Consider the following 144,179-nt stretch of genomic DNA (forward strand, 5'->3'; position numbering starts at 1 on the left):
GGTAGGGGTGGCTGCAGTACAGGCAATAGATTTGCCTAGATGTTTTGCAGGCCAATAGGGCTCAGGGAAGGGATGCAGAGGCTACCTAGCAGCATAGGCCGCAGGCTTTCAAGCCGGTGACTCCCAAGCAGCGCTCCCTGGGGAGGGGGTGGCTGCAATGCAAGCAGTTTTAATGGTCTAGATTGGGCATGCTGGTGGTTGCGATACTCAGTGCGGAGGGAAGTGATGTTATCGACAACTCTGGGGTACAGGGCTGGCGGTTACCACAGTAAAATCAGTGCAAGTCGGCGCCGGAGGCCGGTTGACTCAACAAGCATAAGAGTACATTTCTGGGGAGCCTGAGGGCGAAGGGTCATTTGTGGAAGGTAATATAACATCAATCAGTGGCTGGAAGAGTATAGGGACAGCGGAGGGCCATATCTACTAGGGGTGAGGCTCTCCCTTTATCCAGCACAGAGGGGCACTGTTTTAGTGGCAATTAGAGGATCAAATACCAAGCCACTGCAAAACGGTGTGTCTCACCCAGGTGGTGGTAGAGGCCGACCACTCGCCACAGACAAGGGACAGAAAGGCATGTCGGATGCCAGCAACAGTGAGGATGCTTCGGTGTCTTAAGGGCGGGGGGGAATTGGCGTTCAACGTCTAGATGGACCCAGGAGGAGCCAGTGGCCACATGTACTATATAACCCTAACCCGGCATAGATCGACTGGAGTAGACGATTGCTGGGGGGCGTTTCTTCAGTTTCTTAGGGGCAAGGGGAATACCCAACAAGGGTGTTTTTAACTATGGAATGTACCCCATGAGGGGGTATTTTCCACGGGTATGGAGGGTAGACGGAGAGAGAGCTGGCCTACCAGTGATTCTGGCACTCTACTGACCTAACCCAACACGGATAGACTGGAGTAGATGGTTGGGGGGGCTGTTGCATTTTTCTAGGGGGCAAGGGGGTTGCCAAATAACGGTGGTTTTCAGCTATCTGTAGACTCCATGAAGGGGTGGCTCTAAACCAACACTGGTGGGCTGGAGGAGAATATTTGGGGGGGAGGCTGCAGGTGTGCAGGTACCCTTGGGGGTGGGGGCAGATGGGGGATGCAGTGCCCGGGGGCTTTAAAGTGGTGCCACTCTCGGCTGTAGACCGTTGGGGCCTGCTAGCGCAATGCATGCAGCAGAGTGGTTACTTGGTAGGCCCTGGCAGCTATGTTCTGGAGTACGACTATGTTCTGGAGTACGACTATGTTCTGGAGTACGACTATGTTCTGGGGTACAGCTAAGTTCTGGAGTACGGCTAAGTGCTGGGGTGCGGCTAAGTACGGAGGTACGGCTAAGTTCTGGAGTATGGCTAAAGTTCTGGAGTACGGCTAAGTTCGGGAGGATGGTTAAGTTCAAGAGTACAACCAAGGTCAAGGGCAAGGCCAAAATTCAAATATGCGGCCAAGTGCAAGAGTACGGGTAGGTTGCAGAAGAGGTGAAATGTCTTGGCTAAAACTTGCTTGCTACCTTTCATAGGTGGACATTGAAAAAGGGGAGCTGTGATAAGTTGATATACCCAAGAAGGGTTTGCCTACTACGGGGTATTAAAAATGGAAGACAAGATGGGGTGCAAAACGAAAATGTTTCCCGGGAAGGCGTTTGTAGTCCTGCGGCACCCAGATCAATTGATTTGTCGCCCTTAGTTAGTGACTCCAGGGGACAAAGGAGAATGTTTGTTAGATTGGGTTTTATTCAGGTGTTGAAGCAGGGTCACTGCCCATTGAAGCAGTGTCACTGCCCATTCGAGCAACAAAATGATCAAAAGGTGGACAGGTGGAGGTCATCTAGTTGTGAACGATATTGCAGAATGCAGGTAGGATGATCAGTGGCCGATTGGGAGCAGCAATTTTACAGTGCCTTGTTTCTTTTTTTTCGGTGACATTCATATTGTGGTTGCAAGGCATCGGACGCAAGTATGCTGGGGTGGAGATTTGCATGCGGCAATATTATGATTCCGGTGGGCAGCGGGGCGTGAAGGACCCCCTTTTCGCTACAGTCACGCCGTTATGCTCCATTAGGCATACCATGATACAGGCAGTGTAATCGGAATTGTACTTGACAAATAGGGTGCAGCTGCCCAGAGCAGGTTTGGAATTATTCATCACGCTACATTGAAGGGCCTTAGCATTAGATCTGGAAGGCGAGGCTGTTTTTGGGGGGAGGGCGAGAGCGCCAGTAGGCTCCTCTTTGTCCTCTTGCCTCGGGCACCCAGTGGGTCGCAGCCAGAAGCAAAGTTGCCCACCCACCCATCCCTCATTTTAAAGGTAGAGCTGGCGGGGTCCCGGGCAAGGAAAATGGCGGGCACTCCTGTTTGACGTAGGGCTGGCCGATCCTAGAACAGGGAGGCAGTCAATGGGGCTCCAGGCTGGTGGGAAAGGGGGCCGTCCTGCTGGTGGCGCTGGACTCTCCGGCCCTACCCGAGATGCCGGGGGTTGGAGGAAGCAACCTGGTGAAAGCTGGTGCGCAAGGAAAGGTGCAAAGCAGTGCCCTGGAGGCCGCGTCTAGGAGGTAGACGACAGGTAGTTGCCTGAAATTAAAGCAATGGAGATGGGTTGTGGCCTGCTGGTACAACCCGCATACAGTGAGACGACAGGCAGTTGCCTGAAATGGAAGCAATTGAGATGGGTTGTGGCCTGCTGGTACAACCCGCATACAGTGTGTCTCTAGAGATCCTGAACTGTAAATACAATTGTAACTGTAACCTGTGGTTCAAACGGATACTGTGCAACCCAATGTTTATCAATGTGTGTTGGATTGGTTAATAAAAGTTGGTCTAATGTTGACAGTGCATCTACAAATAAAGATGGCGTTATCTAAGAATTAATAAAGACTACGCAGTGAAGACCAGCCACTGGTTTGGTGCCTTTTTGTGGTGGGAAAAGAGGGGGTAAACTATGGTGGGACGAATCGCACGTTATATGCCTACTATGAGAGGCCCCCCCGCACCTAGGGGAGGGGGGCCTTTAGTGGCATTTCGGGCGAGAGAGGCTGGGACAGTGCACATCTGGTTGGGGGAGTTGGAGGGGCCGCCATGACATTTGAGGCAGTAAGGCAGGCACTCAGTGCGTCACTTAGGTGCGCAGGCGACCCCTCCACGGATAAGGATAAGATCACGGAGCACGAGGGAGAAGCCCTCTTTGTCCTCTTGCCTCGGGCGCCCAGTGGGTCGCAGCCAGAAGCAAAGTTGCCCACCCACCCATCCCTCATTTTATTTATTTATTTATTTTTTAAATTTTTTTATTGAGCATTCTTTAGATATACAACAATGATAAGGAGAGGCAAGGCTGAACGTAATACGTTAAATACAAAAACAATTGTTAATGAACATTACAATTTTGGATGTAGTAGATATGTGACAGATACAATCATAAAAGGTAAACCTAAAAACAAAATAGCAATACACATCTGATATAACCTCATTTTCCAACTCTACGCCTCTGAATAGAGGTGAAAGATATTTCTAGCTAGTTTAAATAGCTTTGTAGTCAGACCCTTTGTTGTTCATACCAGTTAGCTACGGAGGCCCAGATCAAGTCCCCTTTAGCTCTAGATTTTTTCCCTCTGGTTTTGTATATCGCCATTTCTTGTTTGTATATAGCCAGGAGTCTATTTATCCATCCCTGAAATGTGGGGGCCTCTGTATCCTTCCAGCGGGCTGCTAAGATAATTCTATATATAGCGGTAGATAGAAAGATCGTATAGATTTCTGAGTTGTTGAATTCCAGGGAGCTATCAAAGCCTAATATAAACAAGGTTGATGAAGTTTGAATCTCCCGACCAAAAATCTCGGTCCAGTATTTACCTATACTTTCTTTTAGTTGTTTAAGTTTCGGACAGTCGTAAAACATGTGTATTAAATTTGCGGGGCCATGTGCACATCTAGGGCATTTATCGTGACTAGCCTTACCCCATGAAAATAATTTAAATGGTGTGTAATATAAATTGCATACCGTTTTATAGATTTGGGCTTTTAGATTACTCGCAAGTATGACCTTAGAGGATAGTTGTAGCACCATATCTATGTCAACGTTAGGATTGTTTAATTTGTTAGCCCAGCTATCTTCTATTCTATCGAGATCGTCCGGATGGTTATTTATAAGGATCCCATATATATCGCTAATTCTAACTGAAAATTTTTGCATCAGGTTTAGTAGCGATGGCGACTGTAGCTCGGTATTTGTAATGTATTGTCTTAATGATGTGTAAATTTGAATACATTTAAGGTAGTCTGCGGGACGAATCTGATATTTAAGACGCAATTCGTCAAATGTTGTTCTACCGTCTGAGTTTAGGAAATCGCCAATAGTGACAATACCTAAATTTTCCCATCGCTTAGTAATGTTATCATTGAGATATTGAGGAACTATAAAGCTATGCCATGAGGGTGTATAATTGGTATGTTTGGGTATTGAAAGTATTTTTGTAGCTCTGGTCCAGATTTTATATGCGTCTGTGACTATCTTAAATTTAATCTTTTTATAATATGATGGCTCAATTTGCCTTAACAATAATCCTCGTGCTGTATTTCCTAATGTGAGTTCGTAGATAGAAGGGATATTATGCAAAGATCTGTTATGGTCTGATTTTTTAGATGTGATTAAAAAGGCCATCTGTTGTAAGATGGCAGCCCACATGTAATAGGTTAGATTTGGCACTGCTAATCCGCCACGGGCTGTTGGCAACACCAATTTGGTTATTGCCCTTCTTGTCTTCCCATAGTTCCAAATAAATGATGTTAATGCTTGATCTATCTTCTTCATATAGGTATTGTCGATTAAAAAAGGGATTGCTCGAAATAGATATAGTAGTTTTGGAAAAATTGTCATTTTGATATAGTTGGTTCTACCGATTATGGATAGATGAAGGTTGTTTACTCTAAGGAGATCTTTTTTAATTTTAGTAACTAAGGGGTCATAGTTTAATGTAATGATGTCATTAGTATTAGGTGAGATGGTAACCCCTAAGTACTTCGCGTTTGCTACTTTATGTTGGCCTGTGTATGGGGTGTTATCGGTACAGACTACCATCGTTTTGTCTTGATTTAATGAGTAGCCTGAATACAGACCGAATATTCGAGTGACTACTTCTATTTCATCTATCGCCTCGATAGGGTTGGTGGTTAGAATCGCTATGTCATCAGCGTAGGCGAGTATTTTGGTATTATATATACTTGTTTTTACTGGAATTATTGCTGGTGATGTTAGAAGTTTAATAATTAATGGGTTGATGTATAGTGAAAATAAGAGTGGAGAACACGGACACCCTTGTCTTGTCCCTCTCTGGATATTTATACTTTCGGACTCACAGCCTCCGGTCAGGATTTTAGCTTTAGGTTCTGCATATAGGGCTTTTACTGATTTTATAAACCCTGGGCCTATGTTGTTAAGGGCTAAGAGCTCCCATAAATACTGCCAGGAGACCCGGTCAAATGCCTTTTCGGCGTCTAATAGGACCAGGGACATTTGACCTTTCTCTATCTTCATTATATCAAACAGTGTTAATACTCGGCGTATGTGATCGGTGGTGCTTTTGCCGGGTATGAACCCGTGTTGCCAAGGAGACACTAGTTGTTCTATGTGCTTACCAAGTCGGTTGGCTAAAATCTTCGCGTAGGTTTTAGAATCTGAATTGATCAAAGAGATTGGTCTATATGACGTTGTTAACTCAGGGGGTTTGTCCTTTTTCCTGAAAACTGATATGTTTGTTTGTTTCCATGACTCTGGGGATTTTCCATGCCATTGGATACCTAAGAATAAGTCTTGAAGGAATGGAATTATTATATTACCTAGTATCTTATATAGGTCTAGGGGTATCCTATCGGGCCCAGCAGCCTTCCCTGCGGCTAGTTCTGCTATTGCCAACTCCACCTCTGTTCTAGTGATCTCTTTCTCTAATTCATTCCTTACATTATCGTCAGCGGGTTGTAACATATTAGTTTCGCTATGCCAGTTAGCTAAAAACTCCTTAATCTCATTGGCCGTGTGTTCATCTTCATTCTGGTATAACTTTTGATAATATTCCTTGAAGCAATTAGCGATTTCTTTCTGGGTGGTATATTTATGTCCACAATGTTCAATACTTTGTATTGTGTTATGGGATTGAGTCTGTCGTGTTTTTAAAGCTAGGTGTTTCCCGACATTTTCGCCTACCTCGTATGATTTGTTTCGATAAGCTTGGACAGTTTCGGCGGCTTTAACAGCTAACTCATTATTTAATTCTGCCTTAAGGACTAGGATCTTTCTTAGGGTATCCTCAGCCTGTTCGCCATGTTGTGTTTGGATTGCATGTTTATATTCTAGTTGTGTCAAATCGTTTATCAGTTGATTATGAATTTTCATCCGTTCTTTCTTGCGAATGGCAACAAATGTGGCAGTTTCCCCCCTTAATGCGGCCTTATAGCTGTCCCAAACGATGAATCGTGAGGCACTATATCGGTTTGCGTCAAAAAATTCTTTCGTCCATTGGGTTATATGACTTATGTACTCTTGGTTGGCTAGTAGTTTCCTATCGAATGACCACTGTGTGTGGGCTCGATTGTACCCAGATATTTCCACTGTAATGAAAATCGAATTATGGTCAGAAATTGTCTTTGGATCTTTAAAGATCAGGGCATTCAGAGCAATATCAGGTGTTGCAAAGAAATAGTCTATGCGAACATACTTCCGATGTGGATAAGAGAAGAAGGTGTAACCTGGGTCTTTACCCTTTTTTAACAACCATAAATCCTGAAGATTATGGGTCTGAATTAGATTTAAAACTGCTCTGAACACCCTGGGCTTCCGTCCGGAGTATGTATAATGGTTCTGAAGGGCCTGGGTCTGGTTAAACGTTAAATTAAAATCGCCACACACGATCAAGGTACTTGGCCATGATGCCAGTTCTGATTCCAGTTCAACAAATAATGTGGGGTCGTCAAGATTAGGGCCATAAACAGAGCATATTGTAATACCCACATCTAGTTGGACAATGGCCCATCGTCCATGGTCGTCAGCTTTTTTACGTAGCGGGCTACCAAATCTTGTTCTTGCAAGCAGAGTAACTCCCCTAGTTCTTGAAGTTTGAGTTGTTGTAATTAATATATGGTAACCAGGTATTTTTAGTTGGTTAATCTCCCCTATTGGTATATGGGTTTCTTGTATGCAAATGATATCACAAGAGCTATAAGCCATTATTTGAGAAAATTGGGCCCTCTTTCCTCTGTCGTTTAAACCTGCCACATTCCAACATCCTATGTTTAATCTACCCATTTAATTGTATTATTTTTACATCGAGGTTCATCAGCCAACGTTCCGTCATAAGTATCAGTTTGCTCATTTTATATTTTTTTGTTGTTCCCCCCCCCTACCCCAAGTGCACCCGGTGCACCCAAATTCCCACCCTCCGCCCTCCCTTCTCCACTCCACCCTCCCCACCCCTTGCCTTCCCGAACATGGCAATGAGACTCCATCAGAGTCTGCGGTGATGGTTTAGCCTGCTCTGTTCAGGACTAGCGTGGCATGCATTTAAAGTGTACAGGAAATGACAATTACCTAAAACGAGAAGAAAGTTATGAATAGAAGAAACACACTTTGCACAACATAATAAAATAGAAAAGATAAGGGTCAAGGAATAGAAGAAAAGATAAGTGTAGGAGAGTGAAAAGGTCAATAATTGAAAATAATGGATGACATCTGTTCGATTTCTTAATTCTTAATTCTTGTTTTCTTACTTTCAGCTACACAGTTTGTATTCTGATGTATCAGGCTACTTGTGAAACCGGTAGCCAGTAGCCTAATTCTGTTTCTATCTCGTGCCTACATCAAATACCTCCCCACCCTACTCTCAGGTGCGAGCAGTTGTTCTCTCATAGACTGTCTAAGTATTCCTTAGCCTTGACCTCAGATGTAAAAAATGTAGTATGTCCCATGTATATTACTTTTAGTTTTGCAGGATTGTTCAAGTATACTACAGCTTTCTTCTCTTGGAAGGGTTTGATGAGTTGCCTGAGTCGCCACCTCCTTTCGACAGTCCAATGGCAGAAATCAGGACGCACGAAGTACGATATTAAATCCTTTTTACGATGTTTATCAGGAGTGACTTTCTCCGCAATGGCCTGACGAAGCAGGAAGTTTCCAAAATAGACTAGGACTGCGCGTGGGTATTTACCTGTAGGTGCCGTGGATTTTAAAGTTAAAGGTACCCTATGAGCTCTCTGTACCTCATACCCCCAATCCCAGGTGTTTAGTTCAGGAAGGGTATCACGAAATAGTTGTATTATAAAGGTACGGCAGTCCTCACCTTCCATTTTTTCTGGGATTCCCAGCACTCGAAGATTGTTCCTGCGCAATCTATTTTCGTAATCTTCAAGCTTCCATCTGATGTCATGAACCTGTGCTTCGGTGGTTTCAAGTCGTTCGTTTGTAGCTGTGGCTTCTGTCTCATTAACCACAATGCGATCCTCAATGTCGTTTAGCCTCTCTGTAAATGCGCCCATGGTTTTAGAAAGTTTGCGAACCACTCCTTGGACCTTTTGTAGGCCTGCTCGGGCTTTGCGACTGTCTTTAGAAGTTTCCTCTCGGTGTGATGCTATGGCCTGCAGGACTGTCTCCATTACTTGTGTTAATGTGGTTCCTGAAGCCTCGAGAGTTTCCTTGTTTAGATTTTGTTCTGAGGACGATCTTTGAGATCTTGGATCAAGAGTATGGCTCTGATTTAATGCTAGGGCTGTTGGAGTGTAGTCCCATGATAAATCATTTGCGCCGTGATGCCCAGTTTTTTTCTTTTTTAATATAGTTCTTTTTTTGTCGCGTTGTTCCTTTGGTAAATTGAGTTCAGCATCCGAGCTTGAGTTAGAACCTGAATCATTCTCTGGATCTTGCACATCCTCTAGTTCATCCGTATCGCCTGACCAGCTGATATCCTCGGATAAAGAGTAAAAATCAGTTATGTCCTTATCGGTCTCAAGAGCCTCGATAGCATCACCGGGGTGTACATCTATTCTGGAGCTAGATTGTGGTGCTACCATATCAGGGTGGAGTGCCTCTGAAGTTTGTAAGTTCTCACTCCCTGCCCCTCTCTCGGGGGGGTTGCTGATCCCAGCTTGTGACTTGTGATTTAAGTCGGTGAGTGAGTTTAGATGAGCATCGACTATTAAACTCTATTAAACTCTCAGGCAAGAGATCTGCTTGCATCCATCCTGTTCTTAAAGGGTTGGAACTTGAAAGACTTCAGAGCAAACTCAGAAAGTTGCAGGTCTTTCAAGAATACAATATATATATATATTGAGGGTCACTGGAAAGAAACACTTAAGAGCAGTTTATGCATGAGGATGGCCGAATTATGTAGCAAGGAACACACACATTATGCGGTGCATTATACACAGGACCTGATCACACCTGGCCAGTATAACTGTGACCCAGGGCAAACTCCTATCACACAGGGATCACAAGGGCTGCATTATTCATCACACTTAGTGAGACCGGGTGTAATACATTCTGCATCTTTCGATAAATGTGGACAGGTAAAACCTGCCGGAAAAGGATCCGTAAAGAAACTGGACATGCTGTTTAGGTGTAGCAGGCATTCACATCTGTATGTTGTTCCCCATTTACAGAGCAAACCTCTGGACAGACGATCGTTACCGCATCCCACAAATTCCTAATGCCTCCTTAATTACCCACCCTACCCTGGGGCGCTCCTGATCAGGCCCTGACAAGCAAAGTGAAAGCAGCGCTCTGCGCACTGTCCAGTGGTTGTGGCATTTTTACACACACAACATGTAGTCGGGCCAACCGCTGGTCTTGGTGCGACCTCCGCCTCTCCAAACACCAGTAGTCACAACTATGAGGCTTGAGGTAAGTAAGAGCTCCCATACGTCCAGGGCAGACTCTGCTGTAGTTGCCACCTTGTGCCGTGTTTGTTGGGAACTGGTTTTCAGATGTCTTAATGCATTATGGGAGTTGTAGTCACGGGTTGCTTCTACTGCACCACTCAGGTCCCGGCCTGCCAGGTGCGCCTCAAATTACAGCGCCGACTGAGTTTTTTGCTTCTCCTGAGGCACTCGCAGTACCACTAACCCCTGCTGAAAACGGGAACAGCCTATGGAGGCACGCGGGGCAAGAAGGGCACAGGGGTCGAGTTATGGTAGGGTGCCTGGGCATCCCCGACTTCCATGGACAGTCCTCGTGTCCTGGTACTTCTAACGGAACGAGATGCACTCACATCTCGGTTTTGAGTGAAATTAAGGTGAGCACGTACACCAGTAATAAGAGGCTCGGCATGCTTTCATCTCCATCGGACCCTCTTCCATGTACCGTGAGATGCAGGAAGTCGTCCCGCCGTCAGCATCGCTGCTGCTTTCTCTACCCTTCAGTCGCCAGCTTGTTTTTGTTAGGCACGGCGAGATTAAGTGAGTTACCCAGAATCACAGCATGTGCAGCGTTGTTGCCGAGACTCGAACCCAGTTCGCCAGATTCGAGGTAGACCGCCCTAGGCCAAATCCTCTCCCTTACTTTTCTAATTGTACTCCCCGTTCAAAGGAACTTCTAGTGAAGAGAACAGGACAGTACAGTACATTTTATCCAGTGCTACATCACTAGCAATCACGAATCACCATCACCAATCAGCAACAATAGGCAATCTGGAATGTACCTTTGTTTGAAGATGTTTTCTGGGGTTTTGAGACATCAGTCACTGGATAGGTGCTTTAAATCTAAATTTGTGGTAGTATCATGATTCCTGGCGTCGACAATGCAGTTGTCATTATGTAGGCCCAACATAGTCTAAATGAATGCTCATGATGTAACACTATCAATTAACTTTAGAAACGTTCACAAACAATAATTCACGCGATTGATTTTTAATATTGAACTTAACAAATCTGATATTAAGTTAATTATCCCAAAATTGTTGTTTTACAAAAACTCCCTGGACATTACAAAAACTAATGGAACTGTAAAAAAGTAATGTACATAATTCAGAATGTTTTTGTTTACCAGAGCAGTGCCTTTGTAATGAAACCGAAGATGTTCTTGCAATGTAGGTGATAAGGAGCAGACAATTAGCACTAGTTATTGTTAAAATATGGGCACAGCAATGTAGCTAAAGGGCAAAATATGGAAGGAACAATGTGTAGGAAGCAGAGTAATGCTGTTACAGAATTGAAATGCTGAAACATCACCGATAGATATAGTAGGCATATCACGTGCTATTCGCCCCTAACACTTTGCCCCCCTTCTTCCCACCACAACAGCACCATACAAGAGGTTGGTCTTCACTGTGTAGTCTTTATTAATTCTCATATAATGCCATCATTATTTCCTGATGAACTGTCATCATTAGACCAACTTTTCTTAAAACAAAACCAACAACACTCATTGATAAGCATAGGGTTGCACAGTATTCATTTCACTCACAGGTTACAGTTACAATTGTATTTACAAATCTGGATATTCAGAGCCACACGTGAAGCGGGTTGTACCATCAGGCCACAACACCACTCTTGTTGTGGGTTGTACCAGCAGGCCACAACCCATCTCCATTGCTTCCAATTTGAGGTAACTACCCGTCGTCTACCTCTAGACGTGGCCACCAGGGCATTGCTTTGCGCCTTTCTTGCGCACCATTTCTCACAAAGTTGCTTCTTACCAAGCACCGGCATTTGGGGTAGGGCCGGAAAGTCCAGGACCACCAGCAGGACAGCCCTATCTCCCGCCAGTCTGGAGCCCCATCGACTGCCTCCCTGTTCCAGGATCAGACAGTCCCCGCCAAAAACGAGTCGCCGCCTTTTCCTTGCCCGGTACCCCGCCACAGGGCGAGGAGTCTCTGGGGCCACACTAAACAACCAAAGGTTAGGAAGTAGGAGGCCCAAGGGAGACGCGTGCATTGTCTAAACACAGTCGCGAGTTGTCATTGACTTAGAATGGAGAACGTAAAAGTTACAAAGTTACTGTTTAAGGGCACTTCCAGATGGACTACGACAAAACCCATTTAGACTAGGACACTTCAAGAGTCAAGACCCACGGGAGCACCAGAATACTCGTGTTACCTCACCCAGGGAAGCCGGGTGCAGAAGGTGCCTTTTGGTGTTGGGTTTCGTCGATCCTTTCAATGGAGATCTGCAAAGAAGTGCTGCAGGCGACCAGAGGAAGAGTGTCCGGGTGGATCCAAGGATGGATCGAAGATGGTAAGAACCTGAAAGCAGATGGGACAGAGTCTGGGTCACTAGCCAGTGACCAGGAAGGAACCAAGAAGGAACCAAGCGATGTCACGATGATCTCAGGTGAAGAGGTGAAGCTTGTCTCTGCAGCCACGAGGACCAGGAGGGTCGACGACAACCAGGAGCTAGATTCAAGCTGTCCCGCAATGGATCTAGTTGACTACGGTATCGGTATTCGGATTGGACCCAACAAGCTTTGGCAAATGCAATCCAAGCAGGAAGTGATGATGGGCTTAGGGTCAGACCAGCAAGGTCTGAGGAGCTTTTCCTTTGCAGGGATGCTGAAGCAAGCCTGGAGCAACCAAGAAAGCAGTTTGGTTTTAAAGGTTTGTCTTCAGGAGGCGTACTAGCCAACGGGCTAGCAATCAGGAAGACGCGTCAAGCTGAAATGCAAGAACGATCCCCACACGGCACCCGTGGAGTGTAGAGGGCTGAGCTTCAGAGCAAATGGTGTACGGGCCTGGGTCTTCTCGTACCCCAATGCACAACTTCGAGTTACCTCAGGAGTCAATGCAATTAGCAAAATGCAGGATGTCCAGGGTATCCGGTTCCACGTCTCTCATGTCCGCCATGGGTCTTAGCTTTGCTGTGGATATGGGTGGGAGTCAGAGAAGTTTGGAAGTCTAGTTTCTGTGTCGCTGAGGCTTCGGGTTCCGGTGGGAGCGTCGACAAAGCAGACCGGCAAGTTACTGATGGTGCCTGTTTGCACAGGATGGTCACTCCTTGACCACAAGGGAGATGTCTTCAGTCTTCTAGTCGAAATAGAACGTTGAAGGTCCAAGAGTTCTGTATCAAAGTTTCGTTCCAGGGTAATCTAAAGTCCTGGGGACACAGCTCCTATACTTATACTGAGTTAAGGGGCTGGATTACCTGCTAGGTCCCTCCTATGGGTGGACCTGGGAACAGGGTGGTTACACCCTTTTCCTTTGTCCAGTTTTGTGCCAGAGCGGGGCTTGAGTGCCCCAGCAACTGGTTTGAACCGGGCTATGCATGGAGCACCTTGTGTGCCCCAGGCAGTGTCTCAAAAAGCATCTGCTGATGCAGCCCTAATAATAATAAAGAGGTTTATAGAGCGCCTGGTGACGCCATCTCGGCGTGTCCCCGCGCTGTGGAGATAGAAAGCTTACGCCAACAATGGTAGGCTCCTCTGCCCAGCTATGTATTAAGGATTGTACAGGTGGGTTTTTAAAAGTTTTCTGAATTTGACTTCAGATCCTTCCAGTCTGAGGCTAATCGGGAGTCTGTTCCAGTTGGTAGCAGCTACCAGTCGGAAGGAGCGACCTCCTACTTTTGCTCTTTTTACGTGTGGAATCTTCAGTAGGCCCGCTCCTGCTGAGCGTAGCGCTCTGTTAGGCTCATAAATGTGTACCAGGTTTTGCAGATAGGATGGTGCTTTGTGCCATAGAATCCTGTGGCATATTAGGAGCGCCATATACAATACTCTATTTCTGACCGGTAACCAGTGTAGCGCCGCAAGAGCAGGTTTAGAGGCTGCTCTTTTGTCCCTCCCTGTCCCAATACACATCTGCCTGTCTGGGGAGGTGCTGGCACCTCCCTGGACAGGAAACCTATTGTCCAGGCCTCCCCTGCCGGAGTTTCCTCTAACAGCCGGAGGTGAGGCTTGTGTCTGTGGCAGCAGCATCCATTTTGTGATGCTGGGGCTCTATTTAACTTTAACAGTGTAAAGCAGTAACTACATGTCTTCTCCCTCTAGAAGGGTGCTAACCCCGCTGCCAGAATTGGCGGGGGGTGGTTGTATTCCAAAGTGTTTGACACCTTACACAACATGTTGTTATAAAGCCAAACCAAAGTTAGCATTAGCCGTGAGGATTATAATGCACTTAAGAGTATATGGTATGGCTATATCATAGAACAGCTATAAGAAGATGGTTCCGAAAGCTGCAGAGGGGCTCAGCTCATGCTAGGGCACCCTCTCACATAAAACCAAGCACTCTGCCTCCAGGATTGTTGAGGCCTACTATAGGAGTGACTTATAGGTGCATATGTGTCTATATATATGGGTAGATATAGGTATACTATATCTAAGTAAGGGATGATTACACCACCTTACCCAAGCTGAGTGATCAGCCTGTGGTGTCAGTTTGGATGGCCAGCCAGGGGTGGCATAATACATGCTGCAGCCCCTGGTAGGCCTTGGATGCACTTATGCCCTGGGTACCTATGGTATACTATACCGGGGCACACAAAGGTGACCCAATACCCAATCAGGTATGTACCTAAAGTACATGGCATGAATTTAGAGAGAGAACAGGTGGGCTGGGGGTCTGATTAGCAGGCCCACAGCCACACTAAAGTAGAAAAAACAGAAAATCACAGCAAAAAGTGGGGGTGACCATAGGAAGCAGACCCTACTCTCCTACACCCCCCCCCCCCAAACTCAGGGACATTAAACTAACCGTGACCAGTTGAGTCTTCATGTTCTAAGTGGAAATATTTGGAGAGTCCATCTGCATTGGCATGGTCAGTCCCAGGTCTATGTTCCACTGTAAAGTCCATCCCCTGTAGGGAAATAGACCACCTAAGCAGTTTGGGATTTTCACCCTTCATCTGGTTTAGCCACAAGAGGGGCTTATGGTCTGTCTTAATCTTGAAGTGAGTACCAAACACGTATTGCCTCAGTTTCTTCAGGGCCCAAACCACAGCAAAGGCCTCCCTCTCAATAGCTGACCAACGTTTCTCTCTAGGGGTCAGCCTTCTGCTAATAAAAGCTATTGGCTGGTCTTGACCATCTTTATTCAGTTGTGAAAGAGCAGCACCCACACCCAATTCAGAAGCATCTGTTTGAACAATGAATTCTTTGGAGTAGTCTGGACTTTGCAGAATAGGTGCAGTGCACATTGCCTGCTTCAGGTCATCAAATGCCTTTTGACAGCTTACTGTCCACTGAACTTGCTTTGGCATTTTCTTTGAAGTTAAGTCATTGAGAGGTGTCACAATGGACCCATAACTTTTGACAAACTTCCTGTGGAGGGAGAGGTGTGGCGCCGCGGCCAGGGCGACTGACGCTGGAATCTGGGGTTCAGGGTTCGATCCCCGGCTCCGGCGGCAGGTTAGCCCAGCACCATGTGACTCTGGGCAATAGCTCGCTTAATCTTCCCGACGGCCCCCAGCGCCTAGAGACCCTTACGGGTGATTGTGCGCTTTACAAATGTGGATTATTATTATTATTATGTGGTACCAAGTCAGGCCCAAGCAAGCTCTGACCTGTGTCTCAATCAATCAATCAATCACTGCATTTCTAAAGCGCGCTACATACCCATGAGGGTCTTAAGGTGCTGGAGGGGGGGTGCTACTGATCGAAGAGCCAGGTCTTGAGAAGTCTGAAGGCCAGCAGGTCCTGAGTTTGTCGTAGGCTGGTAGGGAGAGAGCTCCAGGTATTGGCGGTGAGGTAGGAGAACGATCTGCTGCCGGCGGTGGTTTTCTGGATATGAGGAACTGTGGCGAGAGCAAGGTTGGCTGAGCAGAGGCTTCGGGTCGGAGTGTGGAAGCTGAGTCGGTTGTTGAGGTATGTAGGTCCGGTGTTGTGTAGTGCTTTGTGTGCGTGGATGAGGAGTTTGAAGGTGATCCTCTTGTTGACGGGGAGCCAGTGTAGGCCTTTCAGGTGGGGTGTGATGTGGCTGCGTCAGGGGACGTCGAGGATCAGTCGTGCCGAGGCGTTCTGGATTCGTTGTAGTTGTCTCAGGAGCTTGGTTGTTGTTCCTGAGTAGAGGGCGTTCCCGTAGTCGAGTCCGCTGGTGATGAGGGCCTGGGTGAAGGTTTTTCTCGTGTCGGGAGGGATCCATTTGAAGATCCTGTGGAGCATTCAGGGGGTGTTGAAGCAGGACGCGGAGACGGCATTGACTTGCCTGGTCATGGAGAGGGTGGAGTCGAGGATGACCCCCAGGTTGCGTGCGTGGTCTGTGTGTTCCGGGGCTGTGCCTAGCGATGTGGGCCACCAAGAGTCGTCCCAGGCTGATGGGGTGGGTCCGAGAATGAGGACCACCGTCTTGTCTGAATTCAGCTTCAGTCAGCAGTCCTTCATCCCGTCGGCTAAGGCCTTCATTCCTCTGTGGAGGTTGGCTTTGGCGGTGTGGGGGTCTGGGAGGTGGGAGCAGTCCAGTCCTTTATGGTCTGAATCTTGCTCTCCAATGGTTGAACCTGACCTCCACCTACCAGGTTGCCCAGGTATACAACCTTGCTCTGCCCTATCTGGCACTTGGTAGCCTTGATAGTTAGGCCTGCCTTTTGCAGGGCCTCCAAAACATTCTTTAGGTGGATCAGGTGATCTTCCGAAGTGGAGCTAAAGACAGCAATATCATCAAGATAAGCTGCACAGTTGTCATCCAGACCTGAGAGGACTTGGTTCATCAACCTTTGGAATGTGGCAGGTGCATTTTTCAGACCAAAGGGCATTACCACAAATTGATAATGACCTCCTGGGGTTGAAAATGCTGTTTTGGCTTTTGCGTCATCAGCTAGTCTGAGCTGCCAGTAGCCAGCTGTCAAGTCAAATGTACTCAAAAACTTGGCAGAAGCCAATCTGTCAATGAGCTCATCTGCTCTTGGTATTGGTATTGGTTGGGCATCTGTCCTAGTGACAGCATTGAGGCCTCTGTAATCCACGCAAAACCTCATCTCTCTCTTACCATCTTGGGTGTGAAGTTTAGGCACTAGGACTACAGGACTGGCCCAGGGGCTCTCTGAGGGCTCATTGACTCCCAACTCCAACATCTTTTGGACCTCTGTCCTGATACAGTCCCTGACATGATCAGGTTCCCTGTAAATATTACATTTAATAGGCAGACTGTCCCAAGTGTCCACTTCATGAGTGCAACAGGTAGTCTGACTTGGAGTCAGAGAAAAAATATGTCTGTAGGACTGTAGAACTTGTCTGCATTCCTGTTGCTGTTGGTCAGTGAGGCTGCCTGCCAAGGCTACACCATCAACGGAACCATCATCAGGGTTCTGCGAAAGCAGGTCTGGGAGAGGGTAACTCTCCTCCTCCCGTCTCTCATCTGTAGCCATGAGCAATCCCATGTCTGCCCTGTCAACATATGGTTTCAATATGTTGACATGAAGCACCCTGTGGGGGCTCCTGGGAGTTCCAAGATCAACCAAATAGGTTACCTCTCCCTTTTGCTCAACAATAGTGTGGGGTCCAGACCATTTGTCTTGGAGAGCTGCTGGGGCCACTGGGTCCAACACCCACACTTTCTGCCCTGGCTGGTAAACAGTCAGCACAGCCTTTTGGTCATGCCAGGCTTTTTGGAGTTCCTGGCTAGCCTCAAGGTTTTTGGATGCCTTTTTCATATACTCAGCCATCCTGGAGGGGAGACCAAGTACATAATCCACAATGTCTTGTTTTGGAGCTTTGAGAGGTAACTTCCATCCTTCCTTCACCAGACAAAGGCGTCTTCTTACAGGGTGCCCAAACAGAAGTTCAAAAGGGCTGTATCCAACCCCCTTCTGTGGGACTTCTCTGTAAGCAAACAAAAGGCAGGGCAGTAGGATGTCCCATCTCCGCCTAAGCTTTTCAGGTAGACCCTTAATCATACCCTTTAAGGTCTTGTTGGATCTCTTAACTAGACCATTGCACTGTGGATGGTAGGGTGTGGTGAACTTGTAGTTCATTCCACACTCTTTCCACATAGCAGTCAAATATCCAGACATTAAGTTTGCACCAGTGTCTGAGACAACCTCCTTTGGAAAACCCACTCTTGAGAAAACTCCCAGGAGGGCTCTTGCCACAACAGGTGCTGTTGTGGTCCTTAAGGGAATAGCTTCTGGGTATCTGGTGGCATGATCCACTACTACCAGAATAAACCTGTGCCCAGAGGCTGTTTGGGGATCTATTGGTCCAACAATGTCAATCCCTACTCTTTCAAAGGGATCCCCCACCACAGGTAGTGGTATTAGGGGGGCCTTTGTGGTGCCACCTGATTTGCCACTGGCTTGGCAGGTGACACAGGAGCGACAAAACTCCTTGGTGTCTTCTGACATGTGGGGCCAGTGAAAGTGAGGGACAAGCCTGTCCCAAGTCTTGCTCTGGCCAAGATGTCCTGCAAGGGGAATATCATGGGCTAATGTAAGAAGGAAGCCCCTGAATGCCAAAGGTATGACCAACCTCCTGGAAGCACCAGGCTTGGGGTCTCTAGCCTCTGAATACATGAGCCCTTCATCCCAATACACTATATTGGTTCCATTAGCATTCCCAGCAGCCTCAGAAATAGCTTACTGTCTGAGGGGTTCAAAAGAAGGGCAGTCCAACCGAGCCTGCCTCAGATCTGCCCTTGAAGGCCCTCCTGTCCCAAGAAACTCAACTTGATCAGGCTCAAGCTCTTCTAGGACAGTTCCTTCTTCGGTCTCACAGTCAGCTTTCTTGGAAGGCTGATCCTCACTCTGAGGCAAGGGGCATGGGCGTCCACAAGGGGGGCAGGGAGGGGCGCTTGCCCCCCCCTGGAGAGCCCCTCATTGCCCCCCCTGCCAGGGCCAGCTCTAGGGCGGTGCTGGCTTCCTGGGGGCACTGTGTTTACAAATTAATTATGATTTTAAAAGCACCTGCTGCATGTTCCTTTCCTCCTGCAATTACGGGGCCTCACAAAAAAGTCAAGATAACTCCTGTGATTAATGTTCGTCCTGGCCAGAGATCAGAGTTTTGTGTAGTTGAGGTTTTTGACTTATGTAAAGGTAGTACAGAGGGTTAATATGCCTACTGCAAAGAACATGTACCAAGTAGATTACAGAGTGCATTTAATGTAAATAGATCAGCAGTTTACTGCTTTTAAAAGAGCTATCCTTTTGTTACTTGCAATTTAGAACTTAAAGTCCTAATATAGAATAGTGAGGTATTAACTTTCATCATATAGAACATTGATTAATGTTGCAAAAAGGGTTAATTTGGGTAGAAATGGAGTTTTATTATTAAAGAAAACTCCCAACTACGCTGTTTCTTTTTCGACTCTGAGTTTGTGCTTCTCCACACCAAGCACTCCTAAACTATTACTGCCTACAAGTATAGATGACATATGACTCCTACACTTTTAGTCCTTTGGCTTATTTAACATTTCCTATACACTGATTTACACAAGTATGATTGATTGTCTGTGTAATGTGTGTGTGATGCAAAGTGCTCTGACATACTTTAATGGTTTGAGTAACACTATATAATGAATTCAATGCATCTGAGAGAGAGTGGGTATGGAGACTTGGTCACTGTTAAAGGGTGCTAGTGAGAGAATCCGTGGTGGAGGTGGTCATTGGGGGCGCCAGCTAACATTGTCGCACTGGGTGCCACCAGCACTAAAGACGGCCCGGCCCCCTTCAGACGCCCATGCCACTATGCATTACATATGGTGCTCCAACCACTGTTCCTATCGAACTCGCACTCTCTGTTCTAGTCTGAAGCTCGTCTGCGGCCCAGGGCTCAGTAGGACAAGACCTGGGCTTCATTTTCCTGCACCGTCCCTTTAGCACTCTCTTCTAGGTTACATTCTGTGCATCTCATTGCACGTCACATCTAGACAACACCTGGAGACTCTGCTCTTTTCTAGATCCTTCTGAGTACCCTCTGCAACGCCCTCCATCTTATAATTTAGTCAGAAGCGCCAGGAGACCTCGGACTTTATAGCGGGCTCTGACACAATAACAAGATTGAGGCAAAGTATTTTCAAATAATTATTGGATTATAGTGATGGACTGCCTAGAACAGTTGATGTTAAGTAAATTACTAAGCAGAAAGAATAGTCACATTTGAATAAAATAGTATATTTGAACGTAGGCACCGCTCTGACATAAAATGGTGGACATCAATGGATGATTTTTGATTTAATAAGTTGCATTTATCAAGAAAGATAGCACAAATAGAAAACGAATGGAAATGAAGTGTTAGACATAAGTCAGTCCAGAGGGGGATATCCAGATGGGCTAGGAAGCGTGAATGCTAAGAGGAGAGGGGCTGAGTCCATGTGTAGTCACCACTGTAGTCTCTCTTTGCTGCCCGACACGCCGTCTTGCTGGTCGTGCTGTTTGTACCGGACACGCTGTCCGGAGGTCGAGTCGTGGTCGCGTTGTGAGGCTAGATGAACACAATATAAAAGTCTACCAGAGTTATCGCGTATGAAGAAGAGGACATATTAAATTTAGGATCCTTGTAGACCTACATAAAATACAGCATACAGAAAGAAAGAAGGATGTTGGGAGCTATTTTTATAAAGGTGACTCTGGATTAACAAGCAAGAGCATACTGTCAAAATCTTCCCATGACGACTTATGAAAGAAGCTGCTCACCTCTCTAATTGATTTCTTCATTGTGAGTGTGAAGGACGGTGGATAATTTTTTATCCCAGGCTACCAAAATTAAAATCCTTGGCAGCCAGTCGAAGTGTGAAGGAGGCCTGTACTGGCAGGTTGATACAGAATATTTTAACAAAGAGACACTAATTCCAGGTTACGAGACACACTGTTGAAATTGCCCCTGGCTGGTCCTGATGAAGGTGGTCTTCATTGCAGTTCTTCCACCGAAACACGTCGGCCATTTCTATACTTAGATCCAACCTTTGTGGTTGTTTAGTGGACAACTAGGGCAAAACAACAGGATGTCTTTTGGTTGCAGTGGAGTTATGTATGATTAGGGTGTGTGAGTGAGTGTATGTGTTTGTGGTTCTCGACCTGGTGTATAATAACTGTCTCGTTTTTAAAAAAAAGATGTGTATAATTGTTTCTTATGTAATGGAACTGTAAAATGTATTTTTGTATATGTATTTAAAGAAAATAATATGAAATACAGTGAATAAGTACCTGTCTTCATAAAAAGAGAAAAAGACTTTAAAAATAAAAAAACGTAGAAAACAAACAAAAAAGTATGGATATGTGATTTATGTATGCCTTTCACAATTGAGGTTGTTCCCAATAGCAAAGTGATTTAGGTCAATAGGGAGTTCTTTTTTCTGCCTTCAGTAGTCACCACTGTAGTCCAGAGCAGGGAGGAGGCGCAATGAGCAGGCATATATAAGATGTATCCATGAGTAGAAATGATCATACAGCCCTTCGGAGTCTTACACATTGAGGGTTAGAGCAACTCGTTCTGGGCACTTGCCCGCATTGCCGCAACATTACAGATTTCTCACACAAATCAGGGATGTACTCTTTAAGAATAATTTTTTGGCCCCTTAACGTTTTCTTCTGCCCAATGGTATAGATAGGCAAATAGCGGAAAGTTTACATCCATTTCACTGATAGGCAGGGCAACTGGAATTATGCAATTGTGTGGCGATTTTGGCATAATTGTATTTTTGCTTCATTTATTGCATAATCCAACATATGCCGCCTAATCTGCAGAGTTTAAGAAAAAAATTGTTTCTAGCTCAAACGGTTCAAAAGTTAGTAAAAACGAAGCGACACATGTTGCCGGGCAGTTGAAAGTCATTTGCAAAGGTTGACTGATCAACGTTCTGTAGCTTGATGCTATATTTGGGTGATTAACTAGTACTAATGAGGTGCAACTAATGCCCAAATAGTGTTAACAAGTTTAAAAATGACAAAATGAAGTTATACTGTCACAAAATGTGCCACATAATTTGCTGTTTCTTGATGCATAATTTACTCAATCCTGTCGCTTTATGTGACCCTCCTTGCCTCATAATTACAGTGGCCCTGCTGTTAGGGTATCCCTGCTGAGTGCCTCATATTCTACTCACGGGTGTGATTGGTGGAGTAAGGCTGGGCCTGCCTTACCTGTTTGCTCTAGACTAAGATGCTGTGTCTGCGCTTGTGTGGTGAATGTGGCCTCAGGGAGTTCAGACCTCTCTGAGGACCGTAGACAGACAAAGTGAGGAAAGCACCTGGCTGCCGACGGCAGAGCCACTTTTCACAGCTACCTCTCACCACTGGCGGGCCCCAAAACTAGGGCCGTGCCTCACACACACTTAAGGGTCTCCCAACCTGTGCACTAGAGTCTGAGTCCGCGCTGTCGTCAAAATGAGATGGTCAGAGAGAGAAAACAGTAAAACTCGGGGAGTCATGCAATGACACAGAAATGAGTATGAAAACGTAACATAAACTCAGCGTAGCAGGTGCTCCTGAGTAGACTGGGGAAAATATTTCCATAGCATCCTGCCAAAAATATGTCTGCATTCCTCACCTGCACTAAGTTACTATCTGGTGATGTCAAAAACAAGGGGTCAGTGGGGCAGCGATGACCAAGCAGTTCGAGCTTCCACTCGGACCTAATTTTAGAATTGCCATACGTGCTCCAAGACTGCTTGAGCCTGATAAAGTTAACCAAATTAAGTAACACCAGTACAAGGGGTAAATGTAATTTGTGAGGTATAGAGTAAAAATGGTTGTAAAAACATCTGTTTCATTTTCATGTATCATCCCTTTCCCTAATTACCAAAAATACAGTACAAAAGGTCAAGAATCCATAATTAGGTACTTTGTAACACAACAAAAAAGGCCATCCTTCCATTCTTTTTCAACTTTGGGCTGAATCTCTTTTCCTGTCTACCTGTTCACAGTTGTTCTTAATCACAGTAAAGCCTTGTAAATGGTCATAACACGTGCTTTTATTTTTGTACACATTTGACACAGGCAGCCAACTAGTAGGTGCTTAGAAGAATGTAGGGTCTAAATGTAGTGGTTGTGAGATTTGCATAATTGAGGACCCCCTATTCTGAGATCCTTCGCATACCTAGACATTCTAGGCAGGGGGCGACACAAGTTGTAACTAACACCCCAAACCTCAGGACAGGAAAATTTCCAGGATAGCACAGGTACTGGTCCAGTACCAGAAGTAAAGAGCAGCACAATGGACTACTTATTAAAACTACGTTGGTGCCCTGAGGATAGGAAATGTCATGCCGTGATCCCTGTTAGAAGCCTCTGGCAAGCTAGTCGGTTTCTAGCGCTTAATATTCAGTCTGTTCCTTCACCACTTGAAATGCCCTGGTTGGGAAATATGCGCTCCTCAGGGGCTTCCTTGCTTCCACTGGCCCCTCTGCTGCCTTCTGCTTGTCGAATCCAACATTAAGTTAACCTAGAAATGCAGAAGGTGCTTCAAGTACCTCAGGAAAAGGGTGTGGGTGCACACTCTCCATATCATCCTTGTCGAAGGAAACCACCCTTTTTCTCTGGGAGAAACGTACGAGGACAATAGCTGCATAACGTAAATCACAGATTTTTTAAAAATATTTTTCATTTTAGCCGACAAAACATATTAGTCTACACAAGACAGTGAGGTACATGGGGGCGGTCAGAGTAGCGATCAATAAGGAATTCTTCCGTGCTGGAGTGACTGGTGACTAAGTAAGTATCAATAGGGCACAGTAAGAGAGGACCAGCATAGTGTCTGTCAGTCACTGCCTCAGTTTGCTGCTCATCTTTTTATTCACTCTAAGGTGTGCATTGATGGGAGATTTCTATATTTATAGTGTTCTGGCGTGTGGTGCTTGCATCAGGAATTGCCTTTTGTTAAAGGTATAAGTTGTACTTCCAGGTTTCAGTGGCAGTCGTCTGTCACTCTGTCCTTTGTTGTTTTCATGACAATGCTGGTTTCTCCGGTGGCTGCTGTTTGTTCGTGATGGGTCACGTTATTGGCTCTAGTGAAAGGCGCCCTTCAGCTGCTTTGTAGTGCTAAGAAGTGTACGTTTCTTCAGTTTGCACCAGGCTCCCTGCCGGAGCATCTGCGTCTTGCTCTGGTGTTGTTTTTGTCCTCAGGCTGCTCCCCGCCCCTTCTCATCTCTCTGAGAGCCAGTGCCCCCTTTGACCCTCTACCTGCCGCCTACCCCTTCCACGCCTCTTCTCCCGGTTCACACCTTGGTGCTTTCACACTTAACGTCACCTCCAGCTCGCATTTTCAGAGAGGGCCCTGGGCTCCTATCACCGACATGAGGAGGAGTAAGAGAGAGGGGGGACAGAGGAAGACTTGGTGGGGTCGGGGAGACAGATACTGTGGGGTGAGAGTGAATGAAGAGGGGGGAGAGAAAGAGAGAGAGAAGCAGTGGGGAAAGAGAGACCAAGAAATAGGGAGGAAGGAAGATGAGAGAGCAAGTGGAGGGGGAATGGGGGGTCTGGGTGAGGGAGAGCAGCTTCAGAGAAGTGAGACCTGTGTCCTAACTCCACCAGTGAAGACAGCGGGTCCAAAGTAGAAAGAACCAAGCCAGACAGAGTAGGTCCAGACAGTGTGCATAGAGGCAGGCTCGGTGGGTCCGGAAGAGGGACAGGGCAGGCAGAACAGCTCCAGAGAAGGGCGAGTAGAACCGGACCAGGGAGAGCAGATCCGGACCAGCATATTCTCCTGAGCAGGGAGATGGCGCGATACACAATCAGAATGTAGTGTTCAGCTTTTGGGGTACCAGGGATAACTTGAGGGTTTAGGGTGGGTGTGTGTTTAAGGGTGCCAGGGAGTAAATTTAAGGTTCACGGTGGGTTAGGGATTGGGGTGCCAGGGGGATAATTTTAGGGTTCAGGGAGGGTATGGGTTTTGGGGTACCAGGGGGGTAATTTTAGGGTTCAGGGCGGGTACGGGGTTTGGGGTGCAAGGGGCAAAACTTTAGGGTTCAGGGCGGGTATGGGTTATGGGGTGCCAGGGGGGTAATTTTAGGGTTCAGGGTGGGTATGGGTTTTGGGGTGCTAGGGGGTAATTTTTAGGGTTCAGGGTGGGTATGGGTTTTCGGATGCCAGAGGCGTAATTTTAGGGTTCAGGGAGGGTATGAGTATTGGGGGGTGGGGTAATTTTAGGGTTCAGGGTGGGGATGGGTTTTGGGGTGCTAGGGAGTAATTTTAGGGACCAGGGCAGGTATGGATTTTGGGGTGCCAAAAAAGAAAGAGATGGCTGTGGCACAAAAAACCCTCTGGTGCGGCCTGCTTCCTGCCCCCCATGGCTCCTCCTGCGCCCCAGTGTTTCTTGTGCCCCACCTGGCACACATGTCGGAGGATGGTGATGACGTTAACATTTGCCCCCCCCCTGGAAAAATGTCTGCGGACGCCCATGGCAAGGGGGAAGGCACTGCCTTAACCCTACTGCTTCTCCTCCTGGTAGGCAACTGGTCCAATTTTTCAGGTTCCAGGACCTGTTCAGTGTTGCAACTTCTGACCTGTGACCTGGTCACAACAAGGACATGTGCTGATATACCTAACATCTCTGCATGAGTCCTATACTCCACTTCAGACCAGACTGAAGAGTCTAGGTCCTTGCCAAGCAAACATTCTACAGGGAGGTCTGAACTAACAACAACTCTTTTGAGGCCAGTTACCCCTCCCCAGGAGAAATTAACAATTGCCATACCATGGGTGGTGGTGACATTGCTTGCATTGGTCACTACGTACTTGTCACCTAGTATTATCTGTCCAGGGTCCACAAAGCTGGGTATCACCATTGTGACACTAGCACTTGTGTCCCTGTAGGCCTGAACCACTTTGTTATTAATTAAAGGAGTCTGCCTGTACTTGCCCAAGTTACTGGGGCTCACAGTAGAGGACATGGCCATGTCCACATCACCGACAAGAACAGCTTGAGTTAGTATTCTGACTAGGCCAGACTCCACCTCAGTTCCCAAGGTTAACCCTACTAAAACCTTTGGTTGAGGACCACCACTATTAGCTGCACTAGGGGGAACAGTTGCCTTAGGGGCAATGGTGGCTGGAGCTGCCTCCTTTTTGGTGCAATCACGGGTCCAGTGAGTATTAACCTTACAAAAGTTGCACCATGGTTTCTTTGAACCTTCTTTCTTTTTGGATTTCTTAGAACACCCCCTCATTAGAAGCTTTTTGGGGACATGGCGAAGACTTCTGGTCCTTTACTTTCTCCCCATCCATTTGGTTTTGCTTCTTCTGATCACCACCTTGGTTCTGTACCTTCTGCTTCAGCCTGGTTCTGTACCATTTGTCTGCCTTCTTTCCCAATTATTGGGGAGAGGTCAGATCAGAGTCAATCAGGTGTTGATGCAATGACTGGTTCTGACAATTATTAAGAATCTGTTCTCTCATAATCAAATTATACAATCCTGTATAGTCACTGACCTTACTGCCCAGTAACCAGCCTACCAGAGCCTCAGTAGCACAATCTACAAAGTCAGCCCAGTCTGGAGTCTGTGTCTTTTGGGTGTCTCTGAAAAGCAACCTATACTGCTCAGTGGTTAAGCCAAACCCATCTATTCAACCCCTTCCAGGACATAGTAGTTGTCAGCATCCTGTTCATTAATTCTCAGGAGCTTGTCTCTTCCTTTATCTGAAAAGGAGAGCCATAAGATTGCTGCCCACTGACTCTGGGGTACCTGCTGTACTCTGCAGGCCCTCTCCAAAGCAGTAATCCATTTGTGGATGTCATCCCCACTCTTGTAGGGAGGGACAATCTTACTTAGGTTTTTATGGTCATAAGACCTTTCCTTATCTCTAGGTACTGTGCTGCCACCAGTGGGCTCTAGCCCACACCATTTTCTCTCTCAAGAGCCAGGGTCTCTTTTGCAAGGGCAACTTCTTGCCTCTTGATTCTAAGCTTGGATTGCCCATCCTAGCCTTATTCTCTCTTCTCTGGGAAGAAGACATTCTTGCCCACATCGCTAGGCACTGCCCCGGAACCCACAGACCACGCACGAAACCTGGGGGTCATCCTCGACTCCACCCTCTCCATGACCAGGCAAGTCAACACCGTCTCCGCGTCCTGCTTCAACACCCTCCGAATGCTCAGCAGGATCTTTAAATGGATCCCCCCGACACGAGAAAAAACGTCACCCAGGCCCTCATCACCAGCAGACTCGACTTCGGGAACGCCCTCTACTCAGGAACAACAACCAAGCTCCTGAGACGACTACAACGAATCTAGAACGCCTCGTTACGACTGATCCTTGACGTCCCCCGACGCAGCCATATCACACCCCACCTGAGGGGCCTGCACTGGCTCCCCGTCAACAAGAGGATCACCTTCAAACTCCTCATCCACGCACACAAAGCACTACACAACACCAGACCTACATGCCTCAACAACCGACTCAGCCTCCTCACCCCCACCGAATCCTCCGCTCAGCCAACCTCGCCCTCGCCACAGTTCCTCGTATCCGGAAAGCCACTGTCGGCGGCAGATCCTTCTCCCACTTTGCCGCCAAGACCTGGAACGCTCTCCCTACCAGCCTACGACAGACTTAGGACCTGCTGGCCTTCAGAAGACTTCTCAAGACCTGGCTCTTCGATCAGTAGCAGCCCCACCCCCCCAGCGCCTTGAAACCCTCACGGGTGTGTAGCGCGCTTTAGAAATACAGTGATTGATTGATTGATTGAGTGATTGCCAGAGCTGAGGCATGGGACCCTACTGAATCATCAGAATGGTTGGACTCACTGGAGAGTGACCTTCCTGTGCTCAGGGTTAGGCCTACCTGGGGGTCTGAATTGGATTCTTCCTCCTCCAGTCCCAAATAGTCCTAGGTTAACCTAGTTCAGTTCCCTGACTTCTACCTGGTTAGCATCCACATCATCATCAGACTCCCCTTGGTTCTCACTAGTGGGATCTTCTGTTGACGGATGGCCCCCCTCTGTACTAGCTGGCTGACTGGGGTTAGATGCCTTTTCTACATTATACTCCACTAATATGTCTACTAGGTGGTTAAAGGTTGGACTCTGTCCTTGTCTCAGCTTTCTAGCTGTACACAGGCTTCTCAGTTCATGAAAAGTAAATGTGTCATATTTAGAAGGTGCTCTGGGAGGGTCAGCTTCTGGCAGAGGCCCACTAAACCCTGGATCCAATGACATTTTCTAGTGAGGTGTGGTGTGTGCACCTACCTACACTAAATGTTATCTATTAGAATCTGTCTAGGAGCTGTAGTCAGGGTGTGCTAAGCCCTTATCACCTACAACTGCTAAGTTCAGTAGAACTTAAAGTATTATAAGAACTTGACTTATATGTACCTACAGGTACCTTAATGTGATCTTTCAAATGATATGTCAAGATTATATGGTAAAACAACAGCAAGCTCTTATCCCATCCGCTGCACACCAATGTGAGAAGTTAGCCTGGCATATGATGTCCACTATTTTAGTGGGCACCTTCCACCAGTCTAATCAACCCTTATTGATGGTGGTTGTAAAGTCAACCTTATAGACAAGCTATCCTAGTGGTAGCATGGACCAGCAGTCATAGGCTAAGACTTCAGAGAGCATGTGAAGCAAGCTGTTTTACCAATTATAATCCCTTGAATACCAAATGAAAGGACATCACACAAGGTATATATCAAATATATATGTATTTATTTCTAACACAACCCCTCTGCACTCTTTATGAGGTCAGAGGTAAAAGTACATCACAAGTTGCTCAATTAGCACACGATAAGTTGCACAAATACAGTTATGCCCTAGGGGCCTTACAAACCATATACTAAAGAAGTGGTATAAGAACCACAATAGAAACAGTCAGTAGGCCTAGGGCCTAGGGAATCGCTGGGGTTACACTAAACAACCAAAGGTTAGGAAGTAGGGGGCCCACGAGAGACGCGTGCAGTGTCTAAACACAGTCGCGAGTTGTCATTGACTTAGAATGGAGAACGTAAAAGTTACAAAGTTACTGTTTAAGGGCACTTCCGGATGGACTACGACAATACCCCTTTAGACTAGGACACTTCGAGAGTCAAGACCCACGCGAGCACCAGAGTACTCGTGTTACCTCACCCAGGGAAGCCGGGGGCATAGGTGCCTTTTGGTGTCGGGTTTCGTCGATGCTTTCAATGGAGATCTGCAAAGAAGTGCTGCAGGCGACCAGAGGAAGAGGGTCCGGGTGGATCCAAGGGTGGATTAAATATGGGAAAAACCTGAAAGCAGAGGGGACAGAGTCTGGGTCACTAGCCAGTGACCAGGAAGGAACCAGGAAGAACCAGGCGATGTCGCGATATCGCGATGTCGCGATGATCTCAGGGGAAGAGGTGAAGCTTGTCTCTGCAGCCACGAGGACCAGGAGGTGTCAACAATGACCAGGAGCTGGATTCGAGCTGTCCCACAAACGATCTAGTTGACTGCGATGTCAGTATCCTGATTGGACCCAACAAACCTTGGCAAACGCAATCCACGCAGGACGTGAAGATGGGCTTTGGGTCAGACCAGCACAATCTAAGGAGCTTCTCCTTTGCAGGGAAGCTGGAGCAAGCCTGGAGCAACCAGGAAAGCAGTTTGGTTTTAAAGGTTTATTTTCAGGAGGCGTACTAGCCAATGAGCTAACAACCGGGAAGACGCATCAAGCTGAAATGCAAGAGTGGGCCCCACGCGGCACTCGTGGAGTGTGGAGGGCTTAGCTTCGGTGCATATGTTGCTCGCTTCTGACGCTTCTTGTACCCCAATGCAAAACTTCGAGTTACCTAAGGAGTGGATGCAGTTAGCAAAATGCAGGATGTCCAGGGTTTCCGGTCCCACGTCTCTCGTGTCCGCCACAGGTCTCAGCTTTGCTGTGGATATGGGTCGGAGTCAGAGAAGTCTGGAAGTCCAGTTCCTGTGTCGCTGAGTCTTCGGGTACAGGCGGGAGCATTGACAAAGCAGACCGGCAAGTTACTGATGGTGCCTGTTTGCACAGGGTGGTCACTACTTGACCACACGGGAGATGTCTTCAGTCTTCTAGTCGAAATAGAACATTGAAGGTCCAAGAGTTCTGTATCAAAGTTTTGTTCCAGGATAATCTAAAGTCCTGGGGACACAGCTCCTATACTTATACTGAGTTAAGGGGCTGGATTACCTGCTAGGTCCCTCATATGGGTGGACATGGGACGGGGTGGTTACACCCCTTTCCCTTTGTCCAGTTTCGTACCAGAGCGGGGCTGGAGTGCCCCAGCAACTGGTTTGAACCGGGCTATGCATGGAGCACCTTGTGTGCCCCAGGCAGTGTCTCAAAAAGCATCTACTGATGCAGCCCTCCCTGTCCCAATACACATCTGCCTGTCTGGGGAGGTGCTGGTACCTCCCTGGACAGGAAACCTATTGTCCAGGCCTCCCCTGCCGGAGTTTCGTCCAGCAGCAGGAGGTCAGACTTGTGTCTGTGGCAGCAGCAGCCATTTTGTGATGCTGGGGCTCTGTTTAACTTTAACCGGGTAAAGCAGTAACTACATGTCTTCTCCCTCTAGAAGGGTGGAATGCTACCTCCGCCACCAGAATTGATGGGGGGGGGGGGGGTAGTTTTCCAAAGTGTTTGACACCTTACACAACATGTTTTGATGAAGCCAAACCAAAGTTAGCTTTAACCGCGAGGATTATAATGCACTTAAGAGTATAAGGTATGGCTATATCATAGAACAGCTTTAAGGAGATGGTTTCGAAAGCTGCAGAGGGGCTCAGCTCATGCTAGGGCACCCTCTCACATAAAACCAAGCACTCTGCCTCCAGGATTGTCGAGGCCTACCATAGGGGTGACTTATAGGTGCATATGTGTCTATATATATGGGTAGATATAGGTATAATAATAATAATCCTCATTTGTATAGCGCACAATCACCCGTTAGGGTCTCTAGGCGCTGGGGGCCGTCGGGAAGATTAAGCAAGCTATTGCCCAGAGTCGCATGGTGCTGGGCTAACCTGCCGCCGGAGCCGGGGATCGAACCGTGATCCCCAGATTCCAGCCTCAGTCGCCCTGGCCGCGGCGCCACACCTCACACCTCTCCCTATATCTCTATATCTAAGTAAGGGGTGATTACACCACCTTACCCAAGCTGAGTGATCAGCCTGTGGTGCCAATTTGGATGGCCAGCAAGGGGTGGCATAATACATGCTGCAGCCCCTGGTAGGTCTTGGATGCACCTATGCTCTGGGTACCTATGGTACACTATACAGGGGCTTACAAAGGTGACCCAATACCCATTCAGGTATGTACCTAAAGTACATGGCATCAATTTATAGAGAGAACAGCTGGGCTGTGGGTCTGATTAGCAGGCCCACAACAACACTAAAGTCGAAAAACCAGAAAATCACAGCAAAAAGTGGGGGTGACCATAGGAAGCAGACCCTACTCTTCTACAGTTTGGACGAATAGCTCCAACCCTGCATTGGACAGAAGCACCCCATTCACAAGATACAAATCCAATTTCGATGTCTGTATCAAGGTATGCCTAATGGACCTTATTGAAGAAACCATTTACAGCTTTGCCATCTCCCGATTTAAACTCCTCACAGACTTGTTCACCGCGCTTGGTGGCGCCTTGTCCCCCTCAAACTTATTGCCGGATCACCTGTAACCAAAATATGGTGGTACCAGACAGGGAGCTCCTTACCCTTGATGGTGTAGAAAAGAGTTCCTCCTTTACCTCCCTCCTGCCCACCGGAATCATGTTATTGCCGCCTGCATGAATCACCAGCACGTCCGGAATGGGCATGCACCGGGATACTTGATTGTAGGAGACTCCTGGTAATAAAGTATGCAGGTCTACTCCCCCCTTTGTTATTTTTGGTCACTTTATGAAGAGAATTATCTAGCTACAAAGCGAAGTATCTCAATAACTGTGTTTGCTAAGTAACTGTCACCTAGCAGGACAGCACTTTCTCCTGCCAGCTTAAATCCTTAATCCGAAATGCAATTAGTGCTGAAACCACCCACCGGGATAGCTGCACGTGCTCCAGTCACCCGCATTGTGGTTACACTCCTACTCCATTCAATGGCATGCTACCCCCACTCCATGTAGTCCGGTCTGGCTTTTACTCCAACACCATGGTATAACCCATGGCACGATACGAACAACCCGATAAACTGTTACCACAAGGACCTGGACTCCCCCCATGTGTGCTGGCACTGATTAGTGGGCCATCCTTGAGTTACTGCCAGTTGCCGTCCGGATACCAAGTTACTGCCAAGTCAGTGCAGTGCACGACTCACCAGCATATATAAAGGAAAAGAAAACAAGCAGTCAGTGTTTGGTGGTCTCCACTTTAATGGCGCACTCCTGTATGGAGTGTAAGGTTCATCTTATTAAAACCATAAGCTGTTTCCTGATACAACCACTGTAGTTCCCGTGTTCTCTGAAGCTGCTTGCTGGACTTGGCCCATTTTCCCAAAATTTTTCGCTTTTCACCCCCCGGTTTTAGGATGTCTCCCCCATGGTAGAAAACGGTATGGGCCATGTGTGGTGTGAGATGCCATGTTTAATGTGACGCAATGGTGTGTGCAGTTGTTAACCCCCATTGTAAAAATGTACCCTGGTAACATGCTGCATTTAAAATGGATGCCATGGTTGTGTGTGGTGCCACATGACTGCAGTAGGTTAGCAGTCTAGATGTTTGGTACCCAGCCATCCCAGCTTTTGGAGCAAAAGCCTGGCACCCAGGGTGCTCTACTCCTCCCCCTGAGCCAGTTAGAACCAGTTACCCAGAGGCTTCTAGAAGCTTCTGGCACTGTCTGGGAGGTGGGGTGAGGGGTGCATAAATAAGGGGGCTGTGCCCCCATGTGCTCAGACAAAGCAGGGACATGAACGTGAGGGGACCTGCTGCCAGGGGGTACCGCCACCTGGGCCTGTGTGCTGGACCCTGCACCCAACTAACACCCCTCTGCTGTCCACAGGGATAGTGGAAGCCCCACTGCAGGAGTACAGGCTGCTGTACAGGAGGAGTGCCACGCTACAGTGAAGGATGGTGAAAGCCTTCTGCCCTGTCCTGATGAGTACCCACTGACTGCTGACGTTGCCTTGTAGTGCCTGTTGCTCTGCTGACTAGCACCTGAGGGAGAGAGCGCTATATTGGATTGGCCTGTGCCCTTCTGCCTGCTCCCTAGCACCTCGGGAGGACTATCTGTCATTGCCCATGTAGAGGAGCGCTGCATCTGTGCTGGCCAGAAGAAGAGGACCGTGGGCACCTTTCCCTACATGGCGAGGAGGTGAGGAGCTGAGGCCTAAGCACTGTATTCAGAGGACTGTGCCCCCAAAGCGCTGTGCTACAGTAGCGCTGCTTGGCTCAAAGGAACTGTCTGATGGTGAAGCACTGCAGGAGCCTACCCCGTGTCATTGCTGCCTCTGAACACTTTGAAAGCGCCGCGGGAGCCTACCCCGCGATTTGGCGCGCTTTTGGCCAATTGATGCTGGCAGGTGCCTACACCGCCTTACCGCTGCCTGTGGCCAACTTTAAACAGTGGGAGCCTGCCCCTTGTTTCTGCCGCAGGAGTACTTGATTTGGGACCACGGGTGCCCACCCCACACGGGCACCGAGGGAAGAATCACTGCGCCGGCCCGGGAGGCTCTGTAGTCCTGCGCGGGCTACCCCTTGACATCAGGGGAGACGCACTGGGATTGGCGCCGGCGAGAGCGCCCACAGGAAGTCCCGCCCGTCTGGGCGGAAGTGGGAAGAGGCCGACTGAAGCCCCGGGTCCCCTGAGGGAACCCGGGTGAAGCCGGGAGAAGTGGGGGGGCGGTCGGGGCTCCAAGGAGGGAAGGAGAGCCCCTGAGACACGACCCACTGTGAAGTGAGGACCGTGCTAGGCTCTGGTAGCACGAGAGAGGCATTGCCCTGCAACAGGGGCGCCAGCCGCGTCATCGGCCAGGCCCCCATGAAAGTCGCGCACTGATTGGCTGCCAGGAAGGGAGGCAGCCGGAAGACCCTGGAGCAGAGAAAACTGCGAGGGAGTAAACCTCCCGGGTCCCAGCCCCGAGCGCAAGAAGAGGTGAGCTGACCAGGGAAGAGGTGGCCCCTGCCGGCGCTGAAGCGAGAACTTTGCCTGCCCCCGACATTGACCCAGTGAGTTGTGTGGGTCTGGGGGCCTAGGCAGCGAGAACCTCCCCCCAGAGAGCAGCAGGGGTCCCTAGGTCCCCGATACTTTTGCCGACTCGGCCCCACATGCGGAGAACGGTCTGGTACATACTCCCCTGTGGAGAGGCCCTCCAGACCGGTGGGGAATATTTACCCCTGAAAAAGCCCTAGGACCTGTTGCCTGTACTGAAGAGTTGCTGTATAGCTGGTTGTATGATACCTAGGGAGGACCCGCCAGATTTATACAAAGGTGTTGGTGCTTACCCTGATGTGCACACTGAGGAGTGTAGGCCTAATGTCCTGTTGCCCCAGGTTAATGCCCCATGTTGAGCGTGTTTCCTGCTGTTAGGCTTCATCCGAGATGCTCCAGGGGTTTTTGCTAATGAGGAGACCAATGCTCATGTGATGCCTAATTTTCCGATGCTAAAAAGGTTATAGGCCAGTGTCACCCAGGCAGTGTTGTTTCTGTCCCATGCTACACAGGATCTTATGCCCTACTAAGTTGATTTAGACTGTCGTAGTATGCCCCCATGTGAAATGTGGTCATGCTGATATAGGTTTTACGCATAATGTTTTCCCCATTTCAATATGGTTTTGCCTACAGTGATGATTATGCATGATGTGACTTATGCCTAGGGGGGGGGGGCGGAGCCCTATACTTATGTGCCTGATGTTTTCCATGCTAAAGTTATGCCTCTATGTTCTCATGCTTGTGCTGATGAGGTATAGTGAGTTTATATGCCTACGGGATAGCTTATTCTTTGATTGATGCTCTCAGCTTTAAGACTTGGCGCGCCTCTCGCTGCTACCATTGCGCATACACAATGAGTATTGGTGTGGGTGAAACTAGGAAAAGACGCAACCCCTGACCTTCATAAGCCTCCTAATAAATGATGGGATTGCGCTCAAATCCCTTCCGCTCTTGCCCATACTTCCTATTGAATGCAGTGATTGAAGCCCACATTCCTTTCCCCATTCGTGACAGTGCGCTGTGAACTTCTAGCGCTGCAAACCCCTCCCTTTCCTTTACCAAAGAGTGGGCGTGCAGCTCTTTCCCTGCTCGCAATGTCATTATCTGCATCCTTGATCATAAATAAAAGATGGGCGCTTTGTGCCTTCGGTATTTCAAAACTCTTTGCTTTTGCGACGGGGCTCGCCGCGCTATAGTGCAGCGCCCCACTCTCTTCTTGCTAATGAGCGGCCGCGTCTCTCGACTCCCTGCAGCTAAGAAGCCCAGCTCCCTTTTCCAAACGCTGATTCGAAATCAGACGCCTTATCCCTGAGGCTACGAGATCTTCTGTCCAAACTCATCTAGATTACATCGATAACAGAACGTGCACTTTAATGAGCTCTCAGCCTTAAAGACTTGGGGCGCCTCGCGCCAATAACGCTGCACACACGCAATGAGTATTGGAGTGGGTGAAACTATGAAAATACACAACCCCTGACTTTCACAGGCCTCCTAATAAATGATGGGATTGCCCTTGAATCCCTTCCGCTCTTGCCCACACTTCCTATTGAATAAAGTGATTGAAGCCCACATCCCTTTCCCCATTTGTGAGGATGCGCTGTGGACTTCTGGCTCTGCGAGCCCCTCCCTTTCCTTCAGCAAAGAGCGGGCATGCTGTGCCTTCCCCCCTCGCAATGTCTAACGACTACGCCGTGAGGCACCTCACCTGGGTAAACCAGCTGCTCAACTCGTTTACGGCTGCACCCGCTGGGCACCCGAGGCGAGAGGACAAAGAGGGCTTCTCCCTCATGTCCTGTGTTTTTATCGCTTTCTGGAGGAGGGGTCGCCTGCGCACTTTAATGACGTGCTAGGTGCCTCTCTAAACCCTCACATTTCCTTGCGACCCCTCCCTCTCCCCTTGACCAGCTGTATGCTGACCCGAATTGCCTCTAACACAAAAATGCCACTAAAGGTACCCCGCCCCTAGACGTGGAGGGTGGCTCTCAATTGTAGTGTCCATTCTTTGCTTGAAACAAAGGCCCAGAATTACTAAACTTTCACGCAGCACAGCATGTAGTGTAGTTCCTATTTCCCTGATAGGCTCTGCGCATTTGAATAATATACACTATAGTTTTTACATAGGACTGAGGTCAGTATGTCTCTCTCGAGTACATTAAACTTAATTACTTGTGTGTGCCAGCTAACTCAGAGTTCACTAGAAACTTTCTCGAATGAACAAGAAGGGATTCGTTTCTGACAACAGCATTAACATGACATCTTTGTTTCCCTTAGAGTCGGAACAATACCTTCAGAGTTGTAGAAACAATAGATAACCATTTTACTCAGTCAATCAGGCATGCTTCGTTTCTACACAGTTGCACAGTAATAGATTGACGGGCGTTTCAATAAAAAGGGTTTATTGAACAGTCTTATTTCTCATGCAAGTGATATGAACTGCTACAATCGTAAGACAGAATGCAAAGTATAAAATGTATAGCGTTAGCAGCAAGATGAAATAAAACTGTAATAGCATAACTTGTAGCTATGACATATATTCATTAAAATACAAACATAAACAACACAGGCTAAAATGCTCAACTGGTGCTTCTAAAATAAACCTACCTCAGTGTACCTAACCTAAGTCTAGTACGAGTGAAGAAGTAGGTGCTGTCTTAGTCTGGTTTAGTTATACCAAGAGTTACCAAAAGTTTCTTTAGGTTCTAATCAGCTCCATACCTTAGAATGAGAGAGGTTGGTATCTCTTTTCCAGGACTTGATCTCTAACACCCCGCAAGGGGAGTCAGAAAATCTGGAGCTGGATTCTCTGCAAGGAGGATGACAGCGTCTGGTCAGTTGCTGTGGCAAACCGCTTCGTGCAAGTAGGTAGCCGAAGCGCACCTTGCCTTGCCATAGCAAGTGAAGGTATATTTATACCTTGAAGGTGTTTAGGAATGCCAGTATTGACATAATAGTTGGGCATAAGAATGTCATGAATTAACCCCTACGAAATAGATGTTCATGAATAAGAAATGAGTTCTTGGAGAAATCAGTATCCAGGCAAGGGGAAGTCTTAAAGGCTGAAGAGTCTGGTTTTCCAAGAACTCGTTGTGACGTAGATGAACGGATGTAAGTAGCCATGCCTGTATTTGGTTAGCATGGACAATGCCTAAATAAGGGTTGGATTTCTATGCCTAAATAAGGGCAATGTGAATTGTATCTATATAAGGACATGAATCTGATATTTCATACAGAATCTAAATCGATACACAACACCAACTCCACTTTAGTATGTATGAGGTTACTAAATCCGAAACATGTTAAACATATCTAAAATATATCTACACATGAAGTGCTAAAAAATGCGCAAAAATACATAGTAAAATGCAGTAGAAAGTGTTGTAAGCATAAAAAATGTGTTGGTGCTGTACAAATTAAAGCAATGTTTCATTCTAAGCATATGTTGACATTTGAAATGCAAATCGAATGAATCATGAAAATATATGAAATGGCTCGTAAATACAGACGAAAAAAGGCCAAAACAATTTCATTTCAGATCACATAATCATGTGGAATCAAAACGCTATAAATATCAGAAACAGGTTGCCGATTGGCCGTAAGGGATCATTTTGCCAGTTTAAAAAGAAATTTCCTTTTGAACTTTCTTTAATACACTCACTGCTGTTTGTGCGAGGGTCATATGCCTTATTGACATTATCTTAAAAGTTTCATGCGTACATAAATGTGTTATTTTAAACTTTTACATAGGTTTATCCTATTAATGTATTGTGACTGATTTTATTGTTAAAATGTATGTATGCAACGGTTTTAATTAACTACACTGTTTCATACGTCTTTATTTTGATTTTTACATCATAAAAGACAGTCTACATAAAAGGAATACAACCAGATCATATATACATAAAATTTAGAAACACCATATTTCTTCCAAAACAGTTCATCATTTTAAGACAAGAATTAAACAATAATTTTAAAGACGCAATATGAAAATAGTACCCATTTTTTAAATGTATAATCAAAGTACATGAAGGTGTCTAGCTCTGATAACCCAGGCCCACCCTAGGTACTTTGCTACTCCTATAACCACAATCTCTGAGGTGTTTGTTCTTAGAGCCCACAATGCCTCTACACTCCCTCCAATATTCATCTGACGGCAAATGGGCCTAATCCATTTATTCCTTGGGGCAGAGTAGGCCGGACAAGCAAAGAAGAAATGACCCACACTCTCCTTTTGGTCATTGCACCAGGGACAGTACTCAGTTGTATGACCATCCCATTTCTTGGAAAAGGATCTTACTGGCAAAGACCCAACACTAAACTGATGGTATAATTTTTTGTCCAGGCTCCTGGTAATAACATCCCAGTAGTTCTCAAGTAGGGGATCCAATTTGTGCACCAAGAATCGACCCGTTAGGGTGGCAGCATCTGACAGCGCAACAAATTGGTGTCTAACAGATGCCCAGAAGAGCATTTTAAATTCTTTTTTGGAGGGAAACGCAGTAGACCCCGTGTTAGCCCACAATTGGCTAAGTCCCATACTTTCCAAAGATTAATTCCACCTCCCGGAGCCATGGAATATTACCAGAATCCATGATTGATCTCACTTCCGCTAGTTCGTTAGCAAAGAGACTTAGCTCCGGCGACGTCCAAATCCGTCTCCACAATGCTACCAGCCGATACTGTGCCATCTCATTTATCGGCTTACAGCCCATATCCAACAAAAGGGGTTTAATTGGTGTGGATTGGGGTAATCCTACCAGTTTACGAAAAAAATTATTTTGGGCTCTTACCAAGGGGGTTAGGTCCATAAAACCCCACAGGTCGGCCCCATACAAAATTGCAGAGCTAATTTTTGCTTCAAAAATCTTTAGTGCAGGTAAAACCCTTTTAGTCAAAGACATTCTTTGCTCCTGGATTAAGCATCCCGTAAGGCGTACAGATCTTAAGTGGAGAGCGTCAACCTGTGGCTTCCAGCGTAGGCGGTAGTCTAGGGTCACTCCAAGATAGGTCATAACATCCACTTGTTCAAGGGCAACTCCATTCATGCTAACGTTGCTTTTAATGGGGCGATTTTTTGTTAAAACCATAAATTTGGTCTTGCTCACATTTATTTGCAGATCATTAAGTTTGCAAAAATCCTCAAATCTGTTAATCGCCTTTTGGAAACCACTACGTGTCTTAGAGAGGATTAATGTATCATCTGCAAAGATGAGCAATGGGAACTTAGTCCCGCCCAATGTGGGTGCATCAGTGGGAGTGTCTGCGAAAAACTTCACCACCTGGTTTATAAATAATAAGAAAAGGGTAGGTGCAAAAACGCACCCCTGGTGGACACCCCTCGTGACGGGAAAACTATCCGTCACCTGCCCCTGTCTCCCCCACCTCACCTTTGCAAAATTGCCCTCATGCAATCTTACCATAATTTCAAGGAGTTCGGACGGCAGTCCTAGCTTGCCTAGGACAGCCCACAATTTTGCCCTGGACACAAGATGGAAGGCGGACTTAAGGTCCACAAAGGCGACATAGATGGTCCCTCCGCCCAACAGCACCACCTTCCAGTATATCAGAACGAATCGGAAGACCTGGTCGATGGTGCTGGTGCCTGATCTGAAGCCAGCCTGTAACGGTGAGAGAATGCTCTCCATCTCCATCCACCCTTGAACTTTGGCAAGGACCATCCTGGCGACAATTTTCTGCAGGGAATCCATGAGACTTATAGGGCGATAGTTACCAGGAACCGATCGATCCCCCTTTTTAAAAATGGGGAGAATTTCCGCTCCTTTCCAAGACTCTGGGATCCTTGCCCCCTTGGCAATGGCATTAGCAACCTGAGTAATATAGGGAACCCAGAGTTGGGGGTCAGATTTAAATAAGTCTGCCGGGATGCAGTCCATCTCAGGAGCTTTCCCTGCTTGAAACAACCGGAGTGCAGACTCAGTGTCATCATTCGTAAACACCAAAGTATGACGGAGAGACGGAGGCGATGGGACCCAGATCACCGGGGCGTCGAGGAGTTCATATTCAGGGTCTTTAAACTGGGATGAGAAAAAGTCCACCCATGCTTCCGCAGAGACATGATTAACTGGGGTCTGCGAGTCAGGGTTTCTGCCCCATTTCACAACTTCCCAGAACTTAGTCTGGTTAGAGGAAAGGCTGGCCTCATAGAGGTCAGACCAATAACACTCATCCCACTCTCTCCTCGCCTCCCACTGAACCCTCTTGTACTTTTGCTGCGCCAGTTTGATATCAAGGGTTACCCTAGATTTGATAGCTTTTCTGAGCCCACTATATGCCTCCCTGCATTTTTTGTTATACCATTTCTTACTGGTGCCAATTATTTTCTCTTTCCCGTGCTTCGGATGTAGGGTAAGGAGAGCCTTCAGTTTATTGAAGCACTGCTCGTGTAGATCATTAATCTGGTGGACTGCTTCCATATTGGAAGGTAGATCATATATGGCACTCAAGGTTGATGAAACTTCCAGAGATATGCCATCTAACCTGGCGGGATCCACCACGACCCTGCACCATCTGACCCTCCTTCTATCGTTGGTTGAAACAGCCTCTGCAGTAACGCACGTAGGTGCAGGAGACCTGCCTAAGCCACCAGAAAGCTTCAAACTTAGAGACAACGGGTTATGGTCGCTCTCAGGACGAACCACAACTACCATGTCTTCCAGGAGGGACCAATACTCCATTTTTACCAGAATGTAATCAATTCTACTTTTACTAACCCCGTTATCAAAAGTAGGGTGACCAGTTTTGTCGGAAATCGTGCGACCATTGGCCGCTCTCAAACCCCGCTCTAGGCACAGCCCTAGCCAGTGCAGGGCAGCCTCAGAACCCTTGTTAATATGGTTCATTGTCAAATTCGGGATGTTCCACATAGCATCTTCCTCAGAACAAAAGTCCTCGCCCTCACTCTTCAGGGGTTCAAAGGTGCAATTTAGATCCCCGCTATAAGTATTAAATTATCTCTCCCAATCAATTCGAGGTAGGAGTCCAACTCATCTATAATAGCCGGGCTTTTCCCGCCGGGAAGGCCTCCAGCATATATATTAATAACAATAATATCCTGGTGATTTTCCTACATAACTTGATCCCCAGAATATCGGGATTATTCACTAGAATTTCCACCGGTCTGTAACTGATGGACTGCCTAACCCAAATTACTAAACCCCCTGACGCTCTACCCTTAGTACCCTTGATGGCTGGTTTATAAAAATTAAGAAAACCTGCTCGAAAGATTGGTTCAGGAGCCCAGCTCTCTTGGAATAATAAAATATCAAAAGAATCTACAAAATCTACCCAGTCATGTGAGCCTATTCGCCCTTTAAGCCCTGCAATGTTCCATGATGCTATTTTGAGTACCATATCCTAAAAGGAAGAGGCATCGCAATTCAAAGCCCTCGACTCTCGGCCTGAATCCCCACCGTCAATATACGGAAGACCAACCAGGGAGTTACCCTCTAAAACGCTCCCAGCAACCTCATCCATCTTTGAATGCCCTCCCTCCTTTCTGGCTAAACATGTTATACTAAGTAAATCCACTTCCCCATTTTCGAAGTTGCCAGAGTGACTCTCTCCGCCGGATACAGGACGGAGTCAATCAATGCCCTCCAAACCAGAGAGTGCTTCAAAGCGATTGAACAATTTTGGAATGAATGGGGTGTATGTGTTCCTGTCTATTGGAAATCTCCCATAAGTTCTTCTAGGCGTTAGGAGGTTGGCAAAGGGCACATTATTTCTTTTGAGGTAAAAATAACTGAGGCCCAATGACTGCACGTCCCCCATCCTCCCAAATCTAGCTTCCCTACGTATAAAGTCCACCGTCCAAGGATCCCTGAAATTTATAATGATGCAATCCCCATCCAGGTCCTTCGGGCAGTGTACCACCCAATTCACTCTTCTAACACTCAATATCTCCGGGGCAGAGGATGGTGGGAGGAGTCTGTTTTTGTTTAACCAGAAAACAACTTTGTTTCTGAAGTCCCCATAGGATTCAGGTATGTCTTCCCTAAGGGTTGAGACACCTGTTAGAACAATCGTATAAGGAGTAGCCTCAGGAGGTAAGTCGATATGAGGGGGGCCCTGTTTGTGAGCTTTCTGAACTAAGGCAATGGGGTTTTTGTCTTGTCTCCCCAAAGCTCTAGTACTTGGTTTGGTCAGAGAGGTCGATTTGGAACTACCCTTCGCAGGGTTCAAAACTTGGGCAATAGTAGAAGACTTGGTATTGTGCATTGTGTCAACTTTCAAGCTCCCACCCCTAGAGGTTACCCCAACAGGATTGATTATAACAGGCCGAATATTAGATTGTTTAACCGAAGCCTGGAGTGGCCGCTTAGTTATAACAGCGGCACCCGGGGGATTTGATATGCTAGTTGGAATAGAGGGTGTAACTTGAGCATTTACTAGCTTTTTTAATATGCGAGTATTATCATTAAGAAGATTCTCCAGTAAATCCAGTTTCGAGTTCATAAGTCTGGTTCGTTCTAGTAGGGGTAGCATAAGTGTTTTTACTAATAGTTCCATTTTACTTAAGAGGCAGTCATCTTTACTAGAACACTCAGGACTGGTAGCTAAATTCCTAAGTGATACTTGAGGTGGGGACAGAAAACTAGTTGTAACCAGTGAAGGCTGGGAGCTGGTAATTGTTTCTGGGGCAAGGATGGGCTGGGGTATACTATTTATTTTAGGAATTTTGGAAGTACCCCCCTTTTGTGGGCCCTTATTTCTCTTCCTCTTGCAGGGCATATTCCGTAGGGACTCTCGGGTAATAGAATCAAATTGGACAGGACTAGCAATTAACACACTTTCCCCACCCCTACTTCCAATAGAGACACTGGATTGTGAGCCACCATCAGTTGAGTTCAAAAACGATCCCTCCACCTCGGGATGAACATCTACCAACACAGGGTCCAAAATCTGGTTAGGAATCATAGTGGATGTTGCAAAGCGACCTATAGAGGAGCGCTTTCCCGTAACAATATCTAGCGATAGGCGTTTCTCGGCAAAGGCTATCTCCTTTTCCAAGATACCGGTCGCCCTCGTTATAAAGGCATCTAGGGGACCAGATACCACCCCACTACATGTCTGCAATTGCACTGATCTTTCTTTTCCCGAACGTAAGGGCATGATTCAGGATAACAAGGGAGGCCAATAGGTAATAAAGGGGGCCAAATGTGGCAACAATACCTCCCTGAGTAGACAGGATCAGCAAAACAAGGGGGGGGTGGCCCAACCCAACCTCGGCCGACCTCGGACGGCCACAGACGGCCCGCCCTTAGCCCGGGCTTAGCCCCGCACTTCGGCCCCGCGTGTCCCGCGGTAGCGTGATGTGCCAACCTCAAATAGAGAAAGGGGGAGGAGTCACGGGAAGAGGCGGCAGGTGCACGTGATGTTAGAGAGCACGCTGACCTGTGGACCTCGCAGTCCAGGACCCCCGAGACCAACAGCACTTCAATGGGCAGCAAGGGCAACGATAGTCCCAAAGTCAAGATGAGGCAAAGCTAGTTCAACTCCCTCAGTGGCGGCAAACTACGACTGCGAGCGGCTCCCGCGGAGTGGGGGCCGCGAGTCGTGTTTTAAAGGCAGCAGGCAGCAGGCTCAGCAGGGAGGAGTCACGGGAAGAGGCGGCAGGTGCGCGTGATGTTAGAGGCGCGCTGACCTGTGGGCCTCGCAGTCCCGGACCCCCGAGACCAACAGCACTTCAATGGGCAGCAAGGGCAACGATAGTCCCAAAGTCAAGATGAGGCAAAGCTAGTTCAACTCCCTCAGTGGCGGAAAACTACGACTGCGAGCGGCTCCCGCGGAGCGGGGGCCGCAAGTCGTGGTTTTAAAGGCAGCAGGCTCAGCAGGGAGGAGTCATGGGAAGAGGCGGCAGGTGCACGTGATGTTAGAGGCGCGCTGACCTGTGGGCCTCGCAGTCCCGGACCCCCCAGACCAACAGCACTTCAATGGGCAGCAAGGGCAACGATAGTCCCAAAGTCAAGATGAGGCAAAGCTAGTTCAACTCCCTCAGTGGCGGCAAACTACGACTGTGAGCGGCACTACACATAATAATAAAAACTTGAAACTTGAAACTCTCGTAGCTCAGCAGTAGCAATTTGAATCTGTGCGATCTTAATGAATGCCGTCATCAGGATTGGTAACCGCTGGGGACAACACAGAGCATGGGACACTTTATCTCTGTTAGAGTACGCTCTATGGTGCTTGGAGTGGCGTTGGTGATTTGGCTTGCCATATCGTAGAAGTAGGAGCAAAAATAGGATCCCTGCAACAAGTCCAAAAAGTAGTGGCAGTCTGCCAAACACAGAGTGCACGAAGTTTGGAAGTATTCCTAGGACAACTTGAAAAGGTGCTAACAGTCCTGAAAACACATTCTTAAATAGATGTACAATACCGCTCATATCTGACATCTTTAAGATATGTTCCAACATTTCTGAGAAATGTTTAGGGCAGTTTGTATTCGAAAGGGCATGTATCTTTGCAGAAGTCCTTGCGAATTGTAGATCATAGGTTACTTTGGCCAAGGTCAGTGGCACAGTTTTTTGTAAAAGAATGGCTTTCATTCTGCTTAGCGTATCAAATCGCATAGAACAGATGTTCAGTGAAGGACATAGAGGCGACTCCCTGGCTGTCTTGGTTTGTGGAAACAATACTTGCATACAGCAAGTGACCCTTGATGACACAGTTACTAGATATGGGATGCCTGGCAACATGCCACAGCAGCTGTGATCATTCAGCATAAGGTAACTTCCGTTAGAAATCAGTCCAAAATTTGGATTAATCACTGCAGCTGGTGAACCTTGCAGGTGATAGCATACCTTTGTAGTGGAACCATTGCAGGCCCCATGAAAATTAATACACTGACATAGGAGAGACCCGCTTAGTGCATTTTCACAGTTAGAACCGTGAAGAAACACTTCATGTCCCCCACTCCAACATCTGCTTGTGTATGGTAAATTCCAGGATGTCTTGATGTATTCTTTACTCAACCTTTCATATTTGCCTGCTGGTATGTGTTTTAGGCAATACTGAAAATGGAAAATTGTAACAGGCAGAGTAATCTTACCATGTATGATCCACTCAGTAGCTAGTTTTTCTGCCACTGTGATTGGTAATTTTTCCAGTTTTTCAATGCTCAGCACCGTATAGTCTGCTCACCTTTGTGCCAATTTGATTTGTTTATCAGTGAGATTGAATTCTGAAAACAGTGATGTAGTATTGATTAAACGCCAAGGCACATAGCCTGGAAGCAAGTTTTGTAGTGTCCAGCCTAATAGCATGATAGAACGTAACTGAGACTGACCATGTTGCAACATGACCAAGTCTCATTCCATGATGTCTATGGCAGAAGACACAATGCTGTCTAATGTATATATCCTGGACCACAGATTCGTTAAACTATTGTCTACTACAGAGAGAGATTTCTCTAAATTAAGACGATCAATTTCTCATATTCGTTCTGCAGTCTCTGCTTGGCTAATCTTCCATAATTCGTGATATGCAGCATATATACCGGCATATGTGAAACGTTTTTTAAGCGGTTTTCTTGGTCCTAGCAAGACTTCCCTAAAGTCTGCGCCATCTTTGGGTAAAAATAAGTGTTGTTTTACATCCTCAAGTGTAGATTTCTGTAACCAATCAAGGCATAGTTTCCCAACACTCTATGTTGGTACTATCCCAGGATGCTGTCTTTGAACGTATCTTGGGTCTAGCCTATTGCTAGTGAAACCCTGTGTTTTGTTCATCAATCAAGCTTGACAGTTTTTGTGTCTGTGCAGCCATTTTTTCCATTCTGGATCTGATCTGATGCAAAATATTATGTACGTCAACCTCCCCTCGTGTAGTGCTATAACTAGTAGGTACATGTATGGTTGGTGTGTTCATGTCCTTGATCTTGGCTAACCCAAGGCAAGACGTTTGTTGGACAGTGTCATTCCAAAACATAATTTGCACAGGAATGATACAGGTTCTAAACAAAGCTTCTACCCCCTGCACTTGCCAAACTTTTGTACCTTAGACAGTTTTTGTCTCAATGTTGTCTCCAAAAGTCAAAACCCTGTCTAGACCTTTGGGCAATAAAGGCTGCAGAATAAATCTGTTTTGTATTTGTTAACATATTTTTCGTTCCTGTCTTGTTCACATTTTTAAAATAAAATGTTTCAGCATTTGATAAATTGAACCTTGAAAAATATGGAACTTTCATTGCAAATTTTTTGAGCTACCCTTTGGAGGTGTAGGACAATGTTCCCATTAGTTATATATATATATAAATTCACTGAAAAAACCATAGGTTAGAGACCATATATAGTTAGCTGGACATTTTATTGACATAAAACCAATGAAATTCCATATATAGTTAGTTGCACTAACTATATATCGCGCACCCGCAATCCACTGCTGATGATGTCACATATTACATCATTCATGACATGGTCAGTGACATCACTGATGACATCACTGATGACATCTCAAATGACATCACTGATGACATCACTGATGACATCTCAAATGACATCACTGATGACATCATCTAGTGTCTGTGTGTTTTTGTAAAGTTTAAATATGTTTTACATATTGAAGAATGAGTGGATGTATGGAAGACTGAGTGTGTGTGTGGCTGGCTGGGAGGTGTGTGACTCTGTGCATATCAATGTGTACTTGTATCAGTGATTGTATAAGAGAGTAAGTATGTGTTAGTATATGTGTGAAAAGTATGGTGTTCTGTGTTTAACTGTATAGATGAGGAAATCGAAGTGTGATTGATTCTTCACAGGACTGACTAGGTGTATGAGTGCATATGATAGTGTTGTAATAATGAGTGACTGTATGTATGAGTGATTGTATGGGTGAATGAGTGAATGTGTGTGTAGACGTAGGAATCAGTGAGTGCGTATGTAGTAACTGGTATTGGTGTGTCATGATGTCATCAGTGATGTCATTTGAGATGTCATCAGTGATGTCATTTGAGATGTCATCAGTGATGTCATCAGTGATGTCACTGAAGTATGGTGTTCTGTGTTTAACTGTATAGATGAGGAAATGGAAGTGTGATTGATTCTTTACAGGACTGACTAGGTGTGTGAGTAACTCCATGGATGAGTGGCAGTGTGTGAGTGTCTGCATAGGTGTATGAGTGCATATGATAGTGTTGTAATAATGAGTGACTGTATGTATGAGTGATTGTATGGGTGAATGAGTGAATGTGTGTGTAGACGTAGGAATCAGTGAGTGCGTATGTAGTAACTGGTATTGGTGTGTCATGATGTCATCAGTGATGTCATTTGAGATGTCATCAGTGATGTCATCAGTGATGTCATTTGAGATGTCATCAGTGATGTCATCAGTGATGTCACTGACCATGTCATGAATGATGTAATATGTGACATCATCAGCAGTGGATTGCGGGTGCGCGATATATAGTTAGTGCAACTAACTATATATGGAATTTCATTGGTTTTATGTCAATAAAATGTCAGCTAACTATATATGGTCTCTAACCTATGGTTTTTTCAGTGAATTTTCAAGGTTTTGTAAATGCAAATTCCTAACTATATATGGTCTATAACCTATGGTTTTTTCAGTGAATTTCATTGGTTTTTTAAAAGCTAATATCTATAGCTGTAAAATATATTCTTTATTACGTGACGTATCACGTAGCCACGTGAGACGCCTCATGACGCGTCGCATAACGGTGACGTATCGGCTCTACAGCGCAAACAAAACCCGTAACGTAAGCGTGCCGGAGCACGCTTACAGATATATATATATTTTTTTAACCTTAATTAGACAAAATCCACACGTGCACATATCTTGAGGCCTTGCAAAGGCACATCAAACAAACAGTCCCTACAATTTTGCCAAGTTTGCTGGAAATCTATTCCCTTAATTTTTTTTTTACTGTTTCTCTTGGTTTTCCCCTTGTTACGCTTACCGGGACGCTACCCGGTACGCGAACCGGACGCTCCAAAAACACAAGATGGCGGACTCCCGTTACGCTGCCGGTTAGCTGCCCGGTTCGCGTACCGGGAAGCGCCTCTACCGTGAAAAATCGCGGGGGACTTTAATATCCCCCTCATCAATCCTAGGGGGTCAGGAGGGGTTTACCTTGCCCCCTTTCCTTCATTTCCCCCTTCTTTTTTCACCACATCTTGTCTCTCGAACCTACCGAGAGACAAGATGGCGGCCGCTCCGGACTGTTTACAATGTTGACAGCTACGCTGCCGGTTAGCTGCCCGGTTAGCTGCCCGGTGAGCTGCCCGGTGAGCTGCCCGGTTCGCGTACCGGGACGCGCCTCTACGGCACTTTAATATCCCCCTCATCAATCCTAGGGGGTCAGGAGTGGTCTACCTTGCCCCCTTTCCTTCATTTCCCCCTTCGTTTTTCACCACATCTTGTCTCTCGATCGTACCGAGAGACAAGATGGCGGCCGCTCCGGACTGTTTAGAATGTTGACAGACACCGGAGAGCCAATCAGCTTCGCTTTGCGAAGTTCCGTTACGCGTCAGGCACGCGAACCGGGGCGCTAACCGGAGCGCTGTCACAGATATATATATTTTTTTAAACGTTAATTTCTCAAAATCCACTGGAGCACATATATTGAGACATAGCAAAGGCACGTCGGGCAAACTATATCTACAATTTTGCCAAGTTTCATGTAAATCTATTCAGCCGTTCGAGCTAAAAGTGAGTCCAACCGCCCTATGGAAAAATGAAAGGGAAAAACGCGTTTTGGGACCCCCTTTTTTCTCTGCCCCCCCTTGACGAAACCCCCCCAAATTTTTAGGGGCTGCTCAGAAACAAAATGTGCCATTTTCCTGAAATTTTCAGCCAATTCCGTCCACAAACGCCAAAGTTATTAGACATAGAATTTTCAGAAATCCCATAGAGAAAAAATCCTAACTATATATACCCACTGGCTATCGCCAGTAGGTAATATACATATATAAACATATATAATCTGCATATCTATATAAATATAAATGCATGCATACATATACATATATGCATACATATGCATGTTATTTACATGAAAGTTTTAAAAACACTAATAAAAGCAAAGCTAAAAAGCCACCTCATTACAAACAGAATGGCTTTAACGTAAACGAGGGCGAGATCTATTGCATTTTCAATGCTTGTTTACTTTGGTTCTATCAAGAAGGCATTCAGATGTGTCACATATTTGCCATAAATTCTGAATGTTAGCACTGTAGTTGCTCATTAGATCACTGTAGTAAAGCTAGTGCTCACCAGGGAAGTCTGCTGCTAATCATGGTTTGCAGCCATTTTCCCGCATTTTTTATCCCGCAGACTTTCAGTCCGCATACCATTATCCCGCAAGGTCATTGACCTCGCATACCGTTATCCCGCATTTTTTCAAAACGCATGTGCATTTATCGCGCATGCCTTTACAAAGAATTACGTTTTAAAGGCATGTATGGTAAATGCATTTGCGTTGTGAAAACCACGATGACGAGAGAGGTAAGTGGGTTTGTGTTAATTTTTTCGTGGGTTAGTGATTGTGTAGTGTAGTGTAGTGTTGTGTAGTGTAGTGTTGTGTTAGTGTAGTGTAGAGTTGTGGTGGTTGTTTAGTGTAGGGTCATGCTGGGGGTAGTGTTTTAGGGTTTAGGGTTGTGTTGTAGTGTTTGCGTAGTGTAGGGTCATGCTGGGGGTAGTGTTTTAGGGTTTAGGGTAGTGTTGTAGTGTTTGCGTAGTGTAGGGTCATGCTGGGGGTAGTGTTTTAGGGTTTAGGGTTGTGTTGTAGTGTTTGCGTAGTGTAGGGTCATGCTGGGGCTAGTGTTTTAGGGTTTAGGGTAGTGTTGTAGTGTTTGCGTAGTGTAGGGTCATGCTGGGCGTAGGGTTTTAGGGTTTTGGGTAGTGTTGTAGTGGTTGCGTAGTGTAGGGTCATGCTGGGGGTAGTGTTTTAGGGTTTTGGGTAGTGTTGTAGTGTTTGCGTAGTGTAGGGTCATGCTGGGGTGTAGTGTTTTAGGGTTTTGGGTAGTGTTGTAGTGTTTGCGTAGTGTAGGGTCATGCTGGGGTGTAGTGTTTTAGGGTTTTGGGTAGTGTTGTAGTGTTTGCGTAGTGTAGGGTCATGCTGGGGGTAGTGTTTTAGGGTTTTGGGTAGTGTTGTAGTGTTTGCGTAGTGTAGGGTCATGCTGGGGGGTAGTGTTTTAGGGTTTTGGGTAGTGTTGTAGTGTTTGCGTAGTGTAGGGTCATGCTGGGGGTAGTGTTTTAGGGTTTTGGGTAGTGTTGTAGTGTTTGCGTAGTGTAGGGTCATGCTGGGGGTAGTGTTTTAGGGTTTTGGGTAGTGTTGTAGTGTTTGCGTAGTGTAGGGTCATGCTGGGGGTAGTGTTTTAGGGTTTAGGGTAGTGTTGTAGTGTTTGCGTAGTGTAGGGTCATGCTGGGGGTAGTGTTTTAGGGTTTAGGGTAGTGTTGTAGTGTTTGCGTAGTGTAGGGTCATGCTGGGGGTAGTGTTTTAGGGTTTAGGGTAGTGTTGTAGTGTTTGCGTAGTGTAGGGTCAGGCTGGGGGTAGTGTTTTAGTGTTTAGGGTAGTGTTGTAGTGTTTGTGTATTGTAGGGACATGCTGGGGGTAGTGTTTTAGGGTTTAGGGTAGTGTTGTAGTGTTTGCGTAGTGTAGGGTCATGCTGGGGTGTAGTGTTTTAGGGTTTTGGGTAGTGTTGTAGTGTTTGCGTAGTGTAGGGTCATGCTGGGGGTAGTGTTTTAGGGTTTAGGGTAGTGTTGTAGTGTTTGCGTAGTGTAGGGTCATGCTGGGGTGTAGTGTCTTAGGGTTTTGGGTAGTGTTGTAGTGTTTGCGTAGTGTAGGGTCATGCTGGGGGTAGTGTTTTAGGGTTTAGGGTAGTGTTGTAGTGTTTGCGTAGTGTAGGGTCATGCTGGGGGTAGTGTTTTAGGGTTTAGGGTTGTGTTGTAGTGTTTGCGTAGTGTAGGGTCATGCTGGGGGTAGTGTTTTAGGGTTTAGGGTTGTGTTGTAGTGTTTGTGTAGTGTAGGGTCATGCTGGGGGTAGTGTTTTAGGGTTTAGGGTAGTGTTGTAGTGTTTGCGTAGTGTAGGGTCATGCTGGGGTGTAGTGTTTTAGGGTTTTGGGTAGTGTTGTAGTGTTTGCGTAGTGTAGGGTCATGCTGGGGGTAGTGTTTTAGGGTTTAGGGTAGTGTTGTAGTGTTTGTGTAGTGTAGGGTCATGCTGGGGGTAGTGTTTTAGGGTTTTGGGTAGTGTTGTAGTGTTTGCGTAGTGTAGGGTCATGCTGGGGGTAGTGTTTTAGGGTTTAGGGTAGTGTTGTAGTGTTTGCGTAGTGTAGGGTCATGCTGGGGGTAGTGTTTTAGGGTTTAGGGTAGTGTTGTAGTGTTTGCGTAGTGTAGGGTCATGCTGGGGGTAGTGTTTTAGGGTTTAGGGTAGTGTTGTACTGTTTGTGTAGTGTAGGGTCATGCTGGGGGTAGTGTTTTAGGGTTTAGGGTAGTTTAGTTGTTTAGTGTATGCTAAAGGCATATTTGTTCTAAAAGTTTTCGTTATTTTAATTTGCGGCCTAATAGTACATGCGGGATTTTTTTTGCGGACTGATGGTATGCGGGATTTCGTCATATATTCGCTAATCATACTTTCTATGGCAAAATGAACCCCCTCATTTTATTCCTTTTTAAATTAAATGTTTTAAGAGTTACCACTTTATTCCAATCAAGATGGCTTCAGGTGTGCCATACCTTTGTAATAAGTAGGACTGTTAGCACTCTAGTTGTTCTTTAGAACACTCTGGGACATTCTCTCATTGGGCTATAGTTGGGCTACATCTGGCTGATATTTGGGCTACATTTGTTTTTTTTTGTCTATGGTGGCCATCTTTGGGCTACATTGGGCTACATTGGGCTACATTGGGCTACATTTGGGCTCCAACATATATATAGCCCAATGTAGCCCAATATATATTTTTCAAAGTTAATTTTCGTAAAAACCACTGGAGCCTATATCTTGAGACATAGCAAAGGCACATCGGGCTACCAGTCCCTACAATTTTGCCAAGTTTGGTGTAAATCTATTAAGCCGTTCAGGCTAAAAGTGAGGCCAACCGCCCTATGGAAAATTGCATGGGAAAAACAAGTTTTGGGACCCCCCTTTTTTCTCGGCCCCCCCTTGACGAAACCCCCCCAAATTTTCAGGGGCTGCTCAGAAACAAAATGTTCAATTTTCCTGAAAATTTCAGCCAATTCTGTCCTCAAACGCCAAAGTTATTCGACAAAGAATTTTCAAAAATCCCATAGGAAAAAAATCCTAACTATATATACCTACTGGCTATCGCCAGTAGGTAATATATATATATATATATAAGGGTTTAGAAAATGCACGAAGTGCAAAGCCTGTAAACAGGGTATAAACATGAAAGAGGTCATAGTGCCATTCAGGAAGAAACCCTATATCATCAGGGGTGGATACTCGTGCAAGACCGAGTATGCCGTATATGTTCTGATCTGTAGTTGTGGTAAGCGCTACGTTGGAAGCACAATCCATCAAGCTCACATCAGGATTCTCCAACATCTGCGCGCCATCACTAATAATGACCCAACTTATCCAGTGGCCAGGCACATCAATACACAACATGAAGGGAATATCAAACATATCTCCTATTATGTGATAGACAGTGTCCCCAAGAACCCTAGAGGAGGGAATCGTAGACTGGCTTTAAGACGTCTTGAATCAAGATACATTATCTTGTTAAACTCATAAATTCCTAATGGTCTTAACTCGGACGAAGCCTTAACAGTACATTTATAATCCAGTGATAGGCGTCTCCTACTTAATATTTCATTCCATGTATAACTCTGCACACATATATTTGTAATGAATTTTGTTTGATTAATGTTATTATTTGAATTTTTATGATGCTTAGTCAATAACAGTATGCCATGAATACTTGTAAGAGACAATGCTTACTGCCATGTAAACTTCATAGAGTGTAACAACGCCAATTCAGCGTTCTTACATATACGCCTATGGTTCACTTACTCCACTGGGAGACGACGTGTGTCTGTGTATAAGTGAAGTAATATTATAATATAGATGATTCTATAAAGGGAGAGCCTGTATTATTTATGAGACCGTAACAAACAAAAGTTAAAGGTAAAGCCTTATCTCCATAGAAAATGTTGAATAGGCTAGCCACCTTGAGCAATCTATGAAAATGTCTAGATGACAGGTTTAAAAGACTCGCCAATACAGGAGCGGTATAGCATTACTATTTATTTATTTTTTATTTTTTATTTTTTTTTATTTTGTCCTCATTTGCCCCTCCTCACCCTTCTCTCTTACGGTTGCGCCACAGGGTGTTTTCATCTCATATAATAGGAAATTCTTTTACCCTTTTGGGAGGGAGTACACTCCCTTACCTAACCTTCGTAGAGCAAAATTTCCACCGAGATTTCAGAGAGGCTTAATCATGGGACTTACTGACACCCTTGCCTTAAATTTTCACCTATACCCTTCACCCATAGTGATTTAAAAAGAGAGTCCAAAATTTGTATCTTTTCTCCTGCCGACCACTCATATCCAACTTTGCACCGCCCTCATAGCCCTAATCCAAGCTAAGCATGTCGGGGAATCAGCAGAGACCCATAGCTTACATATTTCCCTTCGGGCCAACAGAATAGCATAGAATACCAACTTAACTTTATCGTCCACATCCCTGATTTGAATATCTAGCCTACCAGTAATGACAAGTTCAGGGCTTACCTCAAAATCCTGGGCCAGTACCTTGGACAAGCATATACTCACATCTCCCCAGAAGCCTTTTATCGCCGGGCATGTGACAAACATGTGCATATCATCCTCATTTGGGCTGGTGCATTTAGGACATCTCACCGACTCACCGTTTTTGAATTTAGCCAGCTTCTTTGGCGACCAATACGCCCTGTGGAGAGTGAACAAGTGGTTCCTTCTTAAATTCGCAGGTTTTACCACCTTATAAAGAATCAACATAGTTACTTGCCAGTAGTCTTCTGTAGCGATCCTTGGCAAGCACTCTCCCCACAGGTGGTCCGGCAGTGTGAATGGTCCGTCCTCCATCTCAATAATTGCCCAGTACCAGCTCGCCACTTCTTTCTTTATCGGGGCCTCTTCAGCCAGCTTCTCCTCGAATTCATTGTATACCCCTATTAGATTGTCTTTCCCCACCGCCCAGCTTTGTATCTGGAGGTATTTAAATTTCGAAAAGTGGTGCCCCCATTTTTGTTCGCAATATGACCACGGCAATAAACTCCGATCCAAAAAGAGATCCCCCCAGCGCTGAGGACCCTCTACTCTTAACCCTCTTGCCAACGCATCTTTTGTCCAACTTGGAGCACCTGGTGACTCCCAGATCGGTGCTCTTGCACTGAAGTATGGTATTTTTGTGGCCCTTCTGATTCTATACCAGAGCATTGCCAAATCCTTCAAAATTTTCAATCTCACTTTTTTGAAGTATTTTGGGTCCGAAAATTTGTACATAAACCCATCTTGTTTAATGCTCTCTGCTCTTAACATCACAGATAATAGTTCCCCGATCACCGAGCTTTCAGGAGTTCCCAAAAGCATTCTGCAGTTTTTAAGCCCAAAGGCCCAAGCATATATCTGAAAATCCGGTGCAGCTAAACCTCCTTTCAAAAGTCTTCTCCTGATTTTCTTCCAGGACAAGCGTGATCCCTTGGCCGCCCAAATAAAAGACCCAATCTCACTCTGCAATCGTACAAAACCCTCTTTCTCAATCATAAGAGGTAACGTATCAAATAAGAAGGTTATCTTAGGCAGCACCATCATTTTTACAAGGTTAACCCGTCCATAAAGCGTTAGAGGCAGATGGACCCACCCCCTCAAGCCAGAGATATTTCCTTCCTGACTTTAGCAAAGTTAACCTTAGTGATATCCTTTATATCTTGAGTAATTTGGACACCTAAGTACCTTATTTCTTTTTTACAAACTAAACCCTCCGCTACCATATTCCAGGACATAATTTCTGTCTTATCAGCATTTAGCTGATATCCCGAAACTTCGCCAAATTTCTTCGTTAAAGAGCCTATGGTGTCCAATGTTTGATGTAAATTTGATGTTAGGATAACTATATCATCTGCATATAGCCCGATCTTTCTAACCCAACCCTGACATTCAAAAGGGGGTATCCCACCTGCCTCTCTGATTTTACAGGCTAAAGGCTCTATATACAGATCGAATAACAGGGGGGACAAGGGGCATCCCTGCCTTGTGCCTCTCATTACTTTTATTGACTTTGTTAGTACCCCGTTAACTAAGACTCTCGATGTAGGTGACTGATATATTCGGGCCAAAACCCCACCAAAGTTGACCCCCAATCTTAAATGTACTATCAAAGCCTTCAAAAACTCCCAGTTCACACGATCGAACGCCTTAGCGGCGTCGAGGGCGACCACAGCCAGAGGGAGGCTGTATGTACCTGCAAGGTCTATGCTTCCAATCAAAGAGAATATTAACTCCCTTAAATACCTGCCCTTAATGAATCCTCTCTGATCTTCGTGGATAAGGTGGGGGGCTATCCTAGCAAGCCTATCTGCCATGATCTTAGTAAACAACTTATAATCACTGTTTAAAAGTGAAATAGGCCTGTATGAATCCAGGTTCTTTGGTGATTTTCCAGGTTTCGGAATAACAATAATATTTGCCTCATTCCATGATGTGGGAAGAGTCGCCTTGCCTAAAAAAACCTCGTTAAAAACTTTACTTATTAAAGGCAGCAAGCTCCCCCCCAAAACCTTATATACCTCCACCGGTAGTCCATCCGGGCCTGGTGCTTTCCCTTTTTTTGACTCTTTAACAGCTTTCTCTACTTCCCCCTGGCAGATTTCTAGGTTTAACAGCTCTTGCATTTCTTCTGTCACTGGAACCAAAGCTTTTATCCATTTTTCTATTTCATCCTTTTCGGGAGCAAGATCTTCCCTATATACCTCCTCAAAGTGTCTGTAAAAAGCTTCAACTATCTCTTTAGTTTCTGTCACTACACGGCCTGAATCCCCCTCTTTTATTTCTTTAATCATACTTCTTATCCGATCCCTCCTGGCTTTCCACGCAAGTAGTTTACTAGTGCCTTCTCCATATTCAAAGTGCATCAGATTCGAGGCCTCCCATCTTTCTTTCACCCTCTTGTTAACCACTGTGACTACCTCTTCTTTCAATTGCTCCAGATCTTGCACAATTTTTTCCTTCACCAGCGGGTCCCCTGAATTCACCATTACTGTCTCCTTCTGACGAATCTCCTTCTCTAGAACCTCTATTTTATTAAAATAAACTCTTCTTTTCTTTGCCCCCAAAGCTCCCAGTCTGCCCCGGAGAAAAGCCTTAGCCGCCTCCCAAACAATGTCTATCCTTGCTGAACCCACATTTTTCTCCACAAATGCATCAACTTCCTGTTTAAGGATTTCCATAGCCTCATAATCATACAGAACAGTACGGTCCAATCTCCAAACTGGAGCTGATTCAATAGATTCCATTTTAAGCTCCAAGTTGACCGCTGAATGATCTGATAGATGTACCCCCACATGCATTATCTGATTCACTTTATCTGTAAGTCTTCGATCTATTAGAAAGTAGTCAATCCGAGACCTGTGGTTATATTTTTTATTATAGTACGTATAACCTAATGCCTGGCCTGCCCTTAGTCTCCACGCGTCGCTTAAACCAAACTGCACTATCAGGTCCTTTACTCTAAGTGACATTGCTATTGGTCAGGGCCCTGCTGTTAGCTGATCTGTCTAGTTTATTATCCAGCACCGTATTAAAGTCGCCTGCTAAAACAATAAAACCTGTCAGACCCATCATTTCTTTGATTAGTTCATCTAGGGGGCCCACATCATCTTGGTTTGGACCGTAATACCCTATAATATTATATATAAGACCATTTATCCTTAAATTCACGATCAACCATCTTCCTTTGATATCGGGCACACTTCTCTCTGCAAGACAATCTAACCCTTGCCTGATCAGGATAGCAATACCTTTAGTCACCGCCGTTTGTGGAGTGTAAAACACTTGCTTTAACCATCGCTGTGAACCTAAATATTTCTTACATTCTGCTTCCGTTAAATGAGTTTCTTGCAGAATCATAATTTGAACTGAAAGATCTCTCAAGTATTTCATAATCCTATCCCTTCTAGCTTTGACCCGAAGGCCATTTACATTCCAGGACATCCAGGTTAATACCTTAACTTTACCCCCCACCATCCCACATCTTCCCACTACTTTTCGACACCCAGGTGAAAAGATGACTTATGAGAACAAATTTTATCTTTTTTCCTAACCCAACCCCGTGACCTTTCCCTCCTGTCCCTCCTATCCCCATCTTTTTCCCCTCCCTCCCATTCTTCCTCCCCCACCCTCCCTCCCCGGAAAACCCAACCTTCATCCTTAGACCCATCCTGGGTCCTTTGAGTGCCTGTTCTGCTGGTCGTGTTTCTATCCACTACTTTTACCCAATCTAAAAAAGTCCTCGGCATGGTCCTTACTGTTTCTCAACTGATTTATATCGGTTTACTCTTATACCTCTCCATTCTGACATTGTTCCAGAAAAGCGTCTACATCCTCAACAAATCTGAACGTGTACATTTTATTTTTCCACATCACTTTTAAAAAGGCAGGGAACTTCAGTTGTACACTCGCTCCTAAACTTCTTAATGGTTCAATTCTCTTACCTAGCTCCCACTGCCTATTGGCAGTTACCACAGATAGGTCTGACCGAACCTCAACCCTAGCCTCTCCCACCCTCAATGCTCCCTTCTTGAGAGCAGCTGCAAGGATTTTTTCCTTTAAGCTATATGTTTGAAAATTTATCAAAATCCTCCTGGGTTTTGAGCGATTTGGATTGAGTCTGAAAGGGTCCCGATGTATTCTCTGAATGTCCAAAAGAATCTCTTCTTCTGTTTCTTCTAACTGGAGTTCTGCCTTTAATAGGCGCACAGTAAAATCCCTTATATTGTCTCCTTCCTTCCCCTCCGGAAGTTTCAAAATGTTTAAATTATTCCTGCGCTGCATATTTTCCAGTCTCTCTAAGCGTTCCTCATAGATTCTTTCCTTATGTCTTAACTCGTCCAGGTCTTTACTGTGTACCCCCACCTTGCCTTGAATTTCCTTAATTTCTTTCTCCAGTGCTTCTGTGCGGACATTCAACTCCTCTTACTTGGCCTCCAGCAAGGCACAAGCCTCTCTGATCCCTTCTTGATTAGCCTTTGACTCCTCGAACCCTCTGTGCACATCTAAGTCAAGCTTTTTTAATAATGCAATAACTACAGAGTCTGAACCCCCTACCTCCATGAAGTCCTTGTCCCTTTCTCCACTCCCTCCTGACTTTTCAACACTCTGTGTCTCTAACGTACAGGGTATTTCCTCTGAAATCCCGGGACCTCCACAGGCGCCCATCTCCTCTTGCTCAGTCTTGGCCACATCCTGACTTTCTTCCTCCATTTCTAGGATTTTATACCTGTTTGGACTCACAAGCTCAGTCCAATCCACCCAAACCTTGTCTGAACCAGACTTCTCTATAATGCTTTCAACACCTCCTTCCTGTGGAGTCTTCTCACTTTCTTGCTCTTGCTCTTTAATTACTCCTTCAAATTTTCCTGGAGGAGTGCTATCTAGAATAGACCCCCTTGTAAGAACCAACGTCTTGGGCTGCGGCTTAAAATAATCGTTCAGCGAGGGGTTAACTGTTATTTTTTTCCCTGTTTGCTTATTCTGTTGTTGTACTGTATATGTTTTTTTGCATTAGTCTTCTGACACCTTTCTTTATTTCCTCTAACAGCTCCTTGCTATTTATTTCTTTGACTCATAATATGAAAATGTCTCGAAGATGAGCTGACCATGTTTGTGCTTGAGAATGTTATTGGCCATTTGAGGAGAGCTATTGTGTAATTGGTTGCGAGGCCGGGTTATGTACATTTACGTAAACAATGTTGAAACATAGTTAACCAAATGTAAGGTTGGTTCGCAACCCTTCGGCACTCTAAGTACACATATATTATTTATCAACATTCTCTTTCTATTTTTATTTTCGTGTTGGTTATAGTTTAAACATGGTGTTTGTAGCATGACGTAGAGGTAACAAGTCTTCTAAGTTTATCACTGCTATTTTCATGACTCATGGTAACTATGGCAATTGACAACCAATCAAGCCATAGGTTCTGGTTTTGATGTGTCAGCATTTCATGTGTTATATAAACTGACGTTACTAACAGCAGAGTAAGTGAACAAGGCGGAGGCTTCCGCCGAAACGCGTCTTTGCAGCATGTTGGATTAAAAACTTTTTCTTGAGTATAATTCATGGAGTCAGTGCCTTCCTTACATCATTTGGGAATTTGGATTGGTAATCAATATATATATATATATATATATATATATATATATATATATATATATATATATATATATATATTCACTGAAAAAAACATAGGTTATAGACCATATATAGTTAGGAATTAGCATTTAAAAAACCTTATTTTACTCACACAAAACCATTGAAATTCCATATATAGTTAGTTGCACTAACTATATATCTCGCACCCGCAATCCACTGCTGATCATGTCACATATTACATCATTCATGACATGGTCAGTGACATCACTGATGACATCACTGATGACATCTCAAATGACATCACTGATGACATCACTGATGACAACATCCAGTGACTGTATGTTTCTGTAAAGTTAAAATATGTCTTACATATTGAAGAATGAGTGGATGTATAAGTGTCTGGATGAAGGATTTAGTAGGTGCGTGACTGACTGTATGAGTGAGTGATTAAATGTGTCTCACTGAATGCATGGGTTAGTGACTAAACTGTCTTAATTTGTGCATCATTATGTCTGTTGTGATGTAAACTGCTGCATGTGTTGATCATTAGCTATACGAGAGGCTATATGTGTTATTAATTGGTTGCCCAAGTATTTCTATGGGAGATTGAGTTTGTGTAGGGGTGACTGGAAGGTGTGTGACTCTATGCATAGATGTGTGAGCAGTTTATTCACTAGGTGTATGAGTTCAAGACTGCATGTGGAAACAGCTACATGGGCAGTTGACTGTGTGCATGAGTGTATTGATGAGTGAATGGATATCTCAATGCTACATGTCATAGTAAGTACATATGTTAAACACAGTACATGTGAGAGTTGGCATATATAAATAACTGTGCATGAGAGCCACTGAATGAGTGAGTGGTTGTATCGATCATTGTGAACTTGTATCAGGGATTGTATAAGAGAGTAAATATGTGTTAGTATATGTTTCAATAAGTAAGGTGTGTTTAACTGTATAGTTGAAGAAATGGAGGTGAGATTGTTTCTTTGCATGACTGACTGGGTGTGTGAGTAACTCCATGGATGAGTGGCAGTGTGTGAGTGTCTGTATACACTGAGTGTATCTAAGGTTATATTAGAGTCTGAAGAGGTTTATCGTATTAGCACAAGAATGATGTCAAATGAGATGTCATCAGTGATGTCATCAGTGATGTCATTTGAGATGTCATCAGTGATGTCATCAGTGATGTCACTGACCATGTCATGAATGATGTAATATGTGACATGATCAGCAGTGGATTGCGGGTGCGCGATATATAGTTAGTGCAACTAACTATATATGGAATTTCAATGGTTTTGTGTGAGTAAAATAAGGTTTTTTAAATGCTAATTCCTAACTATATATGGTCTATAACCTATGGTTTTTTCAGTGAATTTCAATGGTTTTTTAATAGCAAATATCATAAGCTGTCGAATGTCAAGTACGTGGTAAGTAAAAACATTTTCGTGTTTATGCACACTGATCTGCTTTGAATGCTGCCCCCCACCCCTCATTTCTATTAGGAGTACTCTCTCTTTGCAGATAGTGAAGGGTAGTTAACGCAGGCCTTTGCCCCCGTTGCCCCCGTTGTAATCCGTCGTGCCTGCTTCTCTCTCCATTTGATTGATTGTTCTCTTTGGTTCATTCTCTATTTACAAACAAGCACAGAGTCGCAATACTCTGTTTAGTCTTTGCAGATAGCGAAAAATCGTGTAAAAAAACAAAAGGAATCGAGCAAAATCAGTAGGCCACTAATGGGATCTCTTTTTGACCTCCCTAAAATAGAAACATTAGGAACAACCTGTTGATAATACCAATGTGTATGTACATAAGCGGCGTTCATTTGTGTTCACAGTACCCTTTGTTGATTGTTTGAATCGAGCATTGAATTGTTCGAAGTTGATTCTCTTAAGAATCTTCTCTGCCTGCAAACGAGGAAGAATAGGAATATTCTCTCTCCCTTTGCAGATAGTGAAGGGTAGGTAACGCAAACCTTTAACACGTCGTGCCTATTTCGTTCCTCATTGATTGATTGTTTCCCCAAACATTGACTGTTTGGGAATTGGTTCTTTTTGCAGGTATTCTCTGTTTGCAAATATACGTAGGAAAATCTTTGCAAATAGTGAAAGGGTACGTAATGCGGACCTTTCTCCCCCGTTGTAATCTGTCATGCCTATCTACTCCCCACTGATTGATGCACCTGTTTCACCCGGACCATTTACTAGAGATACGTCATCTGGCCCGACCAGAGAGCACCCCTAGTGAAAAGGACATATGCAATAATAACGAAGTGATCACTGTATCCTGTTAACAGAAACTTTAGCATGAAACAACCTGGAAAGAAAAGAATAGGAAAACGAAAATCAGTAGGCCACTGATGAACATGAACTTTTATTAAACAACGAACAAAGAAACGATAACATAACGTAATGATAAAACCTATTAATGTCCTAGAAACAAGAAAACGTTAAAATATGCCAGTGGTGAGAGACCAGAAAAACAGTAAGAGAATCCAAATCACCCCTCGCTGTCCCACCGCCTGCCACGCCAAAAAAATCGATAGACTAGGGAAAATGCAAGTCAGTAGAACATCCGCCCCCACTCTGGAAACTTCCAAGGTGGGGCAGGGTTGTGGCTACGCCCAACCGGGAGCAGCCCATATAAGGCGGGTCCTGCTGCCATGCCTCGGCCAGGAGATCCTAACGTAGGGTGTAGCCGGAGGAGAGGCCGAGGCCAGCGGGACCCGGCCAGGGGATTGCCTTTACAACGCTGAAGAGTTGCAGGGGGGGGAATATCTCCTCGACCCTCCCCTCTCTCTCCCAGTCCGGCCGCGGTGGCCCTTGACAGTTTCAGGTAGTCCCGCCACATGCTCTTCCGGTCCGGCCACCAACGGTCGGGGGGGCGAGGCCGACCGGATCCGGCTGCAGCCGATAAACCAAGAAACCCGTTCATGGGGCCAGAGCCAGGGGCGTCCGGCCGACATCTAACGGAAGCCCGGCCCGAAGACGGACGGGACACTTCTTCTTTCTTGAATAATGGCTGCGACAACACTGGGGGGGGATGTCTTGCACATGCCTCCGACCCCCCCCCCTCGTCCTCATCGCCTGGTCCGGCCATAACAAATCTCAAGCGAGACGCCGTGGGGTGCACTGGGAGGGAGAGACGGTGCGAACAGGCCTCTCCCGCCTCCCCAGGTGGAGGCTTCCCAGCTGCACCCTCAGCGCTCCATGCGCCCGGAAAAGGGTTCTTCCACTGTGGCCATGCTGCAACGTCTCGCCCGGCAGGGTGGAGCCCGTCCGCTCATTTGACCCCGCGATCGCCAGTAGCTACCGAACTCTCAAAATGGCGGTCGACCTGGCAAGAGCGGGCCCAGCATAAAGAAATGGCCCGGTCACTGGTTGACTCCACCACCGTAGTCCTCCACGACCTTGAAGATTCTAGAGGAGCCGCGGGAGTCTCCGACCCCCGATGGGGAATGACTGCCATGATCGCCCGTGGAGTGACGAAACTGTATCCGCGGGACGTCGGCGCTCCCATGCTGGCGCCAGCCTCACTTTGAATTACTAGAATCCTGCAGACCTCAGTTCCGGTGAAAGCACAGTGTGACCCGGTAGGAAAAATTGTTGCACCCCCTCCCCTTTTTGACTGATAGTTCAAACCACCGATCTTTCCTTTGCCCTTTTAACGGAACTTTGGACTGCCTCCCCCTCTTTTACATTTTCTAGAGAAAACAAAACATTAACCACTACATTAGCATAGCAGTTGACACCAGAACTGTTTTCAAATTGAAAACCAACAACATCTTCAACAGAATCCTTTTTGTTTCTGCTGTGACCCTGCTACAGCACAGGCATTGTCCCCAGCAGTAATTCTGCAATGCCGGTAAGAATAGCTGTGGTGCCTACTGGACTCACTCACCCCCGCGGCGCCCCACGCCGTTATTTGCTGGGCGGCAACTTACTAGACATCACTTTCGTGCCATCTAGATTTCAGCGCGTTCTGCTGCCTTGGAACTATTCGCACAACAGACTGCTACTGACGACCCACCCCCAGGCAACATCTTCTGAATTTTCATAATTTGAAAGAACTAGTAACATGTCCTCATCAGGAATTCAAAAGAAATTGCCACGGTCTCTTCGTTGTTTAAATGTTTTTACTGTTTTTGTTTTGTTGTATATATTTATATGTTATTAAAGTTTTATATTCCTACTACTTTGTTGGAGTGCTATATATTTTTAATGTGACACATAATTGTAAAAACTTTGATGTACAAAGAGTCATTCCTGGAATCTTCCGCTTCAGGCTCGGTCCCCTCCCCAATCACAATACAGGATGGTTTTCAGATAGTAGGAACACGTGTGGTGTGACGGATCTCATCGGGTGTGGGCCTTGATCTACTATAACTCCTTTGAAGAGGGGTGATTCTTTACAGCTGGGGCCATAAACTACATCTGCAGGGCTAGGTGATAGCCTGGACAATCGGACACAGAGGAAGAGGAGTGTCAGAGGGTGCGGTAGTGAATAGGGCGAAAGGGAGGTGTCGGGCGGGCACAGAGTGTGATTTTCAGGGAAGAGCAGCGCAGATGGGGGGAGGTTTATTGCCGATGCATAAGACCGAGAGCGGGGGTGACCAGTGCCTGGGGAAGATGCTTGCGAGGGTGGGGAGCCATGCTACGAATCGACAGCGTGCAGAGAGTGGGTCTGGTCAAGGCATCTAAAATGGCTGCCGTGCACGACAAAAGTGTGGCATTTCAAAAAAGGCAAGATGGCGCAGACAATGTTTTTCAACACTTCCTCATTTCCTTCGAATCGAACGTTAACAGACGTTGGTGCATATTACCAAAGTTAAGCGATATTTATCGCTAACGATGCTTACCAACGAGTTTTTTACCGCTAAGCATCGTCAGAAATTATCGAAGATAAACCTTGCTATTATCAAGGTTTATCGCAAATGCGATAATAAACGGCCGCAATGCATGAATATCGCTAAAAAGTCAGCGATATTCATGCATTACCGAGCTAATGCTCTTAGCCATGTTATCCACCTCCCATTGGATAACATGGCTAAGAACTGCTCAGGGCAGGTGTTAGCTTTTGGAGATAATCGCGCTTAGCGCGAATATCTCCAAAAGTTGGTAATAGGAGATAGATATCTTGCATGTTGTAATGCAAATTATTGTGGTATATGGAACTCATACCATAATCTCTCAGGAAAGCAGAAACTGATCCTTTTGGGACCGCCTAAAAAGGCCTAGGGGGTGAGGGGCACTCTACTTTGCCCCCTTTTCACGTTCCGAACTATTTTATTTTACTCTCTTCTGTAATTACACAAAATAGCAGCGATAAGATGCATCGGAGACACACAGTGAGAGAAAGGAGGCCGGAGATGAAGAAGAGATGTCAAATACACATTGGAGATAATATAGTGGCAGAAGGGAAGTAAATATGAGTAAACTTACCATGTAACATAAAAATGTTGCACTCTATACTATAAGTCTCATTTTATACTACAATCACTTCGCTACAACCTCATAAATTAAAAATAAAAATGAATAATGTCTCAAACAATTTTTCATTTCTAAATATAAATGTATTCTTCAGAATTTTCTAAATTTGAAAGAACTAGTAACATGTCCTCATCAGCAATTTCCTCATGAAAAGTCTGCAATGATGATTCTTGTAACTCTATGGTCTCCAAACATTCGATAAATTCGCCATCAACAGATTGATCAAAAAAATCATTCAAGTCATCTCCTCCTTGTGACAATATTTCATTATTGGTGCTGTCAATTTCAATCAATGTAGTGGAATCATTCAAGTCATCTCCTCGTGACAATATTTCATTATTGGTGCTCTCAATTTCAATCAATGTAGTGGAATCATTCAAGTCATCTCCTCCTTGTGACAATATTTCATTATTGGTGCTGTCCATTTCAATCAATCTAATGGAATCATACAAGTCATCTCCTCCTTGTGACAATATTTCATTATTGGTGCTCTCAATTTCAATCAATGTAGTGGAATCATTCAAGTCATCTCCTTGTGACAATATTTCATTATTGGTGCTGTCCATTTCAATCAATCTAATGGAATCATACAAGTCATCTCCTCCTTGTGACAATATTTCATTATTGGTGCTCTCAATTTCAATCAATGTAGTGGACAATTCAAAAGAAATTGCCACGGTCTCTTCATTGTGAGCCATTTTATTTTGAAATTGCTTGCTGTAAATTGCAGAAAAAAATAATCACTTTCATTTATCGTTTTTAGTAATACATAATATAAAACTAACTTTATCAAGTATTTAGTATAACAGAAGGACTGCAAATAAATAACAGAAAACATTTTTCAAATTATCTTCAAGTGTACAACATAGTTCCCCTTACAAATTAACAACTCACCTTTTTAAAAGTAGGAGAAGTGTTAGTACTGTGTAAATCAAACACCAGAAATTCACCACCAAAAATTCCTCACAAATGTACCTCAGACAGTAGTATCACAAAATGGCTGTGGTTTCCTCTCATTTGACATATATACATAACCAATTAACTTTCATCACACACAAATACAAAACCAAAGTAACATTTTAATTGGTTCTAAATTTCAACACTTTCAAATGTGTTTTCCCCATGCAATTTTCCATAGGACATTTACATACGTCTACAGCCTGAATGGCTGAACGGAATTACACCAAACTTGGCAAAATGGTACATCAAACCTAAGAGGTCAGGAAGGATCTACTATGCCCCCTTATGGTCATTTCCCCCTTCGCTTTGGCTTCCTCTTGTCTCTCAATCCTACCGAGAGACAAGATGGCGGCCGCTACGGACTGTTTGGAATGTTGACAGACGCCGGAGAACCAATCAGCTTCGCAAAGCTCCGTAACGCGAAAAGTACGCGAAGCGGAGCGCTGTTACAGATATATATCTTTTTTTGAACGTTAATTTCTCAAAATCCACTGGAGCACATATATTGAGACCTAGCAAAGGCACATCGGGCTACCAGTCCCTAATATTTTGCCAAGTTTCGTGCAAATCCATTCAGCCGTTCGATTATTATTATTATTTTTTTTTTTTGCCCCGCGGGCCCTTTTAAAACCTCCACATCAAACCTAGGGGGTCAGCGAGGATCTACTATGCCCCCTTATGGTCATTTGCCCCTTCGCTTTGGCCTCCTCTTGTCTCTCGATCCTACCGAGAGACAAGATGGCGGCCGCTACGGACTGTTTGGAATGTTTACAGACGCCGGAGAACCAATCAGCTTCGCTTCACAAAGCTCCGTTGCGCGAAAAGTACGCGAACTGGAGCGCTGCCCGGTCCGCTGTTACAGATATATATCTTTTTTTGAACGTTAATTTCTCAAAATCCACTGAAGCACATATATTGAGACCTACAAAAGGCACATCGGGCTACCAGTCCCTACAATTTTAAAAACACGTTTTGGGACCCCCCTTTTTTCTCGGCCCCCCCTTGACGAACCCCCCCCAAAGGGCTGCTCAGAAACAAAATGTGCCATTTTCCTGAAAATTTCAGCCAATTCCGTCCACAAACGCCAAAGTTATTAGACATAGAAGTTTCAAAAATCCCATAGGGAAAAAATCCTAACTATATATACCTACTGGCGACCGCCAGTAGGTAATATATATATATATATATACATACATACATATATATATATATATATACATACACATATACATATATATATATATATATATATATTCACTGAAAAAACCATAGGTTATAGACCATATATAGTTAGGAATTAGCATTTAAAAAACCTTATTTTACTCACACAAAACCATTGAAATTCCATATATAGTTAGTTGCACTAACTATATATCGCGCACCCGCAATCCACTGCTGATGATGTCACATATTACATCATTCATGACATGGTCAGTGACATCACTGATGACATCACTGATGACATCTCAAATGACATCACTGATGACATCACTGATGACAACATCCAGTGACTGTATGTTTCTGTAAAGTTAAAATATGTCTTACATATTGAAGAATGAGTGGATGTATAAGTGTCTGGATGAAGGATTTAGTAGGTGCATGACTGACTGTATAAGTGAGTGATTAAATGTGTCTCACTGAGTGCATGGGTTAGTGACTAAACTGTTTTAAATTGTGCATCATTGTGTCTGTTGTTTTGTAATCTGATGCATGTGTTGATCATTAGCTATATGACTAACTATATGGGTTATTGATTAGTTGGCCAAGTATTTGTATGGGAGACTGAGTGTGTGTGTGGGTGTCTGGGAGGTGTATGACTCTGTGCATAGATGTGTGAGCAGTTGATTCACTAGATGTATGGGTTCAAAAGTGCATGTGGAAACAGCTGTATGGGCGGTTGACTGTGTGCATGAGTGTATTGGTGAGTGAATGGATATCTCAGTGCTACATGTCAAAGTAAGTACATATGTAAAACACAGTACATGTGATAGTTGACATATATAAATAACTGTGCATAAGAGCCAGTGAATGTGTGAGTGGCTGTATGGATTATTGTGAACTTGTATCAGGGATTGTATAACAGAGTAAATATGTGTTATTATATGTTTCAATAAGTAAGGTGTGTATAACTATATAGTTGAAGAAATGGAGGTGTGATTGATTCTTTGCAAGACTGACTAGGTGTGTGAGTAACTCCATGGATGAGTGACAGTCTGTGAGTGTCTGTTTACACTGAGTGTATCTAAGGTTATATTAGAGTCTGAAGAGGTTCATCGTATCATCACATGAATGATGTCATCAGTGATGTCATCAGTGATGTCATTTGAGATGTCATCAGTGATGTCATCAGTGATGTCACTGACCATGTCATGAATGATGTAATATGTGACATCATCAGCAGTGGATTGCGGGTGCGCGATATATAGTTAGTGCAACTAACTATATATGGAATTTCAATGGTTTTGTGTGAGTAAAATAAGGTTTTTTAAATGCTAATTCCTAACTATATATGGTCTATAACCCATGGTTTTTTCAGTGAATTTTCATGGTTTTGTAAATGCTAATTCCTAACTATATATGGTCTATAACCTATGGTTTTTTCAGTGAATTTCATAGGTTTTTTAATAGCAAATCTTTATAAAAATAATACATTTTAAATCGAATTTTATATTTTATAGTTCTGTCATTTTTTTTTTAAATTCTTTTTGGTGCGCTCCCGGGGCGCGGACAGGTGAACGCACGGGTAAGCGCAATCTTGCAGCGCGCCCCGGGGCGCGTACTGATGAGCGTACCGAGAGCGCTATTGCCGCGAACGAAAACAACATCGTGACGTATCGCGTAGCCGCCACGCCTTGCGTCATAAGACACGTATCGCGTAGCCGCGAGATGCGTCTTATGACGCACCGCGTAAGCGCACCTGGAAGCGCATACGATCGCGCAACGTAAGCGCCCCGATGCGCTTACGATACACGTCCCGGGACGCGCCCCGGGGCGCGTAGCGTAAGCGCGTCAAACCATGTGACTTTAAAATAACACTTTTCATTGGTTCAGAACTTTTTTTTTTTCCAAATTGTGTGAAACCCACCCATTTCTCTCACTATTGCTTTGTACTTGGAGAGAGCAAGAGCTGTTCTGTGTACTGTGTTTATCTCCTACTTTTCTGATCTACAGCAATGGCTGCAAGAGAGTCATCCAGCAGTGATTCAGAGGGATTTTTAGATGAGGACCCTCCTCAGCAGAAGAAAAAAAACCATTTCATCTGGAAATTTTATGACATCCCTGAAGGACAAAAAAAAGTCAACGCTCCCAAAGTAACCTGCAAAATATGTGGGAGTAGTTTATCCAGAGGCAATCCTCTGAAAAAATATAGTTTTGGAAATGCTAATTTAATCAGGCATGTGAAAAGAAGACACCCTAACAACTTTGCCAGGGAGAGTGTCAGAGAGCTGGCACGGAATGTACCCACAGATGGCGGCAGCACCTCCACTGGTGGAGCAACACCGTCGGGACCACCCCGTGGAAGAATGGTCCCTAACATTCAGCCGGTGTTTGCAGGCATCAAATTTCTCTGCACGGAGTGTGACGAACTGCTCTGCTATGGGGAGCAGAGTGTTGAACTCATTGCCCTAAAGAAACAGCAACACCGCTGCTCTGCCAGTCCCTAAATTTTCACATTTTTTTGCTCCTGTTGAGCAGTTTTGGAATCCCTGTTTTTGTTTTTCCCTTGACAAAAACCAAATAAAATATAAAATTGTTTAAAAAAGTCTAAAAAAATATAAAACAACAAAAACAAAAAAATATATATATAAAACAACAAAATCTAAAAAAAGTTCTTTTCAGAACTACCTCCAATTTATAAAAAAATGCTTTTTTAAAAAAAAAAAAAAGTCTGTCATTTTTTATCTCTTGGTACGCTCCCCAGTAAGCTCCCCGGTGCGCGTACCGGGCGCTCCCCCCCGCGAAAATCGAATTTTTTTTATTTATTTTTTTACCCGCGGGAGCCTTTTATGGCCCCCACATCAAAACTAGGGGGTCAGGGGGGTGTACCCTGCCCCCTTTTGCTCATTTCCCCCCTTTGATTTTTGCCAACTCTTGTGTCTCAAGACACAAGATGGCGGCCGCTGCGGACTGTTTCGAATGTTTACAGACACCCGAGAACCAATCAGCTTGCCGTGCGCAAGTCGCGTGGCGCGCCCGAAGCGCTCCCCGGTACGCGTACCGGGCGCGGCTCTAGATATATATCTTTTTTTAAACCTAATTTACTCAAAATTCACAGGACCACATATCTTGAGACCTAGCAAAGGCACATCGGGCAAACAATATCTACAATTTTGCCAAGTTTCGTGGAAATCCATTCAGCCGTTCGAGCTAAAAGTGAGGCCAACCGCACTATGGAAAATTGCATGGCAAAAACACGTTTTGGGACCCCCCTTTTTTCTCGGCCCCCCCTTGACGACCCCCCCCCAAATTTTCAGGGGCTGCTCACAAACAAAATGTTCCATTTTCCTGAAAATTTCAGCCAATTCCGTCCACAAACGCCAAAGTTATTAGACATAGAATTTTCAAAAATCCCATAGAGAAAAAATCCTAACTATATATACCTACTGGCGACCGCCAGTAGGTAATATATATATATATATATATATATATATATATATATATATATATATATATATTTATATATAAAGAGGTATTGCAGATTTGTGCACGAAATGATGACCATAATGGTTATATCAATACATTTGTTCATAGTCTGATGAACCCTCTAAATATTCATGAGTTGTGAATACTGCAGACATTTCTAGATCTGACATCATATTATTAACAGTCTCGAAGTCCCAATTATCAGAAAAGGTACTGGAGGTAATAAAGTCACTTAATGAAATCTTGAATAAGTGTAGAATTTTCAACAGCTCTGACGGGCCAAAAATGTCATATTCAGTTCTGTCCCAAACTATACCATCCGGTATAGGAACGGCTGTGATGTTCACTGCTGACAAGACTCTTTGTTCACGATGGGATGATTTGTGTGGCTGGAGAAGTAAGTTAATTTTTTACTTGCTGTGTCCATTTGAATATATCTTCCATTTATCAGCATGCCCAGAGTTATTACCAGAGCTAACCAAAGTAGAAAGAAGAATATTCCCAAAACAATCCATAGTTCAATCCATGGTGAAACCAGATAAGTCTTTTTCAGGTGATGAAAAAAGTGAGTTGCTTGTTCTTTGAAAGTTCTTTGTGCTGGCGTCGTTTCAGGTTCGCTGGGATCCTCAGAAAATGTATAAAAGTTAATGAAATAGGCAGAGGCAGTTCTGTCAATGGTTGGAATTGCATTCGGATTCATTGAAATCACTGGAACCACTTAATCACTTGTTACTTCGTTGTAGACATTCGAATCAGGAAAAACTGTTATTTAAGTCTCAAGAGGAACAAGTTCCATAGCTTTATTGCTTAGTCCTTCTTTTCTCACTGTAGAATCTTCAAAGGTGATGAGTCTCTCAATTCGAACCTCTTGGATTGTAGCTAGAGGAGTGCGTCTGCTACATTGGCGGAGTCCACTTGGCCTAATAGACACAAATCTTCTCTCCTTTTTACTAGCAAGGGGCGGCAGTAAAACTGTTCTTGAACAATGGATTGCTAGGACAGGTACTGGTTGTCTGTAAAAGACCCAAATTCCTTCTTTTCTGCAATCTTTTCTCTGACTAGATCACCAACCTTTGGGATCCAGACAGGCCTTGCTGGGATGGTTTGTTTTTCCCCAGTGGTGTTTGGCTTCAGAAACATGTTGCTTTGTTTAGATCTTACTTCATTTCAGTCATGTAAAACAGCCAAACGATCTTTGATATCAAATTTCTTATTTTTCCACCACTGTTCCATGACAATCAAGGTCTGGATCCAACATTCTTGTCCCAAATAGGACCTCATATGGAGTGATACCCCCTAGAGAACTTCTTGGCAAGTTGTTAAGACTACATTGGACCCTATAAAGATGTTTGACCCACCCATCACCCAAACCTAATACCCTAGCTGTTATAGACTGCTTTATGTCCTGTTTTTTTTCCCACAAAATAATTTCCCTCAGGATGGAACGGAGAAGAATACCGCAATTCAATGCCCAAACTGGCCATGGCTTCTTTGTAAGTACGAGAGCTAAACACAGGGCCCTGGTCTGAGTGTAGTGTGCCTATTGGGTATGTGCTGATAAAGACTCGCAAATCTTTTATAACAGTTCAAGCGCCAGCCGAGCGCTGAGGCCACATCCAAAGGAATCTTGAACACGAGTCCACTGTGGCCATGATATATTTATAGTTACCATCCCTTTGTAAGGGACCGCAGTGGTCCAGGTAAACACAAGCTAATGGTTTATCTGAAATTAACAGGGGCCTCTGCGCAGGACGTTTCACAGTAGAGACTTTCATCTTTCGGCATATTTCACAGTCCAAGACATGGTTTCTGGTTTGTTTCCTAATGCCAGGCCACCAGTATCGTTGTTTCAATAATGACACTGTGGCGGAAACACCTGCATGACCAGAGGCGAGCGCTTCATGTTCTGCTAGGATTAGTCCTAATCTATATTCCATGTTTGGTATTACCCTATCCCCCACTCCAGGGATTAGTGCAAACTGAAGATTGTTCACATCAGTTATATATGAGTATTTGAGTGGAAACCCTTTAGGTAACGCTGTACCACTGTTTTTGCTTGAAGCACTGACAGCCAGTATTATTTCACTATCTATTTTTGTTTTTGAACGAGTGATTGCAGCTATGGAAGCAGTCTGCACAGCCCCTTTCGCGGCTTCATCAGCCAATGGATTCCCTTTAACGTGAACGCCATCACGTTGATGACTCAGCGTGTGTATCACGTGACTGTTTTGTACTCCGTTTCGCAACTGAACGACTTGTTCCCAAAGTGTTTTGTGCTCGATTGTGCTACCTTTTGCATCTTTGAAACCATTTTGAAGCCAATTCTGTACATATTTATTGTAATATTGAACACAGTAAAAGGAATTGCACACTATGAGTGTGGGGAATTCGCGATCCGTATTTTAAAGTGCCATTATGAATGCTTGTAGTTAAGCTCATCGAGCTGTACAATCTCCTAGAGATTGCGTTTTTGTGACAATAGGTCTGAATTTGCCATTGTGCATACGACCTTTAAGGATCGCCCATGCAGCACTATAAGCTTGTTTACCCCCCGTAGTGGGTTGTGCTGATCCGTCAGTATGAATTATACATTCATACTGGTCTAAGGTAGAATTTCATCAGGTAGAGGACATTCGTGTTCGTATTGCAGCGATGCTTGTGTTTTCAAATAGGTATAAAAAACATATTCAACATCAGTTGCAGGAAGAGAATTAACCCATTGTTTCCATCTTGGATGTTAAGCTTTTGCATTCAGATTGCTAGCTTTTGTAAATGCCTCTAAGGCTGGTGCAGGAGATATGACCATAACGCGTTTCCCCTGTGCTAGGACTCTTTCTTTTGCTACAGCGGTCTGAACTGCTGTCAGATTTTTTTTTGTAGAAGGGAATTTAATTTCTGCTTGTGTGTACAAATGTGATTTGTATGCAATTGGTACTTTTTCACCTTCATTAAAAGTTAAGTAGGTGACTCCGCATTGACCCGGAATGATTTTGGATTACTAAGTTGCGTACGTTTATGCATGTTTGTAAATGTTTTGTTGCTAACATGTGTGTTTGTAGGGAACGCAAAATTTCTGTGTGTTTTCGTGTCCAATTTATTGTTTTAAAATCAGGTTTGATTAATTCCTAGAGAGGTTTAACCCTTTCTACGTAGTTTAGAATGTATGTTCTTCCAAAATTTAGGAAACCTAGAATCGATTGTAAGTTTTTCAGCATTTTTGGAAGATGGAGCAACGCACATTATTCTAAAAAGTTGGCTGCCAGGCTTTTGCCTTCACTTGATAGTTCATATCCTAGAAGAAGGACTTGAAATGAGCAATTCTTGATTTTTTAAAATCGAATTTATACACCTCTGAGGCGAAGCCCAGTATAATGTTGTTCACCCTGTTCAAGTGCCTGTTCAGGTCATCGTCTGTCAGGCAGATATCATCGACATATGACAATGCCTCGTCATCTTAAGTTTGTAGTAACTCTGTTACCCTTGCTGAGAAGAACCCCACACTATTCTTCAATTCTTGAGGGAGACGACAGAATTGACGCTGTGTCCCCATCATTGAGAAAGCAGTCAAATACCTGCTTTCAGGTACAATGTTTTGACAGAAGAAACCATTTGATATGTCTAATGTGGTTTTATATTTTTTACACATAATGTTATTCATTAATGCTGTACTGTGTGCATTTTGCACTGCAAATGTTTTACAACAAGAGTTTAGGTGTGTGTAATCCAAAACTAGACGATATGTATTGTCTGGTTTGGAAACCGGAAACAAAGGATTGTTCATCGATGAGATGCCTGTTTGAATCACCAATTGGTATTCCAGTTGATCTAACATCTCTGTGACCTGTTTTTTAGCTTCTTGCTTAATCGGATACTGCTTTGTGCAGTTGGTTGATTTTTTTAACTGGATTTTATGGTGAGGTGAGTCCTCATCCTATCGTACATGATTTTTATATAATTCTGGGGCTTGGGCAACTGCCCATTTCCTGGCACAAGTATATTTTAAATGTACTGGAATAAAGTTGGAGAAGCCTGGCATAATGATGTCTTTGCCATGTGGGCACTCCCTGACAAATTCTGGTGGCCAGTCTTGTTCCGCTAGAAGTATATCATAACCCTTAGAAAGTCGCTCCCAAAAGAGTGCTTTCACTTTTCTTGGTATATATCCCTTCATCCGTGGTGTTATTTCATATACCCTATGTGGAGAGCTAATCCTGGTATCTGCAGTTTCAACTTCAATGTCTTCATTCAAGTCCACTGTCTTCAGAAGTTCCTTCAGGTTCTGACGAGCTATTGATACTTCTGCTGCGCTGTCCAACATTGTCTAAGCCCATTCTCCGTTCTTGAGTTGTGTCCTCAAGATCCTCTGAATGTCTAATCTTTAGACTTGCTACCTTCTTTTTGCTGAATTGAGGTTTTGTTTTGTTTTTCTGAACGTGTTGATCATCTTTGGACGTCACGTGTTCTTCCTTGTTCTATGACCGTCCTTTTCTTTCGGATGTCTGTGACGATATCTGAAAGGTACGAGAGGAAGGTGTATCAATATCTTGATACCTGTCAGGTTTTCACAAATTATCCCTATTCCTGAGGTTATACCTCCTTTCAGAGGGCTCCTTTTGAGGAGATCTACATCGGGATTAAGAATCTTCTTTATTATTTTCCCACTTCTTTTTAGAAGTGGTAGGAGCGTTTTTAGTAAAGACCTTTTCAGGACTTTCAGACAGTTGTGGTTTAATTGTATAATTCTACTAATCTTTGTATATTACTAAGTAATTCATCGTCCGACATTGCTTCAATGTCAGAGTCAGGTGTATAGCTGGCTAAAACCGGCCAAGTTGCTCCTGGTCTACCTAGGGGACCGAGCCTGGTAATGTGATTTACATGTATTAGGGCGCTTTTAAACCAGATCTCATGCTCCTGGTATGTAAGTGGAATTTCAATATCCTCAAAAGGAATATATTCCTCAGGTGGTTGATCTTCTTTGTAGAAGGGAAACATGTGTGTTACTGGATTTGATTCTGAGAATACTATCCATGAACAGAATTTCTCTGTCTGGTGATATTCATGTGCCTCTATCACAAAAACTGCTCTACCGCCTCTTGGTGTTAGGCCATGTTTTATAAGTTTTAGAGTGATGGCTCTCCATATATTTGGAGGAATGATTATAGCATTCTCATCGGTTTTTCATTAAAATCTGTTAAGTTAAAAGCTGGTACGGCGTTGTCGCCTGTAACTCCACCGGTTTCGGTGTTATTGGCTTAGTCGGCCATTGTTTAATGAAAATTGCAGAGCAAGATTCAAGGGAACAAAGATAAGGTGCACAATATTTTCGAACACTGTATCCTTCAAAGTTGAACAAACCAAAAAGCTAATACATAGGATTTTCGTCCTACTCAGATATGGCGGATATTATCCCTACCCACTCCAGACGTCTTTTGGAGTTTTGTGAGTAGGGGTCTCTGCGAGAAGCACAACTGAGTTACTTCAGTCTCTAGCATTAAATTAGTGCCTTACCAAACCATTGGACGCCATGTAGTGCACTTCCTATATCCCTGATAGGCTCTGTGCATTGGAATAATATACACTATAGTTTTGACATAGGACTGAGGTCAGTATGTCTCTATCGAGTACATTAAACTTAATTACTTGTGTGAGCCAGCTAACTCAGAGGTCGCTAGAAACTTTCTCGAATTAACAAGAAGGGATTAGTTTCTGACAACTGCATAAACATGACAACTTTGTTTCCCTTAGAGTCGGAACAATATCTTCAGAGTTGTAGAAACAATAGATAGCCGTTTTACTCAGCCAATCGTGCATGCTTCGTTTCTACACAGTTGCACAGAAATAGATAGACGGGCGTTTCAATAAAAAGGGTTTATTGAACAGTCCTATTTCTCATGCAAGAGATATGAACTGCTACAATCGTAAGACTAAATGCGAAGTATAAAATGTACAGCGTTAGCAGCAAGATGAAATAAAACTGTAATAGCATGTCTTGTAGCTATGGCATATATTCATTAAAATACATACATAAACAACACAGGCTAAAATACTCAACTGGTGCTTCTAAAATAAACCTACCTCAGTGTACCTAACCTAAGTCTAGTACGAGGGAAGAAGTAGGTGCTGTCTTAGTCTGGTTTAGTTATACCAAGAATTACCAAAAGTTTCTCTAGGTGTCTGGTCAGTGCGTCCGTTGGGGACTTGACTTCCTTCAGGACTTGCTGTGGCAAACCGCGTCGAGCAAGTAGGTAGCCGAACCGCACCGTGCCTTGCCATAGCAAGTGAAGGTATATTTATACCTTGAAGGTGTTTAGGAATGCAGGTATTGACATAAAAGTTGGGCATTAGAACGTCATGAATTATCGCCTAAGGAATAGATGTTCATGAATAAGAAATGAGTTCTTGGAGAAATCAATATCCAGGCAAGGGGAAGTCTTAAAGGCTTAAGAGTCTGGTTTTCCAAGAACCCGTTGTGACATAGATGAATGGATGTAAGTAGCCATACCTGTATTTGGTTAGCATGGACAATGCCTAAATAAGGGCTGCATTTCTATGCCTAATTAAGAGCAATGTGAATTGTACCTACATAAGGGCATGAATCGGGAATTTTATACGGAATCTAAATCGAAGCACAGCAGCCAAAAATGTTGAGCGCATGAGAAGGAGAGACCACGAGAGTGCCATATTAACAGAGCTATGGCACTCTCTTCCCTTCCAGTCCAAAATGCTATGCTTAGACTAACTTTAAAACTTTCCCCATTTTGTGTGTGTGCCCACAGTGTAGCACACATGCAAAGTCGGAAAAGAAAGGAGAAATAAAAGCATTTCTCCATGATGATGCCTATTTGAAATGGGTGTTGTTTTTTGATGCATAATCCTGTCTACTTTTTTTTTACGAAATAGGATATTTAGTCATAAAACATGTTTCATGCCTGAAGTGCCTGTGAATCGGGTGGCACTTCAGCAGGACCAAAAGTAAAGAGCTATTCCACTGCCTGGGGCTACTGTTCTCCCTCTAATATTGGATGACCCAACGAGGTTGATCGGCTTACCCCTGAGTGTATGCAGGTCTATTGTTCTAAATAGAAGAGAGGGAGACATAAGGTGGAAAGGTGCATATGACAGGAGATTAAAAACTAAATTTGCAGTCATCCTAGTCTGGCACATCCATCCAAGTAGCAAGAACAGTGACGTGTTTTAGCATCCATACAGTGAGGTCACCAATGCTCACTGATCGAGGTTCAGTAATCGAAACTCAGCAAGCATGCAATCCTGATCAATATATCTGAGTAAAAGTAAAAATACAAGTAAAGACACATAGAAGAACCATTTGGGTGATGGTATAAGGAAATATAATGTTTTATATTGTATCCGTGTGCATGGTCAGGTAGAAAACGAGTGGGGGGATGGGCTAGGACACATGTAATAGTAATATACACATTTGGATATGTAAGTAACTTTCAGCGTAAGAGGCAGAAACATGCTCCTTAGGATAACGGAGGGTCCCGGTCAATTGGAGGGACACCTTCATTGTGAAAAGGAAAGAGGTATTCAAGGTCAGATAATATATGTTCAGGTAAACACATACTCTATTAGTTTTTGGAACTGTATGAAGCGCTTAAGTCTTTAGTATTATAGGCAATGTTCATATATAGAAGAGATCTCTTATTTGGTCTGTTCCAGTTTGAGTTCTGTAATTCCTGCTGTGAGGGCAACATATGTAGCGGGGTGGAAAGTGATTGACCGGAACCGAAAGGTTAATGGAGTGCAGTGTAGGCGGGTCATCGCCCATGTCACATATTCACCTATTCAACAGGTCAAAGTGATGCATCCCATTTGTGCAACAACGGTGAAGGTTCTAGTTGGTTGTTATCGCTAGTAACATATGTGCATATGGTATTGTAGAATACAGTGCCATCCTGTGATGCTAGCATCTCAAGGTTTAACCAGAGACGTGGGGGGCATCTGATAAAGTCCATGCCGTAATGCTTGCATTTCAATGCCTATCTGCAGACGTGTGGGGTAAATGGTATAGATAATCCTTAAGCCTAGTAGTATCGGATGTCAAGACTGCAGGAAACTCTGGATTGTTGCAGGGCCCGGGTATGGCAAGTCGTAATGGATAGTGGGGAACCAGGGACAGTGACCCAGCAGACCTCTTCATAATGACACTGAGCTAATTACTGCGTACACAAGTATGTCGCTGGTGGTATAGAACACTTCTACGTGGCGGATCGCCAGGTCTCTAGCGGGATTTTTCCCTTAACTGTGTCTAGGGATAGAAAGACCTCCCTCTACTCTGGCACTTACTTTTGGGTTGTCAGGGTGCAGTAGTCTCACCTACCATCCCCCTTTTTCCTGGAACAGTGTGGCAGCGAGGTGGAAGCCCTAAAGTTAATGTTCTGGTCACATGGCCGCGTGTTCCTCGCTGCCGGCTACGCCACTCACCAAAAATAGTGCGCCCATTTTGGCAGCCATATTGCAACTAAAAGTGTGTGTAAATCATTAGCGTTCCCTGAAGTGTGGTAGTATGGGACCTCTTGAATGTTATGAGTAGAAGTTAATGTATTATTAGTCCTTTGTATGCAATATTTTGATAAGCCTAGGTTATATGCGAGTCTGTGTTGGTAGCATTGCAAGGAGGGTCAAGCAGTGGCTGAATACAGTAGCCATCTTGGAATTAACATCATGTTTGATGGTATAAGTGGGGCGAGACTTTAGAGGGTCATATTCCGGTCAGTGGTCACTGTTCCTGGATACCCTGGAGGGAGCCTGCTATCATAGAGGTATATGTATAGGGTTCATTTATGGACGAAAATATATCTGTTGTGTGTGGACTCTAAGATCAAGTGGCCATATTGTTGTTGGTCATGAGGAAATGCCAACTTAGGAGGTCTAAAGGTGGTCTGTGTGCTCTACATTAGTTCAAGGTGTATGCCTCGTATTCCAGCCCAGTGAAGGTGCAACACTGCGAAGATGAACCAGGTAATTTAAGCCTGGGAATGCAGTAGCAGTGTCAGGAATGTCATTGCAAAATAATCATGTATTGAGCTCTTGCCACGGTTCATCATCGTTCAACCTGTAGTATGACTAGACAAGCGGAAAAGCCAATGCTGCTCTATTTCGAAGAGTTTCTTCTTCTCCCATGACATTTTAGTTTTAAGTACTGTCCAGTACAAGTTCTCCACTGTTTGATGGTGATCATTGAAATGTGTGCTCATTTTGGTTGTGTTCCTTTTACAACGGATATTACTCCTGTGTTCGATAATTCTGGTTTTACTGTTCTCGTAGTCATACCTATGTATTTCAATGTGTAAGGACATTAAATCATGTAAATGCAATTTTTTATATTGCAGTTGGTATGAGTGCATCGGGTCCAGATCTGGTTATGGTTGAGTACCACCTCTTTTGAGTGTTTGGTTAAGTGGCATATGCCACATTGTCCGCAGGGGTAGTGTCCCTTGACCAAAGGTAGATCCCAAACTATTCTTTGTCCTGGTTGTTCCTTTCTTTTTGGACTAGTGTGAACCAGCATGTCACGCAGATCACTAGTTCGCCTGAATGCAAAGTGTGGCAACAGGATGTCAAGGTTACCAGATTGGGGGATCCGCCAGTTTTTTTTTTACCTTCTGTATTCTGTTGGAGTTAGGTGTAGAGGTGGTCAATCAATCAATCAATTCAATTTTTAATATGATTTGGAATTCCATGGAATTCCACATAAAATACAGAATAAAAACAGCTTTTTCATACAAAGCAAAAAGATAAAAAACAATTTCACAATTACACCTATCGATACAATATAATTAGCCTCGTAAATCTGGTTTACTAAAAAACATCAGTTGTTAAGATACAAAAATTAAAACCTCATTTTCACTAAATTTCAACTGCGAGGGTAAGTAATCTAATACGTCACATTGAAGGGCAAAAGTATCATATCAATCGGCTTTTAGTTTAAAAATCATCGGTTATCAGCAAAGACAAACATTTCGAAAGACAATGGGTGTTAAAAAAGTTTTTTTGTTAGGAGATGAACTTGTCAAGAAGAGAATCAAAAAAAAAAAGCAGCAAATATTTTCAACAGTACTAACTAAAGTGCTAATACATTAATTAAAGTGCAAATGTTTTACTAATACTTTGTAATGCAACACGCATAGTTAATTAACATTCCCACACATATGATCTGAAGCAGTAGGGGTTGAATGGTGTTATTACACGGTCTAACAAAGTGCCAATAGTGCTTCAATAAAATACTGATACAAAAAATGATTACACACAATATTTTTTAAAATATCTACAATTCACCCATACCCATTCATTTTTCTTTTAATAAACATTTAAAAATTCTTTAAAAAAGCAGAACATTTTAAAACACATCAGCTCGGAATCAATCAATCAATCAGAGTACTTGTAAAGCCCGCTACTTACCCGTGAGGGTCTCAAGGCGCTGAGGGGAGGGGGTGCCGCTACTGCTCGAAAAACCAGGTCTTGAGGACTCTTCTGAAGGCGAGTAGGTCTTGGGTCTGCCGTAGGTGGGTAGGGAGGGTGTTCCAGATCTTGGCAGCGAGGTAGGAGAAGGATCTGCCGCCGGAGGTTGTTTGTTGGATGCGGGGGACAGCGTCAAGGGCGAGGCTGGCGGAACGGAGCTGGCGAGTGGGGTCTAGAAGCTGAGTCTGCCATCAGGTAGGCTGGTCCGACGTTGTGGAATGCTTTGTGTGCTTGGGTGAGGAGCTTGAAGGTGATCCTATTGTCGGCGGGGAGCCAGTGTAAGTCTCTCAGGTCAGGGGTGATGTGGCTGTGGCGGGGGATGTTGATGATCAGTCGGGCGGAAGCGTTTAGGATGCGTTGTAGTCGTCGTAGGTATTTGGCTGGGATTCCTGCGTAGAGTGCGTTGCCATAGTCCAGTCTGCTGCTGACAAGGGCCTGTGTTACCGTTCTTCTTGTTTCGGTCGGGATCCACTTTTAGATCCTGCGGAGCATGCGGAGGGTTTTGTAGCAGGAGGAGGAGACGGCGTTGACCTGTTTAGACATGGAGAGGGAGGAGTTGAGAATGAATCCTAGGTTGTGTGCATGGTCGGTGGTTGTCGGTGCTGTTCCCAGTGTGGTTGGCTACCAGGAGTCATCCCAGGCTGAGGGGGTAGGTCTGAGGATGAGTACCTCCATTTTGTCCGAGTTCAGCTTCAGACGGCTGTTCCTCATCCAGTCGGCGACGGCCTTCATTCCCTCGTGGAGGTTGGTTTTGGCGGTGTGCGGGTCCTTGAGCTGGGTGTCGTCAGCGTAAGAGATGATGTTGAGGTTGTGTTGGTGGGCCACTTGTGCGAGGGGGCCATGTAGACATTGAACAGCGTCGGGCTGAGGGATGAGCCCTGTGGGACGCCGCAGATGATGTCTGTGGCCTCTGATCGGAAGGGCGGGAGGCGGACGCTTTGGGTTCTGCAGGAGTGGAAGGACATGGTCCAGTCAAGTGCCTTCTCTTGGATTCCGGCTTCTAGGAGGTGTGTCTTTAGAGTGCGATGGCAGACCGTGCCGAAGGCGGCTGACAGGTCCAGGAGGATGAGGGTTGATGTTTCGCCGTTGTCTAGTTGGTGCCTGATGTCGTCTGTGGCGGCGATGAGGGCTGTCTCTGTACTGTGGTTTCGTCTGAACCCGGACTGGGATGGGTCCAAGATGATGTTGTCTTCCAGGTGGAGGGCAAGTTGTCAATTTTCTCGATGACCTTCGCCGGGAACGGGGGCAGGGAAATGGGCCGGAAGTTCTTGAGGTCCTTGGGGTCTGCCTTGGGCTTCTTGAGGAGGGCGTTGATTTCAGCGCGTTTCCAGCCTTCCGGGCATGTCGCTGTTTCGAAGGAGATGTCGATGACCTTCCGTAGTTGGGGTGCGATGGTAGCGTCTGCTTTGTTAAATACGCAGTGTGGGCACGGGTCTGACGGAGATCCTGAGTGGATGGAGTTCATGACCTTGCGTGTCTCGTCGTCATTGACGTTGGACCAGGAGGTCAGGCGGTTGGCGCTGGTGGTGTTCACAGGGGAGGTGGGGTCTGGCATAGTGTTGAAGCTGTCATGGATGTAAGCGATCTTGCTAGGGAAGAACACCATTGAGGAGAAGATTACTGACCTCAAGCATGATATCTTTGTTGTCAAAGAGATGGTACAAAGCATACTTCAGTTCTCCTTGAAGATGGAAAAGCTTTGGGTTACACCCCCCCGCTCAGGGGAATGATAATTACAACTCACAGAATTTGTTCTACTCAGCTAGCAACCAACCCTCTTTCCGCTCCCCTCTTACTTCCAGCTGGAGCTCTAGGCCTTTACCTAATCATCACTATAGGCCCCACAGACCCCTACCTCAGCTATCTGTAGAGGACATTCTCGCCCTACTTTTCTCTAACACTGACTCGAGGATGGTCTCCTCCTCCTACTCTACTCTTAACATCCCCTCCATCACAGCGGAACCTGACAGGGAACCGAGTCTTAAGCACAGAACGATGAACAAAGAAAACCTACTTCACATAACCACCTCTCATCAAGAAGTGGTCACTTCCAATCTGCACGTCACATCGATGCTACTCAACTGTAGATCAGCTGTGAAACATGCAGCTGATATTTCAGAACTTATTATTGCACAAAACCTGAACCTACTGATCATCACTGAAACCTGGCTCAATGATACCTCCTCCCCAGTTCTTGTCATTTTAATCCCCCTTGACTACGCCATTCTCAGAAGTGATCGACTTGTTAAAACCGGGAGGGGGGGAGGGGGCTTGCTTGCATTCATCGCTCCAACCTCATAGTAAAACAATCTCCATGTTCTGTATTATCATCCTGTGAACAGCTAGTCAGTGAAATCTGGAATAACGGCAAGAAGATCTGTGTGTTGCACTCAATTTATCATCTTCCTGGTGACAATCTGGACTACATAGAGCAAATCATGGAGGTCATTAGCTCGAGCTCGGATCAACTCTGCCACATCTTCCACTGAGACTTAAACCTTCAGTGGAATGACGCAAATGATCCTATTGTCTGTTCCTTTAAGACTTTCCTTTCTGACCGAACCTCTCACAGTTCTGTAAAGGTCCTACACACAATAAAGACGCCACTCTCAACCTTATCATTGCCAAAGACAACAACATACAAATAGGCGACATCTTACCCTGTCACTGGTCTGATCATTTTCAAATACCCTTCCTCATCTTGGATAAGGGCTTGGTTAGACAGGGTCTACCCCTTAAAGCGAAACAACTGACACGCTATATGAGAGACCTCAACATCAATATGCTATCTTCAATCACCAAAAATAGACTACAGCCCCATCAACATGACCAACCGTGATGATTCTCTGATCACTACATTAACATGGTATCTAACATTCTTAATTCTTTTGCACCAAAGCAATTCAAAAGGATTCCTATCAAACAGTCCAAACCGTGGTTTAATGGTTCCCTAAATGATGAACTGAGCAATCTTAGACTCTGGAGAAACACGCCCTCCACCACAAATCTCACTCAACTTAGAAAAGCGAGAAGTACGTACAACCTACACATCCACCTGGATAAAACAGAACACTTCTGAACTCAATTGGATGGAGCCAAAAATAAACAAAAAAAACTCATTGAAATCATCAAGGAACAATCTAACCAGTCTTCCAACCCGAACTCTACTCCGGTATCCCTGCTCCCTAGTGGCGATGATTTCACAGCTTACTTCCCTGAAAAACAAGGAACATTGAGTTGGAGCTACTACCTGTCACCCCAAATCTGATGCCTAAGAAACTTTACACAGGATCAGCTGAGCTGGCAGAATCCTCAACAATATCCTCTCCCTTGGGCTGCTCGCTCAAAAACAATGCCTCTTGGAACTCTTTTCTCTTCCCAGATTTCACGGAGCTCTTTCACAACATGGCATCCCTTAAACCCTCCATCCATTTCTGTGATCCTTTACCCTCTAAGCTTTATAAAGATCTAAATTCAGCCCTTCTCCCTCTTTGGTCCAGGATCATCCAAGAATTCCTCTTACAGGGAAAGATTCTGGACTGCCTAGAGGTTGGGCAAGTTACTCCCATTCCTAAGAAGCCCAATGCGGACCTATCAGATCTAAACAAATTCCAACCTATAACCAGCATTATGACTCTAGCTAAATTGCTTGAAAAATGCATCCATTTGTAGCTCTGCAACCACATTGAGAAATATCTACTCCTTGACCCACATCAGTCAGGTTTCAGATCAGGGCACCATACTGAAATGGCACTAACGCACATTGTTGACGACGCCTTGAGAGCCTTTGACCAAAATGTCCCTTCCCTCCTGATCCTTCTGGACCTGTCCTCAGCCTTTGATACCATCAAACATGAAAACCTGATTGATCTTCTTCAACACAGGATGGGTCTCTCGGGCCCGTTTCTAAATTGGGTTGCCTCCTTCCTGCATAATCGTACGCAATGGATTAAAGTTAAACATTCCCTTGCATCCCGTACCCCTGTCAGTATTGGAGTGCCACAAGGATCCGTGTCTCTCCCACTCTTTTCAATCTTTTTATGGAACCACTTTCTGTCATTCTAAACCGGGCGAACATTCAGTACCACATGTATGCGGATGACACGCAACTGTACCTGAAGATCTCCTCTCAAGAGGACATAAAAACATTAAATGCTGCACTTGCACAAACCCAACAATGGTTAGCTCAGAACCGTCTGCTACCAAATACTCTCAAAAAGGAATTTCTTTTGATCTCCCCAACCAATCACTCGGCTCCTACCCTTGACTGGATTAAACAACTCATTGCTCTGAACTGTACCTTTCATGTTGTTGACTCTGCCAAATCTTAAGGTATCACCTTAGATAAACACTTAAACATGCAAGCGCACATCACAACTACTACTAAGGGAGCCAACTTCCGACTTAACACACTTAAGAAAATCAAACCTTTCCTTCCCCGCCGAAGACCTCAGGTTGGCAGTTTAATCTCAGGTTATCTCTAGATTGGAATAAGGACAGGTGACCCTTGCTGGACTTCCCAAAGCTAGCTTGGCCCCACTCAGAGCTACCCTGAACGCATCGGTTTGACTCATCACAGGCTCGAGAAAGTGTGACCACATTTCCCCCGAACTTTTGCAACTAAATTGGTTATCTTTCGAAGCCAGAATCTGACTCAAAATAGCTTGCCTGACTCATAAAGCCATACACTACAACACCCCGATTTACCTGTACGTCCACCCTTCTGTTGAAACCTCCAACTTTCAAAAAGAAAAGATCTTACAATCGTGCTTTCACTGGTCTTGCTCCAAGATTCTGGAACTCCCTGCCATCAGAGATCAGATCCAATCCTTCCACTACATCCTTTAAAAAACTGGTCAAATGGCTACTCCTAAACAAACTTTACCAGCATCAACCTGTGATCATGCTCTTGTTTGGATTAATACCCTAATTCTTGTTGTAATACACTGATGCATTTTATTGTATGCTTTTACGTCTTGCTCTAGGCCTCTAGGGCACCTTAACTGCATTAACTTGTGATCTTGTTTTTGATAATTCTGATTCTTATTGCACTTCAATGGTGCATTTTATTTTATGCTGTTTATGCTCTTCGTGTTCTAGGACACCGCTGATACCCCTAACTCTTACCCTGATTGATTTCCCCTTTGTTGTAACTTCACCTACTGTCCCATTGTGTTTGTACCCTTGCTTTCCCCAATTCTGTACAGCGCTCTGATACCCGTTTGGGGCTTATTCACGCTTTATAAAACTATTGAAATAGATACATAAATACATTGATGGTGTCTTCCTCCTCTTTTTGCCTGGTTTCCAAAAAGGCCTCTCTGTGGCTGTTCTGAGCCCTCTTGCAGGATCTTTTTATCATGGATGTTGGGTATTTTTTAGCTTCCAAGTTCTTACTCAGTAGTGTGGCTTCATTGTGAAATTTGGTCATCGAGCTGCAGTTCCTGTGCAGGCGTAGGAACTGGCCGAGTGCTTTGGGATTGTGACTGTTGAAGTGTAGTAGGTTATTCAAATCTGTGGGTCTCTTAAAAGTGCTTGTAGCAAGTTGTCCATTCCTTAGTGTGATAGATAGATCCAGAAATGGATTTCTGTTGAGGAAACTGTACAGGTGAACCTTAGGAAAGGATTGAGTGTGTTCAATCATTCATAGAAGGAGACGCAGGTTGCCTCATCCCCCCTCCAGAAAATGATGATATTGTCAATGAAGCAACGCTAGATCAGGGTGTTGGATGAGTACAGATTGTTGTTATGAATTTATATCCTTTCAAATTCAGCCACGTACAAGCAGGTCAGACGTGGGGCAAAGGTGATGCCCATTGATGTTCCCTGGATTTAATGGTACATTGAGTTCTGGAACAAGAAGAAGTTCTCACGCATTGCTATGGTGGCACAGTCCATGATGAAACTTACTGGAGTTTGAAAGGTCCAGTCTTCTGCTGACAGGCACGATTATACAACATAAAGCTACCACCAAAGGTGCAGACTTTGGAACTAGCGAACCAGGTTTGAGTCTCGGCATTGGTACCATGTTCACGGTTTCTGAGCAAATCACTTAATCACCCTGTGTATAAAATATAATTGATTATTAGCTGGTGTAATGTAACTACTGTTCATATAAAGCGCTAGATTATCTTTGGGTCAAGCTCCCTGTTAGATTTGGGGGTCTCTAGTTGGCACAGGTAGGTACTTGTGACAAATAGGGACCCTTGCCTCTAGTCAGGGTACGGGGAATACACTCCTAAATAACCCCTGCTCACCCCCTTGGTAGCTTGGCAAGAGCAGACAGGCTTATCTCAGAGGCAGTGTGTAAAGCATGTGTGACCACATACAGTAACCCATTGACAACACTACAGATGGACACCACACAAGGTTTTATATCAAAAATAAGTATACTTTATATAGATTTACCACAGGACCATAAACGACAAAAATACACATTACTGTTACTTTAGGATGCTAGTTTTTGCTTAATTCAGTTCAGTTCTTAAGATGCAACACTTTACGTCAATGTACCTTACGATGCGTAGCGCATCCACGACAAGCAATGTTGCAGCGAGGGAAATACGGAAAAGTTTGGGTGCAAAGAAATAAAGACGTGAAGATCTTCTAGTTGCGGCACACTTCTCCGGGGATGCGAGAAGTTCTTGGTCCGATGCGTGTACTGCAGCGGCGACACCCTTGTTCAGAAGTGCGACGGCAACAGCTTCAGCTGCGACACTCTTCTCCCATGTTTGCATGAAGCTTCCGCACGATGCCACACTACAGCGTCAACATCCTTGTTCAGAAATGCGACAGCAGCAGCTCCGACGGCGGCACGCTTCTCGGGGGTTGCGAGGCACTTTCCTCGATGTGGTGCAATGCAACAGGTCCAGCGGCGACACCCTTGTTCAGAAGTGCGACGGCAGCAACAGCGATGGCGACATGCTTCTTCCTCGTTGCGAGACTCTTCTCACGATGCGGTGCAGTGCGACAACTCCAGCGGCGACACCCTTGTTCAGAAGTGCAACGTTAGGCAGCAGCGATGACGAAATGCTTCCCCTTCGTTGCGAGACGCTTCTCTCGCTGCGGTACAGTGCGAAAACTCCAGCGGCGATACCCTTGTTCAGAAGTGCAACGGCAGTAGCAGCGACGGCGACACGCTTGCTCTTCATTGCATCGCGCTTCCACTTCCTTGCGACACACAGTCCCTCAAAAGGCCCAAAACAGCAGCAGGCACTTCCAAAGAACTCTGGGGGGCTGGCGGTTGAAGTCTGTTGTCCCTGAGACTTCAGCAGGAGGCAAGCTCTTTTTCCAAGCCCTTGGAGATCCTTCACAAGTTGAAAGCAAAGTACACAAAGTTCTTTCCTCCTCTCTTTGGCTGTCAGGCAACCGCTGCAGGCCAATCCCCTAAGCAGCGCTTCAGCTTAGGAATAGTCTCTCCTCAGTTTCTTCAGGTCCCTCTCTTCAGCAGAGGTTTCTCCTTGTTTGTCCAGAAGTGATCTAATTTCTTGGGATCAGGGTCCCAATATTTATACCCCAAAATCCTTTGTCCTCTGAGGGAAGAGGGGTCTTTGGCCAGTCTAAACCGGTTCTGAAGCACTCTGTTTACCAGACTTTTCCTTTACTTTCACAGTGCAGGGCAGAAACATCAGACGCCCTACAGGAGGTGGAGCCAGCATTGTGGAAGGCAAGTACAGCCCTGGAGCACTTTGTTGACAGGATTCCTTCTCTTCTTTCAGTGTGCAGGGCAGAGACATCAGCCGCACCCCAGGAGGTAGAGCCAGCATTCTGGAAGGCAGGTACAGCCCTATTCAAGGTTCAGGTGCAACTCCTCCCTCCCATCTAGATGCAGATCTCTCTATTCAGCACTGGGTTGACTCATCCTGTCTCATGGAATCCCCCAGCCCTGTCACTCACAAACTCCAGAAAAGGAATACACAACCTAGCAGAGGCAGGCTTGAAAGGTTAGGCAAGAAAATACCTACTTTCTAAAAGTGTTATTTTCAAACACAGAATGTTAAAACCAACTTCACTAAAAGATGCCCTTTATCATTCTGAGTCCAGGCATACTAAACTCGAATTTCTACCATGTTCTCTGAGTCAGTTAGGATTATAAAATGTAATAATTCTAACAGCCTATTCTGGCCTATGGAGAACAGGTAGCCTTGCAATAGTGAAAAAGGAAAATGGCTGTAATTCACTTTTAGGACATGCCGCACATACCTTATACTTACAATGCACCCTGCCCTTGGGCCTACTATAGGGGTGACTGATATGTAGAAAAGGGACTGGCAAGTTGGTGCACTTGCCCAGTTAGTGTGACAGTACCAGACTGCACACAGGCTCTGCAATGGCAGACCTTAGACACATTTTACAAGGCTGCTACTGTGGGTGGCACAACTAGTGCTGCAAGCCCACCAGCAGCATTTGGGTTTACACGCCCTGGGCACCCTCAGTGCACTGTACTAGGGTCTGACAAGTAAACCAAATAGCCAACCATGGAACAACTGATTAATACATCAATTTACAATAGGGAGCACTTGCACCGTGGCACTGAACAGCAGTGACACAGTGCCCAAAGCATCCAACACCAGCAAAAACACATGAGGCAACAGCAAAAATGGAAGGGAGACCCATGCAAAGGGTGCCAGGTCTAACACTCCCGCTATATAAAACTATAGGAAAAATGTTTTCTGATTTGCCTACATCTATCCCTGAATCTACTTTTCCCAAGCAAAATATGAATACTTCATCCCAGTTATGAGTAGACACTAAAGATTGATGTGGTATTTTCTCTACCTGCTTTGCCTATTAAATCATTGTCCATGCAATTTAAAATTGAATGATTTTGGCACTCCTTTTTAATCAAAATAACTTAAAGGGGAGTGAAATTTAAGATGATAACATGAAATACTCCTGCAGAAGATCCTGAAGAATATCATCTTATTTTATTAGTTGTGAGAATTAGGATTAATTTGCAAGAAAAAAACTTTGCTTAGTTTAATATTACTGTGAGGGAGTGTGAAATTACAGGATACATAAGTCCAAGGCTATGACTTTTCTACGAAGCGGGCCATTGTCCACATTCTATCACCATTCTATCAGGAAAGTCCATCAAGGTGTTCCTTAGTCGACCATGTCTTTTGACTGGAGGGGTCATAGTGGGCTTTTTCCTCTCTGCAGGGTTACCCCCAAATGTTTTGCCTTCACCACTCCTGGTTTTTTAATTAATTTAGGTTGGCTTTAGGACTATTTGCACTGCTAACCAGTGATAAAGTGCGAGTGCTCTCTCCCTAACACACAGTAAAATTGGCCTATGCCTTTATTGGCAAATTTCATTTACTTATAAGGCCCTAATATATGGTACTATATGTACCTAGGGCCTGGAAAGTAAATGCTACTAGTGGATCTCTAGCACCCATTGTGCCACCCGCTAAAGTAGCACTTATAAGCCTGCCTTAGGCCAGCCACTGAAGCCTCTAGTGCAGTTTCAATCCTTACAATTCGACCTGCCAAAATAAACCTTTTAATACATATAGGTCACCTCTAATGTAGGCTCTAAAGGCACAGAGGGCAGTTTTCTGCCGCTAAAGCAGCGATAATGTTAACGCCATTTCTTGATAATAGGCCCCAAGGTTTGGGGCTTGTGAAATAGATAACAAGGTACAGGGTACACCTAGAATAACTACTGCGTCTGCCATGGAAAAGCTGACTGATACTGGCTGCTGTACGTGCCTATTAAAAGATAAAATAAATCTTGCATGTTGAAATCTCATGGCAGAACGAATACCACAGGAAACTGTATTTACTCCTGTTACTTAAAACTGTCGTTTGCTCCTTGACTGGCAGCAGGAAGGCACAATCTCAGCCACAAATCTACACGGTTCAGCTTGAGTAGCGGCTGCTACTTGATGGGGGTGGTGAGACGGGAGGAGCGGGAGTAGTAAGAATGTAATTAAAAAAGGACTTACCTTTAAACTGACAGCCACCTCCTCTACACTGACTGCAATAGGAAAAATAAAATTATAATAAGGATCCTAATTATCATTGAATTTTTCCTTGTGAGCAGTGGGGTGATGCACCTCCGCCTTAGCGGAGGAGCCACCACTGCTCAGACTACTACTGTTATCTCTGTTAATTTGAAAATTCCAATTTTGGGTATTTGTGCCGAGACACCTTACAGCTATTACTTTTTATTTTATGTTTACTTAACTAGCTCTGGAAACATACAAATCTAGTCAAAACGTTGTAACTTCACATAAACACATAAATCAGTGACAGAGGCATGCTTTTAAATATTACTGGTTGCATAAGTTAGATAGTTGTGACATTTAATAATAACAAATAAGTAAGCATGACTTACCACCACTAGGTTTTGGTGCCAAAAACGTAACCTCTGGCACAAAGTGATTCAGGAGGTCTCGCTTCTGTGATAGGCAAAGTCAGCCCAGCAGTGCTATACCAGGCACCTGAAGGGTACCCGTGCTGGCCTTAGGATATTTCAGGCCTTGTGCAGAGTATACTTTACATGTCCCCCACAACACAAGTCAAATTGTTTTTCATTGCTAATCATTTTATTTAAGTAGATTGTTAAGAAGTGCAAGTAAAATGTAACTATACAAGTGCACCTGTAATAGAAGAATCTATAATGCTACTTCTTCACAAAAAGGGAACTTTCCTTGTTTTCTGTCCTGCAAATTATTTTATTAATTCACTGTGGTCAAGAGTTCATCCAACTTTGTGTTCAACTGATATCCGTGTCAAGCCAGTGAGCAGGTCCTGGGCCATTGAAGTACGCAAGTAATTTTCAATAATTTTCAACTTTGTGCAAGATCCTTCTCCAGAGGCTATCGGGACAGCTTCTGTCAAAATTATTCTAAGAATAATCTTTAAATTGGGATAAATTTCATACAAGTGGTTGTAATACATGTATTTGAGAACAGAGAAAGTGGACACGGTACATGCTGTGTCAGGATGGCCTTTCTTGTACAGACCCTGGAAGCTCTTAATTCCTGTGATTAGTTTATCCCCTGCAATGCTTTCTTTAAAAATGTAACTGCATCTTTGCACTTTTTCTTGAGCTCTCTTATTTCCAAGGGTGTACCTGATATCACTTTGTGCACAAATCTATATCTGCCATTAAATGTCACCATTTATTCAAAGCGTTCTTTGAATTTGCTGATTGCCTGATTAACAAGGACATTGAAGTACAACATTTAGATTTTTTTCTGCACATATTCCCGGATCATCTTGGCCTTCATAATCAAAATGTTGTTTCTTCCTTCTTGTCTTCTTCTCAATTTCAAAGCTGGTCTCCACTGGATCATCAAACCATGAGGCTGTCTCAGTGGCAACTTCAATAGCTTTATCAAATCATCTGTCAGAGTACTCTCTCATGTAATCCCCCAGTACAGTTCTGCAGAGCTAAGGCTACATCTAACTGCATGTCAATACTTTGCATTAATTTGCTAACTTTATTAATTTGACCTAAAATTCCATACCAGATAACAATGCTGACAAGAAATGTAAATGAGTGAATCTCATCTGTAAACTCTGGGCCTCGAAGAATGTCTGTCCAAGAAGATTAGGCACATCCAGAACTTGTATCAAAGCTCTGTTACCGTAAGGGGCATAGTTGAACAAAACTTTAACATTCTCAATTCATCTCTCCCATCGTGTGTCTGATGGCTTCTTTACAATTGCAGTTCTCACACAAGTAGTTAGTACAGCCCATATGTTTGTTGATGTTGCAAACATGTGGTATATTCTATGTAATTACCCAAAGAAAGATGGTGCTCTAGTTGATGACTTTGCTCTGTCACACTAGACTTGACTAAGAGACAAGCACAAGGAATTAAAATTGCTTTGGCGTTGCTGTCTAGTATTCTTTTCTGCACACCAGAATGTCTTCCCTTCATATTAGCCCTGATGTCATAACCTTGACCATGGTAGTGTTAATGAGATATTCCTAAAACTTTCAGTTTGTAAAGTAGTACTTCACTGATGGCTTCACCACTAGAGTCATCTACAGGTATGTACCCCACGAGGTGTTCCTCTACTGATGGGATAGTTAAGGGTATATTAACTACACAAATCATCAGAGTCCTTTGCTCTTGATGACTTATGTGCAGCCCAGTGCAAGTGAATAAGATGTGGAAGATCTGATAATATCTAGCAATCTTTTCTGGATATTTTATGATATAAGTTGAATGATTTCATTCTGAATTGGTTTCCCTAGGTAATGGTATTTCCTGTTTTCTCAACTCTTCTAATGTGTTGTGTGTTTCCTGCATGGCCCATTGTTGTTTTTCCTATATTAGCCTAATTGTGCACGCTGTGGGCTGCATTTCTTTTGCACATGTTACTACATAAACATACTTGCTTTGTGTCACATTGTATTTTCACACAGAACCTGCATATGTTTTCATGTTCTGTTCTTTTCCTGGGATTTAGTCTAAACACCATTGAAAAGGTCAAACATCAATGGCCCTTGTTATTCTCTCTGGTCAGACTCTAGCAACTAGACATAACACAAGAATGCAGCTGCTGCTTGTAAGCACACATATCTTGTCATATAACTGAGAACAGGTGTTCTAAAAACACACAGAGCAAAGGTCCTGAAACAAGATTACTGTGTCAGCTGCGATGTACAACATCCATCTATGTATACTAAGGTACGGGTTCCATCACTAATCCCAGAGATTTTTGGTACATAATCATTTCGCTTCAGTAGAAAGCGAGGGTGTAGGCTAACCTGTTTTATAGCATGACAAGGCTTTTTATGATATATGGTCTGATAACCATGCTAACGATATTTTTGGTATGCATTTGTTTTCTAATTGTGGCACAAATACTGCATATTAGAGCACAATAGTTTAAATACATATAATGCACTTCCTTTGTGTCTCTTGTCTATTTTATTGTGGACAAGTACGAGTGAGAGAGCGAAAGGGTTTGTCCCGTTACCGCGATCCCTGAGAGGTTTGAGAGTTTTGTGTTCTGGGGTGCTAAGTCACTTGTCTTTCTGTTAAGCTTAGGAGGCCAAGTCAGGCACTATTGCTGGTCAGACTCAGGCTCATAGATACTGATGTGTTATGGTGACTCAGTCCCTATATGCTGATGTTCTATGGTCCCAAGCATAGTTCTGTTCTCGATCAGAATCCCTGCAACAGTTCTACTTGACTTAGAAAATTGCCATTTTAATATCTTCAAGCTTCTCATTGGTTCCCCTCAAAACCACGTTTTGTTCTGCCTACTATTGACACAAGACAGTGCAAAATAGAACTCCAATATCAGATTTCAAACTGAAGTAAGGTCTGCTCTGCCTGATGAATCCCTGTACAACTGGAACATCTTTGTGTTTCATACATTGAATGCATATGTCACATATGATCGGCATATGTTTTATTTGAATGCAGGTGTTCTCCAACACGAGTCAGTCACTGAATCCTGTAGTAGAGAGTTTGTCTGACCCTTTACCAAACAATATGCAGCAGAAACACTATACTGCATCAGGTGTGCTGAAGTATACTAGCTACTGTCTCTTAATCCTTTCATTGTTTGTAAGGGTGTTATAGAAATGCACAGGTGTTAAGCGTCAGTCATACGTTTTGGTATAGGCTCTCTTGTCTCTCTCTGTGTCTCTGAAGGGCCCTGCTAAAATTAGCTTGTCCATATTATGCTGACTCAATGTTTTTGGCCAGGTATGTGGCTCCAGCTGTATAGATTTATCAGAAGTCAAAATAGTTGTATTCTCCGTTTCATCCTCTGCCTCAGAATTGGCTTGTATATATTATGCTGACTAAATGTTTTTGGCCATAATATACAGCGCACAAAGCTGCTTTTTTTTCCCGCTGTGCACATTTGAAATTACACACAAGCCAATGTAGGGGAGTCTGACACACTTCCTGTGGTGCAGCAGATTACAACAATGAAGTTACACACAGCGCACGTTCCAACAGTAAACCATGGAGGCACTGTGCCCTTATGTTACCTGTTACTGTTCTGCAATCTAGTAGTGGCATACCCAGTGTATACAGAAACCATGAAAAGCCTCCCGCTTTCTGTAGGATGTGTACATTTACAGGGCTTCTGATACACACAGACACTCCCTGTGCCTCCTCACCCCATCTTTTGTTGCCTCTATAGCTGACTGTGCCCAGCTCTTCTTCAGTTGAGAGCAATGGGTAACAAGAGCATTTTCAGGGTCCCCTAAGTTGCGGGCCCAGTGCAACCACATGATTCACACACCCTAAGGCTGGCACTGAGGGTACAGCGCCTGTTATTTGGCACATGCTGCCAGTGGACACACCTTTCTGGGAGGGGGTAATCCTTTTCAGGCCTGCTACCTGCTGCTACTCTTGGTAAAACTACAGTATGCATGCTGCAGTTGGTATAGTAACTCAGATTTTCCAACTGGCTGCTTGTCTGGATATTACCATTCTTAACTACAGTACTAGTAAAGAAACACAAATAGGAAAATGAAAATATTAAAAAATAACAAAATAAGATACATCCACGAAATGATGAATGCAATAAAATAAAAGAAAAAAAAGAAAGAAAAAAATAGCCATCAACAGGCAAGTAAATTGAAGAAATGGAAAGCATTAGAATAGGAAATGAAGGGCCATCAAATAAACCGGTCACAGGATGCTTGTTTCCGGTCCAGGGAAGAGATGGCTTGGCAGTTCTGGCTGGACAATTCCCATGAGGCACAGGGTCAGAATGATTTGCATATGGCCATGTCTGAACTGGGGTGGTGGAGTGAGCTAAAGAATGATGACGGATTAAACCCAGATCAGTTGACAGGGGGTGAGTGCTTGCAATATTCAACACTATCCATCACCCCCTTTGGTTTTGCTTTCCCTAAGTTGGCAGGGTATGCCCAGACGTGGATCCCTTGCTCACTTTGCCACTGGATTCAAGCTAGCCTGCTGATGACGGCTGAGTAGCCAGAAACTGGTCCCAGGATGCTTGTTTCCGGTCCAGGGATGACATGGCTTGGCGGTTTGGGCTGGACTGTTCCCATGAGGCACAGGGTCAGACTGATTTGCATATGGCCATGTCTGAACTGGGGTGACGGAGTGAGCTAAAGAATGATGATGGATTAAATCCATATCAGTTGACTGGGGGTGAGTGCTTGAAATGTTCAACACTCCCTCCATCATCCCCCTTGGTTTTGTTTTGTTCGCCCTAAGTTGGGAGGGTATACCCAGACGTGGGTCACTTGCTCACTTTGCCACTAGATTCAAGCTAGCCTCGCTGATGACGGCTGATTAGCCAGAACCCGGTCCCAGATTGTTTGTTTCTGGTCCAGGGAAGACATGGCTTGGCAGTTCGGGATGGATTAAACCCAGATCAGTTGACTGGGGGTGAGTGCTTGCAATGTTAAACACTCCGTCCATCATCCACTTTGGTTTTGCATCAAATAAACCAGGGCCTGATTGAGAGAACAAAGCAACAGCAGGGATCAGTCCACAGGCCATATTTACGCAAAATCCTTTGCAGAATTTACAACCAACACAAGTTGGCGTTTGCACTGATTTGTAAGAAAAAGGTACACAAACCAGCACAAAGACTCATGCAGATACCCTTGCACTATGGCACTCAGCTGCCTGATTGTGCACCAGCACTAAGGGGAGACCAGGATAGAACCCTATCTCTGTGGATATGTCCCTTTCCTGCTCTCTCTCTCTGTCACCGAACCCAATAGTGAAACTTTATGTGCTGTGCTGCCTTGTGTGACAAATTTGTAAATCTGGGCCCACATTTCTTATTGATAAGAAAAAAATGCAAAGTATTCTCGTGGGTGCCCAATCCATCTATGATTTCAGGACTTAGGGCCCGATTCATAAAGGTAAAGTGAAACAAAAGTCTAACTCTATGACTTTTGGTATTCACAAAGGGCATTTACTACTTCTACTTTCGGCATTCGCAAAGTGAATTTACGAGTAGTAAATGCTCTTTGTGGATACCAAAATTCGTAAAGTGAGACTTTTGCCTCTCTTTACCTTTATGATTCAGGCGGTAGAGTTTTTTGTAGTTTCTGCAAAACATATTTCAAATTTGCAAACAAAAATAACAGTGACTTTACACTCTCATAATCAAAGCCCCTTACTCCAGAACCTCGAACTTTCTAGTTGCTGTGACAAAATAGTGTGCCATGCCAAACCTTGCATCTATGCCACCTTCCAGTGAGTACAATTTTTTAAGCAAATGATTTGATTATGCCCCCCTTTATGTCAGTACCACATTCTAATGTTGCAAAAATAAAAGAATATATACAAGTAGTGGTGGGCGGCTTCTGTAAGGTGGTCCTTGCTAATCTGTTTATGGAGATAACCAATACACATTAAGATATTGCACCAGTGACTAGCTTACTATGAAATATTTACTATAGTGGTGCTGGAGCGGGATTTGTTTTAATCAAAATCTCAGGTTATGATCTTCAGGGTTTTAACCCGCTGTCCTTCGCCCATGGATCTTTGCTGTTCACTTTGAGAAGAACAAAAGCTGCACAACACGTTAAATTATTACAGTTCTAACTATTTCAGTCAATAAACAGAGTTTGTTAACAGTTAGTGGGTTTTATTGTTCAAATCTAGTCAATTATCTTTGTTCAGAGTCACAAATTAATTCTTTTTAATATCAATCATCAAATATGAACAGAACATTGATAATAAATATCAATCAATCCATAAATCATAATAAAATGCATTAAGTTCATTCCATAGAGAAAATGTCCCTATTATAGGAAATAAGAAAGAAACAGTGTCATTCTCAAAGACCCATAAAGAGTTCTGATATTGAGAAAAATCATAAAGTATAAAGCTTCTGCATTAAAAGTCAGTTCAATAAATCAATAGTCAATCAAAGCAGAACTTCTCATACAGAAAGGTGCAAGGAACTCAGTAGACTTGGAATGGGTAGATAAATGGGGAAGTGGATGTTTGTGTCTACACTAGGAACACTCATTATTAGAGACACACCAGTATTCTGGTTCAATCTTCATGTAGCTTATTTTTTCAGACGACCAATCAGCATCTGATGCACCCATGGTAATGTGTTCACTCCCCATCTTCTCAAAGGAACATAATATTATTCACACAGTAGTTTCAAAGACTGCAACCAAGGGCCTGATTTAGGTTTTGGCATTTCACAATTGTGACAAATATCCAGTCCGCCAAACTATGTATCCATAATATCCTATGGGATTTATATTTCAACGGATGGGATATCAGTCATTGTTGTGACAGAGTAACCTGTCTGCCGAAATCTAAATCAGGTCCTACGTTTTATCATTTCTTAAACTTCCCATGATTCATTTTCCCATTCAAGTTTACATTCCCACCTGTGAAACTTTGCTCCTAACCTTCTAACTAATACATTATTTCAGTAGCTAACAATGGTCTTTTTGAAAGTTGAAACATCTGCATAAAAAAAAAGAAAACATTTTGCACAGCAACTATTCATTGGAAAAAAGTTAATTCAAAAGGTCAAGATTAAATTTAAATATGAATTCATGGTTCCTCGGCTCCGTTAAATTTAATATGGCAGCATCTTTGCATTTTTGGCCTAGCACATTTATTTATGCTTGGCTAGTGCAAACTGCATGCAACAAATGCTGGACTGTTCCCATGAGGCACAGAGTCAAGATTGATTTCCATATAGCTGGATCTGAACTGAGGTGGCAAAGTGAGCTAAAGAGCTTTGATGGACTCAACCCAGATCTCTGACTGGGGGCGAGTGTCTGAAAAGTTTCAGCACTCCGTCCATCATCTCCTTGTGTTTACTTCTGCTATTCGAACAGTGGAACAGGTAGCTCCGGTGTTGATCAGAAATGGCAACTCCAGAACTGCACGAAGTACACAATCACCCACCCCCTTCAGGCACCATCACTGGGACTATTTGAAGCTGAAACTGTCATTATCTAGTATAGGGTACAGTTGAAATGGTGTTGGCTCTGATTTTGAAATGTAGCCGGATTTGTTCTAGGCATCTGATTCATATTAACCCTAGGGGTTCCCATATTCCGTGGGATCATGACGGATAGTGGAACGTGCATCATTGGGACCGGTGTTTACAATGGCACTGGCATTTGCTAAATGTGTACATTCTGCATTTGCGCTTGATTTCCTCAGTGCATTTGGGCACCTCTCCTCACTCTAATTGGATTCAGCCTACACTCCCTTCCAATGCCCAATTTTGTTACAAAAATGACAAGGGGACAAACCTTTCAACGTTGTCACATGTCCACCAGAATTTGGATCAATCAGAACACCTCTGAAACTCCATCTCCTTGAATACCTGAACTCCTGTTAGTAAACCAACACCTTGCATCCCACCTTGATTACCTTCAACTGACTGAGTATGAAATCCTTTCTGAGTCAACCTCATCTGGGCAAGCATTAAGTTCTTCTTAAGCTTTTTCTGTTTCCGTTCTTGTTCATTGCTACAGTACTTTGCATATGTCAAGATCTCATCTAAGTGTTTTGTCTGGCAGCAAATCACATTCTGCTGTACGTGAATACTAATCTCCGGTCTCAAACCAAATACAAACTGTGACAAAAGGAACCCAATATCACCTTTTCAGGATTTTCTTGTCCACTGTGCTGTTTGAAAAACTGTACCAAATGCTCACAGTAGGCAAGCAGCGACTCTTTTGTTCCTTGTAAATTTGGATTTATCTTCAACCACTCAATATCTTTGAATGGAACTTTGCACTTCAAATAAGTAATCAACTCATCATCCTTGGTCTCACTACATGAGATGGTGCACAGGTATGTGCATCTCTTGGAGGCTCAGCATGTGGCCAACATACAGATAGTTTACACTCAGTCCACAAATCACTGAGTACAGCAATATCAAAGAAGGTATTCAAATTAGTTCACAGCCCCTTTGAAATCCTCACAAACCAGTCGACTTGTGCACACCATTGATGATATTTTCCCTCAATTTAGGAAAACTGTGCACAAATATTGCAAGATCTCCCCTTCTCCAAGGTATATGTATATACCCTTCACCTGGCATCCTTCTCAGGGTGATCTGGTGGTGGCTTATTTTTTGCTTCATTTGCTTTGGATTTTCTCTTTTTTTTTTCCTGTATCTTTTCCCATTTGCTCTCAAACTTCTCAAATTCACTCCAGTTAGCAATGCATTTCACTAACTCAGTAATTTGTCATCACATTCCTGAAAAACACATTGTTTCAATTGCTTTATCATCTAACTATACCCTATAAGGTCAACAGGATGTTGGAGCACACCGCTGACCTCTCAGACAAGGTTCGCCTCTGGCATTCTGGGAAATGCAGTCTCTTGTAGCTCGCTCCAATATTTTTTAGTATTTCGCCACGGTTGGCACAGATAGTGCTGATCTCTAGACACGTGTTTCTGGTTTATTAACCATCATCAGTAGAGAATACAGTCTTGTATTTTGGGGTTTGCCGAGTAGGGTGCCAAACATTATATCAGGTCCGGTACCTCTCACGGGCGTGCAGGTGCTTCATCCATGAGCTCATCAGCTCAATGACTCATGGGAGTACTTTAAAAAGACAACAGGATGTGGGAGCACACCGCTGACCTCTAAGGCAAGGTTTGCCCCTGGCATTCTGAGAAATGCAGTCTCTTGTAGCTCGCTCCAATATTTTTGAGTATTTCACCACGGTTGGCACAGATAGTGCTGATCTCTAGACACGCATTTCTGGTTTATTAAGTGTCATCAGTAGAGAATACAGTCTTGTATTTTGGGGTTTGCTGAGTAGGGTGCCAAACCTTATATCAGGTCCGGTACCTCTCAATGGCGCACAGGTGCTTCATCCACGAGCTCATCAGCTCAATGACTCACAGGAGTACTTTAAATAGACAACAGGATGTGGGAGCACACCGCTGACCTCTCAGGCAAGATTCGCCCCTGGCATTCTGGTAAATGGAGTCTCTTGTAGCTCGCTCCAATATTTTTGAGTATTTCAACACGGTTGGCACAGATAGTGCTGATCTCTAGACACGTGTTTCTGGTTTATTAACTGTCATCAGTAGAGAATACAGGCTTGTATTTTGGGGTTTGCTGAGTAGGGTGCCAAACATTATATCAGGTCCGGTACCTCTCACTGGCGAGCAGGTGCTTCATACACGAGCTCATCAGCTCAATGTCTCGCAACCTGTTGTCTATTTAAAGTACTCCCATGAGTCATTGAGCTGACAAGTTCATGGAGGAAGCACCTGCATGCCTGTGAGAGGTACCTGACCTGGTAAAGACGGTGGCAGCCTACTCAGCAAGCCCTACATTTGAAAGACTGTAATCTCTACTGATGATGGTTAAAGAACCAGAAACACGTGTCTAGAGATCAGCACTATCTGCGCCAACTGTGGCAAAACACTCGAACACTCTTGAAGCAAGCAAGTAACCAAAACTGCATTTACCACAATGCCAGGGGCGAACCTTGCTGGGAGGTGAAGCGGTGTGCTCCCACCCCTGTTCCTATTTAATTGTACCCTATAAGGTCTTTGCAACAGGACACTCTTTGAGAGATTAACGTCATATTTACGTTCCAAATAAGGTATTTTATAATGTGTGGCTGTTAAACACCTTGTACTTTCTTTACCCAGATATATACATTTGTTCTCTTGACATTGATTCACATGTCCAATATCTAAGAAACCTCTAATGACTTCTTCCAATTCACCCTTCAGCTTTTGAACATTTAACTGCCTCTCTCTTTCAGGTTCTGGAGTAGCTTGATCTTTACACTTCATGGCTTTTTTTTTCTCTGTGGGTTGTTCAAAACAGGGTGGAAAGATTCCATGTTCAAATAAATTTGTCTCTCCCTGTGCTTCTTGTGTCGTAAAAGCAATTCCTCTCTCCTCTCTCAATGATTGAACTATTTGCAGTGGTGTCCATCTGTGAATTCTGCGATGCAGAGGTATACCCTGTTGCAGATGCTCCTCCAACTGCTCCTTGAACCTTAAGATTCGGGACAATATTTGTTGGTGCAGTTGTTGTATGCATTTCTAAAGGTTGAGCAGCTATTACTCTAATAACTTGGGCTGTCAGTGGCGGCTCGCAGAGCGAGTGCTGCAGGGTGGTGGGTGGTGGAGGGGCAGGGTGGGGAGGTAGGGTAGTGGAACTTATGACAGGCAGGAGTAAAGTAAGTAAATAAATAAATATAACTATTTACCTTGAGCTCACTGCATTGCCGAGCCGGCGATGCAGCGAGCACAAGGTAAATAGTTTTAATTATTTATTTACTTACTTTACTCCTGCCTGTCGTATGTCTGACTCCACTACCCCACAACCCTGCCCCTCCCCCACTCCACACCACCCCCCTGCAGTGCTCCCTCTGCGAGCAACCACTGGTGGTGGACAGAGCTAAACGCAGAGGGGGTGGACTTGCTATTGTTTGCAAAGCCGCCCTGCCCTGCACGATTAAATCTCTGTCGGAAGCCTCGGATTCTTTTGAGGCTCTGCACTTCTCTATCCTGTGTGCTCCCTCGGCTTCCTTTTTAGGAATCCTTATGTATAGAACCCCTGGCTCCAGAGTTACGTTCACTGAAGATCTTCTCACAATCCTGGAACCATATTTTGGCAACTCCCATCTGTCCATTCTTGGGGATTTTAACTTTCATTTGGACAACATAAGAGACCCAGATACCATTAGGTTGGTGGACACACTAGCAGCTTGTGAATGCATCCAGCTGGTCAATAAGCCTACCCATCTGGCGGGCCACATTCTAGACGGAGTCTTCTCTAATGACGACAGACTGTCTGTCGATACTCCGGTGCCTCTGGTCTGGTCTGACCATTCGGCAATTCCTCTTTTGATGGCCCTCCCCCGGGAAGTAACTTCCGACTCATTCCCTACTACCAGAGGCCCGAAAAGAAGTTATAAGAACATTAATGATGATACACTTGAGCCTTACATAAAGACGTCTATCTATTCTTCTTTAGGAGACGCTGAGGAAGAAGCGATACGGCTCTCCGACTCTATCACCAGGGTGGTTGATGAGCTAGCTCCCCCGTCCCTTAGATATTCGGCTCGCCGTAAGCCCGCCACTCCGTGGTATACGGACTCACTAAGACTTCTTCGACAAGGCTGTAGAAGACAGGAACGAAAATGGAGGAAAGCGTGGGATCCTACTGAAAGGGGAGTACATAAGGGTCTGCTTGCCGACTATAAATCTAGTGTTATCAGGGAAAAGCAGCAGTACTTCTCGAATCTCACTACCTCCCTTACTTCCCCTAGGGAGCTTTTTAAAATTGTCGACTCCCTCTGTTCCCTACAGGTTCCTGATCCAGTGGTGGGCTCGCAGGAGCTCTGTAACAAGATATCAGAGTTCTTCCACAAGAAAATTGATGATATATATCTTGCATTAGAAACCCAGAGAAAGTCGCTAGCCGACTCTTCTCTCCAAACCTTGACTACCTCAGAAGCGTGGACTAGAGACCATCCTGAAAGCTTAATGGACTTTCCGCTTCTCACGCAAGAAGGACTTGAGCTCTTGCTCGATAGAATTAAATCCTCATCCCCTCTTGATCCTTGCCCTCTGAGGATAATGAAGGAATGCAGAGCGACCTTGCTTCCGCCACTCCTGGAAGTCATGAATGGTGCCATAATCCAGGGTACCTTCCCCTCAATATGGAAGAGGGCAATAGTGAAGCCCCTACTCAAGAAGCCTACGCTGGATCCGGAACAGTTGAAAAATGTTAGACCTATTTCACTGTTACCCGCTCCTGCGAAGATTCTTGAGTCACACCTCAACTGCCATCTTACTACCTTTCTGGACTCATCTGGGTATCTTGATAGCTCCCAGCATGGGTTCCGAAAGGCACACAGTACTGAGACAGCTCTGACCATGGTGGCAAATAACATACGTATGAGGGTGGACGCAGGCCAAACTACTGTGTTGGTGCTACTGGACCTCACAGCGGCGTTTGACACCCTGTCTCCCTCTACTCTTACATCTCGACTGAGGGAGGCAGGGATTTCCGGCATGGCTCTTAACCTCCTATGCTCCTTTCTACAATGGAGGGAGCAAAGAGTCAAGCTTGGTGAATTCCTTTCCCCTGCTATGTCCTTGCAATGTGGGGTGCCACAAGGGTCGGCTCTTAGCCCGACCCTATTTAACATTTATGTTGCCCCTCTTGCAAGGCTAGTAAAATCTCAGGGGATGGAATTGGTGTCATACGCCGATGACACTCAAATTATGGTGTCACTGACCCACTCAGTCCTAACATCTGCCACCAACTTCAGGATCTGTATGCAGACAGTCTCTGACTGGATGCTTCAGAATTCCCTGAAGTTGAATGGCGACAAAACTGAGATCCTGGTCTTTGGTAAGGACCAGGATATTTGGTCAGATGAGTGGTGGCCGGACTCACTGGGAACCTGTCCATCTCCCTCCCAGTCGGCAAGAAATCTGGGAGTAATCTTTGACACCTCCCTGTCCATGACTTTGCAGGTCAACCGTACAGTTGCCACCTGCTGGGTGTGCTAAAGATTCTTAGGAGGATTGTTCACTATCTCTCCCCCTCAGCGCGTAAGCAGGTGGCAGTCGCATTGGTGAGTTCAAGGTTGGACTACTGCAATGCGCTTTATGCAGACTCCAACAAGGGGCTCATCCAGCGACTACAGGTTGTGCAAAACGCGGCTGCTCGTTTTGTTTTAGCACTTCCCAAAACTTCTTCTGCAACGATGGCCAGAAAGAGCCTTCATTGGCTCCCTATTCATCTTAGGATCTCGTTTAAGATCCTCTGCCTTGCCTACCGAGCCTTGGCTGAGGGTCTCTCGGATCCCCTGGGTGCCTTGCTGACCCGCTACCAACCTTGTAGATCTCTGAGATCTTCGGAGATGAATCTACTGGTGGTCCCACGTGCCAAAAGGGTACGTTGGGGAAATAGAGCATTTTCCATTGTTGCTCCCAAACTATGGAATCTGTTGCCTTATGAGATTAAGATGCAACCTTCTTTGATCTCTTTTAAAAAAGCGCTTAAGACCTGGTGTTTTGTCAGAGCTTACCCGTAATCAGGAGCATACTATGGTAGCTGGTATTGTTTGGTTAGGCGCCTTGACGCCCCCGGGCTTAGTTGCGCCTTAAAAATTGGTTTTCATTCATTCATTCATTCATTCATTCATTCATTTCATATCGTCACAATCGATGCAGTAACTTCTAGAGGTATTGCATTTCTGTGGGAACAATCTCAATTTGTGCAGGCACAATATTAGATATGACAGGTTGTACAGCAGGCTGTGTTACCTGTAATGGTCTCGCAATTTAAATCACATTTATGTCAACAGGGGATGCAGCCACTGTGTATTGCCATAAGTCAAAGCACTTTCAGTTATTGGAGCAGGGGCCACATATTGTGGTGGATGCGCACTGGACCAAATTGGGATCGCAAACCAGCCCTGGCAATTGCGTCCAACCAGCCAAGGGGTGGTTGGAGGGGCTGGCGGGAACACTGCTGCTGCGCTTTTGTTAGAAGGGGCTTATTTTGCAGCACTGCTGCAAAACTGTCCCCTAGTATCAGAAACAGCCCCCACCGGTCCAAAACCGGCCCACACCCTTCCGGACCACCGGGGAAATGGCTGGTGCCTGCTACCGCCAATCCTGACCTGGACACGCAACCAATAATGCATCCAAATTATCATCCCCTGAATCCCTATCAGTATTGGATTTCTTTGCAGCTCCTTCATCATCTTTTCTATGTATCTTATTCTTTTAGTCTTCCCTGTTTTTATAGTTGGGTACATTCTAGTTTCCTCTTCTCCATCATTGTTGTGCTTCGTCCCATTGAGCATCTGCATAATTTCACTCAGCTCTTTTAGTTCTATACTTTCACTGCTCTCTCTCCTTAAATTGTGCTGTTTTCTCCCAAAGGTTTAATTCTTCATACTGTGTAGGTCTAGGAGGTGGTTTCATCTCATATAACCTTTCCGTCAAGCGTTTAACAATTCTGAACTTGAATGTACCATGATGTGGAAATTTAAGTGGACCCTCATTTTTAGTGATTGTTCACCATTTAGTAAGCCATAAAAATGTGTGTAGCCCTATATTCATCGACATGTGGTGTGCTGGTGTACCCTCGGGTGCTGCTTCTTTTCCCTCCCTTACTGGAATACGATCATCTCCTCTCACAAGACTCCTAAAACTTTTGAACCATTTCATTTTTGCAATAATTCAACAATAAGTGATTTATTTTACTTCTATGTTTTCATCTTTTAATTTCGTATACCTCAAATGTCCTTCTCCAATCCTCCTATAGCAATAATACTGAAAGATTTGTTTACCAATCTCAATGCAGAACTTGCCCAACAATTGCCCTATGCCAGCGCAGCACTCTGTCATCATCGACCAACAGCAGCGCAATAGCACACCAATCAATCAATCTCAGGGCAGCATACTATTAACTATTTACTCACTCCTTGCAACGGCTCACCCTCCTTCAGTATTTTCTTGTATGCAACAATTTCACAACTCAAAACAAACAAACGCAAAATTACAACAAATCCTTTGTCTGCTTCCCTAAAGAAAATCAAGATTAATCAACAATCGGATATTAAGGTTATAATGCCTTCCTACTTTTCACACAAAGAGTTTCACACATGTCAATAAAATCTCAACCAACAGGAAATCATCTTAATCAGTGTAGCTTATACCTTTGTGCAAGAGATTTCACTTACATCAATCAACGTTATTACATTCACATCAATTTATTAGAGTCCCAAACTCAATTGTGCTGTCGACACTGCACCTCACAATTTGCACCACAAACCTTTAGCAGACAAGAAAAAAAACACAAATTAATTTTTCTCTATCCCACAATCTTAGGCTACGTCTAACCCAATAACCTCTAACACCTCTTTCGAATAAACAAATAAGCATCACCAATTCATCTAACAATCTTTCACATGCTAACAAATCAATAACAAAACAACAACAATTGTAAAGCATCTTTAATATGGCAACCACGTTCGAAACTGCACCTCGTCAATCATTTAAATTCGGGCCTTGGACTATGGAACTTGGACATTACCCTAACTCAGGGAAATTACTTACATCTCCTTTTCTCATAACGTAACCCATACCTCTGCTACGAAATTTGCTGGAACAGGGAATTGTTTCAATCAATATCTTACAATCATCTGGTCTAATTCCCTCTGTCTGTGGCCCATGGACATTTGCTGTTGTTTTAGAGAAGATCAAGATCTGTACATCACATTAAATTATTACAATTTAACTATGTCAGTCAATAAAAGAGTTTGCTATGAGTTAAAGGGTTGAATTGTTCAAACTGATAGTAAATCATTTTTATTCAGTCACAATTTTTTTTAATCTCTTTGATCAAATATTAACCAAACATTGATAATAAATATTGGTCAATCAATAAATCATAATGCAATGCAATAAGTATGTTCCATAAAGAAAATGTCCCTATTCTAGAAAATGAGAAAGAAAATATGTCAGTATCAGAGACCCATAAAAAGTACTAATGTCGAGAGAAATCATGAAGTATAAAGCTTCAGCATTAAAAGTCAGCTGAGTAAATCAATAGTCAATCAGAGCAGAACTTGTCATAAATAGCGGTTCAAGAAACTCAGTAGTTTCAGAACAATGTGGAATGGGCAGATAAATGGGGAACTGGATATGGGTGTCTACACTAGGAACTCGCACTATTATAGACAGACAAAATTTTCTGGTTCAATTTTCATGTGACTTCTTTCTCCACCCGAACAATCAGCTTCCGAAGCACCCACAGGAAAGCGTTCACTCCCTATCTTCTCACAGGAACACAGTATTCTTCAGTCATCAATTTCAAAGACTGCAACTAAGTTTTATCATTTCTTACATTTCCCATGATTCATTCTCTCATTTTAAGTGGCCAAAGGGTCATAAGGCGGCCTACAAATGTCTGCACCTTGCGCTGGTATTAGCCAGGCGCAGAGTGCAGCAGGCGCGGTATTGTCAAGGCGTAGAGTCACAATCATCTGGATAGGCCATCATGACCACAGCTCGAACAGTGGCATGGGACGTACAGGAGCGGTCATTGGCAGAGCAGACACACATGAGGATGGGCAGTCAGGATGAGAAGGTGGAGGAAGATCTTCTGGGGGATCTATGTGACACACGCCTAGACCCATGTGCAGACATTTACTCCACTGACACTGACACCATTGATGAGAGCGGGGTGCTGCATCAACTCCAGAGAGGGGTGGGATCTAGTGTTAAATGTGGTAAGATGATTTGCTTGCAAGGTTGGAGTGATGGCTCATTCTATAGGTTGGCCCGGACAAGATGCATGAGTGCTGGATGGTCAAAGGAATGCCTTCTCATATACAATCTGTCATGTTACTATACACCGTACGCCACCAACTGCTGTATTGTTTTTTCTAAAACTGAAAAATAAAGGTTTTAAAAAAGAAGTTTACATTTCCACTGTGAAAGTTCTGTCCTAACCTCCTAAATATTAAGTTAATTCATTAGCTAACAATGATCTTTTTGATCCTCTATACAGAAGTTGAAACATCTGTATAAAGGAAAAGACAACATTTTGAGCAGCGACTCTTCATTGTAAAAAAGTTAGTTGAAAAGATTTATTTAATTTTGGATTCACAGTTTCTCAGCCCTGTTAACTTTAATATGGCAGCATCTCAGCATTTCAGGGCCAGCAGGCTTATATATGATTGCCTAGTGCAATTGTGAATGACATTCTGCGTTTTAAGTCTCATTCGTTTTGCAAATTAATTAACATTATTTCTTGATATATTTTTTAACGCTTTCCCAGTGATAATTAAGGGTGTGAATGTCATATGGATGAGGGAGCCCTTTTGACTTTCAAACTATATTATATGTTCCACCTTCATTATTTAGGAAGCTGTTTAAACCTTTGTTTTTAAAGCCGTTTGACTTTGGCTGCAGTAACTGAATTTGATGGTTTGCTTAAATGTTCAGGAAAGTCCCCTCCCTGCAATGAAACGATTTACAGCTTTGGTGCTTATTCTGGCCAGTAGTTTACTTGCGAAGAAGATGTTCAGAATTAATTTGTTAATCTTTACAGTCCAGTGGTGGGGTTTATCTCACTGGCCCTAAATGTAATTTGTGAAATTCAAAATCATCCTATTACCAACAATTGCTCCAAAAATCCCTTTCGTAGTATTTTATCAGAGGAAGATATGCAAATAGAGTGGAAGGTAAATCCTACCATCTCTGGTTGCGGTGGGATGAGTAAAGGAAGGATATTTCTTTCATTAAGGTGGTTACTGATGCACCTACCCATACCTTTTCACTTTGAACACCCTTCCTTGACATACTTTGACATAATCACCCACTCCACAGAGATAATAAAAAAGAAGCTAACCACTTATTTGCCCTTCGGATAATCTTCTTTCAGATACACTGTAATGTGACATGTTAATGTAGAAAATGTCACCAACAAGTATGCATTACTGCCATAGTGAATCTTTTCTAGTATTTCGGATATGTGGCACCTGCCTACCCTGCGGAGGATCTACTAGTTAAAAGAGTCCTGAATATTCGGGTGGACTAGTGTGCCTACCCATTAGTCCCAAATATATTCCTGTGTTCAAGGGGAGAATTTGGGGCCTGCTCGGTTCTTGCACTCCTAGGAAGCACCCCTGCCCTGTTGGGCTCTGAGGGCATGGGAATCAGCAGGCAGTCTGACGGGCTTCTGAACACCTGAGAAGTAGACGCTGTGACCCAAACGGAGCACCACAACCTATAATGGTTAAATCGTCTACTATGTTTCTGGGTGTAAGCACTTTGATTGGCTCTTTCTACAGCAGGGTGTTTGAGATATACATCTCCTAACCACTGTCTATATTGATTTACATTGATGACTGCGAAAGTTTTCATAGTGGTGGTTGACCAATAGAAAATACAGACTCAATGCGCTGGCCTATTGCCCTGTGTAATTTTTACTTAGGGAAGCAACTGCTATATGGATTTAGAGTACAGGTGATTTCTTTTATTTATTTTCTAGTTTTGTAAAGCATGCACTATGTAAGAAATATGCAGCTTATGTTGCTCTGAAACTGGGAATAGCAATAGCTGAGTAGATGGAAAATTTATTAGTCAGTCATAAACTTTTTCGATCAGTCAAGGATCATAAAAACACAAAGACATATTAAAACTATATAATCAGTATCCATAAGTGTCATAGAAAACAAGAAATTTCAGTGCAAACGTTGTACACTTTGAACCACGTTATTTCATTCAAGACATTCCCTATTCCCCCGTAACACATGATACAAGGCCTGCATAACTACGCAGTGGCTAAGTTTAAAACAAACAAAACCAACATGGCAGTGTACCTAGGGGCTAGGCAGTCCATCAATCAAAAGCATAATATAATGTTGGATAGGGTTTCGATATGGACAGTACTCACGATAAAGTATCCTAATCTAGAATTGGCTCAAAAATAACCTCTGCAACTCCTTAGCTGGTGTTCTCCGCACTGGCGGGAAGGAAAACAATCCTTTTGTTATTTAACCCTCACAAGCCCTATTGGTGTCATGCTTCATCATCAGGTTCACCATGACTCCTAAAGGTCATGGTGGGCTTGTCTGTATTTCAGGGAACTCTTAGGAGATGTAGGCCAGGGGGACTTAAAGATAAATATCCTACTGGACCGCCAGGTATCCCTTTATTGATGGCGGTGTAGTGGATATTAAAAACGTAAAAAGGGGGTCTGGATAGGATCTAATGGTCCTAAGACCCTAAGAGACTGCCAACATGTTCCAGCCCCAATGTTCTGCCTAAATTGGTCCCAGGCTTTCGTCAGGGTAAAGACAAGATGCCCTCCCTGGTGTGGGTCATTAACAATATTAGCTGACCTATTTTTAAATTTTGAAGATGCAGAAAGCTGCAGTCTATGTGAAAATTGTTATGCAGTGAAAAAAAAATTGTAAGAGGGAGAATACTTATCTTCCCCTTTATTTTTATTTTTGTGTGAAAAAATTCCACCTGTAAGGAAAAAGAGAAAAAGACAAAAAACATGTATTGTATTTCAATATTATCATACTTTGAGGTGCATATATGTCCATCATGCATTAGTGCACATATTCTCATCATGCACGGTCTATGCACTTGTGATCGCACACATACGAGCCAAATAAATCACTGTTACCAAAAAACTGTCAGTGCGGCAGCGTGTGTAATAATTTGTAAAGTACTTGTAGAGAGCCACCCGGCCTCTCACCTACATTGTTGCAACACACACACACGCACGCCTTCACCCTCGGGACGGGCACGCCCCGAGGTATATATTAAAAGCGCGGAAGACCGCTCGGGGTCTTTCCGGCATACCCTACAACTAAGTGTGTGTGTCCCATTCTTGCGATTTAGCGCTGCGCGCGAGGCCCTGACCTCGCCCACGACACTGGCGACGAGGCCGGTTCTGCTCCTACGCGTGCCTGGCCGCCCTGCCGGAGCTGTCCGCTCCTCACCTGTCGTCTGCTGCCAGCCGCCCCTGCTCTGCTGTTTTCCTGGGCCGCGGAGCTCGTCCGCCGGCCTGCTGTGCCTGCTCGAAGTCGGCTCCCTGCCCACGCGCCTCCCTGGCTGGAGCGCATTCAGCTGGCGGGAGCCGCCTGGTGAGTGCCTCGCCCTGCGGCCTTTGCCCGGCCCCCGCGCTGCGTGTGCTGCCGTCTGGGGCTTGCCCCGCTCTGCACTCGGCGCGAGTGCGCTTCCCTAGCGTGCTGCCCCGGAGGGGGAGGGGTGAACAGGGGAGACGCTGCACGTCAGCCACGAGGCACAACCACGTGGTGCCTCCAACGCGTGTCTGGCCCTCCGCCTCATCCTGCCGTGTCCTGCGCGTCTGTGCTCTCACCAGGAGCAGGTGGGGAACGTCGAAGTCTGCAACACAAAGAAAAAAAAAAGATAAATAAAATAATAACACGGGAGACCGTTACAAGTCACTACACAGGGATCAACAGTGTCATCAAACATTGGCAAGTGCAACTGTTCCATCATTTTGGGATTTTCACTACAGGGTGGCTGTCCTGCCACCACCCACGCCACGTCCAGGGCGCGAGTCGCGTGTGCCACCGTCTGCCCACCTTCCCTGCCGCACCGCGACGTGTTTTTCTGCAATAAACAAGCACTGGCCAACTCGACTTCTGCCTCACGTGGGAGCCCCGTGTCAGGAAGCTAGACGTCACGTACTCACCAGCCTAACTCCGTTCCACGCTGCGTGGCCCGCGCAAGTGGGGTGTGATCCAAGGGTAGGGTCACCATCATTAACGACGCCACCACAGGGGGTGCGCCCACGTGGACGGCCGCACATGCCGCTACGCCACGCCCACCTCCACGGCGCGGAGCAGACACTCACATAGTCAGCCATGCCCACACTGGAGTGGCCCCGCTTCCGCCATTCAGCGAGACTGCAGACCCAGCAACTGCGGCGCCGCGATGGAAGGCGTGGCTGGGGCGTTTGAACCTCTACTTTAGAGGCACCAGAGAAACCGATAACACCGTGAAAAGATCACTTTTGATCCTGTATGGAGGCCCAGAAATCTATGACCTTTTCGAGTCTCTCCCGAACACCGGCGGGGACGATGACTATGACGCGGCGGTGGCCGCGCTGAATACCCACTTTGACCCCCAGGTCAACACCGACTATGAGAAGTTCAAGTTTAAGCGGGCGTGGCAAACGGAGGCCGAATCAGTGGACATGTATTATGCGAGGCTGCGCCGGCTGGCCAGCAGCTGCCCGTTTACAGAACCACGTGAGGAAATCAGAGACCAGATCATCGTAGGTTGCAAATCAAAACTTCTACGGAAACTCATCCTCAGACAACCGGGCATCACTTTGGATGCCATTCTCGTCCTTGCCCGCTCCCATGAACTGTCGGATTCCAGAGCAGACGAAATGGAGCTGGCGCTCCGGTCCCCCATAGCCCCGCAAGCCGCACCCAAAATGGCGCCCATCAAGGAAGAAACTGTTGACGCGATACAGAGGAGACCGACGGGAGGTAGAGCTCGACAGTGGCAGACCCGGGACGCTCAGTGTGCCTATTGTGGGGGGGACCATGCAGCGACCGCTGTGTGCAACGCGAAGGGAAAGACGTGCTCGAAGTGCGGCAGACTCAACCATTTTGCCGCGGTATGCCAAGGAGGACGTTACAGGCCCAACGCCCAAAGGGCGCGAGGTGGATATGGATCTCAGTCGATGACATCCAGAGTGAGACAACTGTCGCTGGAACAAGAACACCCGCCGCCCGACACGAAGGCCCAAGAACGGAAACCGTACTATGAGGACGAGGAAGACGATGAAGTGTATGTGGTATCCTATGTCAGCAGGATATCCACCCGGAAGAGACCACCACCCATGTGCACGATCTCTGTGGAAGGATCGGAGATCAGAGCGCTGATTGACACCGGAGCCTCCGTGAATGTCATGGACTTCGACCAGTATGAACAGATGTCGCCGAAACCCACACTGGCCCCGACGAACGCTCGGATATACACATATGGAGGCACCGAACCCATGCCGCTACGCGGCGTCATCAGCACCACCATTCGCAATGGGGAGTACACAACGGAGGCCCGGTTCCACGTAACTGAGGGGAAGAAAGGGACACTACTCAGCTGCAACACAGCGGAAGACCTCGGGCTGGTCTTCTTCGCCAACCAAGTACACCAATCACACGCTGATACCATACTAGGAGACTTCCCTGCGCTCTTCAGCGGCCTCGGAAAGCTCAAAGGCAAGAAAATCAAACTACACATAGACACCTCCATCCGTCCCGTCGCCTTGCGCCACAGAAGAGTGCCTTTTAACCTCCGCGCTCAGGTCGAAGAGGAACTGAAGAAGCTCGAAGACCTTGATGTCATCGAGAAGGTGTCGGGACCGACTCCGTGGGTGTCTCCACTGGTGGTTGCCCCGAAGCCCAAGCAGCCTGGTGCCATCAGGCTGTGCGTCGACATGAGGCTGCCAAACACTGCAGTGAAAAGGGAGCGCCACATCACGCCCACCATGGACGACATCGTCGCCGACCTCAACGGGGCGAAGTGGTTCTCTAAACTTGATCTCAACGCGGGTTACCACCAGTTGGAACTTGATCAGAGCAGCCGATACATCACGACTTTCTCCACCCATGTCGGGCTCCGGAGATACAAGAGGTTAAGCTTTGGAGTGTCATCGGCGGCAGAAGTGTTTCAGAATGCAATAAAGGAAGTTCTGTCCGGGCTGAGTGGGGTCATCAACTTGAGCGACGACATTCTGATCTACTCGAACACGCTGGAGGAACACCATGCACATCTGAGGGCCACCCTACAAAGGTTACAGGAACATGGACTAACCCTCCACAGGGAAAAGTGCTCATTCTACCAAGAAGCGGTGGACTTCTTCGGCTACCGATTCACGCGTGAAGGGCTCCGAGTTGACCCAAAGAAGGCGGAAGCTATCCAGAATGCCAGCACGCCCAGAAACCCCACCGAGTTGAGAAGCTTCCTCGGGATGGCCACGTACTGTGGCCGATTTATACCCAACTTGGCCGACCTGGCCGAGCCCCTCCGCGCACTCACTAGACAGGACCATGAATGGGAATGGACTGGCGCAGCAAACCAAGCCTTCCAGGAAATCAAGGGGAGCCTTCTGGACAAGGCCACGATGGCTTACTTCCAGCCACGCAGGAAGACCGAATTGGTCGTGGACGCCAGCCCCGTAGGCCTCGGCGCGGTTCTACTGCAGGAATATGGCCAGAATGACTGGAAACCTGTCGCATATGCGAGCAAGGCTCTCACGGACACTGAAACGCGATATGCTCAAATCGAGCGAGAGGCGCTAGCCATCAAGTGGGCCTGCCAACATTTTCACTTGTATCTCTGCGGCCAACCCTTCACAATTGTGACCGACCACAAGCCACTCCTGCCCCTGTTCACCGGGTCCTCCAGGCTTGCCCCACCGCGGATTGAACGATGGGCCGTCCAGCTACAAGGCTACAATTTCACCCTAGTCTTCCGGCCCGGCGCCCATAATCCAGCGGACTATCTGTCCAGGCATCCGGATGTCACCAGAAAAGCAATCCCACTGGCGGATAGTCCATTGGTGGAGGAATTCGTCCACATGGTGTCCGTGGCTGCCTGCCCGGAGACCCTCACCCTGCAGGAGATTGGAAGAGCCACCGCTGAAGATGAGACGCTGACCCGCGTCAAGAATGCCCTGGACACTGGAAGCTGGACGAGGTTTCTGGAAGGAGCTCAAGGACTTCGTCCGGAGATTAGCCATGCCCGACAACAGCTATGGCAGATCCGCCATGAATTGAGCGTCGGCGATGAAGGCATTATACTGAGAGGGCATCTCATTGTGGTGCCAGCAAGCCTCCAACAACAGACCCTCGTGATCGCTCACACGGGCCACCAAGGAACAGCCAAGACGAAGGCCAGACTACGCAACAAAGTATGGTTCCCGGCCATGGATCGCATGGTGGATGAGATGGTGCGCTCTTGTCATGCCTGCACCATCACGGGGTCAGATCCGGCCCCAGCCCCAGTCATCACTGAAGAAGCGGCGACAACACCCTGGACCCAGCTGAGCATAGACTTCGGGAGCTTCCCAGATGGTCGACACACGCTGGTCGTCGTGGACTCTTTTTCAAAATTCCCTGTCTTGGAACTGCTCTCCTCCACAGCATTTGGACCAGTCAAGAAGGCGTTGGACCACGTCTTTGCCACCATGGGACTCCCGGAGGAGGTGAAGTCGGACAACGGACCCCCTTTTCAAGGGCGAGAGTTCCAAACATACCTGAAGGGCCTAGGGATAAAACACCGCAAGATCACGCCGTTGTGGCCGCAAGCAAACGGCGAAGTGGAGAGGCTCATGCGGACTCTCAACAGGGCGCTCCGCATTGCCGTTAACGATGGCAAAGACCCGGAAGCTGCGTTAGACCAATTCCTGAGTGCATACCGACAGACCCCGCATAGCACCACCCACTGCGCACCGGCGCATGTCCTGTTCAAAAGAGCACCAAGAGGCAACATCCCTGCGTCCTCTACTTGGACCCCGGAAGAGAGAGATGGTGATGCCATCCAGGCAAGGAGAACGATCACGAACCAGAAAGCAAGCGAAAAGAGACATGCTAGACACCCAGGGTTGCAAGAAGGAGACATCGTGGTGGTACAAGATCGGCACCCTGGGTGGAAATTTAGAACCCCGTTCGAACCAGAGCGATGGGTCGTGGAGAAAATTCAAGGAACAATGGTGACGGCCCGCCTCGGCCAACAGACTGTCACACGGAATGTATCTTGTTTCAAACGAATAGGAGTGCCGGATGGCACTCCCCAAGAGGCCGAAGAAACCATCGATGTCGGCGCAGATAGTCCAGGTGATGGACTAACGGGGGCCCAAAACTCCGTGCCCCTCCCGAGCCGTGACCAGCCAGGAGAAGACAGGTGTCACCTTGGTGTGCCCCGAAGTGAAACAACTGGGTGCACTTCTTCCTCCCGAGTTGAAACAACAACCCCGGCCGGGGCTGTTGAGTCTCCTGCCCGGTCCAACCACAGATACCACCTGCGGCCCAATCCTGGGCCAAGCCAAAGACTCCGAGACTTTATGTGCACTTCCCCTTAGCCATTGTGTTCGGACAGTTTACATGTGAACTAAATTGAAGGAGGGATGTAGAGAGCCACCCGGCCTCTCACCTACATTCTTGCAACACACACACACGCACGCCTTCACCCTCGGGACGAGCACGCCCCGAGGTATATATTAAAAGCGCGGAAGACCGCTCGGGGTCTTTCCGGCATACCCTACAACTAAGTGTGTGTGTCCCATTCTTGCGATTTAGCGCTGCGCGCGAGGCCCTGACCTCGCCCACGACAGTACTATTTGTACTCGAAGTGAAAGGACCGCCTGTTTAAATTGCTTGATTTTCATGACCTGTGTGGACAATCCATGGCAATAATAGTTAATACATATCTCTATGTTATCACAACTTAAAACCAAGTGGATACTAGAGGTACTTGAGATATTCAAACTGAGATTTAAATATTGTCGTTACATGCAGCCAACACTTCTCACTTGGCAGTGCAGGACTCAATCTACGTATTCAAGCCCCTTCTTTAAGAATTTCGATGTGCCATACGTGATCAGTTTTACCACACATTCATTCTCGATCATCCTTACCCAACTTGAGGGAACTATACGTATCAACGTGTTCCCGATGGGGTAGCCAGATAGTACTGTGCTATTTGGGGAAAAAACAAACAAACACAAGAACTGCTGCATAAGTGCTTGTTTTAAAGTTTACGTGGCAGAATACCTCATTATAGGGGCCCGCATTCATCACTTACTACTCTTCCGGTCCTGCCCTGTGAATGAACCTATTTTCAGTGTGTCGGGTCCCCGGCTCGCACACCTCAAAGTTCGGCGTGTCTCTTTTTATGCAGTGAAAGCTTTCTGCGTTAACCTGCTTACTGAGGGGGATGGCGGGTGAAGGAGGGGGGGAGAAAGGCGCGTCTGGTACGCATCTGTATCCGGGCATTTTCCTGAACTGTATTTTGCGGCATTGGAACAGTAGTTCCATTTTAAGCCGTTTGTAGTTCTTGGTCGTAAAGTTATTTCACAAAGAGGTATTTTCGTTGATGGCAAATGGTTATATTTAAGACATCATTTTTTCAAGCTTTTCATAGTCCCTAAATAAATTAAATAGGGGGGAGAACGTGTTTCGGGAATTTTATAGTTGTTATATTTAAGGATCACAGAGGTAGTGTGCACATAATTTGAAAGGGGAGAGTCTACGTTGAAGGGGATTCTTAATACGGTAATGTCAAATATGCGTAGTGTCATGGTTAGTTCCGCACATTTATCTGAATTATTTTCACGTGTACGTTTTACCAGTGGATGAGTGCAGGTTATATGGTCTATGGGCTAAAAGGCTACCTAGAGATCACATGTATATATGTTTCAGAACCAATAAGAATATCAGAATATTTTAATTCTGATTCAGTGCATTCCGCGGTATTGAGTCATTGAGTCCCTGGTTGTCTTTGCCCATCTGGTACACCCAACGTTGTTCTCGCTCGAGAAGTCTTTTTGATATAGTGGGGCCTTCCTTCACTTTCTCAATCACTGTCCATTTAATGTCTTTATCATTGTGTTTCATTCCTAAGTAGTGGGCTGTGAGTTTGGTAGCGGTAATATTTCTCCTGATTGTACTCCTGTGTTCACCAATCCGTAGTTTCACTTTTTGTGATGTCATTCAGACATACTTCAGTCCGCATGGGCAGATGATCATGTATACAACATAATTGGTGTGGTCTTGTTGTTCCCACTGTGATCTCATGCCTAGGTCAATGCTTTTTGTGTGTTTGTTGTAGGGACATACTGTACAATTCCCGAAGGGGAAGTGGCCTTGCACAGGTGGTTGATTCAATAAGGTAAATTTGTGTTTCTGATGGTTGTTCCCAGCTATCAGTATGGACCAACACATTTCTTACGCTCTTGTCAGAATGAGAACATTGGTTTTTCAAAATTCTATTTGTTCGACGTCAGGATAAGCCAGTTGTTTTGTATGATTTTTTTGATCTGGTTTGAGGAAGAATTATGGGCCTGAGTCACAGAATTAACTTAAGACGAAATCTTAAACTTACTACTTTTGGTATTCACAGAATGCACGTACTACTTTTGGTATTCACAGAATGGATTTACAACTACTAACTTTACGTCCGCACTCGGGCCGGAGATTCCGCCTGGAGGTGGAGCTTCTGGCCTAACAACCCTAACCCTGACCTACTCCCTAAGGGCTTGCAACAAGCGGTTCTCTGGAGATAGCCCGGGGCAACCCACATTTGAGTCACGTGGCCGAGCTTCAACAATTGACTACTTAATGCTTAGTCTGGAGGTCTGGCACAATGTAGTCGAGTTTAGCATTAATGTATGATGCGAAAGCGACCATAATCCTTTAATCATGGTGCTGGACTTTCAGTTGGGGGGTGTTGGTACTTCCGGAGACTCCTTGAACTGTAACAATTTGGTAGTTGCCCAAGGTGGGAGACAGATTAGGTGGGCTAAAATTAATCAATCTCCATAAATTCTGTCTGAGCTTTATACAAGTATTATTCCACCACTGGAGAAGGCCAGCCATATAACGCAGGTCAGACTGAGCCAAGGCCCTAATAGTGACCTTGGGGAAATACACCTGGAAATGGTTCAAATCTTAGGAGAGTTCTTTTCTAATAGTGGGACGAATAATTATAAACCCGGCACTGGCAAAAAATCCTGGTATAACAGGGATTGTAGCGCAGCAAAAAGGGCCTTGTTGCTTGCACTCAAGGGGAGAAATAATGATCTCATGAGGGAAAGAAGAGCTGAATTTAGGGAAACTATAAAAAAATGCTAAATTAGACTGGGAAGCCGATAGATGGTAGGGCATCAAGATTGCTTTAGACTCAAAGGACAGTAGATCCTTTTGGAATCTGGTCCACTCGGGGAAAACCGAGGGCAGGACTGCTACTGATCCCAATATTGATGAAGAATCCTGGCATCTATATTTTAAAGAATTATATACCAGTTCAAGTGACAGTAAGGCACCGCAATGTAATTTTAATTTTGAACCCTCACAGGAAATACCTCAATGTACAATGGGCGAGGTAGTATCAGCTTTAGCAAAGCTTCAACTAAATAAGGCACCTGGTCTGGACAGGATTCCAGGCGACCTGTTAAAAACTTAGCAGATAGTGTGGGCACCATATTTAGTACTACTCTTTAATGGGATTCTCAATGGTCTCCCTGCACCGCCGACTTGGGCAGGCGCGGAGATTGTCCCTATCTTTAAAAAAGGGTCCCCGATTGAGCCTGCGAATTACAGGCCAATCAGTCTCATTGATGTTACGCAGGAAATCTATGGAAGAATAATACTAGGCAGATTACAGGAGTGGATGGAAGACTGAGATGTATTAACCCCACTGCAAGCCGGATTCAGATCCAAAATTTCAACCATAGACCAATTGTTTAGGCTCCAGTTAATTTACTGGAAGCACGTAGTTCTTGAAGGGGGGAGCTTGTATCTTACATTTGTGGACTTGAAGTCGGCGTTTGATATGGTGGATCGTGACCAGTTGTGGAGTATTCTCCTGGATATAGGAGTTCCGCCATATCTTTGCCATCAACTTAAACGCCTCCATGAGGACACATACGCTAGAGTAAGATATGGCAAGAATGGCCTTCTAACAGCGCCCTTCCCCGTTGGAAAGGGAGTTAGGCAAGGCTGTGTATTAGCCCGACCCATTTTTCTCTATTCTTAAATGGTCTTATTGATGATCTCCTTGCCGCAAAGGACTTGGACTCCCCGAGAATAGCGACATCTACATTTCCCGCATTAATGTTCGCGGACGACACCCTGCTCCTCTCAAAGTCATCAATGGGGATGTAGAGAGTGTTGAAGGAGTTTGATCAGTTCTGTAAAAAAGAAATCTGATAGTTAACATTAATAAAACAAAATATATGGTCTTCAATACCAACTCCATTAACTGCCCTCACCCATTGATGGATGATAGACCATTAGAGCGAGTTAACATCTTTGAGTATTCGGTCTTATCGCTAAATGATAAAATGGGATGGGGCTGCCAAATTGCGAAAGCTAATTTGAAACTAGCCCAGGCAATAGGGGGACTAATGAAAGTTCACAAGACCTGTGCCATGAGGACTATAAGCCCGCCGCTTGAGATCTATAAAGTACAGGCTAGGTCTGCCGCGTTATATGGGGCAGAGTTGTGGGGACATTGTCCCTCCAATGCCCTATCACTTACTGAAAACAAGCTGATTAGAAACATTTTGGGTTTGCCAGTAAGTATGCCCCTAGTTCCACTACGAATGGACCTGGGTATTCCCCCAATAGTGGACTTAATTTCGACACGACCGCTGCTATATTGGTGCTGGCTGTGGAACACACCCGAGTTGAGACACTACAGGGAGGAATTAAAAGCGGTACTGTCACTACTGGGGGCTGCCGGCAGTATTCCCTGGTTGTCGTTTATCAGAGATTCCTTTCGTGCCATGGGGAGGGTGGACCTATGGTCTAGCCCCGAAGAAGCATGTGCAGCTATTCATAAAAAACAACTAGCTCAAGCTGTGAAAGATTATAAACTTACCAGCCTAATTCAGGCAGTAAAGACCACTAGCCTAACCTATGGGTTCCTTGATTTTAAGTCATTTTACCAATTTGAACAGGCAGTAGACCTAATTCAGCCACCTTTAGCAAAGAAGCTGTACCCTCAATTCAGATATGGGTCTCTACCACCCCATGCAGTAACTAATAAGTGGGCAGGGGCTAGTGAGTCTCTTTGCCCAGGATGCACGTCGGAGGAGGAAACAGTGACCCATGTTATGTTATTTTGCCCGGCCTATAAGTTGCCGAGGACAAAATGGATCATACAACTGTGCAGAAATCTGGGTATTAGAAACTATCGAGACTTTTTAAAGATCCTAAAATCTGATACAGCACCTGTTTATGTTGTGGCGTATGCAAAATTTCTCTTCGCCATGTGGCTTAAAAGAACACATTTGCTAAATAATGTAACTTAGCTACTGGTGGCTGTTTTTGACCAAAATCGAATGCCTCACTGAAAATGGTTCGTAGTTTTAGCTATTTTATGAAAGTTCATATATAGTTTTAGCCTTAAATTATACTTTTAATTAGTAAGTTTTAATAAGTCAAACTGACTCCCATGTCTTTCTTCTCAGATGCCTCTGTAACCTGTATATGTTAATCATTTGTATTTCTTAATGCTGCTATTAATGACACTTTTATTGTACTGTAAACATTTTTTTTTTAAATGTGCTTTTATGGCTGAAATAGCCGCAGTAATGTTTTTCCGACTGACTGACTGACTGATCAGGCCGCTAAGCAGTAAAGTGCAATTTTGCATTCAGACTCTTCATCATATTAAACACAATTAAAAAACGTCAAAGTTAAAACCAATGTTAAGAAATAGCAAAGTCATAAGCAGAACAAAAGGTTAAAGAGGCTGCATCATCCCCACTTTATGCATGCTTTGTCGACTACAGTGCTGCTTTAGATGGTATTGATCGTAACACACTCTGGGCAAAACTCACAAAATGGGGCATCCTTGCCGCCATCATGACACTGTACACTGGAAGTATGGGTCCGAACCAATCATACGCAGACCTACGCAACTGCAAGGATCTACACAAATAAGGGGCTAAAACAGTGCTGCGTTATCTCTCCTACTCTGTTTAACTTGTATACTAAGGACTTAGGGGAGGCGTTATTGAAAGCAAACATCTTCCAGCTCAAATGAGGCCTCCTCAGTCTCCCCATCATGCTGTATGCAGATGAAGTGGTATTATGAGACCAAACCAGAATTGACCTAAAGGGAGCCCTGGAAACATTACACCTGTATAACATAAATAATTTTCTGCACGGAAATGCCATGAAAATGAAGGTTTTGATATTTGGCCATAAACCTAAAGAGCAACTGCTGGAATGGTGGTTTGGCCCTATAAGGATAACCAAATTCAATAAATATATTTACCTGGGCACACAATTCTCAGACACAGGCAGGCTAACTCCCCAGGCCAAGGCACTGGCAGTTAACCCGTTAGCTACTCTGAACGTTCCACGCCAGTGCGGAATGTTATATTTAGCGGGTGGGGCCACGTCAGCCAACGGACGTGCGCAGCTTTACCGAGGTAGTGCTCGACAGCAGCAGCAAACGGGTTAAGATGGCCAAGGTCACATATGCACTATGCAAACTACACCACAAGCTCCAAAGTCAATCTTCAGTGGAAATTCACTGAGTTCTGAGGGCGAAATTAATACCAACAATAAGCTATGGTCATCTTGCCTTGCCTGAACTGCTGACCGAAGAATTGGAGCTTCACACAGCTGCATTCACAAAGTTATCTAATCTTCCAAGAATAACTTGCCTCACATTGATCGGGCTTGAATTTAATATTGCAACAATGGACATCGAATGTAAAAGAGACTTGGTCTAATATTACCACCTTGTGACCAATGCAGAACCAGGATCAATGAGAGAAGTACTAACAGTGATATTTTAGGATACTAAAATTAGCTGGGCAAAGTTCCTGATTAGCGTCAGTGAAACACGTAGCCTGCCTTTACAAATCCTAACTGACTTGTTGCCAACAATGGACAGCATAAAGGATTGCTAAATGTACATGGCAAATGTATTTCAACAGAACAGGACATTAAACAGATTAGAAACACCCCGGGTGCAGAGGGTCTTGCCCATTCAAGTTACGCCATCACGTGTCAACCATATCTGAATGCAGCACTGGGAAGGCAAGCCCTACAGAATATTCTGAGGACCAGGCTCTTAATCCTTCCGATATGGGATTATAGGGGCCTACGAAAAAATATCATGTTAGGAAAAAAGGAATGCAGCTTTTGCCAATATGACATAGAATCAGCTGTGCAGGTTGTCTGCTGCTGTCCTGCCTTGTTACAACAGAGAAGTCGATACCTCAGAACAATGGCCATATTATCAAAAACAGCGCAAACATTATCGCTGCCTTAGCGGCAGGAAACTGCTGCTAAAGCGGCATTAAGGGGCTTGATAATATGCCTTAGAGAATTCCAATAGAAGCCCAGGTTTGATGTCCTTGACACCAGAACCTGGGCTTCTATTGGAATTCTCTAGGGCATATTATCAAGCCCCTTACTATCTCTTCAGCTGCAGTTTCCTACCGCTAAAGCGCCAATAATGTTTGCGCCGCTCTTGATAATATGGCCCAATGTTTTTGCAAAATGGCATGACCACTTGCAAAGAGGCGCTAACATATATCTATACAACCGGTGTGCCAATGGAATGTGCACGGATTGCGAAGTGATATTCAGAAGCGGGAAGGCTCCTGCTAACCTCGCATGAACTGAGGGCAAAAAAAACAACCAGCACATGCTTAGGAACTCTGGGGCATATTACCAACCAATAGAGATAATTTTTGTCTCTAACTTATTTAGAGACAAAAATTATCGCCGCAAATCGGCGATTTTTATCGCAGATAAACCTTGCTATTAGCAAGGTTTATCGCAAATGCGATAAAAAACGGCCGCAATGCATGAATATTGCTGAAAAGTCCGCGATATTCATGCATTATCGAGCAAATGCTCTTAGCCATGTTATCCACCTCCCATTGGATAACATGGCTAAGAACTGCTCCTGGGCAAGTGTTAGCTTTTGGAGATATTCGCGCTTAGCGCAAATATCTCCAAAAGTTAGTAATAGGAGATAGCGATGTTAGCGACTGTTTTCAGTCGCTAACATCTTGGCACGCCCACTTTGCATGTCATTAGTGATAAATATCACTGACATGCAAAGCGGGGCCCAAGATGGTCACTATCTCCTATTAGCTGTCGCTAACTGGTGTTAGCGACAGCTTGGTAATAGGGAGATCATTTTATCTCCGCTTTCTTGGCTTTTAAAGCCAAAAAAGCGGAGATAAAGCCCCTTGATAATATGCCCCTCTATTCGAAGCCTTGTCATGTTCTTCCCTGAGGCTGAAGATCCATCTTTGAAATCCAGTCATATAGAGGCACCCATGTGAATGGAGATTTAATATCATATGAAGGAAAATTGCTGCTAATACATTCTCTGGGGGGGAGGGGGGGGTGTCTCCATCTGTCACTACTTATGCATGCATTTGCATTTCAGGATCCGGAAGCACTCGGTCTTTAGCTTGCATTATGCACTTTAGGTATGCATTTCTGCACTCTATGGTTTCATGCATGACAGTGATTTGGCAATCCATGGTCCACGTGTGATCTCGCACTTTATGGCCATAATACTCACCTGGGGGTGTCCCCCATTTGACCTGGCATTTACAGATTTATGCAAGCATTTTTGCATTTTAGGATCTGGAAGCACACAGGTTTACGTATGCATCTTGCACTTCAACGTTACATGCATGAACCCGATCTTGCACTCTATGATCTACACACAATCTCACACATTATGGCTACATGCATGCCTGGGTATGGCCAGCGCAAAATGCTGGGCTTAGAATAGCTATACACATGTCCTGCTGTGGCAAGTGTGAAATGTTGGGCTTAGAATGCCTGGCCCCACAATGTAATGCTTGAAGTTACCTAATCACTGGCTCTGCATGCGCAATATCTAGTAAATGATTGCCACTTGCACATAGCAGCTAATATTGATAGGGGTTTGAAGGGCATGCTCTTTTATATTGTCTTAAACTGTTTTTGCGAACGGTTCTTGCATGGGTTTCACTTAACTGGATTTAATATCATAATACCTGAATTTTGTGTTACATTACAGATGTCCATCTTGTAAATGATTTTAAGTTACTTCACAATAAAAGAAAGAAAGAAACTGTTAAATTGCATAATAGATTATCTGAAAATAATGTAGTAATATTTCAGAAGAAAGGGAGAAGGCTCATCTGCGGTCTCCCCATGATTATCATGACAAGTCCTGCTCACTTGTCCAGACACAATTTGAGCACCAGATCCAGGCAACCAGGAGGTATCTCGCTACAGTGAATTCCACCAAACTGGACCTGTTTGTCCTCAACATCCTAAAAGCCTCCAGTTATCTCATAATTCCCAGATTTCTGCACAGGGGCAATAGCCATCTTTTCCTTTGGTGAACATAAATAGGACAAATTAAGACCCTCTGCCGCTGGACACTCATCACCGACATACGTATGTATATATTTTAGGTGAACAGCCAAGTCTACAAATGCAGCAGAAATGCAAGATGGGGTGTGAAAGAGAGAAAATGCCACAATGCTTCAGATGGGGGGGTTTTCACAGAAGTGACAGACTTAGGACAGTTCTAGACACTGTGGAAGATTGTCAAAGGGCAATGATAGCAGCATGGTGGTGCCAGTCCACCTGCTATCCCCATGGGTCAATAGCAAGCAGGGGAACGGATACCTTTATTATCTAATGTCAAAGAAGAGGCAGTGGCACTCTCAGTCATATTACAGCACCATATGTCTGGCATGTGCATGTCTACATTTTGGTTTCAAGAATAGTGCAATCCATTAGATTAATAATCAAACAGAAAAGGACATTTGGCCTGAAAAGCTCAAACATGCAAGCAGATTTAAGTTAACTGTTCATTCTATAATATTTTTGGGACATGGGATGTTGTATGTCTGGGCTACATCAAGTGGCTTACAAAGATTACATTTTGTAACAGTAGGACTTCACATATTTCCTCAGTCCTACGAACACAATCGAGCCTGTCTGCTGAACCAAGCTTTAATGGGTCATGCAGGATACACAGGAACAGAGTGGAGTCTTTGGCTGGCCTGCAGTCGATATCTCAACATGTATCTACAAATGGTCCTCCAATCTAACTAATTTAGGGGCCGATTATGATGGCAGTTAATCCGCATCCCCCGGGCCGGCGGAAGCCTCCACCGGGCCGGCGAAAGCCTCCACCGGCCTGGAGGATGCGGATTAACCGCCGCGGCCACAGACAACACCCACCGCCAAATTAGGATGGCGGTGGGATTGCGTTGGGACCAGCGGCGGACGGCTGGTCTGTCTGCCGCTGATCCGCAGAGTGGGGAGGGCTATTTGGTGACGGCGTCTGCAAGACACCATCAGCCAAATTAGGATGAGCACGGACACATGCTTTTCCGCGGCGGCTTTTCCGCCGTGGAAAAGCATGTGTACTTTGGCGTTTGGGGGCCCGTTGCGGGCCCCCAGGGTATCGGGGTGTGGGGGGTGCACATGAGGGGTACCTATGGTACCCCCCAACATTTACATGCACAAAGTGGCAGGCACCGCGCGGTGCCTGCCGTTTTGTGCATGTAAATGTACAACATGCAGTTTTAACATTGCGGCGGGTGTTGCTTCAAGCAGCACCCGCCGCAATGTTAAACATACAGGATGTGACCGCCAGGGTGGCGGTCACATCCTAATTTGCACGGAGGGACCGCCGCTGCCCCTGCGGACGGTCCCTCCACCTCTGGGGCGGCGGACGGACCTGCGTCTGTCCGCCATCCTAATCGGCCCCTTAATCAGGAAGGCTGAGACAGACCTTCTGATTGTACTGCTCTGTAGAACATCATAGAACAGTGTAAGTTGAAAGTGCGGGAATGTCATTGAAAAATATTTGGCAGAACCTGTTATTGAATGGTGCACTTGAGGGGAAAAAAGAGTTTTTTTTACTGTGAAAGCTGTCCACAACCAGTTGAAATGTTTGCTTTGCAAGAGGCTTCTTCTGGCACACGTTTAATACCATTAGATCTACATCATAGTGTAGTAAGTAGAGCAGAGGAAGGTGTGTCAAAAATATTTTATTAGGATCCCATAATGCTATCATGCTAGCTTTCCTTTTAAAAGCCTGAAGATGACACATTGTCCCGTTAGAATAAACGGTTATAAAGCAGGGTAATAATTGCATTTACTGCTGTGATACGAATTATTGCTAGCAGCCTGCTACAGGACTCAGGAAGTGTTGTGCCTACTTCTGAATCGTTGTTCAGCATATACTTGCATAACCTGGGAGAGGCAATTTTCTGCCCTTGTTGAGAAGGTTATTTTGTCCATCCGACCTGGGGACGAGCTAGAAATTGGGAATACTTACTACTAGAGAGCCCAAACTCAAGCTACTTGAATTAGGTATATAATTATAAAAAACAGCTGTCAAGTTCATGGAAATCCAATAAAAGAAGGGATCAAAGGCAATGAGAGAAGGAAGCCATATGACACTTCTAATTCACAAGACTTGGATTGGGTTTGCATTAACCAAGGCAATAAGATAAAAAGTGTGGCCTTTCTGAGAATGGCATGGTGGAGATAAAAGGTATAGGAATTACTCTTGTTGCTAAGGGTGGACTGGAAGTGAAAACACCAAGGTTGGCCAGATTTCCTGCCACAATTATAAATATTAATTATAATAAATAAATATTTCCACATTTGTAAAGTTTGACTCATCACCCCTAAAGGTATCCAGGCACGGGGCCATCAGGGAGATTAGGTGAGCTATTGCTCAGAGTCACATACTGCTGAGCTTAGCTACCAGCAGTGATAAAACCGTAAGCCCCGTGCACTGGAGTCAGTCATTCTGGCTGCTGTGCCAAACCTCTCTCAACTCTGTCAGTTCTAACACTGCAGGATGTAGCAGCATGCCAAGCTAATTTAAAGACAAAGGATGCTTTCCTTGCTTTGACAGTTTTATTGAATGAATAAGTCCATAATGACTATAACCAAACCATTAGTTTAGTGTCCCACCACACACTCACCACCAGACTCCAAGACGCCGTAATACAGGGAATAGCTCTCGACTGGATCCGCTCCTTCCTCACCGGCAGAACCCAAAGAATCAGACTGCTACCCTTTGTCTCCGAACCCACGGAAATCAACTGTAGAGTACCCCAAGGATCATCGCTCAGCCCCCGCTCTTCAACATCTACATGGCCCCCCTCGCCGCAATCGACAGACAGCACAGACTCAGCATAGTATCCCACGCCGATGACACCCAGCTCATCCTCTCCCTCACCAAGGATACCATCACCACCAGACTCAACTTCCAGGGAGGAATAAAGTACGTCGCGTCCTGGATGAGCAACAGCTGCCTGAAGCTCAACTCAGAGAAGATAGAGTTCCTCATCCTCGGACCCTCCCCCTCTGTATGGGACAGCAACTGGTGGCCCACCACCCTTGGGAGCCCTCCCACACCCATGTACTTCTAATAGGGCTGAAGACATATTCTTCATGTTTGTGATGAAGTAACACACCCGCTGAGTTCTAAATCAGGGTATGATGTGTCCAATGATCTTTAGTTTTATTACCGATATATCCTTAATTTTTTCAAAAGGGTCAGATTCAAAACTTAGACAGGGTAGCACATTTATGATTTTTTCATGCAACTCAGTACACTGACCAACATTGCTTAACAACATTGTATGTAAGAGAGCAAGAAAGACAGCACCATATTTACAAAGATATAGCCCTGCTGCTCTATTCCCAAGGGCTGGTACACTTTTTGACTGCCTCGAGCAACACACACACCTTTGCACCATAATGCCAAGGTGTTTGTGTGATTCTAGCTTAGGTCTTGTACCAGAAAGGTATCCTTCAAGTACAAAATACAATGCTTAGACATACTTTTAAACTTTTCTCACATCGTTTGAGTGGTGTAGAGTACAGCACACATGCAAAAATTAAGAAATGTTTGGAGAAAAGAAAGCATATTATTTTTGCCTAGCGCAAGGAGGTATATCCTTCTGCGCATAGCCCTGTTTACAAATATGAGTAGGTAGGTGTAGTATTGATTGGTATGGTAGAATGTATTGACTAAGTTCTTTGGATGCATTCATGTTCTGTGTTCTTTGTATATATTTTGGGGTAAAGAAGGTAGCGGCATTTTTTGTTGGCTGGGATGATGTTGCTACATCCTTTCTGTAGGGGTTAAAATAAAAGAAGATTAATGTAAACTCCTGTCACATTGGAGACTTATTACTAGTGGAAGATACAACACAGTTTTGGTGACGAGTTGTTCAACCCCATGTTCTGAGTTTGTTTCTACCATATGGTAAGTGCTCTAGCCTTCACCCCTTGAGTTCTCATCACAGTGTGATGCAATGGTTTGTAAGTGTCAGAAGCAGTCATAAAACAATTTTGGGTGCCAGAGCTGTGGAAAAGTAAGTGGTACAGCACATCTTACTTTGTTTTTTTTCTCATTGTGCTTATATGGAACAAGGAGCAACAGTATTAAACAGCATTGATATACATCTACAGTGAGTAATTGTTCACAGAACTCACCTTGATTATAGTTTCTTGTACTGTGTGTACATTAATTTTTAATTCTATTGAACTGTTGGTTTGTCCCTTTTTGCAGGGTCCTTCCTGAACGTTTTGCCTTCCTCCTGTATTTTGTCTGACCTGTTTTTGTTGGTTTTATTACTCTGGGCTCTTTACCACTGCTGATCAGTGCTAAAGTGCATATGCTCTCCCTATTGTAAATTGATGTATGGATTAGTGACTCCATGATTGGCTGGTGTGGTTTACTTGTCAGGCCCTAGTACAGTGCACTGCGTGTGCCCAAGGCTGGTAAAGCAAATGCTGCTGGCGGCTTTGCAGCACTGATTGTGCACCCACAGAAGCAGCCTGTAAAGTCTGTCACAGGCCTGCCATTGCAGAGCCTGTGTGCAGTCGGGTACTGCCATGTTGACTGGCAAGTGCACCCATTTGCCAGTCCCTAAACCTTCCCTTTTCTTCATATTAGTCACCCCTACGGTAGGCTTGAGGGCAGGGTGCATTATAAGTTAAAGGTAGGACATGCTCTAATGTGTGTGGCATGTCCTGATAATGAATTATAGCCATTTTTGTTTTTTACTATTGCAAGGCTACCTGTTTCCCATAGGCCAGAATGGGCAGTTTGATTATTACATCTTATAATCCTAACTGACTCAGGGAACCGTGTAGAAATTCGAGTTTAGTATGCCTGAACTCAGAATGATAAAATACATCTTTTAGTGATGGTTTAACCTTCTGTGTTTCAAAATACCACTTTTAGAAAGTGGGTATTTTCTTGCCTAACTATCCAAGCCTGCCTCTGCTAGGTTGTGTATTCCTTGTCTGGAGTTTGAGTGATAGAGGCTGGGGAATTCCAGGAGAGAGGGCGGGTCAGCACAGTGCTGAATAGAGCTATCTGCATGTAGATGGGTGGGAGGAGTTGCACCTGGGACTTGAATAGGGCTGTGCCTGCCTTCCACAATGCTGGCTCCACCTCCTGTGGTGGGCCTGATGTCCCTGGGCCACACTGTCAAAGGAAAGAAGAAGTCTTGTCAACAAAGTGCTCCAGGACTGCACAGAACTGGTTTGAACTGGGTACAGGACCCTCTGCCTTCAGAGGACAATGGATTTGCTAGTATTAATATGGGGACCCTGACACCAGAGAATTAGATCACTTTTGGGAAACAAGAAGAACCTTTGCTGAGGAGAGGATCCAGAGAAACTGAGGAGGAGATTATCCCTAAGATGAGTGCTGTTTGGGGAATTGGCCTGCAGTGGTTGTCTGACTGCCAAAGAAAGGAGAAAGGACGTTGTGCTTCTTTTAATTCAACTTATAAAGGATCTCCAAGGGCTTGAGATAGAGCTTGCCTCCCGGTGAAGTCTCAGGGACAACACACTTCACCAACCAGCTCCCAAGAGTTCTTTTGAAGTTCCTGCTGTTGTGTTGGGCCTTCTGAGAGACTGCATGTCGCAAGGAGCAGGAAGCACGACTCACGAATAAGAAGCATGTCGCCACCGCAGCCGCTGTCGTCGCATCACTGAAGAAGGGTGTCGCCCCTGCCAGCTGTTGCTTCGCCTCACAGAAGCGCCTCACATCACCGGAGAAGAGTGTTGCTGTTGCATCAGATGCCGTTGCATCATCAGAGGAGCGTGTCGCTGCCGGAGCCGCAGTCATCGCATTACGGAAGAAGGGTGTCGCCGCTGTCACATCGCATCACTGAAGCGGCTCGCATCACCGGAGAAGAGTGTCGACGTCGCATCACACGCCATCGCATCATTGCAGGTGCATATCGCAGGGCCTGTCAGAAGTGTTGAGTCGCCGCTCGGCCGACGGGTGTGCACACATCGTATCACATCAAGAGGAAGACACCATTTTTGTTTCATTGCACCGGATCCTATCACATCACGGCGCTGCTGGTCACAGCGCCACGGAAGCGCAGTAACAAACCGACGCATCACCTCCCCACGCCGAGAAGAACCAACACATCCCGTACACAGCAGTAGAGACCCGACGCATCTTTGTTCTTGCGTGTAAGGAACCGACGCATCACCTACCCTGCAACACATTCGTTGTATAGCGTTACGCATCCAAAGGTAGATTGAACTCAAAGTGTTGCATTTTACATCTAAATAGAACTAAGCTATTTCTACCATTTTTACACTATTGTAGATTTTTGTTATCTGTGATCTTGTGTTAAGTCTATGTAAAAATACTTATTTTTATACTACAACTTGTGTGGTGTCCATCTGTAGTGTTGTCACTGGGTTACTGTATGTGTTCACAAATGTTTTACATACTGCCTCTGAAATAAACCTGCCTGCTCATGCCAAGCTACCAAGGGGGTGAGCAGGGGTTATTTTAAGAGTGTACCCCTTACCCTGACTAGACGCAAGGGTCCCTATTTGATCAAATGTACCTACCTCTAACAACTAGAGACCCTCAAATCTAACATGAACAATTTGATTTTTTACTCTTGTGCAAACATTGAGGGTGGTTTAACTTCAAATGCAATGTTGAATGTGAGATTAACCTTGAATACACCAAAAAGAATATTTACAAATCCTGGAGAACGTAATGTTAAGTGGAAAGAGGGGAAAGAGTATTTCGTAAATTACATTGCAACATTGGAAGACAATGGTTGAGTTATGACACTGAGAATGCTCTTACAGTGTTTGGGTCCGGAGGGTCTCAGAGTTTACAAACAGATGCAGAAACCTGAAAGAAGTGGTGATTCTGATGAGTTTATAAATGCCATTTTAGATCTAGATGACCATTATTCACTTATTTTTTGTGTCAATGTCACAAGACGAGTCTTATTTCAGAGTAAGCCAGGGCATAGCAGAAGGTAGAAGACTATGTTTCCCCCCTTAAGAACTTGGCACTCAAATGCAGATTGGGAAACTTCCATGAAAAATTGATTAGAGACCAAAGTGTGATGTATTCTAGAAACAAAGGAATACAAGAGAGATTTTGGATTGCAGGAGCGTCAAGTCTTTAAGACATCATCATGTCAAAGTGGAATTGCCAGAGCGGTGTGCCTAAGCTTTAACTCTGTCAACTGACAGTGTTTCTGTAAATAAAGTATCTAAGGAACCTCCTCCAAAAATACGAGTGTTCACCCTAAGTACACCAACATTTTGGAGAAGCAAGGACATAGCCAAGGAGGTGTTTCTGCTTTTATGTGCTTCTATTGTGGCAGTACAGCACACACTGCCAGATTTGACAAGTGCTGTGCGAAGATGGCAAAATGTGTTGAATGTGGAATTTTAGGACATTTCGCAAGGGAATGCAGAAAAAAGGATGAAAAGAAAAATCAAGGTTGTCTTGCTGAAAGTGGTTCTTACTCTTCAGGGAACAAGCCTTACGACATAATACAAATATGACCTGAAGAAAAGTAGTAGCAATAAAAAATGTTGAGTTAAATGTAAATGGTAATGATTGTAACAAACCACTGTGTTATGTTATGTTATTGTATGATTTGTATAGCGCTCAGCTACTCCGAAGAGTGTCCCGGCGCTTCTAACCAGATGCGGAGCAGGGCAGGCGAAGGGTAACCATATCTACTGAATGAAAAGCCAGGTCTTAAGATCTTTCCTAAAAGCTAATAAGGTGACGGTCTTTCGCAGAGTGACAGGCAGGGAATTCCACAATTGTGGCGCCAGGCGTCTAAAAGAACGGCCTCCAATACGGACTTGCTGAATGCCAGGAATGGCTGCAAAGGCTAGCGAAGCTGACCTTAGTGATCTAGATGGCTGGTAGAAGGTCAGCCGCTTACTGATATATTTCAGGCCAGTTCCGTGGAGAGCTTTGAAAGCCAGCGTGAGCGTCTTGAAAACAATACGCTTCCGAATAGGAAGCCAGTGAAGAGTTTTCAAAAGTTCTTTAGAGCTAGATCCCCGATGAAGGCCAAAGATGGCGCGTTTGGCTGAGTTTTGGACAGTTTGGATACACGATAAAAGATACTCCAGGAGACCAAGATAAAGAGCGTTCACATAGTCCAAACGAGAACCAATTAACGTCTGCACAGTGATTTTTCTATGGCCAAGGGACAGCAGCGGAAGAAATTTCCTGAGCATTTTGAGAATGCCAAAGCATTTACCAGCAAGGCCAAGAATCTGGGGCTTCAGAGTGAGACCGTTGTCAATTAACACTCCAAGATTCTTGGCCGAGGTAGAAGCCGCGGCAGGAGGAAACATGGCCGCAGGCCACTAAGCCTTCCACCTAAGGTCCGAAAGACAGCCAAAACAGAGCACCTCGGATTTATCCGAGTTGCATTTGAGGCTGTTAAGCTGGAACCATTTGAATACAGCCTCAAGGCAGCCTTTAATCCTCTCTCCATCGAAGTCAGCACCCTTCTTGCAAGAGAAGAGGAGCTGGGTGTCATCCGCATAAGAGACGATCTGGGCACCGTATGACTCCGCCAGTGCAGCCAAGGGGGTCATATAGATGTTGAAAAGAGTAGGGCTCAAAATTGAGCCCTGAGGCACTCCTACCTCCAATGGCGGCACTATGGCAGAGTACGGGGAAGCCCAGACCGTTTGGCGGCAGTCCGCTAAAAAGGACTCAAACCAACTGAGCACCGTCCCCCGCAGCCCAATCTCACTGCGTCTAGAGAGAAGACCACTGTGGGGGACGGTGTCAAAAGCCGCAGAGAGATCCAGCATTACCAACATCGTCTTTCCCCCTGAATACAAGGCCTCCTTGATGGCCTCCGTAACTTCCAATAGAGCAGTCTACGTGCTCATATTGGTACGGAAGCCGGACTGGGTGTTATGCAGGATGTTATGGGACTCAAGGAAGTTGGAGAGGGAACCGTGGACATGCTTCTCCACGATCTTGGCAAATGCTGGAAGGAGAGAGATGGGCCTGTAATTGGCGTGTACCAAAGGGTCCAAATTAGGCTGTTTTAGAAGCGGCAAAATAAGAGCCTGCTTCCAAGCCGACGGAACCACTCCAGTGCTGAGTGAGATGTTAAGCACTGGATTAATTAGGGGGTTGATTACTTGTGCAGATTTGGCGAGAAATTTGGCCGGGCAAGGGTCCAACGGGGAACCTGATTTAAGCTTGGCCAGAAGATCCAAGGAAACTGGAAGGGAGAGGAAGGGGAAGGTAGAGAAGGTAGGAACATCGACAGAGAGGGGCGGAGAAGGGAGAACCATAGTACAGGGAGCTGCCATTACATCAGAAAGTAAAAAAGAGTTCTGAATAGACTTGATTTTATTTGCAAAGAAATTGGCTAGTTGGGTGACCCAAGCTTCAGAGAGAGACCCGGTAGGCGTGCTCGTAGCGGGGGCCATGAATTCTTTGATGATGGAAAATATTTCTTTGCTGGTGTTCATAGCTGCTTCAATTCTTCTGGCTAGGTAGGCTTTCTTTTCCAGCATAATGTCACAGTGGTATAGTTTGATAGATTCTTTATAAGCCAGCTTGGCACTGATGTCATACTTGCGGCGCCACTCCCTTTCAGCTTTCTTACATAGTCGCCGTTTCTCAGCCAGCGCTGCCGTAAACCACGGGGCAGACGTGCGGCCGGTAGGCTTACGAGCGGGCAACGATGGGGCTGAGTGTCATTACTTTTGGAGGAATTCCTTTAGAGACAGTTGCTGGTTCAGGTTCTCCGTTCACAATCATAGATTATAGCTTGTTCCTTGTTAGATCTGGGGGTCTCTAGTTGGCAGAGGTAGGTACCAATGTCCAAATAGGGACCCTTGCTTCTAGTCAGGGCAAGGGGGATACACTCTTTGGATAACCCCTGCTCACCCCCTTGGTAGCTTGGCACGAGCAGACAGGCTTATCAAAGGCAATGTGTAAAGTATTTGTACCAACATTCACAGTAACAAAGTGAAAACACCACTAATGGACTCCACACCACTTTAGAAAAATAAAGCATCTTTATCTAAACTACACAAAACGACAAAAATGAAACATACACTGTTCCAAAATACGTCTTAAAAAAGAGTTCAAGGATTTGCATCAAATAATCCTCAGTTGCGTCACTTTTAACCCAAAGTACTTGTAGATGCGACAAAAGTTCCAAGCGGCAGCTGCAGCGTCAGAAAACAAGCAATGCTGCACTCCTGAGACCCTGGAGAGGCGATGCGACAACCCCGCTGCAAGTAGTGGGCGGGTTGCCTCGAATCCGGTCTGTATGGGGGGTAATGTGATACCTTATATGGATTCCGGTTTGCAGGTTCTCCGGTTGAAGCATCTCGCACAGGTACGATGCGACGATCTCGGGGGCAGCAACAATCTTCGGTGCAACGGCGATGCACGGTGCAGCGTTGATCCTCTTCTGTCACGACCCCTCGATGCATTGGTGCTGGACTCTGCGACAATGCTCGATGGGTCTCACAGCGACAACAGGCTCTGCAACTATATTCGCAGTGACAGGAATCTTCCCACACCGGGGCGATGTGCTCCGCAAGCGAGCGACGCGTCTTGCAGCGGCAACAGGCGCTGTGACGATCTTCGCGCCAACAGGAATTTTCTTGCACTATCGACGATGCGCTCTGCAAGCGAGCGATGTGTGCAAAATTGTAGATCTTCTTCTTTTCTTCTTTCCCAGCTCCCCAAACAGCAGGAAACAACCTCCAGACACCCCACAAATGGATCAAGCACTCTAGGCAGGTCAGAACTCACACAGCAGAGTTCAGGGGGGAAGCTGGGGGTGAAGTCCTTTTGTTCCTGTGACTTCTTAACAGGAAGCCAGCTCTCCGCAGGCCCTTGGAGATCTCATCAAGCAGGGGACACAGCAACAGCAAAGTCCTTCCCCTCTCCTTGGCAGAATAGCAACTGCAGGTCAGCCCACAAACACACAGCAGGTCAGTCCTTCCTCTTCAGTCTCCGAGCTTTTCTCCTTGGCAGAGGTTCCTTCTTGTTTCCAGGATGATCTAAAGTTCAGGTGTTTGGGGTCCAGTAGTTATACCCCAAAAAGTCTTTGATCCCTTTGTGCAGGAGGGCTCTGAGCACGGTCCAAACCAGTTCTCGGTGCTTCCTGCCAGTGGACACCTTCTACTTTTGAAAGAGAGGGGCAGGGTAGTCAGCCTCCCAGCAGGAGGTGGAGCCAGCATTGTGGAAGGCAGGCACAGCCCTATTCAGGCCCAAGTGCTATCCCCTCCCACCACTCAAGATGCAGATGGAGCTTTTCAGCCTAGTGCTGACTCATCCAACCTCCTGGAGCCACCCCAGCCCCTGTCACTCACAAACCAGACAGTCAATTCACAAACAGACAGAGGCACACAGAAAGGTCAGATAAGAAAACATCCACTTTCTAAAGGTGCTGTTTCCAAACACAGGATTTAGAAAGAGGGGGTATTAAATTCTGAGTTCAGGGATACCAGAATTCAATTTTCTATCTTGCTCCTATGGGAAGATATGCAGGTAAACATTATACACAGCATTCCCCATTCTAGCCTATGGGCAAGATAGCCTTTCCATTGTGAAAAACGAAATTGCCAGTATTTCACTATCACAGCATGTCACCCACACTAGTATATGCTCTACCTTTCACATACACTGCACCCTGCCCAGGGGGGTGCATTGGGCCTTCCAGAGGGATGTCCAATGTGTACAGAAAGGGAAGAGTTAGACCTCGCCAGTGGGGACACTTGCCAGGTCAGTATGGCAGTTAGCAAGTGCACACATGCACTGCGGTGGCAGGCTTGAGACACCATTTGAGGGCTACTCATGTGGGTGGCACAATACAGTGCTGCAGGCCCACGAGTAGCATGTGAATCATCAGCCCTGGTACACTCAGTGCACTTTACTAGGGACCTACTAATGAAACAAATCTGCCAATCATGGATAACCAATCATAATAGAAATTTATACAGAGGGCATGTGCACTTTAGAACTGATCAGAAGTGGTAAAGTGCCAGGAGTTCTATTGCCAACAACCACAGGTCAGGAAAAACAAGGGAGGAAGAAGCAACACGTTTGGGGATGACCCTGCAAAAAGAGCCATTTCCAACATTCCATATGGGAAGTGAATTATTTACGTTTTATTGGCTCCAATTTAGAATCCATGGATGTGAACCCAGAGAGTTTCACAGGTGAAAACATCGACTTGCTAGGATTTAAAGTACCTGTTTTTGAGTTCAAAGGCAGTAGAGCTACATGCAAATTGTATATAGCAGTTTGTCTTCAAATGGAAAAATCAAAGGGCTTTCATATTGTTCTTGATCCTAACAGCCTGGAGCAGGTGTTGGTTTTGTGTGATGGGGAAGAAAGAAAAATCTGTGATCTTTATGAATTTTTGGAAGTTTTGAATAGCAAAATTGGGAAACTCAAAAGGTTTCAACTCACAAAATAAGAGTGAAGATGTCAGCATCCCCCAAAATACACAAAATATGCAACATAACCTTAATTGTCAGGGATGAGGTGAAGTCAGAGTTCAAGAAACTGATAGATCCAGGCATTATAGAGACTGTTGAAGTCTCCGAGTGGATGTCTTTATTGGTTGTTGAAAGATGACCCAGTGGAAAGATCAGGCTCTGTGTGGGTATCAGGTACCTTAATGACAACATACTAGTGGATAAGTTCCCACTGCTGAGAATTGATGATATGCTCTCTGTGACCAGGAATTTCCAGTGGATCTCCACTTTGGACCTATTTCCGGCATATTCCCAAATTTCTTTGCATCCTTCTAGTAGAGGGTTGACAGCATACTGTACACCCTTTCAGCTGCTTCCAGTTCTGTCATATGCCTTTTGGACTGGTATCTGCTGCCAGTGTGTTCCAGAGGCTTGTGACAGAACTACTTGGTGACGTGCCAGGATTTGTATTTTACCAGGATGATATCCTTGCAATGGGTAGTAGCAAACGTATTCATGATGGCAGATTAATGATGGTGCGGAATATGCTATTGGAAAAGGTTTAACTGCGGAAATATAGAAATGCAAGTTTGCTGAGAGGAAGTTCACATATTTGGATCATAAAGTTAGTTTAGAAGGGATTCAACCTAAGGAGAAGTTAGTGTGAACCATAGTAGAAGCACCTTCACCCAAATCAAAAGATGACTGTAGGTCATTCTAAGGAATAGCAGAGTTTTAGACAAAGGTTGTTTACAGTTTTTCTGAAAAAGCTTGTGCTATGATTGATCTGTTGAGAAACAATGAACAATTTGTTTGGAGTGATGAGTGTATATAGTCGTTTGTGGAAATCTGAAACGCCATCAACAAAGCACAAAATTTACAAAGGTTTGACCCAAATGAAAGTAATATTGTTACCACGGATGCAAGCGTTAAGGGATTAGGCAGCATCCTGACCCAGAGTGGCATGAATGGAAAGGATGTAGCGGTAGCATTTGCATCTTTCTCACTTACACCCACAGAGGAAATTATATGAGGAAGGAAATTTACACTGCATAGCAATCATAAACATTTGACAAAACTGTTGAAAACAAAGGGACTTTTGAGGGCCACAGCTAGCTAGGATATCCATGAGTTTACACGATTACAGAAATTACATTTAGTATGTTCCTGGAGCAAAGAATGTTACAGCTGATTTTTTGTTTTGTAAAAGTTGTTACCTTTAACTAAGATTGATAGGAATTCATGGAATTCATTTTCAGCAGCTAACATTCCAGAAACGAATGCACCTCAGGATAGCTTTGATCAAAATGAATGGTTGAAAGCTGAGAGCAAGGATGACATTTTGGAAGAAGTAAATGAGAAAATAGTGAATGGGTGGGGTGTCTTAGAAAGGAAAGTATGGGAGATGAACACAGTGGATTTTGGGAAGTCAGAGATGATGTGAGTGTGGAGGAATTGTTTGTGTTACTGGGGTAGAAAGTAGTTCCTTCTAAAGATTCAGTAGTTCCTTCCAAATATTCAAGAGAAAAAAATCATCAATCTTTTTCATGAAGGTCATTCAGGTATCATGCATGCAAAAAGGAGATTGAAGGAATTGTACTGGTGGTCCAATGCAGATTTGGAGGTTGAAAGGTTTGTCAGGTTATTTGTTCAATGTGAAAATGCTGTCAAAACTCAGACAACTTTCAATCCTCCATTGTGTTCTTTAGGGGGTCCATAATTACCCTGGGAGAAAGTGGCTTCGGACATTATGGGACCAATTAATTGGCAGGATGGTACATGAAAACACATGTTAGTACTTGTGGATATATTTTCACATTGGTTAGAAGTGGGAGTTGTGGATAAAGTAAGCTCCACAATGGTGCTAAAATTCTTGAATGAGGTATTTTGGAGAGAACGCTTCCCCACAGGTATATATTCTGACAACGGGGTACAATTTAAGTCCATTGAGATGAGAGAATTCTTAAGAACTTCTGGCATACAGCAGAAGTTTACTGCCCTCTGTCATCCTAGTGAGATCTTGGAAAGGGTGAACAGAAGTATCAAAGGAATTTTGCAACTATCAAACAAGGGCAATATTTCCCGTGATTGTGAAGTAAAAAAAGAAATGGTGTGGATTTACAGGACAACCAGGGATGTACGTTGTTACAACGCATGCTTTTACCACGCATGCCGTTACAGCGCAAGTTTTACAACGCAAGCCATTACAACGCATTGCTTTGGGGGGTGCTGGATAGTGAATAGTTTAATTTACTATTCCAACTCCAGTCCCCGTGGATAGTAGGGAAGGTGTTGGATAGTAAATTAAACTATTACTTATCCTAGAGCGCCCCCCAGTGCAATGCGTTGTAATGGTTTTCGTTGTAAAACCTGCGTTGTAAAAGCACTGCGTGGTAAAAGTTGCTTCGTAAAGGATGTTTCCCACAACCGGTCATTGTCCGGTAGGGAAAAGCTCATTTTAATTGATGAGAGGTAGAGTACTCTAAAGTCAAACCAAACTCCCAAGGGAAGAAAATACAGGTAATCAGTTCGATTTATTCCAAACCATATGGGAATTAAGTGCAGTGCAAAAACAAAAAAGGTGGTGATTTAAAATAGAGTAGTAGGAGAAAAACAACAAACTATTTATTCAAGATGACACCTCACCACCTAATCTAAAAACAGAACAGTGCAAATAGCAGTTTCAACAAATAACTGCAAAAGATGTATTTAGGGCCAACATGTTTCAGCCAGTGGGGAACACTACCCTCGGCTTTCTTCAGGGCTTCTGTTCTTAAATTTTGCTACTGCGACAAAAAGTGTACAAAAATATGTAATTATAGTGACAACACTAAAACGTAATGGAGGTTGGAATCAGTACAACCTACTTTCTACCGATCCTCCGCTTCAAGAGGTGCAGATGGCATCTGAAAAGACATAACTCCCATTCAGTTTGCTTGAAAAGTATTCAAACTATTGTTTCTCACAGTTATGATACTAATAGTAAAATCTTGATTTCTCACCCGTCTTGACCGGGGAATGGACCTCACCTGGACCTAGCTCAGGATATCAAGGCCCCGCTCTGGAAGAGGAAAACAAAGAGGAAACCATAGAATAGACAAATAGGTCAAACTATTGTCAGTCCTTCTTTTACTTATTCACTAGGAACCTTCTTCTATTGATCCTATCCAGATGGATATTTCTAAAAACAACCAGAAAATGATATCCCTTAACTCTCCTCTCACAACATCTTTACTCGCAATGTGAAATCAGCGTAAGCATTCATATCCCTGAGTGTGCTACTTGCTCAACATTTCGCATGGGAATACTTCTTGCAGTTTAACATCAAGTAACAATCATTATGTCAGTCAAGAGAGTCACCGACTCCTTTTTATGGGTACAAAAAGCCAAATTATGAAGGCACCCATTACATGCTGCTGATAGAATTTAAAACTCCATCAGCAGAGACTCCTTCAATATTAAAGCCTATTATGCACTTTCTAGGTGTCAAACAAAGTTAGCCATCATTAGCAGCCCCTACCTGTCCGTCGTTGCCTCAGACATGTACTGAGTCAAGGGGGAGGCAACATACGGATCAGGCAGGCTGGTTTTATTTGCCATGGTGTTGATGCTCCACCTCCATGTCACAGATGTCATGGCAAGCACCGCACTTCGATCGACAAAAGGGTTGCGTTGCGACACCGGCACAATATGAGTGCCCCGGCTGCCCCACACACTGTCGAATGTATACAATTCTTTGATGGAATCTACCTGGTGGAAATCGCCATTGTGTAGTTCTGGGATTCCCTCCGCCTCGAGATCTCGCGATCGGTCTCGCGAGATCACGCGTGGGACTACAGAAAGATGTCACACCTGCGATGTTAGTAGTTCGGATGAATCTCACCCGTTGTTCATATCTTTATTCCTAAGACTTGATATGCCCATTTGTGTCTCCCATAAGGTTAGATGTCAATATATTGGCATTACTTGCATGATTGCTTATTGCTGTTTTAACACCAAGTAACAATCGTTGTGTCAATCCCTTGGTCCTGTGACCAAGGGATCACGCGCGGGACTACAGAAAGACGTCACAATCTTGACGTTAGTAGTTCTGAAGAATATAACCTGTTTTACATGTTCTTATTCTTAGGACTTAATGTGCCCGGTTGTGGATGCCATAAGGTTAGAGGTTAATGTATTGTGGCTTTAATTGCATAGAAGCAAAAATAGAAGCTATGAACATTTTTACATCCAAAATGTAACATGAAATTGGTATAGCCCCCTATTTGTCTGTCACTTCTAAAAGAGTACAATGCCAGTGTGTAAATGTCAGAGAAAGGGTACTATTGTGTGTTGACAGCACTCACAAGATCCGGTCATAATACTCAGCATTACAAAATAAAGTAAAAGTGAATGCGCCCATCAAAAGTACTCGTCAATATTCAAGATTAAACATATCTGATGTCAAAGTCGTGACTCTCCGATGTCCAACCAACAAATTATAAGGGAGCATGTAACAAGGGATGAACTTATTCCTTTCGACCATCAAAATCATCCTCTGTAAGAATGTATATACTAAAATCTGTAGTACTAGGTGTCTACAGAGTGGTCCAAGGTATCTCGTCATTGAGACCATCTGTGTCACTGTGGAGCCGAAAAAACAATTTTTGCTCCTTAAAAAACAGGTATCTGGAGATGTTGCTGATATGTGACGGTATGGATGGTTTTTCTATCACTGTCCACTGGAAGTCCTCTTCACCATGATTCTTTTCCACAAAGTGTTTAGTGAGTCTAGTGACTGTTTTTTGCATCTAAAGGAGCTTTTGTGTTCAAGCATCCGAGCTTTCACTTTTCGGGTAGTCATCCCGACATATCTAATCTGACAAGGGCAGGTCAATAAGTAAATAAATTGGGCACTATTGCAATTTGTAAAGTTTGACTGAACCCAAGGTCGACCAGTGCCTATGTCTAATGTCGTGGAGTGCTTAGTCTGGGGGTAAACGGAACAACCCCCACACGGGTGGTGTCCCGCAACCGCCGGTAAATCCCATAGAGTTCCTACAGGTCTCTTAGGTGTATATTTAGGACAGGTATGAACCAAGCGATCCAGTATGCTGCCTGATCTCTTAAAGGCAAACGGTGGTTGAGCAATTTTCTCACTGCAACAGTTCAAAATACGCCAGTGTCGACGGACAATCTTCTGTATGCTGTTAGCCCTTGTGCTAAAGGTACTCACAAAAGTCAAGCAGTCTAGAGTGAATTTGGTAACTGCAGGTTCTAACAGGGCCTCACGATGATTGTTCTTCTCCCATTTTAAAGAACGCTTTATCAGTTTATGTGGATAGTTTCGCAATGCTAATTGTTCTGACAAGCACTCAGCATGAGCCTGAAAGGTACTGTCTAATGAGCAATTTCTACGTACACGTAGAAATTGCCCATATGGCAAATTATCTCTGAGAGGCATAGGATGTTGACTATCGTACTGGAGTAGTGAATTGCATAACCTAAAGAACAAAGGTACCTGCCAGTCGGATAACGCCGAGGTGCTCAGAAAGCGCGCTAGAATAAGCAAAAACACCCAACAACCAGATAGATCAAACACATTGACTATCAACAATTGCTGGTTTAAGTCCTGTCAGACCACCCAAATGGCGGAGCCTCATCATGTAGGACACTCAGTCCATGGTTAGTCTGCAAACGCCCAGGTGTGTATTGGCAATGCATGACTGAGTCATGGTCTGAATACCGCAAATGTTAATGCAAGGTGGTACTGATCGGTGCAGTGCAAAAAAATATATACAAATAGTGCAGTGGCTAAAATGACTGTCAAGGCAAACAAAGACCTTTATTAGAGCTCACCTGGACGTCAGATTAAAAATAGTGTAATGACAGTGTAAAATAATCACTGTCCAGTTTGCTTGGTAAAAAACAAAAAATAATCAGGCCAACATGTTTCTGCCATACTGTGTAAATACACTGGCATTCATCAGGGCCAAGCTTAACAAAAATGCTACTGCAGATTACACTACCAGATGTGTAGAAATAAGAAAATACAGTGATTAAATCAAAAAACCATATTGTGTGTAGATTAAGAGTGGTCGAACACGACCATCCTACCGCATCTTCTCGAATTGCTCATGGGATGCGGTTGGTCTTCCCTGTGGAAAGAGTCAAAAGGAGACCAAATACCAATTGAATAACTACGTGGCGCCTAGTAAAACATAGTCAAACTAACTTAAGTGAATATGCCCAAGGCACTGCGTGTTAATACTAAGCATAACTAGCAAACATCCCAGCAACCTCAGCCAGATCAATCACTCATGTTTGATGATCCATTCAGTGGTGCGAGAGATAACGTCACCACACAATTCTACTGTGTAAAATTTCAAAA

Source organism: Lissotriton helveticus, chromosome 4_1, assembly GCF_964261635.1.
Source record: "Lissotriton helveticus chromosome 4_1, aLisHel1.1, whole genome shotgun sequence".
Taxonomy (NCBI): Eukaryota; Metazoa; Chordata; class Amphibia; order Caudata; family Salamandridae; genus Lissotriton; species Lissotriton helveticus.